The sequence below is a fragment of the Tachyglossus aculeatus genome (assembly GCF_015852505.1).
Source record: "Tachyglossus aculeatus isolate mTacAcu1 chromosome 12 unlocalized genomic scaffold, mTacAcu1.pri SUPER_6_unloc_2, whole genome shotgun sequence".
NCBI lineage: Eukaryota > Metazoa > Chordata > Mammalia > Monotremata > Tachyglossidae > Tachyglossus > Tachyglossus aculeatus.
Window position 1 is genome coordinate 3910657 of NW_024044829.1, and position 144179 is coordinate 4054835.

A 144179-nucleotide genomic window follows, 5' to 3' on the forward strand; every position below is an offset into this window, starting at 1 on the left:
AGTTCTCAACATATAGAGATGGTCCTTACCCAACAGCGGGCCACCAAATTTTCCCACCACAATAACGCTTTCATTATGTCACTATAACAGTATAGAAAGCACTATAACAAGTGGTATTAAAATGTATTTTAAATAGTAACCTAAACTAGGTCATAAAATTGATCTCATGATTTGTGAGTTACCAGTAGTTGCGGTAGTTTCATAGTGGTAGTACTTGTAGTAGCAATAGTATTTCTCAAGTGCTTACAATGTTCAGAGCACTAAGAACTGAAAAAGAGTATATAAAAGGGAATAAAACATGGACCTGATAGGTCTAGGCTGTATTATAGATTCTTAACTGCTAGATAGGGAACTCCTTGATGGCAGAGATCATTATTAATTTAATTGTATGCTCCCAAGCACCTGGTACAGAGTTGTACACAGAGTAAGCACTCATTAATTAATTTATTAATCCATTCAATTATATTTATTGAGTACTTATTGTGTGCAAGACTCTATACTAAGTGATTGGGAGAGTACGTTACAACAATGTAATCGATTAATTGATTGATATGTTGTTAAAAAACCTCACTTTTCTTCAGGAATTTTGTCAACCCACTGTGACATTGTGCTGACTCTATGAAACAATTCATTATCGTTCATGAAAAAAGCGTTTTCAATTCTTTTATAAATCTTCATGGTTATGCCTCAAGAGCATAATCATCTGTATATAACAACCCCTAGGTGACTGTTTCAAAGACTTTTAATGATGCACATAGTGTGATGGTTTGGAATACTTGAACTCATAGATAACCTAAATATAGTAAAACACCATAAACTGTTCTGTTCATATGATGGAGGTAAAATTAGTTGCAAAGTAGTAAGAAAAAGGAAATACCTTAGTTTTGTGCATGACTCATTTTATTTTATTAAAGGCTCTCATCCTGTTTATTCCACACATACCATTCAGTAATTAACCTTAGAAATAATCTATTTTTAAATTCAATTAGGTTCTAATTATGTAGCATTTCAAATTGTAATTTAAATCTAATTCACCCACAGTACAACCTGGCAGGATGAATTATCATGATCTCCTGGGGAGAAGGCTGAGATCACATTTTCTTTCTAGGAATTGATTAGTAAAATGATATCACCATGAGTGTTGCTTCTCTGGATTCCTACAGTAGTCAGTATTGTCGCCTTTGAATAATCCACCATCCTTATGACTCATGCTGGAAATTCATCCAAAACTTGGTGGTATAGCAGAAAATCAAAGCAGCAACTTAATTATTCCATTAGTAGACTATGTACTTTTTCTTAAATGGTGTAAAATGAACCCCAGGTGCAATATACATATATATATATATATATTCAGGTATATATATAGATATATATAGATATATATAGATAGAAATATTCAGGTATATATATATATATATTCAGGTACATATTCCTGAATGGTATATATATATATACCATATGATCATATGCTGGAGGTGAAATTAATTGCAAAGTCGTAAGAAAAAGGAAATACCTTAGCTTTTGTGCATGACTCATTTTATTTTATTAAAGACTCTCATCCAGTTTTTGCCACACATACCATTCAGGAATATGTATATTCCTGAATGGTATATATATGTGTGTGTGTGTATATATATGTATGTATATATATATATATGTATATATATGTATGTATATATATATATGTATATATATATATACCATTCAGGAATATACATATTCCTGAATGGTATGTGTGGCAAAAACTGGATGAGAGTCTTTAATAAAATAAAATGAGTCATGCACAAAAGCTAAGGTATTTCCTTTTTCTTACGACTTTGCAATTAATTTCACCTCCAGCATATGATCAGAGCAGTTTATGGTGTTTTACTGAATTTAGGTTATCTATGATATTAAATATTCCAACCCATCACACTGTGTGCATCATTAAAAGTCTTTGAAACAGTCACCTAGGGGTTGTTATACACAGATGATTATGCAAAGGAGTCCAAGCTGTTGAGCAGGAAATAATATTATTCCCTTTCAGGACAATGTGTTACGTAGTTAATAATGAGATCTCATCTGGGCAAGGAGGAATTCTGGGTAGAGGTGGGCAAAGCTTTTGTGGATGTCAATCTTTCTAGCTCATTTTTCCAACCACCTTGCCATACTTACCTGGAAATGAGGTGTCACATTTTTGTGTTGGCCAAAATTTGGAGGCCACATTTGGGACCACATGTACTCTTTTATAACACCCATCTCCAAAGGACTCACTCCATCCCAATTCTTGCCATGGCAAACCTATTGAGAGAATGAAATATTTTCACAATATCTGGGCACATCCATATAGAATTATTCATAAATTCCTTTAAACATTCGGAGAATTATCATGGCCTAGTGTATAGAGCACAGGCTAGGGAGTCAGAAGGACCTGGATTCGATTCCCAGCTTTGCCATTTGTCTTCCCTGTGACAAATCACTTCACTTTCTCTGTTCCTCAGTTACCGCATCTGTAAAAGGGGGATTAAGACTGTGAGCCCTTTGTGGGACATGAACTGTGTCCAACCAGACCTTAGTACCATACCTGGCATATAGTGAGCACTTAACAAATGCCATAAAAACAATCAAAACAAAACAAAGCAAAATTCAATTTATTTACATTCAATTTATTTCTTTGAATCTCCACCTCCTCCATTAGCGTGTCAGCTCCTCGTGGACAGGGACTATGACTTCTGCTTCTGGTATGCTTTTCCAAGGACTTAGTATAGTGCATTGTCTTCAGTAGGCTCTCAATAAATACCATTTATTACTCCTTCTAAGAATAATAACAACAGTTATAATAATACTAATTATGACATTCATTAAGCACTTACTATGTATCAGGCACAGTACTAAGTGTTGGGGTAAATACAAGATAATCAGGTCAGACACAGTCCCTGTCCCACACAGGGCTCACAGTCTAAGTAGGAGGGAGTACATCACAGAATCCCCATTTTACAGGTAAAGAGACTGAGGCACAGAGACATTAATTGGCTTGACCAGGCTCATAGAGCAGACAAGTGGCACAGCCATGATTAGAACCCATGTCCTCTGATTCCCAGGCCCATGTTCTTCCCACTAGGCCAAGCTGTTTTTCAAAGTGAGACTGAGGACAGTCAATTTTCATACTAATCGAAATATCTATAGTAAATGTAGATAGTAAAACTATATACTAAAACTAGTATAGTATACTATAGTGTACTAGTATTATATACTAGTATTACAGTATAGCATACTATTATAGTATAGTAAAACTATAGTAACTGACCAACTCTATGTAGGTGTGATATGATCCTACTAGAAGAGGCGCACTCACAGCTTCTTGAGCAGTTTTGAGAGCATTAAGTGAGCCATAATCGAATGGCAAAAGGGGGTCCTGAACACTGAGATCCTGAAACACGACCAACAACAACACTGAGACAGTTTTCACCATCAGGAAAATGGTTTACTCAGTGTATATTCTGCAGGGAGCACTGAATTAGACACATGGGGAATACAAAAAAAGTGACTAGGCACTGGCACAACCTTAAGCAGTTCACAGTCTAGCAGAGAAAGCCATACGAAAAATAATAGTGCCACATTATAAATTCAACTCTACTCAATGGGAGACACACATTTCACCTAGTGAAGCCCTTCAGTGCAACACAGTGAGTTTATCCCCCTTTCCCGACCAGCATTTCTTTTATTGCAGTCCAGTGAAAGGTAGAGAGTCCCAACATAAAAATGTTTATGAGCTTTCTGCCCCTGCAGGGAGTTAGGGTTTTAGTAAGACAACTAACATTCAGGAAGGCATTAGGTTGAGGCAGGTATTTGCTCCAGTCCTATTGTGAAACATGTTACTTTACCAATGGGTAAGCCTTCTGAAATGGGGCTTGTTGAGGAAGATAATTTTCTGAGCGGTAAAGCAATTCTGAAGGTGAAGACAATCAACTTAGATAAAAATTCCTCCTACTGAGCAGGAAAATCATTCATTCAGTCATTATTACTGACTGTTTCCTGTGTGCAGAGCACCGTACTAAGTTCTTGGGAGAGTACAACATAACAGTAAAGTCCAATCATGCAACTTTATCACCAAAGTAGAATTTCCCCAAGTGAATGAGAATCACACAAAATATAATACACACCAGATAATAGATCAGGAGATTCATTACATTTCCTAAGCCAATCAATAGATGGTATTTATTGAGCACTTATTGTGTGTACTGCACTGTATTAAGCCCTTGAGAGAGTACAACAAAGTTGACAGACACGTTCACTGCCCTCAAAGAACCTAGTCTCGAGGGGGTCCATTTACACTTTCCATTAAGCATCCATAAAAAGCAAATCAGTCATATATGGAATACGGGGAGCCTGGGAACCTTGTTTCCACCGAGTTTTGTCTATTAAGCATGCTGGACCATGAAGGCGTGGTTCATCTGTTTAATTAGCTTCAGTTAGAATTCGCTTTCCCTTCCTCAGAGTGGACTCCCAGAGAAGGAATGTCGCTAATTAGGATTCCATTCTGAAGACAGCTTTCTACACCAGATCTTTCTCATGGTATTTTTCATCTCTGTATTTCTCAATGTGTAAGGTAAGGGGTTGAACATGGGCGGGATGATGGTGTAAAAGAGACAAAACACCTTATCAGAGTAGCTGGAGGGGGTCGCAGGTAGGTGAAGATGGAGGGCATGAATAATAAGAAGACCACCGCCATGTGAGACCCACAGGTGGAGAAGGCTCTGTGGTGCCCTTTCACGGAATGGGTTCTTAGGGAAAGCATTATGACAACATAATAAACCAACAAGATGATGAAAGTGACCAAGGCCACTATCCAGGAATTTGCCATCATCAGGATGCTTACAAGGTACGTATCGACACAGGCGACTTTCAGCAAGGGAAAATTATCATAGAAGTAGTGGTCAACATCACTGGGACCACAGAAGGGCAACTAGAAAACCATGAACAATTTGGGAAAGCGTGGACAGCCCCACCCACCCAGGAATCCAAGATCAGGAGTTTGCATTTCTTCCTACTCATGATGACCATGTAGTGTAGAGGCCTGCCACTGCCATAAGAATGAAGATTTCGATGCATGTAAATAAGTGCATGCTGAAGAGTTGCAACATGCACTTGTTGAAAGTAATGACTTTTGTTTTAGAGAGAAAGTCCCGGATCATTTTGGGGGTAACAGTAGACATATAGCACGTGACTATGGAAGACAAGTATGGCAGGAAATAATGCATAGGTTGGTTGACAAGATGGCTGCATCCAACGCTGATTTGAATGAGAAGACTTCCCATTAAGAGGATAATGTAAAAGGACAAAAACAGCACAAAGCAAAATATCTGAACGTTCTGGTCTTGCGAAAGTCCCATGAGAGTGAATTCTATGACATTTTTCTTATTTCCCATTGACTTTTTGCAGGTGGTGAAAAAACGCCAAGAGTTCTGTCCCTGAAATGATAGAAAAAAACCAAACAAGCATGGTTTACTGGGATTTAACTATATTGATCGAAGAGCCTAGCCTCTGTAAACATTAATTTGGTTGATCAGTAAAAAGAGTTGAAGGGCTCTGAAATACAAATTCCAGATTCTGTTTCCCTCAACAGTTGCCTCTACCCTTCCCAAAATCCATATTCATTAGGGTTGGTGGGAGAAACCTGAACAATAGTGATAAGACTGGAGAACTGTGGGTCCAGAGATGCCTTGAGAAAAGGTTTAATTCATTTTGAACATCTATAGGTAAATGTTCCCAATTGTGCCTCCCCTTTCCCAGGGGAAAGATTTTCTATCTGGAAAGATTATCTCTCTGATAGAGGTGATCAGTGTAGTCGATCAGAATTGTAAAAGCCCCGTTTTCAACCAAAGTCTTATTAAACCTTGATTATTAGGCTATTTTATATTGTGGCCATCTTGAAATTGAGAAATATAGATACATAGAATTAATATGTAGAGAGAGGCGGAAAGACAGAGAGGGGAACACCTCCTTCGACTTGTAAAAGTTTTTGCAACTGACAGAAGGTGTAGATGTTTCCTGATTTTGACTTTGCTGAGTACGCTTGACTTCTTCTATTGCTATTTCAATTCAGGTTTCTTCCAACTTCTCCAAGAAAAGCATCGTGGTAACTATCGCCTACCCTCCCTCCACAGAGGGTCCCTTCTCCCAGTCTGATCTGTGCACCGGGGATAAGAGTGGCTCCCACATTCTCCCAGACCGCTCCATCACCACTGAGAAAGGCACATGGTAACTGCCACTTTCCCTCCCTCCACCGAGGGTCCTTGCTCTCAGCATTATCTTGTATGCACCAGGATGTAGATAAAAGCTTCTCCTGCTCAAACTTCATTCCTCCACTGTCACAGAGAAAAGCTTCCAGGATAACTGCTTCTTTCCCTCCCACCATCCAGGGTCCCGACTTCCAGCATATTCTATACACACCAGACCAGAGATAAAAGCTGCTCCCTCCATCACCTCCAAGACTTTGATATTATTTTGTTCATCCTTTTATGTTGTGTATTAATGTATCTACACTCCTGGTGTTTCTATCTCCAATTCCTTATCCCCACTTAAACTGTTAATAATAATAATAATAATGTTGGCATTTGTTAAGCACATACTATGTGCCAAACACTGTTCTAAGCGCTGGGTTAGATACAAGATAATCTGGTTGTCCCACGTGGGGCTCACAGTCTTCGTGGGGCTCACAGTCTTCATCCTCATTTTATAGATGAGGTAACTGAGGCACAGAGAAATTAAGTGACTTGCCCAATGTCACATAACTGACAAGTGACAGAGGCGGGATTAGAACCCACTACCTCTGAATCTGAAGCCTTGGCTCTTGGAACACCATGAGGAGCAGGCACCATGTCTAATTTCCACTGGTGTATTATTTCCCTGCACTCAGTCCAGTGTTCTGCACACAATAAGCACTTAATAAATATTTTAATCTACTAGAATTATTTAGAGTGCTTCTCAGGGGTTGGATGTCATGGTTTCCACATTGGGTGATGTTACTGGGAAGAAACAAACTCAGGGGGCATACAGGAAAATTATAAAATATGGCTCAGTGGAAAGAGCCCGGGCTTGGGAATCAGAGATTGTGGGTTCTTATCCCAGCTCCGCCTCTTGTCAGCTGTGTGACTTTGGGCAAGTCACTTAACTTCTCTGTTCCTCAGTTACCTCCTCTGTAAAATGGGGATTAAGATTGTGAGCCCCACATGGGACAACCTGATCAATTTGTATTTCCCCAGAACTTAGAACAGTGCTTTGCACATAGTAAATGCTTAATAAATATTATTATTATTATTATTATTATTATCACCCACCTATAAAAACTAGATATAGGAAAAGATAGCCAGCCTGTGCTAAGATTACCCCTTAGTTACAAATACCTATGTACCCAGAAATGATTAGAAGGGAGCATAGTGCAACTTACTCCAAACTGCAACCTCCCCAGATCACCCCAACGAGCAGGGGGGAAGTGACAACTGTAAAAAACCAAGAACACAACGCACCACAACTGAGAAAAAAATGCCTTCTAATGAGAAGCAGCGTGATCTAGTGGATAAAGCACATGCCTGGAACTCAGATGACCTCAGTTCAAATTCTGGTTCTATCACCTGTCTGCTCTATGGCCTTGGGCAAGTCACTTAACTGCTCTGTCAGTTTCCTCATCTTTAAAATGGGAATTCAATGAGAATGGATGAATGAATGAATTTAGTACAGTGCTTTGCATATAGTAAGCGCTCAATAAATACGGTTTAATGACTGAATGAATAGCAAGTAATTCCAGTGCTTAGAACAGTGTTTAGAACATAGTAAGCACTGAAGAAATACCATTATTATTATTAACAAATACCATAATAACAATCAAGAGGGAGGAGGGAAATAGCTATTTAGGACTACTAGTCCTAAAGCTGTTTAGGACTACTAGTGAATCCAAACAATGTGAGGTGAAGTATCAGAAATGAGAAAGGAGGGAAAGAGGTAAAGGGCAATAATAAATGTTAAGAGTAAGGGAATTGATGAAAGTGGAGATTTTGAGAAATGAATAAATATCAAGAAAAGGGGAGTAACGGACAGTATCCAAAGTGCTGGGAAGCAGTGTGGCCTATTGGAAAGAGCTCGGGTCTGGGAGCCAAATGACCTGGGTTCTAATCCTCACTGCTACATTACCTTGGTAAATCACTTAATTTCTGTTAATTCAACTGTAAAATGAAGATTAAATCCTACTCCCTCTGATTTAGAGTGTGAGTCCCATCTGGGAAAGGGACTGCATCCAACTTGATTATTTACCCCAGCACTTAGTACACTGCTTGGGGTATAATAAGTGCTTGACAAGTACCATTAAAAAATGGATGCTTGTTTTTTTTCAATTCATCTTCCCACACTGCTGCTGGTGTTGGAAATGAATCAGAGAGTAAGATCCCACGAGACCAGGTGTGGGGAAAGAGAGCAACTAGAAAATGGATTAATAGAAAATCTAGGATTATACGAGCAAAAACTAGAGAGATAGAAGAAAGCGGGAAATATACGGAGGAGAAAGATGGGTATGTGAAAAAGCAGGAATCAATCAATCAATCGTATTTATTGAGTGCTTACTGTGTGCAGAGCACTGTACTAAGCGCTTGGGAAGTACAAGTTGGCAACATATAGAGACGGTCCCTACCCAACAGTGGGCTCACAGTCTAGAAGGGGGAGACAGAGAACAAAACAAAACATATTAACAAAATAAAATAAATAGAAGAGATATGTACAAGTAAAATAAATAAATAGAGTAATAAATACGTACAAACATATATGCATATATACAGGTGCTGTGGGGAAGGGAAGGAGGCAAGGCGGGAGGGATGGAGAGGGGAAGGAGGGGAGAGAAAACAGGGGGCTCAGCCTGGGAAGGTCTCCTGGAGGAGGTGAGCTCTCAGTAGGGCCTTGAAGGGAAGAAGAGAGCTAGCTTGGCGGATGTGGGGAGGGAGGGCATTCCAGGCTAGGGGGATGACGTGGGCCGGAGTTCGACGGCGGGACAGGCGAGAACGAGGCACGGTGAGGTGATAAGCGGCAAAGAAGCGGAGGGTACGGGCTGGGCTCTAGAAGGAGAGAAATGAGGTGAGGTAGGAGGGGGCCAGGTGATGGAGAGCCTTGAAGCCGAGGGTGAGGAGTTTCTGCCTGATGTGCAGATTGATTGGTAGCCACTGGAGATTTTTGAGAAGGGGAGTAACATGCCCAGAGCGTTTCTGGACAAAGACAATCCGGGCAGCGGCGTGAAGTATGGATTAAAGTGGGGAGAGACAGGCGGATGGAAATCGGAGAGGAGACTGATACAGTAGTCCAGACGGGATAGGATGAGAGCTTGAACGAGCAGGGTAGTGGTTTGGATGGAGAGGAAAGGGTGGATCTTGGCAATGTTGCAGAGTTGAGACCGGCAGGTTTTGGTGACGGCTTGGATGTGAGGGGTGAACGAGAGAGCAGAGTCGAGGATGACACCAAGGTTGCGGGCTTGCATGAAAGAAAACTGAAAGTACAAAATACTCCCAAAATATGGGAGAAATAAGTGGAGAAGAAAGTAAAATGACTTGAAAAAAGAGAGAAGCAGTGGAAAAGGTCTAGTCAGATGTACCTGAACACAAAGTAAAAATACTTGCAAACAGTCTCCTCGACTTTGTGGAAGAAGCCGGTTGTGGGCTGGGATTTTCTCTATTGTTGTACTGTGCTTTCCAAGAGCTTAATACAGTGCTCTGCACACAGTAATCACTCAGTAAATATGATTGAATAAATTTCCCAAGTATTTGGGAAGACTTAAAATACTCTGGAATCAAAATAGACACACATTAAAGGAAGGAGTTGAATAACAACGACCAAAAAAGAAACTCCTCCCCAAAAATCAGAACGTGCTTTTAAAGGCAGGAAAATGCAAAATGTAAAAGAAAAAAAAGGGGAGAGGCCATTAGAAGAAAATCAGGAAGAAGGGAAGGGACAAGGAACAGGCCAGGAGAAGACTATCATTTGTGTACCCCAACCATATATTGACAGGATACACGTGTGTGTGTGTGTGTGTGTGTATGCGCACTCACATTTAGGCTCATATTCTATTTTAAAATGCCATCATTATCCCCATCCCCAAATGTTTAGAAGAGTACACTCAAGTGTTGGCTGTGTAGAGACAAATAATAGTGAAACTGAGGTAGTGGAGAAGCAATAACATACTCAGCACCACACTGTAGATTAGCAGTGGGGACAAATGAAAATGGGACAGTTGTTCCTGCCCAGATGTATGCATATTTGCCAGCCTGATTTCCCCTTTTAGACTGATGACCACCTTTAGAGTGTCCTGAAGTTTAACGATACTTACTTCCAATACCTTTTCTCTGCAGCCCAGTTAGAACAGGTACTAACATGAAAAGATTCAGTTTCTTGATGCTGAAAGGCTGAAAAGTGTATGGATGGTGACTGATGGATCCAGTAGAATTTCATGGATCCAGTAGATTTCTAGCATCCCTTGGGGAAAAGAACTCCAATGAGCCCAACAAGTAAAGTTCCTCAGTCCTGCCTGGTTCCAATCATCTTAATTTGCAAAGTTTGGATCTCAAACACCCCTAACCTCAAGTTAAGGTTCTCTTCTTTGTGATGAAGCTGACATGATTACCAGATTTACCGAGAATTTGTTTGTTCTGCTGGACTCGCAAGAGCTAAGCCATCTTTTCATCCACAGCAGAGGAGACCACAAGAAATAAATCTGTCACTGCTAGCATGACAAAGAAACACATTCAGTTAATCTCTCTGTAAGTATGAAAGAAACGCCGGAAATGCTGCTTTGAAAAGGATTGAGCAGAGAGCAGGAATATTTAGGGGCCTTAAAGTGAGCTGGGGAATAATTCTCCAGGGGCATTTTAACCAGATTCCCTCCAAAGTGTCACAAGCCAAAAACCAGATTTCATTTCCATTTCTCCCTGGACCGGAATGGAGTTCGAATGCTGCCTCACGTGAACTGATTTCTTTTCTTCTCAGCTTCTCTCTAGGACTAGGCTCAGGGAGTTTTTCCACTGAATGTACAGTACATTTGCTGTAGTGCCGGAGAATTATGCCAAATTTCTCAGTCATTGATCAGGAAAAATGGACGAGCACTCCAGACCTGAACAATTATGTCAAGTAATGTCTGTAGTGCTCTTGACTTGCACAGAATCATCCGCATTCTCTCGGTCCTCCCTTACCGTGATCCCTCTGGGGCAAGGAATGCAACAAGCAAGGAGATGGGCAGGAGTACAGAACATTGTGAAGTACCATCTTTGCCCACGTTATCCAGCCTCCTGCAGAACAAAGGGCTAGAAAACATAGATCTGACTCCCAGAGCATGGCAGGGAATGTGTCTGTTTGTTGTTGTATTGTACTCTCTTAAGCACTTAGTACAGTGCTTTCCTCACCGTAAGGTCTCGATAAATACTACTGAATGAATGAATGCATGGCATTTCTGAGAAAACAAGGAAATTCTACCAAATGTCTCCCAAGGAGCAGCCTTTAACAGCCTTGGAGAGAGGGGAGGGAAAAGGTGTAGTAAGCATTGTAATTAGTCAACAGAGCAGGGTAGGGAATGAAAGATGGGTGCCAGGCTGGGATCAGATTGCATCAAATGACTTGCAGATATCAACCTTAGGCAACAAGATTTATTGGTATTCATAATTCAACCCCTTCTACTAAGGGTGGGTAGATCAGTTAGGGGGCCTAGTTGTATCTGTAAACCAGTCAAACCGTTATTTTGTAAACTGCACACTTCCTCCTCCCTCCCCTAGGATAACCCCTCTCTGTGGCAATGTGGGTTCCCAGGAATCACACCTGGGCGACAAGAGCACTCGCTCAAGCCCCCAAAGAGGTGCCCAGGGCTGCCCCTAAGACCACTGTTCTGGGCATGGGTAGGGTCACTCAAATCAGTGATCTTCTGGGCCACAAATCAAGTGATATCATTTATTGAGCATTTGCTCAGTGCATAGCACCATACTAAACATTTGGGAGAGTGCAATCGAGTTAGAAGACATAATCCCAGTCCACAAGACATTCATAGTCTAGGAAGGATCTTCCAATGTGAATTGGTACTGTAGTGCTCAAGGTAGAGTCCTGCACAAGCCAAATTCCAGGTTCTCACCGGGCCATAATAAATGTGCACTGAATCTAACCCCACACCTGATGTTCCACTGGCCAAATCCATTTGCACATCACCTGACTTTCAGAAATTAGGGTGAGTTCCTCACAAGCACACTAATGATACACAAGTTCAATAGCCCCAGCAGTACTGTAAGCTTGTTGTGGTTGGGAAACATGTCTGCTAATTCTGTTGTACTCTCCCAAGAACTTAGAACAGTGCTCTGCACATAGGAAATGCTCAATAAATACGGTTGATTGACTGATTGGATGACACAGACTTCTCACATACATGAGGTACCATCTGTGTGTCCTTTTCGGTGGCCATGTTTTCTAGAGGACAATGACAAAGGATAAATAATATCATACTTATTGAATATCCTGGGTGTTTACTGCATTAAACACTTGAAAGTGTACATTGTAACAAAGTAGGTTGACACATACTTCCAGGAACTTTGAACAGTCTACACAACAGGGGGTGGGGCCACTAGTATGTGTAGAGGTGTGGGTGGGGGAAGGAGGGGAAGCCCAAAAGCAGAAAATATGGAAACATTGTGACCAGAGGGAAAAAGAGAGACAGAGAGGTCAGCTTTAATCTCCATTTTACAGACTGAGAAATTGAGGCAGAAAGTTGTTGGGTAATTTGCCTAAAGTCGTTACATTGGTCAAACAGTTTCCTGAATTCCAAATCCAATACTCCATTAATTATTTGGAAATCCTTTCAGGATAGATAAAGTTGTGCATACAGGGTGATGGTGAAAGAAGCCAGAACGTACCCCCTAAAACATTGCGACGGGTCTCATCTGTTCATTTATCTTGTGCTTTTAAGAAAAGTCTTTAATTTTCCATGACTTCAGCCCTAAAAAGGGAGTATGAAGCAGTATGTTCTACAGGAAACAGCAGAGAAGTGGGAGCCAGAGGACCTGGGTTCTAATCCCATCTCTACTAGCAGTGGTTCAGTGAATAAAGCACGGTCCTGGGAGTCAGAGCAATATGGGTTCTAAACCAAGCACCACCAAATTTCGTCTGTATGATCATGGTCAAGTCACTTCACTTCTCTGGGCCTCAGTTCCCTCATATGCAAAATGGGGATTCCCAGTTCTGCCTCCTCTTTAGACCTGAGCCCCACGTGCGATCTGATTAGCTTGTCTCTAGTACAGGGCTCGGCACATAGGAAGTGCATAACGAAACACTTTTATTATTATTATTATTATTGTTATTATTATTATTATTATTATTATTATTACGAGCCTGACTTGAAAATGGAGTGGGAATGATGTCTGGGAATGAAAGGGGACAAAGGCCTGGCTGTGTTGAGTAGGGTTATGGACATCAGTCACACCTCCTTTCCAAGTGCTCATTTTCACTTACAGCATTGGCCTTGCTGGCCTGCTCCCAGACTGAGCCCACTTTTTCCTCTTCTCCTCCCTATCCCCCTGCCCTACCTCCTTCCCCTCCCCACAGCACCCGTATATATGTTTGTGCATATTTATTACTCTATTTATTTTACTTGTACATATTTACTATTCTATTTGTTTTGTTAATGATGTGCATCTAACTTTATTTCTATTTATTCTGATGACTTGACACCTGTCTACATGTTTTGTTTTGTTGTCTGTTTCCCCCTTCTAGACTGTGAGCCTGTTGTTGGGTAGGGACCATCTCTATATGTTGCCGACTTGTATATTCCAAGTGCTTAGTACAGTGCTCTGCATACAATAAGTGCTCAATAGATACAATTGAATAAATGAATGAATAGCAGGAGAATATGTATGCTAGCCTTGCCTCAGACCTATCCCTAACATTACCCCGTACCTGCAATCTAATCCTAAAAATAACCTAAACCCTAGTCCAACTAATAATACTAGCTAAATCAGATCCTGATTATACTCACTTTATGCTCTTAAGGCTAAGTTCATATGCAACAAGCTGCTCTTCCTTTTATTTGAGTGCTATATTCTCCCAAACCCACCTCAAATGAAGAGGTTGCCACCAAATTCTTCCTCCCCCTTTCTTAAAATGCTTGTGAAATATTTTGCATGAACCAGATCCAGCCCCCACCACCCACCACCTAGCCTAGCTAACTCCATTAGCCTATGGAGTTAATCTAACAACATAAATTGACACCAGAATATTTGATGATGCAAAACCCTAAATAATCTCCTAAAGTTCTGAAAGAGTCAATGAAGCTCCTTCTGTGCCTCACCAACCACCAGGGAGTGACTTATGCATATCCCACAGAGGAACTCACTGAAAACTAACATTTGCTGACACGGCACAACCCATACCAAAACATAATTTCTGTTCCCTACCCTAGAAGTTTACAAATAATTTTAGCATCATAATTAATTTTTCATCTCATTAAGCAGAAACGGCTTTTTAGTGACAATGCCATTTCAAATTAAAAAAGGAAATACACAACTGGGTAAGATACAGTCACTGATTTGGAGGAAGAAGCATCATGGCCTAATGGAAAGATCATTTGCCAGGGAGTCAGAGGCCTGGGCTCTAATCCCAATTTTGCCAATTGCCTGCTGTTTGTTTGATTTTGGGCAAATCATTTCACTTATCTGTGCCTCAGTTTGCCTGTTCTTCCTCCTACTTAGACTATGAGTGCCATGCAGGACAAGGATTGTTGCCAACCTCACTAACTTGCACCTATCCCAGTGCTTAGAACAGTGTTTGAACCATAGTAAGCACTTAACATATACTATAAAAAGAAGGGATTATAATCTAAAACACAGGTAGACGTCATGTTCCTTCCAAGCCTATGGACAAAGAAACCTGTATTTGCAGTGCTATTGTTTGCAGTGCATTTGGAATGTACCCAAATGAGTAGGCAAATGACACCAAAGATAGCGAAGAATGGAGGGAGACATAGGAATGCATTTCATCTGCATGATTTTCTCTCTAAATGCAGTGTACAGCACCACACCTTCCTCATGGCCATTTTCATTGCTCTGTTCCTCAGCATGTAGATAAGGGGGTTGAACATGTGGGCAATGATGGTGTAAAACAGAGCGAACACCTTATCCTCGGGGAAGGTCTGGGCCGGCTGGAGGTAAATGAAGATGCAGGGCAAGAAAAGCAGTGCCACCACGGTGATTTGGGAAGTGCAGGTGGAGAGGGCTTTGTGACATCCTCCCGAAGAGGGGGTCCTCAGACTGTCTAAAATCATGATGTAAGAGAAGATCAAGACTATAAATGAGATCAATGCAATTGTTCCTGAATTGGCAAGGACTAAAAATCTTATCACGACAGTATCTATACAGGCCAGTTCCAGAAGAGGGTAAACATCGCAGAAATAGTGATCGATCTTATTGGGGCCACAGAAGGGCAAAAAAATGACAAGGTGCCACTGAACGATGGAATGGAGAAATGCTCCTCCCCAGCACACTGCAACCACTGTGGCACACCGCTGCTTGTTTATGATGACCATATAGTGCAAGGGTTTGCAGATGGCAAAATAGTGATCATAGGCCATCCCCACAAGGATGAAGACCTCAACTCCACCAAATAAGTGCGTGGCAAAGAGCTGCATCATGCAGTCACTGAAGGAGATGGTTTTCTGAGCCCACTGTTGGGTAGGGACTGTATATGTTGCCACCTTGTACTTCCCAAGCGCTTAGTACAGTGCTCTGCACACAGTAAGTGCTCAATAAATACGATTGATTGATTGATTCTAGGACAGCAAATCGCGGACCAGTTTGGGAATAACCATGGAAGTGTAGCAGACATCCATGAGGGATAAACGGCAGAGAAGGAAATACAGAACTACCTCTGATGGTGATGAGGATGAGGAAATTCCCAAACAGGATTGCAACATAACAGGAGAGGAACAGCCCAAAGCAGAATATCTGCAAATTTCTGTCACTGGACAGTCCTAAGAGAACAAATTCTGTGATATTGTTCCTATTTTCCATCCTGGGAATGAGGAATATTCATCTGAAATGATTACAAAATGAAACACTGTAAACATTTAGAAAATTGCAGCTCATTGCACATACAATTGAATACGACCTGCAGTATTGTTTCAATGTGTATGAGAACACTGCAAGAGAAATTTAATATCTTTTCTGAATGTACATCCCTTTCATTTCTAGAGAGATGATAATTTTTATTTATTTATTAAGCACTCACCACGTGCCAGGCATTGTGTTAAGAACTGAAATACGGACTAATCAGATAGGAAACAGTCCTCCCACATTGGGCTCACAATCTAAGAAGTAGAGAGAGGAAAAACTTAATCCCCATTTTACAGCTGAGAAAACTGAAGCACACAAGAAGAAGCCCAGCCTAATAGAAAGATCATGGACCTGGGAGTCATGAGATTTGGGTTCAAATTCCAGCTTTGCCACCTGCCTGCTGTGTCACCTCAACCAAATCATTTAACATATCTTTGCCTCAGTTTCCTCATTAAAGCCTACCACCCTCCTACCTAAACTGAGAGACTCAAATGGTATAGGGACTGTGCCTGGACTGATTAGCTTGTATCTACCCCAGTGCTTAGTGAAATGCTTGACAATAATATGGCTTTAACAAAAACGATGATAAAAATCATAAAAAATAATTATTATCCTTCATCAATTCCTGTGCATAACACAGAGTAAGTGCCTAATACCCTATTATAAATCAAGCAATCAATCGTATTCATTCATTCAATAGTATTTATTGAGGACTTACTGGATGCAGAGCACTGTACTAAGCACTTGGGAGAGTACAATATCACTGAATTGATAGACACAATCACTGCCTATTCTCAGTATTGTTAATAAGAGATTGAGTGGCTTGCTCAAGGTCACCCAGCATTCCTCTAGTCCAGGGGCAGAGCTGAGACTAGATCCAGGTCTCCCTCTCGCAGTCCTATGATCTTCTCATTGGCCCATGGTGGCCAAGAATAAATATATGTCTCTATAGATGATATCTGTGACATGAGGAGTTTCAGAAATTCAGGAATCTGATTTCCTGTCTCTAACAAAGCCCATCATTCATGGAATTCCTTTAAGAACTACCTGGTTAGGGCCAGGAAATCACATAAAAGTGTTTATTCAGATATTTTTAAAACAGATTTTGAGATATGCCAAAAGAGATATGGAGGGTTAAAAATGAATCTGGTCTGCCTCACGTTATTTTAGAATTATGCTGTGATTTAAGTGAAGACCAAAATTTATGGTCAGCTTTCCAAGGAGAGTCAGCCAATTTGAACCTAGGTCTTTGCAAAATGGATTTATTTTTATACTAAAATGACCAGGTACCTGCATAGGAAAAGTCCATGGACTAAAGCCTGAGAACTGACAGATCAAGAGAGAATGGTCATGTTATAAAAAAAACCCTCACCCCTTTGTTAGTCTTCCCACATTGATGTATTTCTGTGTGCTTGAATCTTTATTTCCAGTTATGTGAACCAAAAGTCTTTTCACAGCTGCATCAGGACAGAACTCAAGTCTCAGTGGAAGTGCAACCTTCACAATGGATGGGGGCAGTTTCCGAGAAACTGGAGTTTCTGAATCTCGAGTCATCTCTGGTTTCCCAGGAGTCAAATTTATTTCCTTGGGTCTGTCTGAGGCATGTGCCCACCTATGTCTTAGCTCAGAGGAAAATAAAAAGAGACAACTACAAGGTTTTCCCCCTCAACCCAGAAAATATTTGGGGCAGAGCTATTTTTGGGAAAAGTTTCTCCCAGAAGATGCAGTTAGCTGTTAAAGGTCCAGGGACCCTACCAGATCCCAAAGTCCCTGAAGTTCTTCCTTTGAGACTATGAGCTCCACGTGGGACAGGGACTATGTCCTACTCAATTTTCTTATATCCACTCCAGTGCTTAGTACAGTGCCTGGAACATAGTAAGTGCTTAACTACTACTACTACTACTATTATTATTATTATTATTATCATTATTATTATTATTGTTATTATTATTATTATCAGAGGTGGTTGCGGAACAAACCAGGAACTTTTCTTCAACATGTTGGAAAAAAGCTCATGGGCACTGCTATTGATTCTTTAACTTTGCTCATATTTTCAACTTTAATTGAACTCTTTGCTGATAATTTTCTTCTCCCCATATTTTACCCTCTTAACTACTCACTCAGTTCCTTTGTGGCCATCCTTACCAATTAGGCACAAAAAGGTTGATTTATGCTATTACTTAACTACTTAATTATTCATTTATCCATCTTTCCATGTTTTTTTCATCCAATTGGAAATTATTCTTTACCAGTCACCCCTAATAGATTGTAAGATCATTGAGCACAGTGATCACATCTTTTACCTCTATTGGATTCCCTCATTGGTTTAGAATTCTGTTCTGCATACACTCAATAAATACTATAGATTGCTTCATGAGCCAGTTACAGAAAGCAAATGTTTAACCCTAACTGTCAGCCTAAGGAATAAAGGTTCATTCATTCTTAACTTTGAACTATTTCATTCCACCATTTGGCTACTGAATTAGGCAGTTATGAAAACACTGAAGGAACTCATAAAACAAAAACAAGAAAGCACCATAGAGAAGAACTAGTAAAGTAAAAAGTAACATAAATCTTGTGGTGCTGGGCCATTATAGTCCTTAATGGGTATAGACCCAAGTGCAAGGATGACATGAAAATCTGTGAAGCATTCCATATTTTTCTGACGATTTTGACACCTGTCTACATGTTTTATTTTGTTGTCTGTCTCCCCCTTCTAGACTGTGAGCCCGATGCTGGGTAGGGGCCATCTCTATATGTTGCCAACCTGTACTTCCAAAGCACTTAGTACAGTACTCTGCACATAGTAAGCACTCAATAAATATGATTGAATGAATGAAAGAATGAATTGGTGTAAGTGGAGCAAGATTTGAAGGTCAAGGTCAAGTAGGAGATCAGGATTTATGTTAGTGCCCTTAGACTTTGCCTGTTCCTCTAAATAATGTTTTTTTGTTTTTGTTTTGTTTTTTGTTTGCTTTTTATCTTCTTTCTATCAGTCTTGAGTGTATGCTCTGTGGACAGGTATTGTGTCTACCTACTTGGTTGTACTGTACACCTCCAAGTGCTTAATACAGTGCCTTGCACAAGGTAAGCACTCAAAAAGTAATAATAATAATAATCGTCTTTGTTAAGCACTTACTATTTGCCAGGCACTGTACTAGAGAAGCAGCGTTGCTCAGTGGAAAGTTCCCGGGCTTGGGAGTCACAGGTCGTAGGTTCTAGTCCCAACTCTGTCATTTGTCAGCTGTGTGACTTTGGAAAAATCACTTCACGTCGCTGTGCTTCAGTTCCCTCATCTGTAAAATGGGAATTACAATTGTGAGCCCCACGTGGGACAACCTCATATTACCTTGTATTCTCCTGCCCCAGAGCTTAAAATAGTGCTTGGCAGATCATAAGCACTTACCAAATACCATCATCATCATCACTATTATTATTATTGCTAAGCTCTGGAGTGGATACAAGCTAAAGGGTTTGGACACAGTCCCTGTCCCACACGGGGCTCACAATCTTAATCTCCATTTTCCAGATGAGGTAACTGAGGTCCAGAGAAGTAGTGTGACTTGCCCAAGGTCATCCAGTAAGGCCACCCAAGGTGGATCTGGGATTAGAACCCAGGACCTTCTGACTCCCAGGCCCATGCTCTAGCCACTACACCATGCTGCTGCCTCCCAAGAAAAATTGATAGGTTGAATGATAGTAAGCAGAGACACCTCCAAGCTAAGTCCTGCTCAGAGCCTGCATGGCAGCGTCGAGCTCTCCTCAGCTGAGACCAGTCCAGCCTGGCTCCCCTTGGCTCCTCCAGGTCCAGGTCTACTCAGCTCTCTCGGGACAAGTCCACCCTGCTCTGCCGTGCTCATCTCCATCTCTTCAGGGTGCCACTCCATACATCTTAGGGGAAGCCAGTTTGCTTCTACATCCCAATTCCCTCCTGGGATCTAAACCCAACTTGAAATCTAGCCTAAAGTCAATCGTTCAGTTCATTCAGTCATATTTCTTAAGCACTTAGTGTGTGCAGAATGCTGATTTAAGTGCTTCGGAGAGTACACTATCACAATAAACAGACACATTCAAGTCATAGTCTTAAGTTTTGCAGAGTGACCTAGTGGATAGAACACGGGCTTGGGAGGACCTGGGTTCTATTCCTGCCTCCACCACTTGCCAGCAATGTGATGTTGGGCAATTCGCTCAGCTTCTCTATGCCTTAGGTACCTCATCTGTAAAATGGGAATTAAGCCTGTGTGTCCCACGTGGGACATGGACTGTATACAATCTGTTTGGATTGTATCTACCCCAGCACTAAAGTACACTGTCTGGCAAATAGTAGAAAAATGCCATTAAAAAAAATCACTGACGTTAACACCCCTCATCATGCTTCTGACAATAAACTATTTCACCTGCCAATGATGGGCAAATAAGCTTCACATTATAAAATAAAATGGTAACAAAGATATCTGAACATTCTCATGGGGGTGGTGCCTTATTGCCCCTCTGGCTTCTACATCCTATTCTTTAAACTCCATGGATATGCACATTATTGTCTCTAGACTTTTTATAATTACATTTCCCAGCATTTATTATCCATTCTAATAGTTTTTACATTTTTTTCCCATTATTCATTCATTCATTCAATCGTATTTATTGAGCGCTTACTGTGTGCAATGCACTGTACTAAGCATTTGGAAAGTACAAGTCGGCAACGTATAGAGACAGCCCCTACCCTTATCAGCAGCCATCTCCACATTCTGAGCTTCTTGCTCTTTCAAGTCCTAAATCCTTACATCACAGTTGCAAGTGCAGAAGAAGGTACACCTAGAACACAGTCCCCTTTCCTTAAATGAAAAAATATGATCCCAAATAAATCCTTTCCACTGAGCAATTCCAGGCCTACCCAACACCTTTAAACTACCTCAGCCTGGTGAATTATTCTCTTAGCAGTTATTCACCAATAGACAGAGCAAAGTGAAGATGACTTTTTTTAATGTTAAGTTTCTACTCTGTGCTAGACACAGTACTAAGTGCTGGAGTAGATACAAGATAATCAGGTTGGGCACAGTCTATATCTCCATGGGCCTCACTGTCTCAATTCTAATGTTACGGGTGACCTAACTGAGGTACAGAGAAGATAAGTGACTTACCCAAGGTCACCCAGCAGCCAAGCATCAGAATCAGGATTAGAACCCAAATCCTCTGACTACTAGGCTCATGATTTTTACACTAGGCAACATCATTAAAGAATATTGATTGCATTTGTTTAGTGCTTACTTATGTGCAAAGCTCTGTTCAAAGCACTGGGGTAGATACAAGGTAATCAGGATGTCTCACTTAGGACTCACAGACTTCATCCCCATTTTACAGATGAGAGAAGTGAGACCCAGAGAAGTGAAGTGATTTGCCCAAAGTCACACAGCAGACAAGTGGCAGAAGTGGGATTAGAGCCCACAACCTCTGACTCCCAAGCCCAGGCTCTTTGCACTAAGCCATGCTCCATGCCACCTCCCCTATGACTGAAAAGAGTTTTCAAACCCCACTCTGTGCCTCACCTACCAGCAAGAATAGACTGAGGCAATTTTATGAGTAGAACCCCCTGAAAACCCTGCTTTGCACATAAACATATAATAGAGACTGTAACTGCTAAAAGCCACATCTGCCATCACTGCACAGCACATATCAAAGACATAACTCCCACTCTCTGAAGCTTACAATTAATTTCAACATCAACTAAAGGCCATAACTGTTTTTCCATCGCAGTGAGCAGGAGTTATTCCTCTCTCTGAAAGTATTTTATTCGAAATGGCATAAAATTCTGGATGGCTGTATTAAATATAGACATTGTGGTGGAGGAAGGGATGTTACAGTCTGATAAACAGTTGAAATTCACATATACCCTGAGCCTAGGAGAAAACTCATGTCAATTGAACAGAATAGAGCTGCGTAGATAGAATAAGCCAAACACAGGAGGGGAAGGAGATGTAGACATCTGTTTCACCTGGCTGATTTTCCTTCCAAATGAGGTTTCCAACACCACACTTTTTTCATGGCCATTTTTGTCTCTCTGTTTCTCAGCATGTAGATGTTTGGGTTGAACATGGGGGCGATGATGGTGCAAACAGAGCAAGCACCTTATCCTCGGGGAAGGACTGGGCCGACCGGTGGTAAATGAAGATGGAGGGCAAGAAAAACAATACCACCATGGTGATGAGGGAAGACAATTGGAGAGGGCTTTGCGATGTCCTTCTGAAAAGCGGGTCCTCATACTGGCTAAAATGGTGATGTAAGAGAGACCAAGACTACAAATGAGATCAGTACAATTTTCCCTGAATCGGCGAGGACTAAAAATCTAGTCAAGTCCTTGTCTGAGCAGGCCAGTTCCAAGAGCGGGTAAACATCATAGAAATATTGATCGACCTTATAGGGGCCACCACAGAAGGGCAAAAAAATGACACGGAGCCACTGAACGATGGAATGGAGATATCTTCCTCCCCAGCACACAGCAGCCACTGTTTCACACCACTGCTTGTTCATGACAACCACATAGAGCAAGGGTTTGCAGATGGCAACATAGCAATCGTAAGCCATCGCCACAAGGATGAAGACCTCAACTCCACCAAATAAGTGCATGGTAAAGAGCTGAATCATGCAATCACGGAAGGAAATGGTATTCTTCTCAGCAAATCTCTGACCAGTTTGGGAGTCACTGTAGCAGAAGTCCATGAGGGAGAAGTGGCAAGGGAAGAAGTACCAGGGCTGTTTGATGAGAGAACTACTTCTGACAGGGATGAGGATGACGAGATTCCCTAAGAGGTTTGGAAAATACCAGGAGAGGAAGAGCCCAAAGCAGAATATCTGCAGGTTTCTATCACTTGACAGACCTAAAAGAACAAATTCTGTGAAGTTGTTCCTATTTTCTACCCTGGGAATGAGGAATATTTACTTGAAATGATTGCAAAATCAAACATCGTAAATAACATTTAGAAAATTACAGTGACCAGTTCATTCTACTTATAATTGAATACCACTTACAATACTGTGTCGATGGATATGAGAACACTGCAAAAGAAACTCTATATCTTTTCTAGATATGCATGCCTTTCATTTCTAGTGAGGTGATAATTTTTTTTTAATTCATTAATTGCTCACCATGTGCCATGCATTGTGTTAAGTACCAGAATACAGGCTCATTGGATAGGAAACAGTCCTTTTTCCATATAGGGCTCACAATGTAAGAAGTAGGGAGGGGGAAAGTTTTATCTCCACTTTGCAATGGAGAAAACTGAGGCACAAGAGAAGTAGCCTGGCCTAATGGAAAGAGCACAGACCTGGAAGTCACAGGATTTGAGTTCTAATTCCAGCTTTCCCACCTGCCTGCTCTGTGACCTTGACCAATTCATTTAATGTCTTTGTGCCTCAGTTTCCCAAATGTAAAATGGGAATTAAATTCTACCCCCTTCTACTTGGACTCAGTTCCCCCATTTTGAAAAACTATCTGTTAAGTGCTAACTATGTGCCAGGCACTGTTCCAAGCACTGGGATAGGTATAACCTAATAAGGTTAGATAGGGTCTGTGTCCGACATGTTGACATGTTGAAGCAGCCTAGCTTAGTGGAAAGAAGGCTGGGTTGGGAGCCACAGGTGGTGAGTTCTAATCCCAGCTCTGCCACTTGTCAGCTGTGTGACATAGGGTGAGTCACTTAACTTCTCTGTGCTGCAGTTACCTCATCTGTAAAATGGGGATTAAGATGGTGAGCCACAAATGATACAACCTGATTACTTGTATCTACCCTAGTGTTTATAACAGTGCTTGGCACATAATAAGCACCTAACAGTATTATTAGAATTATGTTAAAGTGATTTGCCCAAGGGCAAGCAGCAGACAAGTAGCAGAGCCAGGATTAGAACCCCCATTGTTCTTACTCCCAGGGCCACGCTTATTTGACGAAGTCACACCGCTTGTCTGCAGTGATTATCTTTTATCTATCCTAATATTTAGTACAGTGCTTAGCGCATAGGACTTAACAAATACCTTAATAAACTAATAACAAAAATAATTAATCCTGAATTTATTCCTGTGTATAACACAGAGTAAATCTTTAACAAATACCATAACTATTCTGAAACAAGCAATCAATCCTACTTATTGAGCACTTACTATATGCAGAGCACTGTATGAAGCACACTGGAGAGTACAGTATAACAGAGTTGATGCACACATTTTCTGCCCAATTATCATTAATATCATTATTAAAAGATTTAGTGGCTTGTCCATGATCACCCAGCAGTCCAGAAGCAGAGCAGGAATTAATAATAATAAAAATAAGAAGAATAATGGTTATGGTACTCTTTAAGCACTTACCATGTGCCAAACACTGTTCTAAGCTCTGGGGTAAATACAAGTTAATGAGGTTGGACATAGACTCTGTCCCACATGGGGTTCTCATTCTTAATCCCCATTTTACAAATCTGAGGTACAGAGGTACAAATCTGAGGTACAAATCTGAGTTACAGAGAAGTGAAGTGACTTGCTCAAGGTCACACAGCAGCTATGTGGTGGAGCCGGGATTAGAACCCAGGTCATTCTGCCTCCCAAACCTGTGCTCTATCGCCTAGGCCATGCTGCTTCCCATATCCAGGTCTCTCATTAATTAATTCATTCATTCATTCAGTCGTATTTATTGAGCACTTACTGTGTGCAGAGCACTGTACTAAGCACTTGGGAAGTACAAGTTGGCAACATATAGAGACGGTCCCTACCCAACAACGGGCTTACAGTTTAGAAGAGGGAGATAGACAACAAAACAAAAATACGGACAGGTGTCAAGTCATCAGAATAAATAGAAATAAAGCTAGATGCATGTCATCAACAAAGTAAATAGAATAGTAAATATGTACAAGTAAAATAAATAGAGTGATAAATCTGTACAAACATATATACAGGTGATGTGGGGAGGGGAAGGAGGTAGGGCGGGGGTGATGGGGAGGAGGAGAGGAAAAAGGTGGCTCAGTCTGGGAAGGCCTCCTAGAGGAGATGAGCTCTCAGTAGGGCTTTGAAGGGGGGAAGAGGGGTAATTTGGCGGATGTACCGAAGGAGGGCATTCCAGGCTAGGGGGAGGACGTGGGCCGGCGTCGATGGTGGGGCAAACGAGAATGAGGAACGGTGAGGAGGTTAACGGCAGAGAAGTGGAGGGTGCAGTCTGGGCGGTAGAAGGGATGATGTGAGGTGAGGTAGGAGGGGCTGAGGTGATGGAGAGCCTTGAAGCCGAGAGTGAGGAGTCTCTCTCCCAACCCTATCATCTTTCCACTGGGCGATAGTGTCCAGCATGAGGATGTTTCACAATTCAAACTAATTTCCTTTTTCTAATAAATCCCACTCTCCTTTGAATCTACACCTTCTCTTGGTGGTATAGTTTGTGTGTGCTGATGAAGCTCAGAGTTTAGAGCAAGAGAGCTATTCTCTCATTGGGGTTACCCATAATGGAAAGGTCTAAGCCAAAGCATCAGACAAAGTTGATTCACCTGTGTTGGGCAGCAGCAACATGAGAAAGAAGGCAATAGAAAAGGAATTCCATATTTTTGACCAAGAAAATGCTATGGACTATGAACCAGAACAAGTACAGAAGAAAATGGGTTGTTCCGGAGAAGACATGTCCAAGGAGTCACCATGGGTCAGAAACAACTCATAGGCAAACGACAACAACAATAAAGCCCATCAGTCACGGGTTTCCTTTAAGGACCACTTGATTGGAACCAAGAAATCACATGACACTGTCTATTCCGATATTTTTTAAACAGTCCCAGAGATCTGCCAAAAGAGAAACGATGGGCTAAAAACATGAATTTTTTCTGTCTCACAATATTTCAGAATTACGATTTTCCAAGGAGAGTCAGCCAATTCGAACCTAGGTCCTTGCAATCTGGCTTACTTTTTATATTAAAATGACTAGGGACCTGCAAAGAAAAGTCCATGAAGCAAAGAATGAGAACTGAGAAATTAAGAGAAACCTCTGTCGTTATAAAACAGGGGAAAAAAACCTTTTCCTCTGTGTTAGTCTTCCCACAATGATGCATTTCTGTGTGCTTGGATATTTATGTCCAGTCATGGGAAACAAAAGGCTTTTCACAACTGAATCAGGACAGAACTCAAGTCTCAGTGGAAGTCCAACCTTCACATTGGATGGAGGCAGTTTCCAAAACTCTGGAGTTTCTGAATCTCGAGGCATCTCTTGTTTCCCAAGAGTCAAATTTATTTCCTTGGGGCTGTCTGAGACTCAACCTCAGACACCTATGTGTGAGCTCAGAGGGAAAAAAAAAGACAACTTCAAAATTTTGCCATCGGCCTAGAAGATTTTTGGTGCAGAGCTATCTTTGGAAAAACATTGTCCTAGAAGACCGAGATGTTAAAGCGATGCGTTTTAAATGTCCAGGGACTCTGCCAGTTCCCAAAGTCCCTGAAGATCTTCCTTATCAGAGGAGCAGGTGGAACAAATCCAGGAACATTTCTTCATCATGTTGAAAACAAGTTTGAGAAAAGCTTCGTATGCACTGCTATCAATTCTATAATTTTAGCTATATTTTTGATTATAATTTAACCATTTGCTGATTATTTTCTTCTCCCCAGATTATACCGTCCCAACTACCCAGTCCGTTCATTTGCACACACAGCCAGCCATACAACATAGACATTATTAAAGAATTTAATGATTCACTTAACCATCTTTCAATATTCTTTTTTATCCAATTGGAAGTTATTCTGCACCTCTCACTGCCAATAGATTGTAAGTTCCTTGAGGCCAGGGATCATGTCATTATCTTTATTATATTCTTTCAAGGGCTTAGGTTTGTGCTCTGCATCGAGTCAATACTCAATAAATACTATAGACTGTTTCATGAGCCAGATACAGAAACCATACAATAATTCTAATGGTCAACATAAAGGATAAATTCATTCACCTTTAAATTTAAAACTATTTCATTCTACTAGTTAGCTACAGAATTATGCAGTTATGAAAACGTTGAAGAAAGTAACAAATCGCATAGCTAAGGTGCCTTCTTTAAAGACAAGCTGGTAAAAAAATACCCTTTGGAAATACTAAATTATACATCATCCACGTGCATTGAAACTCAGGTTTACCTAGTTCTAAATCATGGAAGAACTCTTTCCAAGTGGTCTTTAAATTTTTTTAGAATCAAAGAATCAACTGGAAATTTACTCATGGAGTTTGTGTCTCCCTCCAGAGCACAAACCACCCCAGCACATGGAGTGACGTGCAGGTCAAAAACACGAAGACCAGCCATTTGTGGAGAAGGTCTCCAAGAGGCCTTCCCTGTATAAGCTCTCTCTTCATTTACCTTCCCCACCCTCCTCTCTGCAATTACTCTGCACTTGACTGTGTACCTCTTAAGAACTTTGGTTTTCGCTCCAGTCCCCACCATTTATATTACATCTCCTTATGCTCTGATGTTTCCCCTGCTGTAATTTATTTTAATGTCTATCTCCCCCTGTAAACTGTCAGCTCACTGTGGGCAGGGGCAGTGTCTACAATTCTGTTGTATTGCACTTTCCCAAATGCTAAGTAAAAGTGCTCCAACGGCTTAATATAGTGGTTTGCACACAGTAAGCACTCAATAAATACAATTGAAAGAAGCCCTTGTCGGCAGGGATTGTCTCTCTCTATTGTTGTAGTGTACCAGTGTGCTTGGAATGCTCCGCACATGATAAGTGCTCAATAAATACAACTGATTGATTGATTAACAGCATCCCCTCCTGAGTTCAAGTGTTCTGGTACTATCACCCAGCACTGTTTTCCCAAAGGAAAACTAATGATCATTATGGTACTTGTTAAACACTATGTTCCAAACACTGGTCTAAGAGCTGGGGTATAAAGAATTTAATCTGGTTGGACACAGTCTCTGTCCTATATAAGACTCACACTCTTATCCCCATTTGGTAGATGAGGTCACTCAGGCACAGAGAAGTGAAATGATTTGTCCAGGGTCACACAGCAGACAAGTAGCACTGCTGGAATTAGAACCCATGTCCTTCTGACTCCCAGGCCCATGTTCTATCCACTAAGCCCTGCTCCAGCCCTTCTGGTCTCAGAGGGAATCAATCAATCTCAGAGGGAATCAATTCTCTCATACCCTCCTATATTCCTGTCGCTTTTGTAAAGGTTCTTTATAGTGACTGGAGGTCTAAGAGAAGTAATAGTTAGAAATGTGATATTTGTTAAGTGCTCACTATGTGCCAAAAATTGTATTGAGCACCTGGGTAGATAGAAAATAATCAGCTCAAACAGTCCCTTTCCCTCATAGGACTCACAGTCTAAGAAGGAAGCAGAACAGGTGTACAATCTCCATTTTACAGACGAGGAAACTGAAACACAGAGAAGTTAAGGGAGGTGCCCAAGGTCACACGGCAAGCAAGTGATCTTTATTATTATTATGACATTTGTTATGTGCTTACTATATGGATATAAGCCACCTCATGCTCCTTAAGGGAAGCCAGGGTTGACATTGTATTCCAATTCTCTCTTGGGATATAAATCCAACATGAAATCTAGGACAAATTCCAACCAGAGCCCTAGTTTGATTCATAGCCCTAACTCTTGCAGCATTGCCTAGTTCCTTCTGGGAATCAGAAGGAACTGGATTCTTATCCTGGCTCTGCCACTGGATGAGTGTGACCCTGAGAAGGTCACTCAACTTCTCTGTGCCTTAATTACATCGCCTGTAAAATGGGGATTTAGCCTGTTAGTCCCATGTGGAACACGGACTGTGTCCAACTTGATTAGCTTGCATCTATTCCAGTGCTTAAGTACAGTGCCTGACACACAGTAAGCACTTAAAGAATACCATTAGAAAAAGGAAAAAAATAAGAAAAACTCTGACTCTAGTACCACGCATCGTGCTTGCAAAAATCAGCTAGTATCAGCAGAAAATCACTTCTGATTGTCTACGTGCCAAGTGAGGGGCAAATCAGCTTCACATTATAACATAAAACTGCAACAAAGGTATCTGAACATTTTCATGGGGATATCTCCTTAATGCTGCTCTTGCTTCTACATCATGCTTTCAAACTTCATGGATATGCACATTATTGTCTCCAGGATTCTGAAAGCTACTTTTCACAGCATTTATCTACCACTCTAGTAGGTTTTCCATTTTATCTTATTTAACGGCAGTCATCGCCCTATTCTGAGTTTCTTTTTCTTTCAAGCCCTAAATCCTCACATCATAGTTTCAATAGCAGAAGAACATACCACTGAGAACACTGTCCCGTTTCCTTAAGTGAAAAATATGATCTCAAATAAATCCCTTCCATTGAGATATTCCAGGACTCCCCAACTTGTTTAAAAGACCTCAGCCTAATGAATTAGTTTCTTTTCAGTGTTATGCACCAATATTGTGCATTAATTGATGAAAAAGATGATTTTAACCATCTTTGTTAAGTGCTTACTGTGTGCCAGGCGCTGAACTAAGTGCTGGGGTAGATTTTAGATAATCATTTTGGACACAGTCTTGATTCCACATGGGGCTCTGAGTCTCAATCTCCATTTTACATATGGGGTAACTGAGGCACTCAGACAGATGTTAAGTGACTTGCCCAAGGTCAGACACAGGCAAGTGGCAGAAACGGGATTACAACGCAAATCTTTTGACATTTCGACTTGTGCTCTTTCCACTAAACACAGTACTTTCCACTTAAAAGTATAAATGCTTCCCCTTCCATTTCAGAAAAGAGTTTTCAACCCCTGTTCTGTGCCTCATCTACCAGCAAGGAGGGACTGAGGCAATTGTATGAGTAGTACCCACTGAGAACACTCTTTTGCACATAAGCATTTAATAGAAACTGTATCTGCTAAAACCCACATCTGTCATCGCTGCACAGCACACATCAAAAATGTAACTCTCTCTCCCTAGAAGTTTACATTCAATTATAACATCAACTGAAGACCGTAAATACTTTTCCATCCCTTAAGCTGTAGTTATTCCTTTTCTTGAACATATTTTATTTGAAATGTCATTGGATAATGCATGGCTGTATTAAATATGGGCACTGAGGTGGAGGAAGAGATGTTTACAGTCCGGTAAACAGTAAGAATTCTCGTTTCTCCTGAGCCAGGAGAAAACCTGGGTTGATTGTACAGAGAAGAGTTGGGTGGATAGAATAAGCCAAATGCAGGAGGGGAAGACAGGAGATGTGGACATCTATTTCACCTGCCTGGTTTTCACTACAAATGTAGCTTGCAGCACCAAGCTTTTCTCATGGCTGTTTCTATCTCTCTGTTCCTCAGAGTGTAGATGAGGGGGTTGAACATGGGGGCGATGATGGTGTAAAACAGAGCAAACACCTTATCCTTGGGGAAGGTCTGGGATGGCTGGAGGTAAATGAAGATGGAGGGCAAGAAAAGCAATGCCACCACGGTGATATGGGAAGCACAGGTGGAGAGGGTTTTGTGACGTCCTTTCAAAGGCTAAAATGGTGATGTAAGAGAAGACCAAGACTGCAAAAGAAACCAACACAATTGTCCCTGAATTGGCAAGGACTAAAAATCCAGTCAAGTCAGTATCTGAACCAGAAAGTTCCTAGAGAGGATGAGCATCGCAGAAATAGTGATTAGGGCCTCGGAAGGGCAAAAAAATGACAAGGAGCCACTGGACCATGGAATGATGAAATCCTTCTCCCCAGCACACTGCAACCACTGTGGCACACCGCTGCTTGTTCATGATGAGCATATAAGGTAAAGGTTTGCAGATGGCAACATAGCGATTGTAGGTCATCCCTACAAGAATAAAGATATCAGCCCCACCAAATAGGTGCATGGTGAAGAGTTGCATCATGCCATGGCTGGAAGAGATGGTTTTCTTCTCAGACAACAAATCTATCCAGTGTGGGAGTCACCGTGGAAGTGTAGCAGAGGTCCATGAGGGACAAGTGGCAGAGGAAGAAGTATCTGGGCTGCTTGATGAGGGAACTGCATCTGATGGTGATGAGGATGAGGAAATTCCCCAAGAGGATTGAAAAGTAACAGGAGAGGAATAGCCCAAAGCAGAATATCTGCACATTTCTGTCACTGGACAGTCCTAAAAGAACAAATTCAGTGGCATTGTTCCTCTTTTCAATCCTGGGAATGAGGAATATTTATCTGAAATATTTGCAAAAGGAAACACTGTATATAACATTTAGAAAATTTCAGTAGCCATTTCATTATACATATAACTGAATATGACTATTGCATATGAATATTTTGTATGTATTGTATATGAATATTGTAATAATGTGTTAATGTACATGAGAACACTGCAAGGTGAATTTTATATCTTTGCTAAATATGCATCTGTTTCACTTCTAGTGAGATGATAACAATAATTTTTATTTATAAAGGACTTACCATGTGCCAGACAATGTGCTAAATACCAGAATTCTGGTTAATCAGTTAGGAAACAGTTCTTCTACCAAATACAGCTCACAATCTAAGTAGGGAGAGTGGGAATCCTATCCCCATTTTACAGCTAAGAAAACTGTAGTGCAACAGAAGTAGCCTTGAAAGAACAAGGTCCTGGGAGTCACGAGATTTGGATTCTAATTCCAGTTCCGCCACCTCTCTGTTGTGTGACCTTGTCCAAATTATTTAACATCTCTATGCTTCAGTTTCCTCATCTGTAAAATGGGGATTAAATCCTTCCTCCCTCCTACTTAAACTGAGACACATTCACTGTCTGACTATTATTAATATCGTTACTAAGAGATTGAGTGGCTCAAGATCACCAAGCAGTCCAGCGGTTCAGGGATGCATCTGGAACTAAACTCCATCATCATCATTATCATCATCAATCATATTTATTGGGCGCTTACTGTGTGCAGAGCACTGTACTAAGCGCTTGGGAAGTACAAGTTAGTAACATATAGAGACAGTCCCTACCCAGCAGTGGGCTCACAGTCTAAAAGGGGGAGACAGAGAACAAAACCAAACATACTCACAAAATAAAATAAATAGAATAGATATGTACAAGTAAAATAAATAAATAAATAAATAAATAGAGTAACAAATATGTACAAACATATATACATATATACAGGTGCTGTGGAGAAGGGAAGGAGGTAAAATGGGGGGATGGAGAGGGGGAAGAGGGAGAGAGGAAGGAAGGGGCTCAGTCTGGGAAGGCCTCCTGGAGGAGGTGAGCTCTCAGTAGGACCTTGAAGGGAGGAAGAGAGCTAGCTTGGCGGATGGGCAGAGGGAGGGCATTCCAGGCCCGGGGGATGACGTGGGCCGGGGGTCGATGGTGGGACAGGGGAGAATGAGGTACGGTGAGGAGATTAGCAGCAGAGGAGCGGAGGGTGCAGGGTGGGCTGTAGAAGGAAAGAAGGGAGGTGAGGTAGGAGGGGGCGAGGTGATGGAGAGCCTTGAAGCCCAGGGTGAGAAGTTTCTGCGCAGATTGATTGGTAGGCACTGGAGATTTTTGAGGAGGGGAGAAATATGCCCTGAGAGTTTCTGGACAAAGATAATCCAGGCAGCAGCATGAAGTATGGATTGAAGTGGAGAGAGACACGAGGATGGAAGATCAGAGAGAAGGCTGATGCAGTAGTCCAGACGGGATAGGATGAGAGCTTGAATGAGCAGGGTAGCGGTATGGATGGAGAGTAAAGGGCGGATCTTGCCAATGTTGAGGAGCTGAGACCGGCAGGTTTTGGTGATGGCTTGGATGTGAGGGGTGAATGAGAGAGCGGAGTCGAGGATGACACCAAGATTGCGGGCTTGTCGTCGTCGTCGTCAGTCGTATTTATTGAGCGCTTACTGTGTGCAGAGCACTGTACTAAGCGCTTGGGAAGTACAAGTCGGCAACATATAGAGACAGTCCCTACCCAACAGTGGGCTCACAGTCTAAAAGGGGGAGACAGAGAACAAAACCAAACATACTAACAAAATAAAATAAATAGAATAGATATGTACAAGTAAAATAAATAGAGTAATAAATATGTACAAACATATATACATATATACAGGTGCTGTGGGGAAGGAAAGGAGGTAAGATGGGGGGATGGAGAGGGGGACGAGGGGGAGAGGAAGGAAGGGACTCAGTTTGGGAAGGCCTCCTGGAGGAGATGAGCTCTCAGTAGGGCCTTGAAGGGAGGAAGAGAGCTAGCTTGGCGGATGGGCGGAGGGAGGGCATTCCAGGCCCGGGGGAGGACGTGGGCCGGGGATCGATGGCGGGACATGAAGGCTGAGTAGGTGCGAATGAGGTTGTCGTTAATGTAACTTGGTGATAGCAAGGGCCTTTTTCCCGGGGTGGAGGGGGGGAGTCAGTCAGGACCGGACCGGGAAGGGGGGTTGGGGGGCACTATCAGGAAGGTCGCTTAAGTGGGTGGGGGTGGAAGCAGGGGGCGTCTATGGCGGCGCTCGGATGAGAGGAGCCTTCCGGGAGCAGCGGGGGCCACGCAGTGTGATGGCGGGCGGGCCTCTCGGGAACAGAGTTCCGGGCGCCTATGGGGGCGCTCTGAGTAGAGGATCATTCCTGGAGCAGCGGGGGCCACGCGGTGTGATGGCGGACGGGCGGGCCTCTCAGGAACGGAGACCCGGTCGTCTATCGCGGCGCGCTCTGAGGAGAGGATCTTTCCAGGAGCAGCAAGGCCGCACGGTATGATGGCGGGCTGGCCTCTTGGAAACGGAGTCCCGGGCGTCTATGGGGACGCTCTGAGGAGAGGATCCTTCCAGGACCAGCAAGGCCGCGCGGTATGATGGCGGGCGGGCCTCTCGGGAACGGAGTCCCGGGCGTCTATGGCGGCGCTCTGAGGAGAGGATCCTTCCGGGAGCAGCGGGGGCTACGCGGTGTGATGGCGGGAGGGCCTCTTGGGAACGGAGTCCCGGGCGTCTATGGCGGGCCTCTCTGGCGCTCTGAGGAGAGGATCCTTCCAGGAGCAGCGGGGGCCACGCGGTATGATGGCGGGCGGGCCTCTCGGGAACGGAGTCCCGGGAGTCTATGGGGGCACTCTGAGGAGAGGATCCTTCCGGAGCAGCGGGGACCACGCGGTGTGATGGCGGACGGGCGGGCCTCTCGCGAACGGAGTCCCGGTCGTCTATGGCGGCGCGCTCTGAGGAGAGGATCCTTCCGGCAGCAGCAAGGCCGCGCGGTGTGACGGCGGGCGGTCCTCTCGGGAACGGTGTCCCGGGCGTCTATGGCGGCGCGCTCTGAGGAGAGGATCCTTCCGGGAGCAGCGGGGGCTACGCGGTGTGATGGCGGACGGGCGGCCTCTCGGGAACGGAGTCCCGGGCGTCTATGGGGACGCTCTGAGGAGAGGATCCTTCCAGGAGCATCGGGGGCCACGCGGTGTGATGGTGGACGGGCCTCTCGGGAACCGAGTCCCGGGCGTCTATGGGGACGCTCTGAGGAGAGGATCCTTCCGGGAGCACCGGGGGCCACGCGGTGTGATGGCGGGTGGGCGGACCTCTCGGGAACAGATTCCCGGGCGTCTATGGCAGCGCGCCCTGAGGAGAGGATCCTTCCGGGAGCAGCGGGGGCTACGCGGTGTGATGGCGGACGGGCGGCCTCTCGGGAACGGAGTCCCGGGCGTCTGTGGGGACGCTCTGAGGAGAGGATCCTTCCAGGCTTGTGAGACGGGAAGGATGGTAGTGCCGTCAACAGAGATGGGAAAGTCAGGGAGAGGGCCAGGTTTGGGAGGGAAGACAAGAAGTTCAGTCTTCGACATGTTAAGCTTTAGGTGGCGGGCAGACATCCAGACGGAGATGTCCTGAAGGCAGGAGGAGATGCGAGCCTGGAGAGAGGGGGAGAGAGCAGGGACAGAGATGTAGATCTGGGTGTCATCAGCGTGGAGATGATAGTTGAAGCCGTGGGAGCGAATGAGGTCACCAAGGGAGTGCGCGTAGACCGGGAACAGAAGGGGACCAAGCACTGAACCTTGGGGAACCCCCGCAGTAAGGGGATGGGAGGGGGAGGAGAAGCCTGCAAAAGAGACTGAGAAAGAACGACTGGAGAGATAAGAGGAGAACCAGGAGAGGACAGAGTCTGTGAACTCCAGGTCTCCCACTAGCAGTCCCATGATCTTCCCACTGGGCCACGGTAACCAACAATAAATATATTCCTCTAGAGATCCTATCTGTCACATGAAAAGCTTTCAGAATTACAACAATCTGATTTCCTGTCTCTAGTGAAGCCCATCAGTCATGGGATTCCTTTAAGGACCACCTGATTAGAACCACGAAATCACATGGAAGTGCTTATTTTTTGAAGTTATCTTTGAGCTCTTCCTAAAGAGAAACAGCTGGTTAAAAAATGTCTTATCTGTCTCATAATAGTTCGGGATTAACCTTGTGATTTAAATGGATACCAAAATTTCCAATCCGTGCTTACCTTTCCAAAGACAGTCAGCCAATTTGAACCTAGGTCATGGCAATCTGGATTCCACTTTTTACTAAAATTACAAGGGAACTACCTGCATAGGAAAGTCCGTGCAGGATGAGTACTGAGAGATCGAGAGAATGCTAATGGGATAAAAATAGAAAAAAAATTACCCATTTGCTAATCTTCACACAATGATGCATTTCTGTGTGCTTGGATCTTTGTTGACAGTCTTGTGACCCAAAAGGCTTTTCAGCGTTGCATCAGGACAGAACTCAGATCTCAGTGGAAGTCCAACCTTCACAATGGATGGAGGCAGTTTCCAAGAAACTGGAGTTTCTGAATCTGGAGTCATCTCCGGTTTCCTGAGAGTCAAATTTATTACCTTGGGGCTGTCTGAGCCATGCAACCTAACCGACCTATGTCTGAGCTCAGAGGGGGGAAAAAAGGAAAGAAACACAACTGCAAAGTTTTCCCCCTTGACCCAGTAACTTCTTGGTGTAGAACTATCTTTGGGAAAAGTTTTGCCTAGAAAACCCAGCTGCTATAGCAAAACAGGTCCAGGGACTCTGCTAGCTCCCAAAGTCCCTGAAGATCTTCCTTATCAAAGGTGGAGGTGGAACAAACGCATGAACCTTTCTTCAAGTTGTAAACAAGCTTTAGTACAGCTTCATAGGCACTGCTATCAGTTCTATAACTTTGCCCATATTTTTGTCTAAAATTGAACTCTTTGCTGTTTATTTTCTTCTCCTCAGATTATACCCTCTCAATTACCTACTCGGTTCATTTGCACTGACGGCCATCTATACCCTTTAGGCACACAGAGATTAATGTGCACTATTACTCAAGAATTTAATGATTCATTTGTCCATCTTTCCATTTTCTTTTTCATCCAACTGGAAATTATTCTCAGCCAGTCACCTCCAATAGATTGTAAGATACTCAAGGGCTTAGTATAGTCCTCTGCATACAGTCAGCACTCAATAATTACTATAGATTGATTTATGAGCCAGTTACAGAAAGCAAATGTATAATCTTAATAGTCAGCATAAGGGGTAAGTGTTCATACATTCTTTAACTTCCATTTATTTCATCCTACCAGTTGGCTACAGCATGATGTAGTTGTGAAAATATGAAAGAATGCACAAATCATGTAGCTAAGGAGTCTTGCTTAAAGAGAAGCTAGTAAAAAATCACTTTTGCTATTTTCAGCAGTTTATATTACATGTGCTACTCTAGGTAGCACACGTTCTTCACACAGTGTACATAATATATGTAATATTAGTCTTTTGCTCAATTCACATATATGGGTTTAAAAAATTTGCAGGGAAATGAGTCAGAATTTCAGTTAAAATGATATTTAAACTATCAGCAGGAACGCCTAGGTAATGGAGAGGCTTACATAAGTTACGTTCATAAGCACTTCAGGTACTTCATGTAATTTATGCACCTCCATGATTCACATACCTTCCACTATTCCTGTACCGAAGTGCTTACCGGATCTTAAGTAATTTCCATAACTTGAGAGTCTCCCATCCTCTGCCCTACTCCTCCGGGCCCCTCTGCTGCCAGAGCCAGAACAAACTGTGATGGGGAGGAGGCTGTGGGCACTCCTCAGGCCCAAGTCCACTGCCCCTATTTCCCCGTTCTCAATGGCCCCTATCACCTCATAGACTGATAACTATGGATCAGTCCCTTCAGTCCATAATAATAAAAATTGTGGTATTTGTTAAAAGCACTTACTGTGTGTCAGGCACTGCACTAAGCACTGGGGTAGATACAAGGTATTTGGGATGGACACAGTCCAGGTCCCACATGGTTCTCAGAGTTTTAATCATCTTTTTACAGATGAGGTAACTGAGGCACAGGTAAGTGAAGTGACTTGCCCAAGTTACACAGAAGCCACGTGGCAGAACTGAGATTAGAATTCAGGAACCTCTGACTCCCAGGTCCCTGCTCTAACCATTAGGCCACACTACTTCTCTCTTTCTCCCTACTCCTCCAAAACTGCCAATTATTGCTCATCCATCTCCCCATCAAACAGAAAGTCCTACCCATCTGCTTTAATACATACTGTCAGCTGCCTATTCCTACCTCGCCTCACTGATCTACTACATCCCAGCCCTCAAACTTTGATCCACTTGCATCAATGCACTTGGGTCTATACTGGTTAAACACTAAAATAGTCCTCCCCACAGGATTCATGTTAATGTCCTTACACTTTACCTGTCCCTCTATATCATGTTTTCTTGTTTTCTGTTTGTTTTTAACTTCTTTCTATCCTTCTAGATTGTATGTGCTGCGAACCGGCATGATGTCTATCAATTCCGTTGCACTGTACACTTCCAACCACTTAATACAGTGCCTTGCACACGGTAAGTGCTCAATTTATTCATTCAGTCAGTCATATTTATTGAGAGCTTACTGTATGCTTAGAAGTGTACTAAGCGTTTGGGATAGTACAGTATTGTTATACTGCTTATTGTTATAAGCACATTCCCTGCCATTCCATTGACTGCATGAATGAGGGTGTGCAAAGATGCCTCCAAGCAGAGTCCCACTCAGAGCCTGCACCGCTCTGTTGGGCTCTCCTCAGCTCTGACCTGTCCAGCCAGATCCAGTTCCCCTCGGCCACGCCCCATTCAGCCCATCCCAGCCCATCCCATGTCCTGAAAACTTTCCCAACATGTTTCCCAACTCCTCAAAGAACTCCAGGGGTTGCTCATTCACCCCCGCATCAAAGGAAAACTTTTCACCATTTGCTTTAAAGTACTCCATCACCTTGCTACCTCTTACCTCACCTCACTACTTTCCTCTTACAACCCAGCCTTCACACTTCACTCCTCTAATGCTAACCTTCTCACTGTACCTCGATTTCATCTATCTCACAGCCTACCCCTCGCCCAAGTCCTGCCTCTGGCCTGTAACACCCTCCCACCTCAAATCCAACGGATAATCACTCTCCCCCTCTTCAAAGCCTTACTGAAGGCACGTCTCTTTCAAGAGGTCTTCCCTGACTAAGCCCCCCTTTCCTCTTCTCACACGCCCTTCTGCATCACCCTGACTTGCTCACTTTGTTTATCTCTGTTCCCAACCCCACAGCACTTAGGTACATATCTTTTATTTATTTATATTAATGTCTGTGTCCATCCCCTTGACTATAAATTCAATGTGGACAGGGAATGTGTCTGTTTATTGTTATATTGTACTTTCCCAAGGACTTAATAAAGTGCTCTGCCCACATCAAGTACTCAATAAGTACAGTTGAATGAATGAATGATGATGATGGTATCTGCTAAGCGCTTACTATGTGCCAAGCACTGTTCTAAGCGCTGGAGTAGATGCGAAATAATCAGGTTGTCCCACGTGGGGCTCACAGTCTTAGTCCACATTTTGCAGGTGAAGTCATTGAGGCCCAGAGAAGGAAGTGACTTGCCCAAGGTCACCCAGCGGACATGTAGCAGAGCCGGGATTAGAACCCATGACTTCTGACTACCAAGCCCGGGCTCTTTCCACGAAACCACGCAGCTTCGAATGAACTGAGAGTCAGAAGGACCTGGGTTCTAATCCTGTCACCACTACATGCGGCTTGGTGACATTTTTGAAGACACTCAACTTCTCTGTGTCTCAATTACCTCATTCCTAAAAAGGGCCTCAAGCCTGTTAGCCCCACGTGGGACACAGACTGTGTCCAACCAGATTAGCTTGTACCTACCCCAGTCCTTAAGTACAGTGCCTAGCACATAGTAAACACTTAACAAATACTGACACTAACACCCCTCATCATGCTTCCAAAAATCAACTTGTAGGTAGTACACTTCTGATTGCTTACCTGCCAAGTGAGGGGAAAATTAGCTTCACATTATAACATAAAACTGTAACAAAGATATCTGGACAGTCTCATGGAGATAGTTCCTTAATGTTCCTCTGACTTCTGCATCACATTGTTCAAATTCCATGGACATTGTCTCTAGTGTTCTGAAAGTTACTTTTCTCAGTATTTCTCTTCCATTTTAGAGGGTTCACCATTTTTTCCTACTGATCAGCAGCCACCTCCCTATTCTTAACTTCTTTCTCTTTCAAGGCCGAAATCCTCACATCACAGTTCTGACCTCTTTCCTTAAATGAAAACATGACCTCAAATAAATCCCTTCCATCAAGCTATTCCAGACTTCCCCAACTCCTTTAAATGATCTCAACCTAGTGAATTATTCCCTTAGCAAAAGATCTGCACCAATAGATCAAGTGATGTGAAGGTGATTATTTTTAATACTATTTAAGTGCCTACTGTGTGCCAAGCACTGTACTAAGTGTTGGTGTAGACAAACGATAATCAGGCTGAACACAATCTAAGTCCCACATGGGACTCAGAGTCTCAATTTCCATTTTACTGATGAGGTAACTAAGGCACACAGAAAGAAGATAAGTGACTTGCCCAATGTCACACAGCAGGCAAATGTCAGAGCAGGATCAGAACTCAAGTCCTATGACTCCTAGACTCCTTCCCTTTCCACTAAGCATGACTAGTTCCCATTTCAAATCCAAAATGCCATTCCCCCATGTTTGAAAAGAGTTTTCAAACCCCTCTCTGTGCCTCAACTACCGGGAAGGAGAAAGTGAGGCAGTTGTATGAGCAGAACCCACGGAGAACCCTGCTTTGTACATAAGCATTTTATAGAAACTATTTCTGCTAAAACCCACATCTGCCATCGCTGCACAGCACATATCAAAAACATAACTCCCACTCCGTAAAAGCTTACAATTAATTTTAACATCAACCGAAGGCCATAATAGCTTTCCATATCATTGATTGGGAGTTATTCCTGTTCCTGAAAATATTTTATTCTAAATAACATAGGGTAATGGATGGCTGTATAGACATTAAGATAGAAGAAGGGAAGTTTGCAGTCTGATAAACAGTTAGAATTCAGGTTTCCACTAAGCTTATGAAAGAAGAAACAGGGTTATTGTACAGAGAAGAGCTTGGTAGATAGAGCAAGGCAATAAGATGTGAAGGAGATGTGGATATTTATTTCATCTGCCTGATTTTCCCTGCAAACCCGGCTTCCAACACCACACCTTTCTCATGGTCATTTTCATCTCTCTGTTTCTCAGTGCGTAGTTGAGGGGGTTGAACATGGGAGCAAGAATGGTGTAAAAGAGAGCAAACACCGTATCCTTGGGGAGGTCTTGGCCGGCCAGAGGTAAATGAGGATTCAAGGCAAAAAAAAAAAATGATGTCACCACTGTGATGTGGGAAGTGCAGGTGGAGAGGGCTTTGTGACATTCCCCCGAAAAGTGGGTCCTCAGAATGGTTAAAATGGTGACATAAGAGAAGACCAAGAGCATGAATGAGATCAATAGAACAATCCTAGAATTGGCCAGAATTAAAAACCCAATTAAGTGAGTATCTTTGCAGGCCAGGTCCAGGAAATGGTAAACATCGCAGAAATAGTGATCGATCTTTAGGTTACCTTTTACCTTGCCTTGATGATGAAAATGATGCTCTCAACTCCACCTTCTCTGCTCAAATCAATAGCTTCCCTAGCCCTCCGTCGATCGATCTTGTGCCACTAACTCACAGTCCTGGATAACTTCCATAATCTTCCTCATTCATTCTTGTGCACAGGTTACACAGTGCAACTGGTGGAAATCTAGATATTCGACTGACCTCATCCACTTCGTTTGTCCTTACATGCTTTAACTCTGCCCTCTCCTCTACTTGGCAAAATTACTTCTTCATCCTTATTGACACCCATGTCCATTGTCCTCACCAGTTATTCCAAATGTTAAACTCCCTCCTCAAACCCTCGGTCCCCGCCTCTCACATCCCTCGCCCCAAAGACCTGGCCACTTAAATGAGATGACTGAAACCATTAAGAATGATCTGCCTTAAATCTTCCCTGCCCCTCCCCAGTCCTTCCCGACTCCTGACCCTTCTTTAACTCTCTCATCTTTCCCGACAGCATCTCAAAAGGTCTCCTGCCTTCTTTAAAAATCAACCCCTTCCACCTGGGCATATAACCCCATCCCTTTACACCTTTTCAAAACACTTGCCCCTTCTCTTGTTCCCTCCCTTACTGCCAACTTCAACTGTTCATTCTCTAGTGGCTTCGTTGCCACTCCCTTCAAAAGTATTCATGTCTCTCCTATCCTAAAAAAAAAGTATCTTGACCCCACAGCTTCCTCCAATTATTGCCCCAACTCCTTCCTTCTATTCCTCTCCAAAACCCTTGAGCGAGTGGTTTATATCCGCTATCTCAAATTCCTCTTCTCCAGTTCTGTCTTGACCCCCTTCCAATCTAGGTTCCATACCCTTCACTCCACAGATATTGCCCTCTCAAAGGTCACCAGTGATGTCATTTTTTTCCAAACCCAATGACCTTTACTCCATCCTAACTCTCCTCGATCTCTCGGCTACTTTCAACAGTGGCGACCTTGCCCTTCGGTAAACATTAACCAACCTCAGCTTCACTAACACTGTCCTCTCCTGGTTCTCCTCCTAGCTCTCTGGCTGCTCATTCTCAATCTCTTTCATGGGCTCCTCCTCTGTCTCCCACCCCCCAATTTTTTGGGGGGTCCCTCTAGGTGCAGTTATGGGTCCTCTTCTATTTTCCATCTACACCCACTCCCTTGGAGAACTCATTAGCTCCCATGGCTTCAAATATCACCTCTATGCGGATGATTCCCAAATCTACATCTCCAGTTCTGATCTCTCTCCCTCTCTGCAGTCTACTTTGTTATTCCACTGTCACCTCTAGCAGACATCATCTTTTCACTCAAACATTGTCCTTCCCCTGACTTCCCTCTCATTTTGTAGATGCAACAGAATCTCTCATTCAACCCACATATTCAATCCATCACTAGGTCTAGGGTTAAGGTGAAGGTTAGATTTTATGTTAGGGATTGAGTTTTGGTTGGGGTAGCCCCCGCACTAGCTGGGGTAGCACTAAGGCTAGGGATAGGGTTAAGTTTAGGGGTAAGTCTAAGGCTAGGCTCAGGGCTAGGTTTAAGGTTAAGGTGATAGTTAGGGTTGGGGTTAGGGTTAAAGTTAGGGTCAGTGTTAGGGCAAGGGTTAGCACTAGTGCTAGGGTTATGTATAAGGTTAGGCTTATTGTTAGAGTTAGGATTAGGTTTAGGGCTGGTATTAGGCCTAGGGTTAGGGTTAGGACTCAGGCTAAGGTTAAGGTTAGGTTTGGATTAGAGATAGAGTTACTGCTAGGGCCAGGGTTAGGGATCATTCATTCATTCATTCAATCGTATTTATTAAGTGCTTATTGTGTTTTAATGGAGAAAAGCCACATTTAGCAGCCTGCATTCCACTGGTGGGATGAAAGGTTTGCCCCTAAGGGAGATGATGTGCGTGGGGGTGGGGAGGTTTAAGCCCAGACCCTAGTAACCAATGTGTTGCTGAATTGTACTTTCCAAATGTTTAGTACAGTGCTCTACACTGTACTGTACTGCACTGTAGTCTTCTAGACTGTGAGGCCTCTGTTGGGTAGGGACTGTCTCTATATGTTGCCAACTTGTACTTCCCAAGCGCTTAGTACAGTGCTCTGCACACAGTAAGTGCTCAATAAATACGATTGAATGAATGAATGAATGCACACAGTAAGCGCTCAGTGAATGGAGTTGATGAAGGCTCCTCATTTGTAGCTCGATTTCTGAATTGTACTTTCCAAGCGCTTAGTACAGTCCTCTGAACACAGTCAGCGCTCAATGAATGGAGTTTATGGGGGCTGCTCAACTGTAGCTCATTTGCTGAATTGTACTTTCGAAGCGCTTAGTATAGTGCTCTGCACACAGTCAGCACTCAATAAATACGATTGAATGAATGAAGTATGGCAGTTGTTCAGGCTGCTTTCCGATGGAGAATGATAGCAATTAGGGTATTTGTTAAATACCAGCTACCCCTGCCCGTGAGGTGTAGCCTAGAGAACATAGAGACCCCAAACTCTCTCCAAATCGGGCACTTTTAATCCCATTGCCTCCCAGGAGAGTTTACCACACAACAACGGTAAGAACACTGAGCGGCCCCACGTATGGAGGGCGGGCCTCTTACAAGGGTGGGGTTTAACAGCATTTCTTCAGCGGCCTGATCCCGCTCTGAGCTGGTCAGGGCAGCTGCCCTTGGCCCTCCAATGATTCTCACACAGGACCGAACCCTCATTAGTCCCCGCCCTCTCCATCGGGTTCCCATGTAGCCCAGCCCAGGCACCCACCCAGCCATTCAGACCCTGTCATAGGGGTTTCCATGAAGGCTCGAGGCCCAAAAACATCTGGGAGTTGTAGTCTTTCCCTCTCTCTCTCTCCCCCCCCATCCCCCCCATCCCCCCTCTCCATCCCCCCATCTTACCTCCTTCCCTTCCCCACAGCACCTATATATATATATATGTATATATGTTTGTACATATTTATTACTCTATTTATTTATTTATCTTACTTGTACATATCTATTCTATTTATTTTATTACGTTAGTATGTTTGGTTTTGTTCTCTGTCAACCCCTTCTAAACTGTGAGCCCGCTGTTGGGTAGGGACTGTCTCTATGTGCTGCCGACTTGTACTTCCCAAGAGCTTAGTACAGTGCTCTGCACACAGTAAACACTCAATAAATACGATTGATTGACTGATTGACAGCTTTCGCCTCCGCCTACCGAAATACCAGTCCCGTCGTGCCCCTCGACTGGGCTCGCGTTCATTGCAGCAGAGCCGCGCAGAAGGCGCCTGAGGCCGATATTCAGTCTGGCAAGTGGCCGCGTTGCGCAGAGCTGTGGCGGCGCTGAAGGCCGCTGAGCTCCTCGTCACATACCCCAGCCTCCCAGCACTTCGGTCTCTGCCAGTAATCCAATTGTTCCTGTAGGTGTCTCCCTCTCCCTGGAGACTGAATGCTCCCTGTGGCCAGGGAATATGTCTGTTTATATTGTTTTGTTTCACTGCCCAAGGGCTTAGGACAGAAGTCTACCCACAGAATGCACTCAATCAACACGATTGAACGATCGACTGAATAATTGAGTCAAACACCCCTCCAAAGGATCCGGCTTGTGGGACACAAAGAAACATGGTATGATCTACAGTGATGGGAAAGGAAAGCAGCTTGATCTAGTGGATAGGGCTCTAAGGATGGCTTTGCATAAAGTTACCCCATATATATGTCACCTCTCTGTAATTTACTGATTTATTCATTTTTTTCTTTCTTTCTGCATCTGTTTCTGTATAGTAACCTCTCTCTCTCTCCCTCTAGACTGTGAGCTCACTGTAGTCAGGGTCAGTGTCTGTTTATTGTTATAGTTTACTCTCCCAAGAGATGAGGACAGTGCTTTGCATGCAATAAACGCTCAATCAATACAATTGAAAGAATGAATGAATGAATAAAGAAATAAATGAATTCTGGGGGCCTCGGTTATCTCATGTGAGTCCCAGGTGGAACAGGACTGTGTACAACAAGATTAGAATAAATCTACCCCAGCGCTTAGTACAGTATCTGGCAACTAGCAAGTGTTTATGAAGAAACCCCGAGCGTTCCTGTTTCCAGTAGGATCTTTCCCCTCCAGACGAGAAGCCCGCCATCGGGCATGAATGACCCATGACCGGACTCATGGTCATTCCCCTCCAGACACCTGCATCTCTGCCCGAGGACACCAAGGCCCTCCCTCCTGCCCGCCCCTCCCGCCGCGTGCCCACGGCCGGCAGAAACTCGTGTATCCCCCAGATGACCCTCGAGAGTTGATCTCCCTGCTGACCATCCAACTCTCATGATCACTAGAATCACCCCTCGAAGCGATCTTTAGTCCGTCCAGGTAGTCAACCAGGGCCGTGAAACATTGTATTGCCCAGCTTCCCCCCTTCCCAAAACGCGACCATCTTTTTGGAGTCCCCACTCCCTCCTTCCCTGTGTTCAAACCGTATGTGACTGATTCCCCCCGTCCCTCTCCCTGGGTAACAATGCTCCTGTTCTCACTCTGTTACTTTCAGCAACTACCTGCATTCACACCTTCTCAGCCCATCCATTTTATTTGGTTATTTACTCCTCTCCCCAGGAGTTTCCTCGCCCATATCCCCTATAACAGTTTCACCCTTTTCCAGAACTGCCATCCACAGAACTCCATCCTCCACCGCCTCAGAGACAACTCAGCAAAGAGCCCCTGGACTGTCCTTTCCATTAGTCATTTTGATGTGAATTGCCTATGGACAATTCAAACCTTGTATTCTGGGCATCATCTGCTTGTGTTATTGTTGCTATTCCATGTTAATAGTTAACTGCTCTTAGTGCTGTCACTTACCTCGCTAACCTCACCATGACCTTTCGATTCCCCAGCTCCCATCTGCCCTTCCCAGTCCTCACCTTCCCCTTCCCCTTCCCCACCCAGCTCTTTCCCTCCCTTTGCTCGGCTACCACCCCTACTCAATCAATCAATCAATCATATTTATTGAGCACTTACTGTGTGCAGAGCACTGTACTAAGCGCTTGGGAAGCACAAGTTGGCAACATATAGAGACAGTCCCTTCCCAACAGTGGGCTCACAGTCCAGAAGGGGGAGACAGAGAACAAAACCAAACATGATAACAAAATAAAATAAATAGAATAGATATGTACAAGTAAAATAAATAAATAAATAAATAGAGTAACAAATATGTACAAACATATGTACATATATGCAGGTGCTGTGGAGAAGGGAAGGAGGTAAGACGGGGGGATGGAGAGGGGGAAGAGGGGGAGAGGAAGGAAGGGGCTCAGTCTGGGAAGGCATCCTGGAGGAGGTGAGCTCTCAGTAGGGCCTTGAAGGGAGGAAGAGAGCTATCTTGGCGGATGGGCAGAGGGAGGGCATTCCAGGCCCGGGGGATGATGTGGGCCGGGGGTCGATGGCGGGACAGGCGAGAACGAGGCACGGTGAGGACATTAGCGGCAGGGGAGTGGAGGATGTGGGCTGGGCTGTAGAAGGAGAGAACAGAGGTGAGGTAGGAGGGGGCGAGGTGATGGAGATCCTTGAAGCCGAGGGGGAAGAGTTTCTGCCTAATGCGCAGATTGATTGGTAGCCACTGGAGATTTTTGAGGAGGGGAGTAACATGCCCAGAGCGTTGCTGGACACAGACAATCCGGGCTGCAGCATGATGTATGGATTGAAGAGGGGAGAGACACGAGCATGGGAGATCATTCCCCGCCCCCTACCTAGAACCCTTGTGTACCAGTGTCAACCCTCATCCACCTCCCTTTGCGCAGTCCCCACCAAGCCCCACCCTTCCAACACCTTCCCTTCTCGCCCTACTCCCCGCCTCCATCCAATCCCTATTCTCCTTTCTCATCATCACCTCTCATCCCCCTCTCCCGACCCAGGACCCTGCCAACTCTTTTCAGTCCAAATCCTCCCCACCCCGACACCCTTCCCCCTCTCTCCCCTACCTCCAGAGCTGCTGCCACGTGTGGCCTATAGAACCCCCGCTCCATTAAAGGTATTAAAGGAAAGCTCCATTTCCTCCTTGACCTGTTCCTTTCCCGCTCTCTCCTGCTCCTCGCCATTACTGTGATCTGGCTCACCCCGTATGACATGGTCTCTTCTGCTGCTCTCTCCAGCGGAAACATCTTCTTCTCCCACTCTCCCAGGCTCACAGGGAGAGGACGAGGTGTCGGTTTCCTTCTCACACCCCAATGCCGTTTTCTCACCATCCCTCTTATCCCTTCCCCTTTCCTTCCACTCCTTTGAAGCCCATATTATCCGCCTCTACCACCTCCTCCAGATTCTTGTAGCCATCATCTGCCTACCCCCTGGTCCCACCTCCAACGTATTTAACCTTTTGACCCCTTTCTCACCTTTCTTCTCTCTTTTTCCATGCCCACTCTGATTCTCAGAGACTTCAACATCCACATGGATATACCCGGTGACTCCTCTGCGTCCAGCCTTCTATCACTCCTTGACTCCACCAACCTCCTGCTCCACCCCACCTTGCCCAATCACCAATATGGTCACACCTTCGATCTCATCATCTCTTAGGGCTGCACTATCTCCACCCTGTCCAAATCTGAAATCCTTTTCTGACAACAACCTTCTCATCTGCCTTCTCTCTCACACTCCTCATCCCTTTAAATCTGTATTAATAACAATAATAATAAGGCATTTATTAAGCGCTTACTATATGCAAACACTATTCTAAGCGCTGAGGAAGTTACAAGGTGATCAGGTTGTCCCACGGGAGTCTCACAGTCTTAATCCACATTTTACTGAGGCACAGAGAAGTTACGTGACTTGCCCAAAGTCACACAGCTGAAAATTGGCAGAGCCGGGGTTTGAACCCATGACTTCTGACTCCAAAACCTGTGCTCGTTCTACTGAGCCACGCTTCTTCTCTACTTCCCCACAGACACCTCCACTCTCTAAACAACAACCATCTCAGCGCATCACACATCATCATGCCTCCCTATCCACTCTACCTAATCTTAATGACCAGACTGATGCGCTCAAGTGCACCCTCTCTATTCAACTCAACTCACTCGCTCCCCTATCCCTTTGTTGTTCTCGCACCACTAAACCACAGCTCTAGATCATCGTCATTGCCTGATCATTGCCATTGTCTGCCTCCTTCGCTCTTATGCTCGAGCTGCTGAACGTTCCTGGAGAAAGTCTAAACACCAGGCCAATCTTGTTCACTTTAAATTTATCCTTTCCTGCCTTACCTCTGCCCTCTCCTCTGCCAAGCAAAGCTATTTTTCTTCCCTTATTGACACCCATTCCCGTTACCCCCGTCAGCTGCTCCGGACATTTAACTCCCTCCTCAGGCCGCCTGTTCCTCCCCCTCCTCCATCCCTCACCCACAACGATCTGGCCACCTTCTTCATTGGGAAAGTTAACACCATCAGGTCTGAGCTCCCCAAAGTCACCCCTCCCCCTTCTCCAACCCCCCCTGCTCTCGGACCCCTCTTGTATTTTCCCATCCTTCCCAGCATTATCTTCAGAGATCTCCTCCCTACTCCCAAGTGCCTCCCCCTCCACCTATGCTTCTGACCCCATTCCTTCTTGCTATATAATAGAAGCAGCGTGGGTCAGTGGAGAAGAGCCCGGGCTTTGGAATCAGACGTCATGGGTTCAAATCCCGGATCCACCACTTGTCAGCTGTGTGACTTTGGGTAAGTCACTTAACTTCTCTGGGCCTCAGTTCCCTCATCTGTAAAATGGGGATGAATACTGTGAGCCCCCTGTGGGACAACCTGATCACCTTGTAACCTCTCCAGCGCTTAGAACAGTGCTTTGCACATAGTAAGCGCTTAATAAATGCCATTATTATTATTATTATTATTATTATTATATAAAATCCTTCACCTCTTCCCTCCTCCCCTGAACTTCCATCTTCAACTGCTCACTCTCCAATGGCTTCTTCCCCTCTGCCTTCAAACATGCCAACGTCTTGCCCATTCTAAAAAAAACCGTCTCTTGACCCCACTGCCTCCTGCAGATATAGCCCTATCTCCCTCCTACCGTTCCTTTCCAAATTCCTAGAGCGATTCGTGTACACTCGTTGCCTCAAATTCCCCAATTTCCTACTCTCTCCTGGACCCCTCCGATCTGACTTCTGTCCCCTCCACTCCACCGAAACTGCCCTCTCAAAGGTTACCAATGACTTCCTTCTTTCCAAATCCAAATGGCTCCTACTCTATCCTAATCCTCCTCGACTTCTCAGCTGCCTTTGACACTGTCGACCATCGCCTTCTCGTCAACACTCTATCCAACGTAGACTTCACGGATTCTGTCCTCTTCTTGTTCTTCCCTTATCACTCTGGCTGTTCATTCTCAGTCTCCTTCACGGGATCCTCCTCCCCATCCCATTCCCTAACTATAGGGGTTCCTCAAGGGTCAGTTCTTGGTCCCCTCTGTTCTCCATCTATAATCATTCCCTTGGTGAACTCATTCCCTCCCATGGCTTCAACTATCATCTCTACCCAGATGACACCCAAACCTACATCTCCTCCCAAGTTTTCTCTCCCTCCTTCAGGCTCGTATCCCCTCCTGCCTTCATGACATCTTCACCTGGATGTCTGCCCGCCACCTAAAACTCAACATGTCTAAGACTGAGCTCCTTATCTTCCCTCCCAAACCCTGTCCTCTCCCTGACTTTCCCGTCACTGCGGATGGCACTATTCATTCATTCATTCAATCGCATTTATTGAGCGCTTACTGTGTGCAGAGCACTGTACTAAGCGCTTGGGAAGTACAAGTTAGCAACATACAGAGACCATCCCTACCCATCCTTCCCGTCTCAAAATCCCTCAACCTTGGTGTCATTCTTGACTCCACTCTCTCATTCACCCCACAGATCCAATCTGTCACCAAAACCTGCCAGTCTCACCTGCACAACATCGCCAAGATCCACCCTTTCCTCTCCATCCAAACCACTACCTTGTTGGTAAAATTTCTCATCATATTCCGACTGGATTACTACATCAGCATCTTTTCTGATTTCCCATCCTCCTGTCTCTCCTTGCTTCAGTCTATACTCCACTCTGCTGTCCGGATTATCTTTCTACAGATACTCTTTGCACATGTCAATCCCCCACCCCCACCCCACCACTCAAAAAATTCCAGGGTTGCCTATCAACCTTCGCATGAAGCAAAAACTCCTATTGGCTTCAAAGCTCTCCATCACCTTGCCCTGTCCTACCTCACCTCCCTTCTCTCCTTCTACAGCCCAGCCCACACACTCCACTCCTCTGCTGCTAACCTCCTCACTGTGCCTCGTCCTCACCTGTCCTTCCATTAACCCCTGGCCCATGTCCTACCTCTGGTCTGGAATGCCCTCTGTACTCACATCCACCAAACTAGGCCTCTTCCCCCCATTCAAAGCCCTACTGAGAACTCACCTCTTCCAGGATGCCTTTCCAGACTGATTCCCCTTTTTTCCTCCACTCCTCCTCCCCTCCCCATCGCACCCACTCCCTCCCTCTGGTCTACCCCCTTCCCCACCCAAAGCAATTGTGTTTGTATGTATTCATTCATTCATTCTATCGTATTTATTGAGTAAATGAATGAATGTACACACTTATTATGCTACTTATTTCATTAATGATGTATATATGTGTATATATATATATGTATATATTTCTATTTTTCTATTTTGATGCTGTTGATGCCTGTCTACTTGTTTTGTTTTGTTGTCTTTCTCCATCTTCTAGACTGTGAGCCCATTGTTGGGTAGGGATTGTCTCTATCTTTTGCCGAATTGTACTTTCCAAGCATTTAGTACAGTGATCAGAACACAGTAAGCACTCAAGAAATACGATTGAATGAATGAATGAATGAAAATAGCAGCAGAAGAAAAAACAAAGAAAGCAAGGAAGAAAACATTTACACGGGCGGGATTGTACATCATCCTTTCAGTGGCCTGATTCAGGCAGCTGCCCTTGGCCCTCCCCAAGATTCTCGCACAGGACCGAACTCTCATTAGTCCCTGCCCTCTCCATCGGGTTCTCATGTAGCCCAGCCCAGGCACCCACCCAGCCATTCAGACCCTGTCATAGGGGTTTCAGTGGAGGTTCGAAGCCCAAAGATTTCTGGGAGTTGTAGTCTTTCCCTCTCTCTGGACAACTTTCGCCTCCACCTACCGAAAAACCAGTCCCGTCGTGCCCATCGACTGGGCTCGTGTCCGTTGCATCGGAGGCAGGCAGAAGGAGCCTAAGGTCGATATTCAGCTCGGCAAATGGCCGAGTTGCGCGGAGCTATGGGTGCACTGAGGACTGTTAAGCCCCTTCTCACAAACCCCAGCCCCCCAGCACTTCGGTCTCTGCCAGTAATCCAATTATTCCTATAAGTGTGTGCCTCTTTCCCTGGAAACTGAATGCTCCTTTTGGCCAGGGAATGGGTCTGTTATATTGTCGTGTTGACCTGTCCCAAGGGCTTCAGACAGAGGTATATATGCAGAATGCACTCAATCAACACGATTGTGCGATCGACTGACTGAGTCAAACACTCCCCCAAAGAATCAGGCTTGTGGGACAGGAAGAAAAGTAGCATGCTCTACAGTGATGGGAAATAGAGCTCTAAGTGGGTAGAGTTCTAAGACCGGCTTTTGACAAGGTGTCCCTGTGGATATTTCACCTCCTTTAATTTACTGATTTATTCATTTGTTCTTTTCTTTATCTATTTCTATACAGTAACCTCTGTCTCTCCCTCTAGACTATAAGCTCACTATAGGCATGGAAAGCGTCTGTTTATTGTTATAGGTTACTCTCCCAAACGCTGAGGACAGTGCTATGCATACAGTAAGCCCTCGATCAATTCGTTTGAATGAATGAATGAATAAATGAATGAATTCTGGGTGCCTCTGTTACCTCTTCTATAAAAACGAAGGTGAGGACAGTGAGTCCCACGTGGGACAAGACTGTGTCCAAAGAGATTAGTTTGAATCCGCCTTAGTGCTTCGTACACTATCTGGCACATTGCAAGTGCTTAAGAAGAAATAACAAGCCCAAACACATAGCAAGCACTTAAGAAAGAATACCTGTAGAAGAAAAACCGAAGAAAGAAATGAAGAAAACAATTGCCAGGTCTGGGTGTGAATGGGAAGAAAACGAGTTGTGTTCTGGACTTGCATAGTTGGAGATGTGGGCGAGACATAGTTCTCATGGACCCCGCACTAAGAAATTGGACAGTGTAGATGGGAGGAGGGATGACAAATCCCTTCCCAGTAAGAGGCTATCATAGAGGATGACGAAGTACAAAAGGACAGCAGCATGGATTGAGCAGCATGGATTGAGCATGGGCTCTCTCCCCTCCCAAAAGCCATTTCAGTACTCCTGGTCCACTTTAGCACTTTATCTCAATTTCTCATTGTACTTATATATACATGCCTTATTATTTAAGCATTAACTCATGTACCTATACCTCTTTTCCTCTTTCTCATACCTGTAATTTACTTTCATGAATTTAACCTTCCTCCCCCAAGTGTTTAGTGCAGTGATCTGCACACAGTAGACATTCAATAAATGCTATTGACTGATCAGTCAATGCATGGATATTCTTTCTGTGGCAGGTAGTCATCTTTGCTATCTGGTGTTGCTTGGTATCAATCAATAGCATTCATTGAACACTTTCTGTGTGCAAACCATTGTGCTAAGCATCTGTGGGAGTACAACATGGAAGTGAGACTCCTTACCCACAAGGAACTTACAGTCTAGATGAGGAGGTGGACGTGAAATTAAATTACGGATATATACATGAGTGCTGTGGATCAGAGGGTGAGGTGAATATCAAGTGTTAAAAAGGTATAGATCCAAGTGCATGGGGGATATAGAAGGGAGAGAGAGTAGCAGAAAAGAGAGCTTGGTTAGGGAAGAGATGTGGAGGAGATCTGATTTTAGTTCAGCTTTTTGGGAAGAGTAGTGATGCTAAGGGATTTACTAGCAAACAGCATGATAATACTAATAATAATAGTATCTGTTAAGCACTCACTATGCACCAAGCACTGTTCTAAGTGCTGGGGTAGATACAAGGTAATCATATTGTCCCATATAGGGCTCACAGTCTTAACCCCCATTTTACAGATGAGGTAACTGAGACACAGAGAAGTCAAGTGACTTGCCCAAAGTCACACAGCTGATAATTAACAGAGCCAGGCTTAGAACTCATGACTTCTGACTCCCAAGCCCATGCTCTTTCCACTAAGCCTCACTGCTTCTCGCCGAAACAGACCCAAGAAGACCCCTGGTGCTCTGATTCTGGGAACCACTGCAGACCCAAATTTATTAGCACCAAAAGGCAAATTAGAATTGAGCAATATTTGCCATTTTCATAAAAATACCAACAGAAATTTTCCAACTTGAATAAGTACAATCATTGTCACCCAGGCCATCTATTTGCAACCTGAAGTCGCTTTAGGGCTCCATAACATCCTCGTGGCATTTTTCACCTCTGCTTTCCTCACGGTGTTTCCTCACGGTGTAAACTATGGGGCTTAATATACGGGTGATGCTTGTAAAAAATACAGCCACTGACCTATCTATTAAGAAGGTAGTCATGGACCTCAGGAAAGTTAAAATGCATGGGAAAAAGAAGAAAAATCAAAACAATGATGTGGGAGACCCAAATGGAAAAGCCTTTGCCTCTTCTTGCAGAACTCCGAGTTTTCAGGGAGCTGAAGATGACAACATAAGAAACGACAAAAAGGAAGAAACTCAATGTGCACACTGCCCTGCTGTTGGCCACGGCTAGCAGACGAAAGATGTGGGTATCGGTGCAGGTGAGTATCAGCAAAGGGAACAGGTCGCACATGAAGTGATCAATCTTATTGGGACCACAGTGTGGTAAAGGTGACATGAAGAGAATCTCCAGGATTGCGTGAAGAAAGGCCCCACCCCAAGCCACCCCCATCAACAGACTGCACACAACCTGCCTCATAATGGCTATGTAGTGCAGTGGGTTACAGGTGGCCTCATACCGGTCATAAGCCATGGCCAAGAGAAGGACGATCTCAAACCCGGCACACAAATGTTCGATAAAGCAGAAGCAGTGTGACTCAGTGGAAAGATCATGGGCTTTGGAGTCAGAGGTTATGGTTTCAAATCCCGGCTCCACCACTTGTCATCTGTGTGACTTTGGGCAAGTCACGTAACTTCTCTGGGCCTCAGTTACCTCATCTATAAAATGGGGATTAAGACTGTAAACCCCACGACGGACACCTCAACACCTTGTATCCGTCCAGCACTTAGAACAATGCTTTTTACATAGTAAGCGCTTAATAAATGCCATCAATATTATCATTATTATAAAGAGTTGAGCCATACATCGGTTGAAGGAGATGGCTTTCCTCACAGCGGATCAACGAGCATTTTGGGGGTGATGGAAGTGGAGTAGCAGGCATCGATTAAGGACAGGTAGGTGAGGAAGAAATACATAGAGGACCCCAGAGTCGAGCTGGAGGTTATTGTTGCCACAGTGAGCAGATTCCCCACCAGAGTTGCAATGTAGACACTGAGAAACACAACAAAGAATAACTTCAGCTTATCAGGGTTCTGTGTGAGACCCAATAAAATGAATTCAGTCACTTTGTTTCAATTTTCCATCTCTTCAGGGTAAGGGAAGTTTTGGGTGCAGCAATGAGACCTGGTTTACCTGCAAAGAGAATGAGAGTTATAAATACCATATCAATATGTACTATAATCTTCAACTATTTGCACTATTAGTAAACCTAAAAGGGCTGAGAAGTAAAGGAAGGATAAGCATTACTTCTCCCATTTTGGCAGGTGAGAACACTGAGATTCAAAGAATTTGATTGACGTGTCCCAAATCCTGCCAGTTTTATCAGCAGCACTTATAATTCATATTGACCAATCCAATTAAGTTGCCTTCCATCAAATACTGTGGACTTTACTAAAGATGTATATGTACACACACACACACACACACACACACACACACACACACACACACACACACACACAGTGTGACAATGGAAAGAGCAGGGGCTTGGAAGACAGAGAACATGGGTTCTAATCCCTGCTCTGCCACTTGTCTGCAATATAACCTTGGGCAAGCCACTTAACTTCTCTGTGCCTCAGCTGCCTCATATGTAAAATGGGGATGAAGACTTAGATAACTAAGAACCAAGTGCTTTATTTTAATTTCTTTCAGTGAAATAGGAATGGAAAAAAATTTCTTTGTTGAAGGTAAAAAAAGTACAGATTATCTCAGTTAGAGTGCTCATATTAGATGACAGGCTGATTACATGATCAACAGGAAGAAGAATAACAATAGTACTTGTAAAGTGCATTTTTGTACTAAGCACTGGGGTAGATACAAGATAATAGTCAGACAAGATCTTGTGCCAAATGGAGCTTAAAGTTTAAAAAGAAACGAGAACAGGTATTTAATCTCCATTTTAGAGTTGAGGAAACTAGGGCACAGAGAAGTTAAGTGATTTGCTCAAGGTCTTACAACAGGCAAGTGACAGAGCGATGAGTAGAACTCAAGTTTTTTGACTCCCAGCCCTATGGTCTTTCTCCTAGTCCACGCTGCTGGCCTGGCTAAATTGATGGGGTCCTTCAACAAGGCCTGGGAAAACCCAAGATATAATCGAGAAAGAAAAGAATTCCAGCTGCCCCCTCCTGATACCAGCCTAGGGGCACTTCCCAGTCCCTCCTTTCCAGTTTCTTGGTGGGAATCTAACTGAGATTTGGAAAACAAATTACGAGATCCTTATTTGTCTAGAAGCTGCCATTGGGAAAAAAATTAAATATCTTCAAAGCCAGATCTAGTGGATTTTATTCATTCATTCATTCAATCGTATTTATTGAGCACTTACTGTGTGCAGAGCACTGTACTAAGCGCTTGGGAAGTACAAGCTGGCAACATATAGAGACAGTCCCTACCCAACAGTGGGCTCACAGTCTAGAAGGGGGAGACAGAGAACAAAACCAAACATACTAACAAAATAAAATAAATAGAATAGATATGTACAAGTAAAATAAATAAATAAATAAATAGAGTAACAAATATGTACAAACATATATACATATATACAGGTGCTGTGGGGAAGGGAAGGAGGTAAAATGGGTGGATGGAGAGGGGGACGAGGGGGAGAGGAAGGAAGGGGCTCAGTCTGGGAAGGCGTCCTGGAGGAGATGAGCTCTCAGTAGGGCCCTGAAGGGAGGAAGAGAGATAGCTTGGCGGATGGGCAGAGGGAGGGCATTCCAGGCCCGGGGAAGGACGTGGGCTGGGGGTCGATGGCGGGACAGGAAGGCTGAGTAGGTGCGAATGAGGTTGTCGTTAATGTAACTTGGTGATAACAAGGACCTTTTTCCCGGGGTGGAGGGGGGGGGGAGTCAGTCAGGACCGGACTGGGAAGGGGGATTGCGGGGGCACTATAAGGAAGGTCTCTTAAGTGGGTGGGGGTGGAAGCAAGGGGCGTCTATGGCAGCGCTCGGAGGAGAGGAGCCTTCCGGGAGCAGCGGGGGCCACGCGGTGTGATGGCGTGCGGGCCTCTCGGGAACGGAGTCCCGGCTTCTATGGCGGCGCTCTGAGGAGAAGATCCTTCCAGGAGCAGCGGGGGTCACGCGGTGTGATGGCAGACGGGCCTCTCGGGAATGGAGTCCCGAGCGTCTGTGGGGGCGCTCTGAGGAGAGGATCCTTCCGGGAGCAGCGGGGGCCACGCGGACCTAATCCCTCCCTATATCCAATATCCAATCTCTCCCTACAGCAGTGGCTCAAGAGTTTGCTCTCAAAAATCCCAAGATCTCTTTGGAAATAGTTCTATTGAGTGCCCAACTGATGGTTCAGCAGCTTCATCATCAGCTGGAGACTCCTCTACATAACTCACCGGATTCACCCTTCTGAAGTGTCTGTCCTTCAGTTGAATAGTTGGCCATATTTTTTTCTCCTCCCATTACAAGAGCTATTTAAAGGGGATTCCATTTGAAGTTTGGGCACCTAATGATGAACCAAGCCCTCAGCCTCTCAAGATTAGACTCGTGTACCCCATGAGTAAAATTTGCAAAAAACAAAAAGCAGTCACACCGTCTTTTGCTGTGGTCAAATGACCGAAATAAAATCTATAACTCTAGTCATTTAGCTCTAATGTATTAGAATTGTATTCAAATTACTTTTTTGGAAACACATGATACTCCCTGCAGTGGTTCATTGGCCAATATAAGGTCTGGTCAAATGACCGAAATAAAATCTATAACTCTAGTCATTTAGCTCTAATATATTAGAATTGTATTCAAATTACTTTTTTTGGAAACACATGATACTCCCTGCACTGGTTCATTGGCCGATATAAGGGAGAGGCAAGAAATAAAACATTAAATGCCGAAGGTGTGACAAAAATTCATGGTTCTGCTTTTGGGCACTTTTGGTTTGTGATTTCTATATAAACAGTGCTTATTTCTGTATAAATGACACCTTTTACATATTGATGCTGTGTGAGTCATGGGTGGGAGATCCTGCCCCACTTTGGACGATTGATTAGCTTGTATATACCCCAGTGTTTAGAACAGTGCCTGGAACATAGTAAGCTCTTAACAAGTACAATAATAATGGTAATAATAATAAATCAATTGCATTTATTGAGTGCTTATTGTGTGCAGAGCACTTGGGAGCATAAAATATAACAGAGTTGATAGTCCCTGCCCCAGAGGTGGGTAAAAGATATTTGACCGACTGCTTTGTTCTCTGCTGGGGGGATTCAAAATGCCATGCAAAACTCATTGCGTGATGCACAGGGGGCCCTAGCTCTTTTCATGCTGTACGATTGAGTGCTCTGATCCTAACTGCGAAATAGTTTCCATTGTATTCATGATAATGTCCAAATTATATTGCAAGTTCTCTCATAATAGAGTCCTAGTCTTTGTGGTTAAAGCATTGAGACAACTGAGAAAATTCAGAAACTGTGTGATGTGGTTAAGTCAAGCATAAGGGATAGTTGTTATTGTTTTGTTTTGCTGAATTTTCCAGCCCGTCACCTCAACCTCACACTGAATTTCCCAAGAGTAAGTATTGTACCGATATTGCAAAATTTGTGGAAGAATTGCTGCCGATGTGTGAGTCTTTCCTGGCCCGACTGACCCAGGACAGGTCAGGAAAGAAGCCCCCAGAACCATCATCATCATCATCATCACTAGTATTTATTGAGTGCTTACAGTATGCAGCACACTGTCTTAAGTGCTTGGGATAGTACAATACTTCAGACACAATAGACAGCATAGACACAGCACCTGCCCATAACGAGTTTACAGTCTATGAAAGGGACTGAGACATTAATATTAATAGATCATTTGTAATCTATAATTTAACGTTTTGGGGCTGGGAGTGGAGTGAATATCAAATGTCCGAAGGTCTCAGATCCAAATGCTTAGACAATGCAAATGGGAGAGAGTCGGGGAAAGGAGGGCCTAACCAGGGAAGGCCTCTTGGAGGATATGTGATATGTAATAATGCTTTCAAGGTGAAGAGAGTGATGGTCTGGCAAATTTGGAAATGGGAGGGAGTTCCAAACTGGAGGGGGGAGGGAGGGGGAGTACAGTGGGGGGGGGGGGACGGGAGAAAAGGGATGGAGGTGAGACAGACAAGATCATGACACAGCGAGTAAGCTGGCTTTAGACTGTATCCAGTCTGATGATATTGTACCTGCTCCAGTGTTTTGTATAGTGCTTGGCACATAGCGCTTAAAAAAATACCAATGTTATTATTACTGAGCTCCTTAAGCTATAGGGCACAAAATGGTCTGGTTCAATCTTTCAGAGGTTTGAGCCTACATGTCTTGCCAGTAACACTCGATAGTATTAAAGGGGCCTTTAATGCAGTCCTATTATGAAAGGGAGTGAGTGGCCAACCCTCCTTATAAAGACTACGTACATTCCTATTCCAGCTTCCAATCTGGCCCAAGCTCGATGCCTGGGGGCATCTTGGGGGAGTAGGAGAGGGGAGGACATGAACAGGGCCCCAAGAAGAGACAGGTTTCATGGTAGTGTTTCTAACACCAAAAGGAGAAGGCTGACAACCCACTCTTCATTCAGAGATTTGGGTTTATTCATTCTTCCCCCTCTATCTGTGCCCAGAATGAGCCCAGCCTTTTATGTTCATGTCCCAGATGATCTGGACCCAACAAACAATTCCAGCCCATTCTCAATCTCCCAGGTCAACACTCTCATCACCCAACTGCTTGCATAAATGAAATAATTCATTTCACTTTCCTGCTCCATAGCTTCTTCATGGTATTTTTCACCTCTACGTTTCTCACAGTGTAGATGATGGGGTTCAACATGTAGGTGATGATAGTGTAGAATATAGCCACTGACCTGTCCACAGGGAGAGTGCACATGGGCCTCATGCACATTAAAATATGTGGAAAAAGAACAAAACAACTATCAGAATGTTGGAGACACAGGTAGAGAGGGCTTTCCATCTCACCGCAGAACTGTGAGACCTCAGGTAGTGCCAGATGACAATGTAAGAAAAGTCCAGTAGGAGAAAACGTAATGTACACTTTGCCATGCTGTTGGCCATGACGAACAGGCCGCAGACATGGACGTCAGTGCAAGCAAGGTTCAACAAAGGGAAGAAGTCACAGGCAAAGTGATCGATCATTTTGGGGTCACAGAATGGCAACTGGACCATGAAGAGAATCTGGATGGTTGTGTGAAGGAAGCCTCCTGTCCAGGCCACCGCCATCAGCAGGCCACACACACAATGACTCATGATAGCCATGTAGTGCAGGGGCTTACAGATGGCCACGTAGTGGTCGTAGGCCATCGCCATGAGATGGACAATCTTGGCACCGGTGAACAAATGATGTGAAAAGAGCTGTGACATGCAGCCATTGAAGGAGATAATTTTCCTCTCCTGTGGCAAATCTATAATCATCTTGGGAGTCACACAGGATGCATAGCAGGTATCTATGAAGGATAAAAAGCCTAGAAATAAGTACATGGACGTGCCCAGAGTTTGACTGGCCTTTGTGGCTATGATGATGAGCAGATTTCCCCATCACGGTGACAAGATAGGATAACAGAAAATTGACAAAGAATGCTCTCTGAATCTCCGAACTTTGGGTAAAACCCAGGAGGATGAATTTTATCACATTATTTTTTTTCTCCATGTTTTCCATGAAGGACGTGGGTAAGAGTTGGTTTATCTGGAAAGAGAATAAAAATCTGATCCATATTAGAATTATCATGACCAAATAAGAAGACATCTGAAGGTTCTCTATTGTTGCATTTTTTGACAGATTTCTAAAATAATTAGGCTAAAAGGGACCTCTATGTTTTAACTCTTCTAATTGCACAGTTACATAATAGCAATGATCGAGTTTCCCACAGTGTAGATGATGGGGTCAAACATGTAGGTGATGATAGTGTAGAATATAGACACTGACCTGAACACAGGGAGAGTGCACATGCGCCTCATGTACATAAAAATACAAGAAAAGAAGGACAAAACAACTATCAGAATGTTGGAGACAGTTAGAAAGGGCATCAGCTCTGTTCAGAAGACAAGGGAGGAGAAAACTCACTTCCTGTTGGTACCAAGGAGGTACCACAAATGTATAAAATTAAATGTGCATTACAATACCACTTTACATAAACTGGATCCTTTTTTATGGAACTTAAGTACTTACTATGTTCGAGCTCTGACTGTTTTGAGATAGATACAAACTAATCAGGTTAGAAATAGTCCATGTCCCAAAAGTGGCTCACAGTCTTAATCCTCATTTTACAGGTGTAGTAACTGAGATACAGAGAAGTGAAATGACTTACACTAAGTCACACAGCAGGCAAGTGGTGGATTCAGTATTAGAACCCAGGTCATTCTGACTCCTAGACTTGTGCTCTGCCTACTATCTACTCGTGCTGCGTCTCTGATCATTCAGAACTAAATACAATCCAGATAGTGAAAAATCCAGATAATCGATAATCTAGATGGGTTAGACCTAAAAGGTATTCCCATCACTACCTAATGGTAAGTAATCAATCAATAAATCAAAAGTATTTGTTGAGCATCTTCTTTGTGCAGATCACTCTGCTAAATGCTTGGGACAGCATAACAGATTTCTAAAATATAGTCTTCACTCTCAAGGAACTCATAGCCTAGTGGGGGGTCAGACACAATGAACTTTACAGAAAAATAAGAGAAAGAAAAAATGGACATCAATCAATCAGATCATATCAAAAAGTCCTCACCCTTGGCTTCAAGGTTTCCCATCACCTTGCCCCCTCCAATCAATCAATCAATCAATCTTATTTATTGAGCGCTTACTATGTGCAGAGCACTGTACTAAGCGCTTGGGAAGTACAAATTGGCAACATATAGAGACAGTCCCTACCCAACATTGGGCTCACTGTCTAAAAGGGGGAGACGGAGAAAAAAAACCAAACATACTAACAAAATAAAATAAATAGAATAGATCTGTACAAGTAAAATAAATAAATAAATAAATAGAGTAATAATCATGTACAAACATATATACATATATACAAGTGCTGTGGGGAAGGCAAGGAGGTAAGTTGGGGGGGATGGAGAGGGGGACGAGGGGGAGAGGAAGGAAGGGGCTTAGCCTGGGAAGGCCTCCTGGAGGAGGTGAGCTCTCAGTAGGGCCTTGAAGGGAGGAAGAGTGCTAGCTTGGCGGATGGGCAGAGGGAGGGCATTCCAGGCCCGGGGGATGACGTGGGCCGGGGGTCGATGGCGGGACAGGCAAGAGCGAGGTACGGTGAGGAGATTAGTGGTGGAGGAGCGGAGGGTGCGGGCTGGGCTGTAGAAGGAGAGAAGGGAGGTGAGGTAGGAGGGGGCGAGGTGATGGACAGCCTTGAAGCCCAGGGTGAGGAGTTTCTGCCTGATGTGCAGATTGATTGGTAGCCACTGGAGATTATTGAGGAGGGGAGTAATATGCCCAGAGCGTTTCTGGACAAAGTTAATCCGGGCAGCAGCATGAAGTATGGATTGAAGTGGAGAGAGACACGAGGATGGGAGATCAGAGAGAAGGCTGATGCAGTAGTCCAAACGGGATAGGATGAGAGCTTGAACGAGCAGGGTAGAGGTATGGATGGAGAGGAAAGGGCGGATCTTGGCAATGTTGCGGAGCTGAGACCGGCAGGTTTTGGAGATGGCTTGGATGTGAGGGGTGAATGAGAGATCGGAGTCGAGGATGACACCAAGGTTGCGGGCTTGTGAGACGGGAAGGATGGTAGTGCCATCAACAGAGATGGGAAAGTCAGGGAGAGGGCAAGGTTTGGGAGGGAAGACAAGGAGTTCAGTCTTCGACATGTTGAGCTTTAGGTGGCGGGCAGACATCCAGATGGAGATGTCCTGAAGGCAGGAGGCGATGCGAGCCTGGAGGGAGGGGGAGAGAGCAGGGGCAGAGATGTAGATCTGGATGTCATCAGCGTAGAGATGATAGTGGAAGCCGTGGGAGCGAATGAGGTCACCAAGGGAGTGCGTGTAGATTGAGAACAGAAGGGGACCAAGTACTGAACCTTGGGGAACCTCCGCTTCAATCCATACTTCATGCTGCTGCCCGGATTATCTTTGTCCATAAACGCTCTGGGCATATCACTCCCCTCCTCAAAAATCTTCAGTGGCTACCGATCAATCTGCGCATCAGGTAGAAACTCTTCACCCTGGGCTTCAAGGCTCCCCATCACCTCGCTCCCTCCTACCTCCCATCCCTTCTTTCCTTCTACAGCCCAGCCCGCAGCCTCAGCTCCTCCGCCATTAACCTCCTCACTGTGCCTCGTTCTCACCTGTCCCGCCGTCGACCCCCGGCCCCCGGCTCCACACATCCACCAAGCTAGCTCTCTTCCTCCTTTCAAAGCCCTACTGAGAGCTCATATCCTCCAGAAGGCTTTCCCAGACTGATCCCGCTCCTTCCTCTCCCCCTCCCCATCCCACCCGCCCTACCTCCTTCCCCTCCCCACAGCACCTGTATATATGTTTGTACATATTTATTACTCTATTTATTTTACTTGTACATATTTACTATTTATTTTATTTTGTTAATATGTTTTGTTTTGTTCTCTGCCTCCCCTTTCTAGACTGTGAGCCCGCTGTTGGGTAGGGACCATCTCTATATGTTGCCAACTTGTACTTCCCAAGCGCTTAGTACAGTGCTCAGCACAAAGTAAGCTCTCCATGAATACGATTGAATGAATGAATGAATAAGTGCTTACTACTGTGCAGAGCACAACACTAAGGACTTGAAAGATTATAACACAACAGAGTTGGTAGACATGTTCCTTCCCACAATAAGCTCACAATCTAGAGCTGTATGTTAGAGCCCATCCTGGATATGTCCACTCAGACAATTAGTAATAATATTCACACTTTAACAATAGATGACAAGAGCAAATTTGATGGCATTTGCTTTGCATTGATTTAAGACAAATAAAATATTGTGAGGTTTTTTTAAGAAATAAAAAACCTAACATGAGCCAATATTCAAATCATACATTTGTTGCATGCTGAAAGCAGATAATGTCCTTTGTCTGAGTTGGTTTTTCTTCCCAGCTCTGATTCTCTCAGGTACTACACAGCTTCAGATTGCAAAGTACCAATCCACCTTCAGGATAGACAGTCAAGATCAGCACTGACTTCAAAGGACGTTGTGTGCTAAGTGGAATTAAGTGTCAACTGTAACCAGTTATTTCCTGAACGTCTGATCAGAACTTGGTACATCTCACTGTCCTCAGAAAACAGGAGGAAGGTTGCCCTGCCATTTGGAGTCAAAAATCTGCTAACAGGCAAGGTCAATCTGTTTTTTGTCACCATTAGCTCTTTAACCATCTCCTCACAACAGATATTTTTATCATTCAAAGTTCAGAGACCTAGTTAAGTACCAATTTTCACTCTCTCAGAGTAATGACTAACCTCCCCTGTTAAGAACATTTGCCAAAATGTATCTACACTGGGCTTTGTCTGGGTCAAATGTTTGAGGAAATGTTTCTGTCCCTTCTGAATCTGTTCTTTTTATGACTTTCTAGCTAGACCTTAATTTGTCCCGGGAGGAGAACTGAAGCACTGAATGCCAAAACCTCTACCTTTGTGGAAGCAGCTACCTGAGAGGAGGCAGGGTCTGGGGTTCAGGTGGAGAGAAATGGGGGTGATGGACTCTTATAGGCTTAATTCATGCCCAGATGTACCTGCAGAAGGGCAGATCTTCTAGACTGGAAGTTCGTGTCTTCCAACTCTGTTGTATTGTACTCTCCCAAGAGCTTAGTAGAATGCTCTGCAAAGAATAAGCACTCAATAAATATCATTGATTGACCTAAAATAGCAAACGTGGTCATTAGGAAAATTATTTTAAAAAAGGCAGTTATTATGCAAGTGGATATTTGAAATTTTTTAATATCTTGCTTTAATTCACTCAGGACACTTATTCTTGGTATATTTTTGAGAGACAGAGATGGGTCACTACTATTTGCATTTTACAAGTAACTTGAGCAAAATTCTGACACTAGTCCCATGAAACAAAAGTTCAAGTTTCCTCTTTCTGATAAATGATCTTTCTGTTCTCCTTCACAATCGAAAAAATCTATGTGTATACATATATACAATAGATAAATAACGTGCCTAGTTATACATATATATATATACACAAACACACACACACTATATATATATATATATATGCATATATATATATATAGTAGTCATTCATACTCAAAGGCCATTATGATTACAGTGATTATTGTTAGTGAGTTCACACAGCTCCTGGAAGTGAGAGAGGAATTGCTCCAGCCATTTTTCAGGTGTGTAACTCCATTATATAGAGAAATAAACAGCAGAATCACAATTGGGATGGCAGAATCCCAGCAGCTTTACAGCTGATGACTTAGCCTCTTATGGGGTATGGCTGGGATCATACTCAATTGAAAGTAATAGCCACGTAAACACAAAAGAGAGAAATATCCAAGAATGTTCTCGTGTCCATGCATAAGGGTAGTGTAGGAGAAAGTCATTCGTTCATTCATTTATATGTACTGAGCACTTACTGTGTGCAGAGCACCATATTAAGCACTTGGAAGAGTACACTATAACAATGTCTACCCTATGTACTTCCAGGGTGTGCACGACAAAGGAGCAAAGTGATTGATCCACGAGCTTCCTTGGATGATTTGGCCAAGTAACAGGGTCATTGCTCCTTCAAGGAACCTACCAAACAGCAGTGACTTGGATATAATTCCTTAACTGTGTATTTGTCAATCACTTGCTAGCTAGAGCTTAATTTACCTAACTTACCAGCAGGTATAGCTAGGAAGTCACTGATTTACTGTATGCCAAGCACTGTAATAAGTGCTCAGGTAAATACAAGCTAATCAGGATATCTTGGTTGTTATACATTTTGCTCCATGAAGTGATGCCGATGGAAGAGCTCAAGGAAACAGACACAGCTTTGTGGTGGTTGCAACTCACCTCCTCCAGGAGGCCTTCCCAGACTGAGGCCCCGCCTTCCTCTCCCCCTAGTCCCCCTCTCCATCCCCCATCTTACCTCCTTCCCTTCCCCACAGCACCTGTATATATGTTTGTACATATTTATTACTCTATTTATTTATTTATTTATTTATTTTACTTGTACATATCTATTCTATTTTGTTAATATGTTTGGTTTTGTTCTCTGTCTCCCCCTTCTAGACTGTGAGCCCTTTGTTGGGTAGGGACTGTTTCTATAGTTGCCAACTTGTACTTCCCAAGCGCTTAGTACAGTGCTCTGCACACAGTGAGTGCTCAATAAAAGCAATTGATTGATTGATTGATTGATGGATTGATTGATCGATTTATCACTTTGGTCTGAAGTCTATTGTCATATTGTCTTCATATAAGCAAATTTCCCAAAGGATATGCTGGCCTTCTCAATTAATCATCATCATCATCATTGTTAACGATGCTATTTATTGAGCTCTTAATATGCACAGATACTGTGCTGAGCACTTCGAAGAGAAAAATACAACAGAGTTGGCAAAGATGTCCCCTACCCATAATGAGCTTACAGTCTATATGGGGAGACGGACATTAATTTAAATACATAATTTATAATATATAATTTAAAAGGTATGTTCATAAATGCTGTACTGCTATTTTCTTGATTCTTGATTCATTTTTCTGAGTATTAACCAAGTTCCTTCTCACCCAAAGAAGAAGTGGTCCAGTCAACGTCCCCCTGATACCAATAGAAAAAGGGATGAAGGAAGTCAAGCAGAATCCTGTTTTATCAGTTAAACCCCTCAAGTAAAATCTTTGGGTAATGCTAATGTCCATTGGAATGCTTCAAATGGGTTTCAACCACAATTAACATGATCATGGAGGATATTTGCAGACCTATCTTCCCCAAATTGGCCCTTGTGACTTCTGGGAAGACTAGTTTTAAAATAAGGCTGTGGTTGAAGTGCATCCAAATGAATGCAAAGTAGAATAAATACTGATAATATTTAAAGGCACCAAAAATATCCAGAGGCATATACAATATTCAACAGGTAGCCAAGAAAGAGAGATGTAAATGAGTTTTATTTAAACTTCATGGGGGTGAAAACGATTAGTTATCCTCTGAAGAAACAGAAACACTCTCAGGTGCCCTCACAATCAGCATCTTCCCAGATGCAGATTCTCTTAGAAGGAATGTAAAGTTCAGGCTAGGGGAGTAGCTGAGCAAGAGTCTTGATAAATAAGCAGTATGACGTGGTAGATAGAGCACGGGGCTAGGAGTCAGAAGGTCAGAAGGTCAAGCTCTTCCACTTGTCTGTTGTGTGACTTTGGGAAAACCTCTTAACTTCCCTGTGCTTCAGTTATGTCATCTGGGATTTAATCTGTGAGCCTCATGTGGGACAAGGGACTGTGTCCAAACTGATGTGCTGGAATCCATCCTAGCGCTTAGTACAGTGCTTGGCACATAGTAAGCACTTAATACATACCACAATTATCATTATTATAAGAAGGCCTGAGCTGGAATAAAGCCTTACGCAAGTGGTCAGAAGGTTTTTCTTGGTGTGGAGAGGAACACATACTCAGAGTTTATTGAGAGTGAAGAAACATGCAGAAAAATGACCTGGTAAACAGAATGAATTATGGACTAATAAGGGTAGGGCCTGGACCAACAGAGGGAGACTAGTGGGGAGGCTGATGTCTGGCCAGGATCTTCCATGTGTCGAGACCAGGGTAGTGGCCGTTTTTGATGAAAGGAAGGTGCAGATTTGAGAAATGTAGTCGCAGGAATAATTTCAGGAGTTATTGAAAGAGTGAATGTGAGAGATGAAAGGGAAAGGGGTCAGGACATTGTCAAGACTTCAGGCTTCAAGGACGGGGAGGATGGTGGTTTAGTCAACTGTTCCGAAAAAGTTGAATGGACGAGTGTATCGGGGAATGAAGATGAGTTCAGTTTTTGATATGTTGAGTTTAAGGTAGCAGCTGGTTTTCCATGTGAATATGTCTCTAGAGGTACTGGTTTCCTACTACAGTACTGTCCACTCACTTTGCTCTTCTAATACTAACATTCTCACTGTACCTCGATCTCCCCTATCTAGCCACTAACCTCTTGACCACATCCTCTCTCTGGCTTGGCCTGAAAATCTGACAGATCACCAGTCTCTCCACCTTCAAAGCCTTGTTAAAATTGTAACTCTTTCAAGAGATCTTCCCAACTAGGCCCTCATTTCCCCTGTACACTCTCCTTTATGTTTTGCTCTTGCACTAAGATTTGTACTCTTTAATTACATGATATTCACCCCACCCTAAGCCAACAATACCTCTGTAGATATTCATAATATATTTTAATAACTCTCTCCCTCCCCCAAGCTCTAAACTCCTTGTTGGCAGGGAATACTTCTACCGAATCTATGGTATTGCACACAATAAGCACTCAAAATGTATCACTGATTGATTCATTCATTCATTTGTATTTATTGAGTGCTTACTTTGTGCAGAGCACTGCACTATTGATTGATTGAGTAAAATACTCTTTTGGCCTCCGCATTTGAAAGGGAATGTGGAGAACTTGAAAGGTTGAGAAGAGTGACATAAAGACATAGGTTTAGGAACTAAAACACCCATGAGGACAAGCAGCGTGGCTCACTGGAAAGAGCCCGGGCTTTGGAGTCAGAGTTCGTGGGTTCAAATCCCGGCTCTGCCAATTGTCAGCTGTGTGACTTTGGGCAAGTCACTTCACTTCTCTGAGCCTCAGTTCCCTCATCTGTAAAATGGGGATTAAGACTGTGAGCCCCCCATGGGACAACCTGATCACCTTGTAAACTCCCCAGCGCTTAGAACAGTGCTTTGCACATTGTAAGCGCTTAATAAATGCCATCATTATGAGGAAAGACTAAGGAACTGGGATTATTCAGACTGGAGATGACGAAGATGAGCTAATTATTTTCTTCAAATACGTGAATAGCTCTTACATGCAGGTTGGTGATAATTTGTTCTTGATATTCACCGAGAAAAGAATAAGAGAACGGGCCTCAAGCACATCCTAAGAAATTTAAATAGTTTTTGAAAAAGAATTCCCTGACAGCGAGAGCCACTAGGCAGCATTATGCTGTGCTGAATAAGAATTCTTCCCTAATATTTTCCAGAGAGGCACATATCCCATGACTTAGTGAAAAAAGCATGGGCTTGAGAGTGAGAGGTTGCGGGTTCTAATCCAGATCCGCTATTTGTCAGCTGTATGACTTTGAGCAGGACACTTAACTTCTCTATGCCTCAGTTACCTCATCTGTAAAATGGGGATTAAGACTGTGAGCCCCACGTGGGACAACCTACTTACCTTGTATCTACCCCAGCGCACAGAACAGTGCTTTGCACTTAGTAAGAGCTTAACAAATACCGTCATTATCTGTGCATTTTGATAATGTTCATAGGAAGGGGGAAAGATTATATTTTTATGATATCCTTCTAGACTGTGAATCCTTTGGGTAGGGACCATCGCTGTATCTTGCCGATTTGTAGTTCCCAAGCGCTTAGTACAGTGCTCTGCACACAGTAAGCACTCAATAAATACAATTGAATGAATGAATTAATGATATTTGTTTAGTACTTACTATGTGCTTACCATTGTGCTCTCCCAAGTGCTTAGTACAGTGCTATGCTCTGGGCATGTTACTCCCCTCCTCAAAAATCTCCAGTGGCTACCAATCAATCTGCGCATCAGGCATAAACTCCTCACCCTCGGCTTCAAGGCTCTCCATCACCTTGCCCCCTCCTACCTCACCTCCCTTCTCTCCTTCTACAGCCCACCCCGCACCCTCCACTCCTCTGCACTAATCTCCTCACCGTGCTTCATTCTCGCCTGTCCCGCCATCGACCCCGGCCCACGTCATCCCCCGGGCCTGGAATGTACTCCCTCTGCCCATCCGCCAAGCTAGCTCTCTTCCCCCCTTCAAGGCCCTACTGAGAGCTCACCTCCTCCAGGAGGCCTTCTCAGACTGAGCCCCTTCCTTCCTCTCCCCCTCTTCCCCCTCTCCATCCCCCCATTTTACCTCCTTCCCTTCCCCACAGCGCCTGTATATATGTATATATGTTTGTACATATTTATTACTCTATTTATTTTACTTGTACATATCTATTCTATTTTATTGTGTTAATATGTTTGGTTTTGTTCTCTGTCTCCCCCTTTTGGACTGTGAGCCCACTGTTGGGTAGGGACTGTCTCTATATGTTGCCAACTTGTATTTCCCAAGCGCTTAGTACAGTGCTCTGCACACAGTAAGAGCTCAATAAATACGATTGATTGATTGATTGCATGAAGAAAGTACTCAGTAAATACAATTGAACGAATGAATGAATGTGTCAGACACTGTTCTAAGCGCTGGTGTAGATATCAGTTAATCAGTCGGACACAGTCCCTATCCCAAATGGGGCTGACAGTAAATACAGGAGGGAGAACAGATATTGATTCTCCAGTTGACGAAACTGAGACATTTAGAAGTGACTTGCCCAAGTTGAATTCTCTGAGGTCCTTTCCACTCCTCTGCATCTATGAAGAGCAAGAAATATTCTTAAATCCACAGAAAAAATATCTCTTCTTCAGATATATTCAGAAACAATTCACATTATTGGCCAGATTTCTGTAGGCCACTTTCTACTTTCTCCATTATAGTGCATGAGAGGGAACTCAAAGATTTCCAGATCACAGGAGCCACCAAGTACGGAGTATAACGTTGGATGGACCATCAACTCATCAATCAATCAATCGTATTTATTGAGCGCTTACTGTGTGCAGAGCACTGTACTAAGCGCTTGGGAAGTACAAGTTGGCAACATATAGAGGCAGTCCCTACCCAACAGTGGGCTCACAGTCTAAAAGGGGGAGACAGAGAACAAAACCAAACATGCTAACAAAATAAAATAAATAGAATAGAAATGTACAAGCAAAATAAATAAATAAATAAATAGAGTAATAAATATGTACAAACATATATACACATATACATGTATATATGTATATATGTATATATATAGTATATATATACATATATATACTATATATACATGTATATATATATACTATATATATACATATATATATATATATATATGTATATATATACACATATGAGATGAGCACTCTCATCTCATGAAATCTCTCGCTCCATCCCTTCTCCCCTCCTTAACTTCCATCTTCAACCGCTCACTCTCCACTGGTTCCTTCCCCTCCGCCTTCAACCATACCCATGTCTCTCCCATCCTAAAAAACCCATCTCTTGACCCCACCTCACCTTCTAGTTATCGCCCCATATCCCTCCTACCATTCCTTTCCAAACTCCTTGAACGAGTTGTCTACACTCGCTGCCTAGAATTCCTCAACAAAAACTCTCTCCTCGACCCCCTTCAGTCTGGCTTCCGTCCCCTACATTCCACGGAAACTGCCCTCTCAAAGGTCACCAATGACCTCCTGCTTGCCAAATCCAACGGCTCATACTCTGTCCTAATCCTCCTCGACCTCTCAGCTGCCTTTGACACTGTGGACCACCCCCTTCTTCACAACACGCTATCTGACCTTGACTTCACAGACTCCGTCCTTTCCTGGTTCTCCTCTTACCTCTCCGGTCGTTCTTTCTCAGTCTCTTTTGCAGGCTCCTCCTCCCCCTCCCATCCTCTTACTGTGGGGGTTCCCCAAGGTTCAGTGCTTGGTCCCCTTCTGTTCTCGATCTACACGCACTCCCTTGGTGACCTCATTCGCTCCCACGGCTTCAACTATCATCTCTACGCTGATGACACCCAGATCTACATCTCTGCCCCTGCTCTCTGCCCCTCTCTCCAGGCTCGCATCTCCTCCTGCCTTCAGGACATCTCCATCTGGATGTCTGCCCGCCACCTAAAGCTCAACATGTCGAAGACTGAACTCCTTGTCTTCCCTCCCAAACCTTGCCCTCTCCCTGACTTTCCCATCTCTGTTGATGGCACTACCATCCTTCCCGTCTCACAAGCCCGCAATCTTGGTGTCATCCTCGACTCCTCTCTCTCATTCACCCCTCACATCCAAGCCGTGACCAAAACCTGCCGGTCTCAGCTCCACAACATTGTCAAGATCCACCCTTTCCTCTCCATCCCAACCGCTACCCTGCTCATTCAAGCTCTCATCCTATACCGTCTGGACTACTGCATCAACCTTCTCTCTGATCTCCCATCCTCGTGTCTCTCTCCACTTCAATCCATACTTCATGATGCTGCCCGGATTATCTTTGTCCAGAAACGCTCTGGGCATATTACTACCCCCTCAAAAATCTCCAGTGGCTACCAATCAATCTGCGCATCAGGCAGAAACTCCTCACCCTGGGCTTCAAGGCTGTCCATCACCTCGCCCCCTCCTACCTCACCTCCCTTCTCTCCTTCTACAGCCCAGACCGCACCCTCCACTCCTCTGCCACTAATCTCCTCACCATACCTCGCTCTCGCCTGTCCCGCCATCGACCCCCGGCCCACGTCATCCCCCAGGCCTGGAATGCCCTCCCTCTGCCCATCCGCCAAGCTAGCTCTCTTCCTCCCTTCAAGGCCCAGCTGAGAACTCACCTCCTCCAGGAGGCCTTCCCAGACTGAGCCCCTTCCTTCCTCTCCCCCTCGTCCCCCTCTCCATCCCCCTCATCTTACCTCCTTCCCTTCCCCACAGCACCTGTATATATGTATATATGTTTGTACATATTTATTACTCTATTTATTTATTTATTATTTTATTTGTACATATCTATTCTATTTATTTTATTTTGTTAGTATGTTTGGTTTTGTTCTCCGTCTCCCCCTTTTAGACTGTGAGCCCACTGTTGGGTAGGAACTGTCTCTATATGTTGCCAATTTTTACTTTCCAAGCGCTTAGTACATTGCTCTGCACATAGTAAGCGCTCAATAAATACGATCGAAAGAATGAAGCAAGAGTGTTGTGATGCAAATGACCCAGAAATGAAAGAGCTATGTGCAGCTTGCTCTGAGACATAGAGGGCCCTAGCGGCATCTTGCAGCATCTGAGAACTCAGACAGGAATAAAGCTTTCAAAAACGTTTCTGTGACTTGCAGCCCAAATTCAGGAACAGGAATGACAGATGGCGAGATGCACGAACAGAAGAAATAGCTACAAAATCAAAAACATTTGTGCTTTGCTCGGGTGTCTTTTGAATACAGAATAAGCATTAGAAGATGCCTTCCCAGACTAAGCCCCCCTCTTCCTCTGCCTCCCCTCCACTCCCCATCACTCCAACTCACTCCCTTTGCTCCATCTCCCTCTCCACCCTACAACACTTGTGTATATGTGTACATGTTTATAATTATGATTATATTTATTTTTAATTAATGATTTGCAGATATTTATAGTTCTATCTATGTAGAATGATGCTACTGAGGCCTGTTTACTTGTTCTGGTGTCTGTCTCCCCCCTTCTAGACTGTGAGCCCGTTCTGGGCAGCGACTGTCTCAATTTGTTGCTGAATTGTATTTTCCAAGTACTTAAGTTCCCTGCTCTGCACACAGTAAGCACTCTATAAATACTATTGAATGAATGATTCTGTTGCTCTTTTTGTCCTCTGTATGAGTGAATTTATTTTCCCTCTGGATTCTTCGCAACCCGATTTGCTGGTATCCACTCCAGCGCCTAGTACATTGCCTTTCACATAGTAAGCACTTGACAAATACCATTATTATTATTACTATTATCGTTGTAGTTATTATTTTTACGTCTATTTAAAATGGCTTTCCTCCTTCAGAGCTTCTTCATAGCATTATTTACCTCTGCATTTATCAGAGTATAGATTAAGGGATTCAGCCCGGGGGTGATAATAGTAAAGAATACAGTCACTGGTTTGTCAATGGGGAAGGTGCACACAGGTCTCATGTACATGAAAATGCAGGGAACAAAGAATAAGACAACTACAGTGATGAGGGAGCTGCAGATCAAGAGAGCTTTGTGCCTCTTTTCCAAACTGAGGGATTCCAAACAGGATGACTGCATAGAAGTAGAAAGATGAAGATGATTGCACAGATGACTCCATCATTGACAGCCACTGATAGGCCAGTGAAGTAGGTAACGGTGCAGGTGAGTTCCAACAGAGGGTATGTGTCACACATAAAGTGGTCAATGACACTGAGGCCACAGGAAGGCAACCAAAACACAAAGAGAAGTTGTGCCATTGAGTACAGAAAGGCTTCCACCCAGGCCAACCCAACCATCAGTCCACAAAGCCCACCGATTCATGATGGTCATATAATACAGAGGTTTACAAATGATCACGAAGTGGTCCTAGACCATAACCAACAGGACAAAGACCTCAGCACCTCCAAATAATTGTTCCACAAGGAGCTGGGTAATACAGCCTTTGAAGAAGATGGTTTTCTTCTCATAGAGTAAAAGGCATCCATCAAGGACAAGAAGTACATGGGGGAGCATAGATTCTGGCTTGTGATTACTGTTACCACAATGAGCAGGTTCCCCACTGTAGTCACCATGTAGATGATGAAACAAAAACACAAATAAAACGTTCTGCACCTCAGGATTATGGGAAAGTCCCAGGAGAATGAATTCAGTCATGTTGTTTTTATATTCCATCTGTTCCTGTGGAGGGGGTCTGTTCCAAAGTGTTTACCTGTTTACCTGCAAATAAAATGAAAATTACAGAAGAGGAAGTCTTGGATGCAAGCGGAGGCACTCTTTGTAGGACTGCAAAGGTTCCATTTCTATTACCTCATTTCTTCGCTGCAAATTCTTTGTGAATTAGATGGAATTCTATTTAGCTTCTTCATTTTACAAAGGAGAAAATGAGGCTTAGTGAGGTACATTAGCAACTCATTGGCTTAATTGGAATTAGAGGGCAAATAAAAACCATATAAAAGCCAAGACCTAGTGCAGTGCCCGCGCTACATCAGTGAATTCACATTTAGGTAGCCAACTCAGTCAAAACAATACGCTTTCCTGTCTCTAAAAGCAAGAAAAAATTTCCAGAAGGTAAAGCATGAAATTTTTAACGTTCAAACATATTATGTACAATGTTATTTGACTGTCTGCACCTTGTGGACAGGCAGCATGTCTACCAAATCTGTTATATTGTAGTCTCTCAAATGCTTAGTACAGTGACAGGACACAGAAACTGCTCAATAAATATGATTGATTGATTGAATTATAAGCATGGTAAATGAAATACTTGTACCTGAAGTAAAAATATTCCTTGTTAAATTGCTCTAGTATTGTCATCAAACAATTCCTAAATGCTGATATTGTCAAAATGTTTTAGAATATACAATCATTGCCAAACTTCATTTTTAAAGGTTTAAAATATTTTTGTTCATTTCTTCATTTTACAAGTGAATATAATAGTGATAGTAAAGTCGTAATAATGTGGGTGTAATGCCCTATTTCGTGTTTTATGTTTTTTATGGATTTGTTAAACACTTACTATTTGTCAGGCTGTGTACTAAAGTACACTTGGGATAGATACAAGACAATTGGATTGGACACAGTCCCTGTCCCACACAGGGCTCACTGCCTTAATTCCCATTTTACATATGAGATAACTGATGTCCAGAGAAGTTAGGTGATGATGATGGCATTTATTAAGTGCTTACTATGTGCAAAGCACTGTTCTAAGCGCTGGGGTAGAGACACGGTAATCAAGTTGTCCCACGTGGGGCTCACAGACTTAATCCCCATTTTCCAGATGATGCAACTGAGGCCCAGAGAAGTTAAGTGACTTGCCCATAGCCACACAGCTGACAAGTGGCAGAGCTGAGATTTGAAACCATGACCTCAGACTCCAAAGCCCGGGCTCTTTCCACTGAGCCACGCTGCTTCAGAGCACTGTACTAAGTGCTTGGGAAGTTCAAGTTGGCAACATATCGAGACGGCCCCTGCCCAACAGTGGGCTCACAGTCTAGGGTGGCCTAATGCACAGGAGATGTGCCTGCATGAAGCAGGTTTCTCCGTTGCCAGTTCACATATTTTCTCCTCAGGCCTCCAAGACCTTGGGACAGAACATAGGAAGGCTCTTCCTAGGAAGCCAGTTCCTCCTTTCTTCACCCCATCTATTCTCTTTTCGGGCCTTGAAGACCTTAGGGAGAAAAATGATCAAGGGAATTTCCGGAGGAAGCAGACTGCTCCTTTTTCAATCTCATTTACTCTCTTTTCAGGCCTTAAAGACCTGACTGAGAAAGATGAAAGCAGGAGATTGGTCACCTGAAGTACACTTCGCCTTTTCCACCCTGTACATTCTCTCTGAATGATACACGAAAAACCTGGAAAGCCTAAGGTGGAGTAACAAACAGGAATGGTATCTACAGGAAGCAAAACTTCTCTTTTGTCAGCTCATACGTGTTCAGTGACTTGTTAGGTGACTTGGTCAAGTTAGGTGACTTGACCAAGGTCACACAGAAGGTAAGTGGTGAATTTGGGATTAGAATGAAGGCCTTCTGACTCCCAAGCCCATGCTCCTTCCTCTAGGATGCACAGCTTCCCTGTGCAAAAGCTTAGGAAGTGAATAACAAGCAGGTGACACAAACCCTGCCCACAGTGATATTACAGAAGTGTGAAGAATGTCTTTGTTAGATTCAAAAAACATATGAGTTGTCCACAATGTACCTGAAAAAATTTCTCATACAGCATAACTTGAAGTCTATTACTAAGAAACTCCATCAAAATACTTAAGCTCAATTTTTAATTTCTCTGGGACCTGCCATGACAATCATGAAGTTATGCAGTTGTAACTTCACAATGAGGCTGAGAAAACAAATATTCATATCAACATATTTTAAACAGCCATACACCACTAAACACATTCAAGAGTTTTTGTTCAATTAGTTTGAAAGAGAACAGAAACATGTAACACATTACTTGGAAGACTAAAACTCAAAAAGCAAGTCAAACTGGGAAAATGCATCTTAGCTACTTCCTAAGATGAGGATGCTATTTATCTAGCTTTGAATAACTTAGGTGGCAAACTATTTTTGATAGGTAAACACAAAATTTCTTGCAAACGGAAGGTCAGGCTACACTGTATTTATAGAGAACGATTTTAATAATCCTTTCTTAAGATATAAATCTCTCTTTGTGGCCTCAATTTCTGGTTTTGTCTTGGAGACCATGCTATCAGACCTAATACACGGAAAATCCTTTACATATTACCTAATACCTTTTTGTGTCATGCTGATGATTGGAGGAACACTTCCCATCCATGGCTCTGGGATACCATATACAGAAGACAAAGACATTTTCAATCTCTAGTGTTAGAAATACTTTCTTCCAATCCTGAGAAGCTTTCAGAAAATTATTTTCACCTCCAGGGCAAACTCCATAAACATCCAAGAATCTGATGAAGATTGTACCTCTAATGGCACTAAATCTTCTTTCTGGAGAAGGTTTGCACAAAACATGACTAAATTGCATTTTACTTGGAACAAACATGCATGTTCCGATTTGAAGGATTTGAACTGACTTTGGGAAGTTTCACTTCTGTTTCCTTGAAGAGCACTTTATACAAAATGTTCAGGAGGAGATGATTGCCACGATATGAATGACCTTAATCCATTCTGAACAACAACAACAACAACAACAACAACAACAATAACAACAACAGAGTTTCATCATTCTCACAGTGGTATTTCTCTACTGGCTGAATTCACTGAGGAGTTTCTCAGTGCCCAGGGAATTTGCTACCTTCTATGCCACCCTGCTATGGTGTGTAACATCTGCAGAGATTCTCGAAGGATGAATGTAACCATAGGCCAAGCAGATGTGGAATAACAAACAAGTTATTTTGCTAGTGGACACGTGCCTGATTTTGGCCTGTTAGCGTCTTACAGGAGTTCTGATAGGGCAAAATATTTCATATTTCCTAACTGGGCATTTTAAGGTGCACTATACTTGTCTCGATACAGCAACAGCAGCTGAACTTTCATTACTCCATTCAGTGGTGCTTATTCAGTACTTACTGTGTGCAAAGCACTGTACTAAGCACTTAGGAAAGTACATTGCAACAACAGACTCATTCCCTGCCCATAACAAGTTCACAGTCTACAGGGAACCGAAGGAATACCTTTAATATCTCCATAGCAGTGAAGCCCAGTGTTTCTTCAATCAATTCATTAATAGCATTGATTAAGATTCTGCTGTATACAGAGCAATCAATCAATCGTATTTATTGAACATTTACTTTGGACAGCATACTGTACTAAGCACCTAGGAGAGTACAATACAGTTAGTTGACATGATCTCTGACCTAAAGGAGCTTGCAGTAGAGTGGGGGAGACAAACATTAAAATAAATTACAGGTACGGGAAGCAACTGACTATAAGGATATATGCTTATACATATATATATGTATATATGGATGTGTGAGTAAAAAGCACTGTACTAAGCACTAGGGATAATAAAATAATTATAAGAATGATACTTGGGTGCCAAGCATTGTACTAAAAACTGGAGTAGATGCAATTAAGCAATCAACCAATCAGTAGTATTTATAGAGTGCTAACTGTGTACAGGGCACTGTACTAAGTGCTTGGGAGAGTACAACACAACAATATAAGAGACACATTCCCTGCGAACATTGAGCATACAGTCTAGAGGGGGAGACAAACATTAATATGAATAAATAATTTGTGGATGTATACATAAATACTGTGGGGCTGCGTGGGGGAATGAATGAAGCAAGCCAACAGGGAAATGAGAGCTTAGGGAAGGCCTCTTGGAGGAGATGTGCCTTCAATAAGGCTTTGACAGTGGGGATAGTAAATGTCTGTTGGATAGGAAGAGATAGGGCATTCCAGGACAGAGGTAGGATATGATGATGATAATTATGGTATTTGTTAAGTGCTTCCTATGTGCCAAGCACTGTTGTAAGTGCTGGGGTAGATAAAAGTTAATCAGGTTGTCCCATGTGGAGCTCACAGTCTTAATCCCCACTTACAGATGAGATAACTGAGGCACAAGACGTTAAATGGCTTGCCATGGCCAGGACATGGATGAGGGGTTAGCAGAAAGATAGACGACATCAAGGTACAAAAAGAAGGTTGAGATTAGAGGAATGAAGTGTGTGGGCTGGGTTGTAGTAGGAGAGTACCCAGGTGTGATAAGAAGGGGCAAGGTGATCATGTGCTTTAAAGCCAATGGTAAGGAGCTTCAGCTTTACATTACCACAATGTAAGGAGATCAGTCACAGTTGCGGTCCCATATGGGGCTCCCAGTCTAAGAGAGAAGTAGGACAGAGATCTTATTCCCATTTTTACAGATGGGGAAACTGAAGCACAGAGACATTGTGGGAAGCAACGTGGCCTAGAGGAAAGAGAACAGGCCTGGGAGTCAGATGAACTGAGTTCTAATCCTGGCTCTGCCACTTGTCTGCTGTGCAACCTTGGATAAGCCATTGAACTTCTCTCCACCTCAGTTACCCAATCTGTAAAATGGCATCAAATCCTACCCCCTCCAACTTAGACTATGAGCCCTATGTAGGATATTGACTGAGTCTAGTGCTCAATATAGTGCCCAGCGCTTAGTACGGTGCCCAGCACTTAGTACAGTACCTGGCACATAGTAAGCACTTAACAAATACCATAATTATTATAATCCTGTATCCACCCCAGTACTTAGTACAGTGCTTGGCATATAGTAAGTGCTTAATAAGTACCACAAAAATTGTGACTTGCCCAAAGTAACACAGTAAGTGGAAGAGGGGTTTAAACCTCTGGTCATTAGACTCCCAGACCAGTACTCTTTCCACTAGGTCATGCATGCTGCTTCTCATATAAAATAAAAATTCATGATCCATGCCCTCAAGGAGCTTACAATTTAAATTACAAAAGAGACCAAGTAATAGAGTATATAATATTTTAAATACTTCTTAAAATAATATCTCACATAGAAAAATAAGCTGTCACTGGTAGTAACACCTGGTATCCCTTGCTCTGATAGGGCTACAGAAGGTCATCATTAAGATTCTTGCAGGTATTTTAATTCTCCTGAAGATGGACATCAAACCATCTGGACAATTTAAGTAACTTTTTTGGTACCTTATGATATTACTAAACTAAATTTGGATTGGATCTGGAGAAGTAACATGGTCTAGTAGAAAGATCACAGGCCTGGGAGTCAGAAGACATGAGTTCTAATCCTGCCTCTGCCACTTGTTTGCTGTGTGACCTTGGGCAAGTTTCTTAACTTCATGGTGCCTCAGTTTCCTCAACTGTATAATAGGGGTTAAATATCTGCTCTCCCTCCTACATGGACTGTGAGCCCTCTCTGTGACAGAAACTGTCCAACCAGATTATCTTGTGTCTACTCCAGGGCTCAGTACAGCACTTGGCACATAGTAAACACTTAACAAATACCACAATTTTCATTATTTTCATTATTCTTCTAATTATTATTATTGTGTTTAATGATGGTCAGCTAAGCATTCTACATCATATATAGCAAAAATGACCTGAATACTTTTCAGGTTTCACTGTAAAAGAGTAATATTGTCCATCAGGAGCTCTGTTTGTGTTGGAGCATATTCATGATGAGTTTGGTTTCATCTGCAAGTGAGAGGCTATTTTGTTGATTACAAAGCTGATGCAGGGCCCACTTGAGCAGGCTTGGGCCATTCTTACTGGTTTTCCCAAATCCAGATGGTCCCTAAGGTTTTCCTCCCTCTTTCTTCATCACAGAATGCTGGCTCTGCTGCATCGTCTATCCAAATCCAAATAAAAATCTCCCTTCTCCTCCACGGATAAAGTCACTACTATGTCACCCTGGATATATTGATTTCACTTATTGAGTATATAATCCCAAGTGTTCTCCAATTTACCAAAATTATCTGTTTTCCCTTCTATTCTTCTCTTAAGAGGATTCCAATTACCATTAGAAAGTACTGAAAGTAGTCTTTTAATCAATGTGCATAATGAGAAGACTTAAACACAGAAAATGACATTCATTACTCTGCCAATTCAGAATACAATAAACCTTCAAGTGTGTTTCTTTTAGAAGAGATTACACCACAGTGATCTTCCTTAAAACATCTGAAGAACCTGCTGGTGCCTTCCGTCTCCCACTGAAAAAAAACAGCAACGTAATTCTCAGAAAGTGATTCACGTCTCTCTTGAATTCATGGGCACTACCAACCTTCCCATCCAACAAACCCGTAACCTTGGTGTCACCCTTGACTCCGCTCTCTCATTCGCCCCTCACATCCAAGCCATCACCAAAACCTGCCGGTCTCAGCTCCGCAACATTGCCAAGATCCACCCTTTCCTCTCCATCCAAACTGCTACCCTGCTCATTCAAGCTCTCATCCTATCCCGTCTGGACTACTGCATCAGCCTTCTCTCTGATCTCCCATCCTTGTGTCTCTTCCCACTTCAATCCATACTTCATGCTGCTGCCCGGATTGTCATTGTCCAGAAACATTCTGGGCATGTTAGTCCCCTCCTCAAAAATCTCCAGTGGCTACCAATCAATCTGCGCATCAGGCAGAAACTCCTCACCCTCGGCTTCAAGGATCTCCATCACCTCGCCCCCTCCTAACTCACCTCCCTTCTCTTCTTATACAGCCCAGCCCGCACCTCCTGGAGATTAGCGCTCCTCTGCCGCTAATCTCCTCACCGTGCCTCGTTCTCGCCTGTCCCGCCGTCGACCCCTGGCCCACGTCATCCCCCTGGCCTGGAATGCCCCCCGCCTGCACATCCGCCAAGCTAGCTGTCTTCCTCCCTTCAAGGCCCTACTGAGAGCTCACCTCCCACAGGAGGCCTTCCCAGACTGAGCCCCCTCCTTCCTCTCCCCCTTGTCTCCCCTCTCCATCCCCCATCTTACCTCCTTCCCTTCCCCACAGCACCTGTATATATGTATATATGTTTGTACATATTTATTACCCTATTTATTTATATATTTTACTTGTACATATCTATTCTATTTATTTTATTTTGTTAATCTGTTTGCTTTTGTTCTCTGTCTCCCTGTTCTAGACTGTGAGCCCACTGTTGGGCAAGGACTGTCTCTATATGTTGCCAAATTGTACTTCCCAAGCGCTTAGTACAGTGCTCTACACACAGTAAGTGCTCAATAAATACGATTGATTGATTGATTGATTGATTATTTGGCTCCATAACCTCCTCATGGTATTTTTCACCTCTGCATTTCTCACAGTGTAGATCAAGGAGTTTAATATGGGAGTAATGAAAACATAGAATACAGCTACTCCTTTATCCATTGGGAAGGTGAAGACTGGCCTCATATAGGTGAAGACCCAGGGAACAAAGAACAGCATGACGACTGTGTCATGAGAGCCACAGGTGGAGAGGGCGTTGTGCCTTCCCTTTGAACTATAACGTTTTACAGAGTTCAAGATGACCATGTTGGAGATGAGCAACATGAGGAAACAGATAGTGCAATCAGGCCGCCATTGGCAGCCACCGACAGACACATGACATAGGTGTCTGTGCAGTCGCGTTCTAACAAAGGGTATATGTCACAGAGAAAGTGATCAATGACACTGGAACCCCAGAATGACAGCCAGAATAAGATGAGAATCTGAATTATTGGATGAAAGAAGTCCACTAACCAGGTCGCACTCACCAGTAGGGCACACACGTGATGGTTTATGATAATCAAATAGTGCAGGGCTTTGCAGATGTCCATGTAACAGTCATAGGCCATCATAATGAGAAAGTTGACCTCTGTCCCTCCAAAGAAGTGTGATACAAAGAGCTGGACAATACAGCCATTATAGGATATGACTTTCCTGGCAGACAGGCAGTCTGCCATGATTTTGGGAGTAGTGGAAGAGGAGTAGAAGGTGTCTATGAAAGATTAGTATGAGAGGAAGTAGTACATAGAGGAGCTGAGATTCTGGCTGTCCTTGACGGTTATGACCACAAGCAGGTTTCCCAAAAGAGTTACCAGGTAGATGATTAGGAACAAAACAAATAAAAGCTTCTGCCACTCTGGATTCTGGGTAAATCCCAAGAGATTGAATTCGGTCACATTGTTCCTTTTTTCGATTGATTTGGTGTTGGTGATGAACATGCCTGTGAGCATGCACAACAGAGAACAGTTTTACCTAAAAAGATAAGATTAATTGAATTTATATAGCACCATTTTTTTCCATGAACCCAAGATAATGTATTTCTACTACCTAATATTTCTCTTTCTTAAACAACTTTGGTCCCAGTCAACAAAAAGAAAAATCAAGCCAAGTGCCTTGTAATTATGCCCCACCTTCAGCCAAGGGTAATCAATCAATCAGTAGTATTTACTGAGTGCGTATTCTGTGCAGAGTTATGTACTAAGTGCTCAGACATGCTGAATCCAGTATTCTTTCCACTTAGTTCATATCCTGTCAACCCCCGTGGCTAGTGCCATTAGTAACATTTCACTTGGAGAAGAAGCATGGCTCAGTGGAAAGAGCCCAGGCTTGGGCGTCAGAGTTCATGCGTTCTAATCCTGAGCTACTGCTTGTCAGCTTGTTACTGGGCGAATCACTTAACTTCTCTGTGCCTCAGTTACCTCATCTGTAAAATGGGGATAAAAATTGTGAGCCCCACATGGGACAACCTGATAACCACATATCCTCCTCAGCACTTAGAACAGTGCTTTGTACATAGTAAGCACTTAACAAATACCAAACGTATTATTATTATCATTATTATTTTCACCCTTTATTCACCCCTCACTCGGCCCCATAGAACCTATGTACCTACTTGTAATTTATTTATGTATGATTAATGTTTGCCACCTCCTCTTGATTGTAAGCTCACTGTGAACAGGGAACATGTCTACCAACTCTGTTGTATCTTCCAAATCACTTGATACAGTGCTTGAATAGCAGTGTTGCCTAGTGGAAAGAGCACAGATTTGAAGTTAGAGGTTGTGAGTTCTAATCCCGGCCCCGAAACTTGTCAGTTGTGTGACCCTGGGAAGTCACTTAAGTCCTTTGTACATCATTTCCCACATCTGTAAAATGGGGATGAAGACTGTGATCCCCATATAGGACAGCCTGATTTCCTTGTATCTACCCCTATGCTTAGAACAGTGCTTGGCACAAATTAAGTGCAAAACAAATATCATCATCATCATCATAATCATCAGCAGTGCTCTGCACACACTAAGTGCACAATAAATGTGACTGACTGACTGATGGATTTCACAGCAAACTGGAGCGCCCAACAGAGGCCATTTTGCCTTACTGAGGGATGATCAAAATAATAATAATAATAATGATGGCATTTGTTAAGCACTTACTGTGTGCCAAGCACTGTTCTAAGTGCTGCAGTAGATACAAGTTAATCAGCATGTCCCACGTGGGACTAACAGTCTTAATCCCCATTTTACAAATGAGGTAACTGAGGCATAGAGAAATTAAGCAACTTGCCCAAACTCACATGGCTGGCAAGTGGTGGAGCCGGAATTAGAACCCATGACTTCTGACTTCCAAGCCCGTGCTTTTTCCACTAAGCCACGAATAGGCTTGGTGAATTGTTTGCTTTAGATAACTGTTGTCTCTTTTTATTAGACAAGGGGTACTTACTGTTCGGTTAAGTTTAGTCCCTTCCCTCACTGTGAATGCCTCCAGTGGCACAAGTTAGGACAACTAAACGGTCCTCTTTCAAACAATCCTGCTTCTGTGATTCCACTCCACAGAAACTCATTCATTCATTCAATCATATTTATTGAGTGCTTACTGTGTGCAGAGCACTGTACTAAGCGCTTGGGAAGTACAAGTCGGCAACATAGATATGGTCCCTACCCAACACGGGCTCACAGTCTAGAAGGAGGAGACAGACAACCAAACAAAACATGTAGATAGGTGTCAAAACCATCAGAATGAATAGAAGTTCTGCTATATGCACATCATTAACAAAATAAATAGAGTCAGCAACATATAGAGGTGGTCCCTGTGCAAAGGTGGGCTCACAATATAGAAGGGGGAGACAGACAACAAAACAAAACATGTAGACAGGTCTCAAAACCGTCAGAATAAATAGAATTACAGCTGTATGCACGTCATTAACAAAATGAAGAGTAGTAAATATGTACAAGTAAAATTAATAGAGTAATACATCAGTGCAAATATAGATAAGTGCTGTGGGGAGGGGAAGGGAGCAGGGCAGGGTGGGGAGGAGGGGAGGAGAGGAAAAGGGGAGCTCAGTCTGGGAAGGCCTCCTGGAGGAGGTGATCTCTCAGTAGGGCTTTGAAGGGAGGAAGAGAACTAGTTTGGCGATTGTGTGGAGGGAAGATATTCCAGGCCAGGCATAGTACATGGGCCAGGGGTCAACGGTGGGACAGGTGAAAACGAGGCACAGTGAGGAGGTTAGCGGCAGAGGAGTGGAGGGTGCCATCTGGGCTGTAGAAGGAGAGAAGGTAGGTGAGGTAGGAAGGTGCGAGTTGATGGAGAGCCCTGAAGCCGAGAGTGAGGAGCTTTTTCTTTATTCATAGGTTGACAGACAACCACTGGAGATTTTTGAGGAGGGGAGTGACATGTCCAGAGAATTCCTGTACAAAGATAATCCCGGCAGCAGAGAGAATTATAGACTGAAATGTGGAGGTGAATGGGAGATCAGAGAGGAGGCTGATGCAGTAATCCAGTCGGGATAGGGTGAGAGATTGAATCAGCAAGGTAGCGGTTTGGATGGAGAGGAAAGGGAAGATCTTGGCGCTGCTGTGGAGGTGAGACCGGCAGGTTTTGGTGACAGATTGGATGTTCAGGGTGAATGAGACAGCGGAATCAAGGATGACAGCATGGTTGTGGGCTTGAGAGATGAGAAGGATGGTAGTGCCGTCTACAGTGACTGGAAAATCAGGGAGAGGACAGGGTTTGGGAGGAAAGATAAGGAGCTCAGTCTTGGACATACTGAGTTTTAGATGGCGGGCAGACATCCAGATGGAGATGTCCTGAAGGCAGGAGGAGATACGAGTTTGGAGGGCGTGAGAGAGAGCAGGGGTGGAGATGTAGATTTGGGTGTCATCAGTGCAGAGGTGATAGTTGAAGCCATGAGAGTGAATGAGTTCACCAAGGGAGTAAGTGTAGATAGAGAACAGAAGGGGACCAAGAACTGACCCTTGAGGAACCCCTACAGTAAAGGGATGGGAGGGGGAGGAAGAGCCCACATAGGAGATGGAGAATGAACAGCTGGAGAGATAAGAGATAAGACTTCCTTGCAGTTAATGGGCTCTATTGGTGAGAGGAAGCAAATGGCCACAAAGATTCCTGAAAATGTTCATAATCCATAAAACTACAATCTCTCTGCATTTTTATTCTCAAACTAAGGGGTTTCTGGAATTAAGGATATTGGATCCTCTTTTTTGTACTATTATCAATCAGTCATTCAATCAGTGGTATTTATTGAATGCCTGGAGTGCTGTATTAAATGCCTGAGAGAATACTATACAATAGAGATTGTAAGCTCGTTGTGAGCAGGGAATGTGTCTTTTATAACTGCTATATTGTACTCTCCCAAGCGCTTAGTATAGTACTCTGCACATAGTAAATGCTTAGTAAATATGATTAACTAACTGACCAGTGTATGTAGACCTAATCACTGCCCACAAGGAGCTCACAGACAGGAGGGAGTGGCAGACATTAAAACAAATGATAGATGGATATCCACGTAAGTTCTGTGGGGCTGGGATGAATGTGTTTAAACGGTAAAGACCCAAGTGCAGGTTTTGCAGAAGAGAGGGATAATTGGAGAAGTGAGGTCATAGTCAGGAAAAGCTTCATGGAGAAGACCTGATTTTAGAAGGGCTTTGAAGATGAGGAAAGTATTGTTTTCAGAAACAAGGACAGTCACAAGAAGAAACATACTGGGGAGTTTACTCCTTTCCTTCCAGGCGCCACCATTCTTCCTGCCTCACAAACTCATACCCTTGGTGTTTTCCTTGACTCAGCTCTCTCATTCAACTCACATATTCAATTTGTCACTAAATCCTTTCAGTCCAACCTTTACAATATAACTAAAATCTGCCTTTTCATCTTCATCCAAACTACAACCACATTAACCCAAGCACTATCCTATTCCACCTTGATCACTGTATTTGCCTCCTTGCTAACTTCCCTGCCTCCCAACTCTCCCCACTCTAATCCATACTTCATTCTGCTGCCCAGATTAGTTTCCTACAAACCACTAAATCCATGATTCCCTACTCTTCAAGAACCTCCACATCAAACAGAAACTCCTTACCATCAGCTTTAAAGAACTTAATCACCTTTCCCTCTCCTACCTTACCTTGCTACTCCCTGCTGTAACTCAGCCCAGACACTTTATTCCTCTAATGCCAACCTACTCACTGTACCTTGATCTCGTCTATCTCATTGCTGACCTCTGACCCATATTCTGCCTCTGTCCTGGATGCCCTCCCTCTTCATATCGAACAGACAATCATTCTCCCCACCTTCAAAGCCTCGTTGAAGGCACATCTCCAAGAGAATTTTCCTGAATAAGCCCTGATTTCCTCCTCTACCACTCCTTTCTGTGTTGCCTTTGCATTTGGATTTATATCACTCCCTTAGCCTCATAGCAATTATGTACATATTCATAAATTATTTATTTATACCATCCATCTCTCCCTCTAGCCTGTAAACTCATTGTGGGTCGGGAACATACCTATAAACTCTGTTATACTGTACTCTCCCAAGCGCTTAGTACAGTACTCTACACACAGTAAACACTTAATAAATGTGGTTGGTTGATTGTGTACTGTGTGCAGAGCATTGTACTGAGTGCTTTGGAGAGTATAAACATGGGCAATATTTATATTGCCAAATAAAAATGCAGTGAAAAAGACATTTTTGAGCACCTGTATACGTCTGAGATTTCCAATAGAAACACATAACTGTTCCCTAGAGTCTTTTCAAAACTGGTTTTGGATTTGGGACAAATTAGGTCAATCAATTCCTAATTTTATTCACCATTTTATGGGGCCTATTGGTGACCTAAATATGTGGTTTTCCAATTAGCTGCCTTGATACAAGCACATAAAGGAGAAATGGACATTCGTATGGACTTTGCAGTCTGTAGACATGATCATCATTAGAGAAAAATATTGGCCAATAAGAGTTAGAATAAAATTACTTTCAATTAGATGAAAAAAATTCATTGAAGTAATTATCAGCCAGCGCTTAGAACAGTGCTTTGCACATAGTAAGTGCCTAACAAATACCTTCATTATTATTATTATTATTATTATTATTATTATTAAGCGCTTAATAAATGCTATAATAATTATTATCCATATTTCACTCTGAGCTCAGCATCATTTTTTGGTTGCATTTGTTATGTGCTTCCTATGTGCCAGGCACTATACTAAGTGCTAAAGTAGATACATGCTAATCAGGTTCTACACAATTCATGTCCCACAGTGGGCTCACAATCTTAATCCCCTTTTTACAGATGAGGTAACAGAGGAACAGAGAACTGAAGTGACTTGCCCAAGGTCACACAGCAAGCTTAGGTACACTGTTTCTCCTCTCACAGTTAAACTGGATTCTACAGATACCCAGGAATCTCATAACATTCTGTTCAAACAACCTCATGGGAGTATGACCAGTTTCCCTTGTGGAAGGTTTGCCCAAGATAATGCCAAACTGAATTTTGCTTGAGAAAAATGAGTATAGATGAAGGGAAGGAAAAACACATTTTCACTGGATTTTAATCCCAAAAGAGAAATCATTTCTGCTCCATCGTCAAATTGCCAATCACCAGAACCTTGCAACCAAATGTACACTGGTGATTTGAAGAGAGCTGAGAAAATATTTCAGACAATTTTGGAGGGAAATTTTGCAGCTCATTTTTCCGTGTATTTCAAGAAAAACAGATTGCTTACTTGCTTGCCTGACTTTTGCTTCTCTGACCTCACACATTTGTTATGTGGAGACAGCATCAGTGGGAACTTAAGGTTGATAACGTTGTCAATAGACCAAATCAATCAATAGCATTTATTGAACACTATCTCTGAGCAGAGCATTGTACTAAGTGCTCAGTAGAGTAAAATATATCAGAGCTTGTAGACACATTCACTGCTCACAATGTAGAGGACAAAAGAGTTGAATATGACAGATAGAATGCTCCCTTAGGAAAATAGCCAGTGTTACATCTTGGCAACAGGAAGAAAAATTATCAGTTCAGAAAACAAAAACAAAGATGAAGAGAGCACAAGTCCAACTAAAACTAATCCATTCCAGGTTTATTTAACATTTGGTCTTATTATGTATGGTAAGTCCACTTGGTTTTACTGAATGCTCTATTTTTTTCTCATTTTAACAGATTTCTCTTTGAATTCAGGCGAAAGCTGGGCTTGCACTCCAACCTTGTCTTCCTGCTTGCCTGATTGGCAAGAGTCTTTCTGATGGACAATTCTGTCCAGATTCACGAGTCCTATTCCTGGATGTTCACTGTTCCATTCCCAAGCCTAACGAACCCTTGGCCCCCAGTGACGACATTTTGTGGGGAAGAAATATTTCACACCCACAGAGAACATTTCTTCAAGAATATTTCATGGACATAGCCAAAATTAATGCATTCATTCTGACAGAATGCATGGGTGAAAATATTATCCACAAATGCCAGCTCATCTACACTGAAGGTCTAGGTAGATAACATCCACTTAAGAATTGGAATCAGTCAGCAGTAGAGATGGTGTCCATTCTAGTGGCCTTTCAATACACTCCAGCTCACTTGGAATCTTCCTGAAGACTTCATTCTCCTAATACTAATGTCAACGTTCTCACTATACCTCCATCTCATCTGTCTCGCCTTCGACCTCTCGCCCACATCTCACCTCTGGCCTGGAATGCTCTTCCTCCTCACAGCCAAGAGGCAACTACTCTCCTTCTTTGAAGTCTCATTGAAATCACATCTCTTCCAAATTGCCTTCCCTGACTAAGCCCTCCTTTCCTGTTCCACTCCATTTTATGTCCCCTTGACTTGCTCCCTTTATTCATCCTCACACCCAGCTCTAAAGCACTTTTATACACATCAATAATTTTATTTATATTAATGTCTGTCTCCCACTTTAGATTTTACACTCACTGTGGGAAAGGAATGTGTCAGTGATAATGTGCTAAATATAGAACTCTGCACACAGTAAGCACTCGACAAACATGATTTACTAACTGATGGACACCACATCCCATAGTCATTCATCCATTCATTCATTCAATAGTATTTATTGAGCACTTACTGTGTGCAGAGCACTGTACTAAGCGCTTGGGAAGTACAAGTTGGCAACATATAGAGATGGTCCCTACCCAACAGTGGGCTCACAGTCTAGAAGGTGGAGACAGAGAACAAAACAAAACATATTAACAAAATAAAATAAATAGAATAAATATATACAAGTAAAATAAATAAATAAGTAGAGTAATAAATACGTACAAACATATATACATACATACAGGTGTTGTGGGGAAGGGAAGGAGGTAAGGCAGGGGGGATGGAGATGACTCAGTCTAGGAAGGCCTCCTGGAGCAGGTGAGCTCTCAGTAGGGCCTTGAATGGAGGAAGAGAGATAGTTTTTGCGGATGTGGGGAGGGAGGGCATTCCAGGCCAGGCGGATGACGTGGTCCGGGGGTCGACGGCGGGACAGGTGAGAACGAGGCACGGTGAGGAGGTTAGTAGTGGAGGAGCGGAGGGTGCGGGCTGGGATGTAGAAGGAGAGAAGGGAGATGAGGTAGGACGGGGTGAGGTGATGTAGAGCCCTGAAGCCGAGGGTGAGAAGTTTCTGCCTGATGCGTATGTTGATTGGTAGCCACTGGAGATTTTTGAGGAGGGGAGTAACATTACCAGAACGTTTCTGGACAAAGACAATCCGGGCAGCGGTGTGAAGTATGGATTGAAGTGGGGAGAGACAAGAGGATGGGAGATTGCAGAGGAGGCTGATACAGTAGTCCAGATGGGATAGGATGAGACTTTGAACGAGCAGGGTAGCGGTTTGGATGGAGAGGAAAGGGCGGATCTTGACAATGTTGTGGAGGTGACACCAGCAGGTTTTGATGACAGCTTGGATGTGAGGGGTGAACAAGAGAGTGCAGTCGAGGATGACACCACGGTTGCAGGCTTGTGAGACGGGAAGAATGGTTGTGCCGTCAACAGTGATGGAAAAGTCAAGGAGAGGACAGGGTTTGAGAGGGAAGACAAAGAGTTCAGTCTTGGACATGTTGAGTTTTAGGTGGCGGGCAGAAATCCAGATGGAGATGTCCTGAAGGCAGGAGGAGATGCGAACCTGGAGGGAGGGAGAGAGAGCAGGGGCAGAGATGTAGATCTGGGTGTCACCGGCGGAGAGATGATAGTTGAAGCTGTGGGAGCGAATGAGGTCACCAAGGGAGTGAGTGTAAATCGAGAACAGAAGGTGACCAAGAACTGAACCTTGAGGAACCCCTACAGTAAGGGGATAGGAGGGGGAGGAGGAGCCTGCAAAAGAGACTGAGAATGAATGACCGGAGAGATAAGAGGAGAGCCAGGAGGGGACAGAGTCTGTGAAGCCACGGTTGGATAGTGTGTTGACATGCTCCCCTATGTCTTGGTCAAAAGAGGAAAGAAGATGAAAAGTTTGTTTCTTTGCTTTGTTTTTTAATGTTTTATTTTTTAATGTTATTTGTTCAGTGCTTACTGTATGACAGGCATTCATTCATTCATTCATTGAGTGCTTATTATGTGTAAAGCACTATATGAAACTAAACCCATGGGAGCATATAACAATGAACAGACACATTCCTTGCCCACAGTGAACTCACAGTTCAGAGGGGGAGACAGACATTAATCTACATAAAGAAATAAATGGATAGATAAGTAAATCACAGTATATACAGGCACTGTAATAAGTGCTGGGGTAAGTACAAGCTAATCAGGTTGCATACGGTTCATGTGACACATGGGGCTCATAGACCTAATTCCCATTTTATAAATGAGGTAACTGAGACATAGAGAAGTGACTTGTCCAAGGTCCAAAGCAGACAACTGGCAGGGCCAAGTTTAGAAACGAAGCCCTCCCTGGTTGCTTAAGATTGCATTCTAGAACTGGGAAATCTTCCAAAGGAATCATCAACTCATTAGAAAGTTGTAAACCACACCCTTTAACAAAATGGAGGTCAATCAGATAGGGGAGCCCAGGAACATCAATAATTAAATCAAATACCTCTTAGGCAAATAGCACCACCCCTCATCCTCTTCTTCGTCCATCATGTACCTGCTGCTGGTCAAAGAGCTAACATCATTTCAAAGCAGTTCATCACTTGTCTGCTCTGGTAGTTTGGGCAAATCACTTCATTTCTCTGAGCCTCAGTTGCCTCATCTGTAAAATGGGGATTGAGATTGTGAGCCCCACATGGGACAGGTATAGCAGCCAACCCGATATGCCTATATCCGCCCAAGCACTTAGTACAGGGCCTGGCACATAGTAAGCACTTAACAAATATCAAAATTATCATTATTATTACTATTTCATATGTATCCTGCTAAGGATACCATGGAGACCACGACATTTTTGGGACTCGGCAGTGAGTGCAGAAACTGACAAGCATGACCTGGCACCAGGATCAGCAGGAAGGAAGAATTGGGCTCTTGAGATATTGATGGCAACATCAGGAGATAGCTACAAATAACTAGAGGGACAATGTCCAGCAGGATCTAAAATTTGGAAACCCATTTGTAAGCAAATTTTGAAATCAAAGTTTAAAAGTAAAGTTTGATTCTTCTCCTCTTGCTTGAAAGAACATCTCAACTCTTCCTTCTATCCCTCTCCATCTCTATAGGAGGTTTGCACTTGGTGACTTTGTAGAATTGATTGACCACTTCAAAACCAACAGTCCTGGCTGCTTGCTGGACAAAGTAAGGCCTCTTGAAACACTGAAAAATCAGGGAGGTGAAAGGCTAAGTATGGGGCATTTTGAGGGATCTAAGGACAGCTGCAGCAAATCATCACAGCTCTAACCCTCCCTATCTATTTCCCAGCCTAAATCTTTTCCCCAAGGGAGGTAGAGGGACTTAAAAGCATATCAGCATCTGTCAGTCCAGATTTAGGGGCAGGAGAGGTGTTCTTCCCTACTCCCTTGTGACAGCTACCAAACATGGTGAAGATTTGACTTCCTTGACTTTACTCTTGAATCACCCATTCACTCTACCAATCAATCAATAAATCAAACAATGGTATTTATTGAGTGCTTACTATGTACAGAGCACTGTTCTTAGAACTTGGGAGTGTGTAATACAAAAGAATTAGCAGGCGAATGCAATGCCCATAATGAGCTTACATTCTAGATGGGGAGACTGACATAAATATGAACATGAAACTTGGGAGAGAAGGGTTACAGTGTGCTTTTCTACATGCATGATCTAGTTATTTCAGTGTCCAGCATTGTCTTGATCAATAGAGGGGAGATTTCTCCTCAAAAAAAATGAACAGAAAATCTCTTTTAACAAATTTGTCCATATACCAACAAATTAATTTGGTACTGAGACATTTATCGATGATAACCGGTCACTTCCCTGCACCGTATCTCTTCTGTGAAACTGTTCACTTCTGAGATTCTTGGAATGTAGATTTAGGGGTTTAGCATGGGGCTTATAATAGAATAAAATAGTGCTGTCACCTCATCGATGGGCAGGGTGGATGTAGGTCACACACACAAAGATAAAATGTACAAAAAAAAGATACACTGGTATGGGTAGCACAAGTGGAGAGAGCTTTGCATCTCCCCTCAGAGCTTAGAGATTTCAGTGAAGCTAAAATGATAGCATAAGAGACAAGAAGTATTGCAAAAAAGATTAAGATTCACTGTAGTGACAACTAAAAGGCCAAACATTTGGGTGAACCCTAGGTGGGACAAGGGACTGTGTTAAATCCGATTTGCTTCTATCCACCCCAGGATTTACTACTGTGTCTGACACAGTATAAGAGCTTAACAAATAGCATAATAATCATTATTATCTATCCAGGTGGTCTGTCGGTTGCCTCTCTTTCCCGGTCTAGCCTGCAGATAGAGGCTCCCCATTGCTGGGAATTTCTAGAAAGAGAGAGAACACTTGGGGGACTTCCCAGAAACAGCTATGAATCACCTGATATGGCCCTGCCATTCAGAATGGAGGAGATAGGAAGGCCCTCTATTCTAGGAAAAACTCTAAAGGGAGGTGCACCAGGCAATGAAACTCTTTTGTGCACTTCAGTGTTGAATGAACTGCTGGCAGGTGTTTTGTCCACAGTAGGAATTCACATTCCTGGTGTTTTTAACCCCAGGAGTCTTTTCAGAGCCTGAACCCCAGTTAGGCTCACATGGAAGGTGATAAATTCATTGGGGGACTGCAGAAATCCTCTCTGAATTCACAGAATAGACTTGGTATCAGGGAAAGTCCATTCAAATGATGCAACCTTGTAGGTTGTGATGTTCAACACATATCCACAGGGTGCTGAGCCCTCTCACTGCTCCCCGCGATGGGAGCTGACGTCAGAGTCTGCATAATAATCGCTGCCACTTTCAAGGATGTAGTCAAGAACCTGTTAGAAGACAAGGCTTGTAATGAAAAGAACCAATTAGTCAAGGACACAGGTATTTTCCCAAAGAACTAGTCAAATTCATGTAAGGCTTAACCACTGCTTTTGGCATAAATACCTTATCAGAAAGGGACATAAGAAATTATACAGAGACTTAGAGTCTTAGGTATTACAATAGATCCCCAACACTCCTGTAGAGGCAACTTTAAATGTCATTCTGTAACCCAAAGAAATATCTGTGTAAGAGCAATTTGAGAGTGGGGGTGGAGGGAGAGCTATTAACTCCAATTTTTTCCTTTTTTATGGCTATAGATTTGAAAAAGGGAAGTTCAGAATGTCCTCCCTAGTCTATTCATTGTCCTGTCTCCTTAATGAGCAAAGAGGTTCGGTGAACAGGATGAGAATTTCTACCACTAAATGCATTTCCCTGAGAAGATTTATTAAAATGAATTACTGACTGCTGACTTTGTGGCTAGATAATCTGACTTTTCAGCTTTAAAGGCATATTTTGCCTTTAATCTGTAAAGAAATTTATCATGTGAAGAGGTAAGCAGAGAGATAGGATAAAGCCCCCAATTCTTCAGACCTTTTCAACATCAACACATCTTTCCAGCCCTGCTGATTTTTACTTTGCATTCACTTTCAAAAATGCAAATTTTCATCCTTACTCTTTAATATTTTTGGTGATGTATGCAAATAGATTATCTTCCTACAGCTCACAAAAACATCCAAGTATCTTTCTAGGTCTATACTTACATTCACTTGATATTGTCTTGAAATGATTCTTTTATAAACATATTGCAACTGGGAGATGTATTGCCTAGTGGAAAGAGTATGGGATTGAGAGTCAAAGGACCTGAGTTCTAAGGTAACTCTGCCACTTGTCTGCTGTGTGGCTTTGGGCAAATCACTTCGCTTCTCTGGGCCTCAGTTAGCTAATCTGTAAAATGAGTGTTTGACTGTGAGCCTCGTATTGGACATGGACTTTGTCCAACCTGATTTGCTTGTATCCACCCCAGCGCTTAGTGTGTTGTCTAGCACAGAATAAGTGCTTAACAAATACAACTATTATTATTGCTATTATTAATCTTGGTGGTGTATCTTTGCTGAGAATACAATGTTGATAGCTTCCTAAATCCATTCTTATCTACTCACTTTCCACATTGAGACCTGTCTGTGTTTCCTTCTTTCAACAGGGCTGCTGTGCATTTGCCACCAAAAACCTAGGAAGCAGCGTAGCCTCTTGGCTAGAGCAGGAGCTGAGAATCAGAAGGACCGGGGTTCTAATCGTAGCTGCAACACTTGTCTGCTGTGGAACCTTGGACAAGACATTTAACTTCTCTGTGACCGAATTACCTCACCTGTAAAATGCATATTAAGACAAAGAGCCCTATGTGGAACAGGGCCTGAGTCCAGCCTGATCAACTTGTATCTACCCCATCACTTAGTAAGTGCTGGCACATCATGAGTACTTAACAAATACCTTTAAAAAAGGACTATCAATTAATAAATATAATTTATTGAGCCCTTACTGTGTTAAAAACACTGTACTAACCACTTGGGAGAGTACAGTTTAACAATAAGCGGATACATTTCCTGGCCACAACCACTATTCAGGTCTTTTCTCAGAGCTTGATAGTTTTTGAAAGTTTGGATACCACCTTCCAATGCTTTGTTTGTACCAATACCCACGCATTAAATATTATAACAAAGACTTTAAGCTTGGTCCTGCCACCAGTAAAAGTTGGAGAGGCAATAAATAAATAATAATAATGGCATTTATTAAGCGCTTACTATGTGTAAAGCACTGTTCTAAGCGCTAAGGGAGGATACAAGGAGATCAGGTTGTCCCTCAGGGGGCTCACAGTCTTAATCCCCATTTTACAAATGAGGGAACTGAGGCACAGAGAAGTTAAGTGACTTGCCCAAAGTCACACAGGTGACAATTGGCAGAGCTGGGATTCGAACCTATGACCCCTGACTCCAAAGCCCGTGATCTTTCCACTGAGCCACTAGCAATTATCACTCATCAATGGAAAGAGAGACTGCTAGTTTACATTACATTCTGAGTTTATGGTGTGTTTTATGTTTCCATGTGAAATTCCTGGGTTACTTACAATCTGTTTCCTTTGCAGAACACCTTTTCTTCTTTCTTTGGAAAATAAATGAAAATTGGTCCCATAAGAAGGAGGAAGAAACCTAAAGCTGACATGAGGTGAAATAATCTCAGAAGAGCATCAGGGGTATACAAAAGGTTAGAGATTTCTTGTCTGCTAAATAGTTGGTTCATTATCCTCTGCCCAGTAGGATTTTAGAAGGTCCTGAACCATCAATCCAATGCACTTTTCTCCTAGGGGGAATGTGAACGCGATTATCAGTTGGCATTTATGAGACTGGAATAGTCAGAATTACTGAGTTTCTTGTCTATTGAAAAGGGCATGGAAATCAAACAGAGTGTACTCCAGGGATGACTTCATCGAAAAGGCGCTGAAGATATTGACTATGTTCCCAGTTCCACCACTGACCATGTAAGACATATCTGGCAAGTTCATTCATTCATTCAATCACATTTACTGAGTACTTACTGTGTAATGAGCACTGTACTAAGCACTTGGGACAGTACGATATAGCAATAGTGAACCTACAGTCTACAGATAGGGAGACAGATATTAATATAAATAAATAAATTGCAGAAATGTATGTAAGTGCAGTGGGGCTGCGAGGCAGGGGGATGAAAACAGGGAGCAAGTCAGGATGATGCTGAAGGGTGTGGGAGAAGAGAAAAGGGGGAATTAGTCAGGGAAGACCCCCTTAAAGGAAATGTACCTTCAATAAATCTTTGAACAGGTGGAGAGTAATTGCTCTTTGGATTTGAGAAGTTAAGTTAACCTGATTTGCTTCAATTTCCCACTGGGTGAATTGAGTGCAATAAATATTTTCCCATCCCGCCCTGGGGTTTGGAGAAAATTGACAAGATGATAGAGATTTGGTGCTTTGAGTTCTGTTACTTGATCATTTCAAAGCAAAACTAACGTGGATCATCATTCTCTATACAGAATCTGCAGCTCTCACCCCTGCCCTCATCTCCTACCCTGAGTTCATGGGTAATAAAGACAATGTGACAGAATTCATTCTATTGGGACTTAAACCGAATCCAAGGATTCAGAAAGTCAACTCTGTTGTCTTTTTAATCATCTACAACATCGCCATGGTGGGAAATCTAATCACTGTGGTAATCATAACTGCCAGTAAGACTCTGGACTTCCCCATGTATTTCTTTCTGGCCTATTTGTCATTTAGCGATGCCTGCTATTCTTCTGTCAACACACCTAAACTGATCAGTGACTCTCTCTGTGAGAAGAAAATCATCTATTTCAAAGGCTGTATGACTCAGGTCTTTGGAGAGCATTTTCATTCATTCATTCACTCAATCGTATTGATTGAGCGCTTACTGTGTGCAGAGCCCTGTACTAAGCGCTTGGGAAGTACAAGTTGGCAACATATAGAGATGGTCCCTACCCAACAACGGGCTCACAGTCTAGAAGGTGGAGACAGACAGCAAAACAAAACATGTGGGCAGGTGTCAAGTCATCAGAATAAATAGAAGTAAAGCTATATGCAAATCATTTACAAAATAAATAGAATGGTAAATATGTACAAGTAAAATAAATAGAGTAATAAAACTGTACAAACACATATACAGGTGCTGTGGGCAGGGGAAGGAGGTAGGGTGTGGGATGGGGAGGGGGAGAGGAAGGAGGGGACTCAGTCTGGGAAGGCCTCCTGGAGGAGGTGAGTTCTCAGTAGGGCTTTGAAGGGAGGAAGGGGGCTAGCTTGGCACATGTGCGGAGGGAGGGCTTTTTTATGGCAGGCCCGAAATAACTCTCCTTACAGTGATGATCTGTGACCGTTGCATGGTGATATGTAAGCCACTGCATTACATGACCATCATGAACTGGCATATGTGTGGTGTGCTGGTGGAGGCTGTCTGGACAGGAAGCCTGGTGCATGCGACCATCCAGATTTTCTTCATGGTCAATTTACCCTTCTGTGGCTCCAACATCATCAGTAATTTCCTGTGTGATTTGAACCCTTTGCTGAACCTTGCCTGCACGGATACCCACACCCTCGATTTCTTTGTAGCTAGCAACCATGGGTTGATCTGTCTATTAAACCTTGTCATGTTCCTACGTCATGATCCTGTGCTTCCTGAAAACATACAGTAAAGAAGGTAGTCCCAAAGCGCTCTCCTCAGAGCGCCACCACAGATGCCCGGGACTCCGTTCCCGAGAGGCCCGCCATCACACTGTGCGGCCTTGCTGTTCCTGGAAGGATCCTCTCCTCAGAGCGCGCCGCCATAGATGCCCGGGAATACGTTCCTGAGAGGCCCGCCCGCCCGCCATCACACCGCGTGGCCCCTGCTGCTCCAGGAATGATTCCCTCCTCAGAGGGCCCCCATAGACGCCCGGGACTCCGTTCCCGAGAGGCCCGCCCGCCATCACACCGCATGGACCCCACTGCTCCCGGAAGTATCCTCTCCTCAGAGCGCCAGAGAGGCCCGCCATAGACGCCCGGGACTCTGTTCCCGAGAGGCCCACCCGCCATCACACCGCGTGGCCCTCGCTGCTTCCGGAAGGCTCCTCTCCTCCGAGCGCCGCCATAGAGCGCCCCCTGCTTCCACCCCCCCACCACTTAAGCGACCTTCCTTATAGTGCCCCCCAACCCCCCTTCCCGGTCCGGTCCTGACTGACTCTCTCACCCGCCATCCCGGGAAAAAGGCCCTTGTTTTACATTTACCAAGTTTACATTAACGACAACCTCATTTGCACCTACTCAGCCTTCCTGTCCCACCATTGACCCCCGGCCCACGTCCTCCCCCGGGCCTGGAATGCCCTCCCTCTGCACATCCTCCAAGCTAGCTCTCTTCCTCCCTTCAAGGCCCTACTGAGAGCTCACCTCCTCCAGGAGGCCTTCCCAGACTGAGCCCCTTCCTTCCTCTCCCCCTCGTCCCCCTCTCCATCCCCCGCATCTTACCTCCTTCCCTTCCCCACAGAGCCTGTACATATGCATATATGTTTGTACATATTTATTACTCTATATATTTATTTTACTTGTACTTATCTATTCTATTTATTTTATTTTGTTAGTATGTTTGGTTTTGTTCTCTGTCTCCCCCTTCTAGACTGTGACCCCACTGTTGGGTAGGGACTGTCTCTATATGTTGCCAGCTTGTACTTCCCAAGCGCTTAGTACAGTGCTCTGCACACAGTAAGCGCTCAATAAATATGATTGATTGATTGATTGATTGATTGATTGACGCTGTGGCTCTATCTGGAGGTGATGACCAAGGCATTGAGGCTTCCCATCAGAAGCAGCGTGGCTCAGTGGAAAGAGCCCGGGCTTTGGAGTCAGAGGTCATGTGTTCTAATCCCGGCTCTGCTGCTTGTCAGCTGTGCAACCTTGGGCAAGTCACTTAACTTCTCTGTGCCTCAGTTACCTCATCTGTAAAATGAGGATTAAGACTGTGAGCCCCACGTGAGACAACCTGATCACCTTGTAACCTCCCCAGCACTTAGAACAGTGGTTTGCAAGTAATAAGTGCTTAATAAATGTCATTATTATTTTATTTATTTATTATACTTCACAGCCTTACTCAATGATGGAGAATGCCTCTCCTGGTGCAAAGTCTTATCCTATTGACAGAGTAGTCTACATAATTGAGAGTCGGGTGAGAACTAATTACCCCAACTGACACCGTGAAACTCTGTGGAGGTGGGATGAACTACTGGCCCAGGCTGGTATCATCAGCTAATCTATTTGCAGACTTGGAATGGCTCAGAAACAGCATGGCCTACCAGATTGAGCACAGTCTTGGGCGTCAGAGTATCTCGGTCCTAACCTCAGCTCTTCCATTTCTCTGCTGTGTGACCCTGGACAAGTCACTGCTCTGAGCCTCAGTTACCTCATTGGTTTAAATGGAGATTACGGCCGTGAGTTCCTTGTGGGACATAGACTGTGTCTAACCTGATTATCTTGTAACTTCCCCAGCACTTACTACAGTGCCTGGCACACAATCAGCGCTTAGCAAATCGATTACAAAAAGCCAGGAGGGTGCAAGAGGCAGAGTCTTTGCCTCTAATTCTAGGGGAAACCATTCCAATGGGAAGACAATTCTGGGTCACTTTCAGGATGGAGATGCAGTGGAACCCTGAGTCCTGCTAGGTGATCGTGGGTGTGTGGATGGGTTGCTGAGCTGCCATCAAAATGGACCTCCTCTTTGGAGGAATCATCTACTGGAGAAGAGACTTCCAAACTGTAAGCTCAGGCAAGAGGCCTTCTTTGCCTCTAATTCTAGGCGAAACCATTCCACTGGGAAGACAGTTCTGGGTCACTTTCAGGATGGAGATGCAGTGGAAACCTGAGTCCTGCTAGGTGATCCTGGGTGTGTGGATGGGTTGCTGAGCTGCCATCAAAATGGACCTCTTCTTTGGAGGAATCATCTATTAGAGAAGAGACTTCCAAACTGTAAGCTCATTGTGGGCAGGGAACGTTTCTGTTTACTGTGACGTTGTATTCTCTCAAGCGTTTAGTACAGTGCTCTCCACATAATATGCGCTCAGTAAATGCCATTGACTATGAAAACATTCTCCCTAGGCAGAAAGGCTCCGTCCTCTAAAGTGTCTCTGTTGAAATCCTTATAGGCACGGCAGCCCTGGGACCATGAGGCACTCTATCCAGGTTCTACCCAGGTTAATAACTGACCATCTCCAGGGTTTTCAAAGTAATGGGTAACGGTTAGAAAGACCCAGGCCCAGCCAACACAAATAATGCACTAATCGCTTCAACCGAGGCTGTGACAAGAACAGAAGCACAATACTCGAAATATATTTGCAAGACCCGTCTTGGGCCATTTCTGTATAATCTGGGTGGCAGAGGCACCTATGTGAAAGCGTTGGTCACCTCTATCTCTAACCCCTCCTTCAGAATAGATTCAAGTCTTCTTTCTCTTCTCTTTCCTGCACCTCTCATTCCCCCATAAAAAAAAGGCAGTCTCTTAAAACGAATGGTAAATGTTTGGTTTGAGTCAAAAGTGTCTCGTCTCCTACCTGCTTTCTCACACTTTCCACTTTTTCCACAGACCATCTCCGGAGAAAAGCACACACAAGGAGGTGCTGAAACAACGACAGAGGCAGGAAGGGGAAGAAAGGGCAAGAAACATTCTGTTTCATACTGTAAACTCATTGTGGGCAGGGAACATGGCTACCAACTCTGTTATATTCTACTCTCCCAAACGCTTAGTACGGTGTTCTCACGTAGTAAGAACTCAATAAATCCCTCTGATTGACTGGAGGAAAGGCAAAAGGAGAGGATAACTGGGGTCTTGGAGCTGGAGGGGAGGGAAGAAAGAGATAAAGGGGAGGGAAGAGAACTTAGGGATGAGCAACCCAAGGAGATAGAGATAGATGGGAGCAGGGGTGAAAGCGAAAAAAAATGGTTTCTTACCACAACCACCTGACATTTAACAATGTCTTCAGCCTGAGAGATATAAACAGAAAGTCGTCACACAAGACCTCCATATTTTTGGCCTCTGGGGTCAGGAAAACCCTGGTGCCCTTTCAAATCTGGAGGGGGTCAGTAAAGTTCACTAGGCATATATCCAGAGATGGACTCTCAGATTTTTAGTACAAGGAATTGGACAAGAAAGATTAAGCCAAAAGACCACTAAGAGTTTCATTTCAGACAACCCAGAGACAGGGTCAACTGGAGGCCTGAAAGTCTTCTCAGGGCTTCCTAACTCATCCCAGAACAATAGAGGGAGCCCTGTAGAGTTGGGGCTGGTCACAAGGTACCAAAAAAGGCTCTGGAATGAGTCATTCGTTCATACAGTCATATTTATTGAGCGCTTACTACGTGCAGAGCACTGTACTAAGCCTTGGAAAGTACAAGTCGGTAACATGTAGAGAGGGTCCCTACCCAACAATGGGCTCACAGGCTAGAAGGGGGAGACAGATAAAACAAAACATGTAGACAGGTGTCAAAACTGTCAGAGTAAATAGAATTATAGCTATATGCACGTCTTTAATAAAATTAATAGAGTAGTAAATATGTACAAGTAAAATAGAGTAATAAATAGTAATTATAATAGTAGCATTTATGAAGCACTTACTATGTGCAAAGCACTGTTCTATGTGCTTGGGAGGTAACAGTGTGATCAGGTTGTCCCACCTCACAGTCCTAATCCCCATTTTAGAGATGAGGTAACTGAGGCACAGAGAAGTTCAGGGACTTGCCCAAAGTCATGCAGCTGACATGTGGTAGAGCTAGGATTCGAACCCATGACCTCTGACTCCAAGGCCCGTGCTCTTTCCACTGAGCCACGCTGTTTCTATATTTATACAAATATATACAAGTGCTGTGGGGAGGGGAAGGAGGTAGGGCAGGGGGCGGAGGTGGGGAGGGGAGGAAGAGAGAAAAAAGGGTGTTCAGTCTGCGAAGGCCTCCTGGAGGAGGTGAGCTCTCAGTCGGGCTTTGAAGGGAGGAAGAGAGCTAGTTTGGCAGATGTATGGAGGGAGGGCATTCCAGGCCAGGGGAAGGACATGGGCCGGGGGTCGACGGCGGGACAGATGTGAACGCGGCACAGTGAGGAAGTGAGTGGCAGAAGAGAGGAGGGTGCGGGCTTGGCTGTAGAAGGAGAAATGGGAAGTGAGGTAGGAGGGGACAAAGTGATGGAGAGCCTTGAAGCCGAGATTGAGGAGTTTTTGGTTGATTCGTAGGTTGACAGGCAACCAACCACTGGATATTTTCGAGGTGGGGAGTGACATTCCCGGCGGGTTTCTGTAAAAAGACAATCCGGGCAGCAGAATGAAGTATAGACTGAATCAGGGAGAGACAGGAGGATGGGATATCAGAGAAAAGGCTGATGCAGCAATACTGTCGGGATAGGAACAGAGATTGAACAAACAAGGTAGTGGTTTGGTTGGAGAGGAAAGGGAATATCTTGGCGATGTTATGGATGTGAGACCGGCAGGTTTTCGTGATGTATTGGATGTGTGGGGTGAATGAAAGAGGGAGTCGAGGATGAAACCAAAATTTCGGGCTTGAGAGACGGGATGGATAAGAAAGTCACGGAGAGGAATGGGAAGTTTGGGAGGGAATATAAGGAGTTCATTCTTGGACATATTGAGTATTAGATGGTGGGCAGACATCCAGATGGAGATGTCCTGAAGGCAGGAGGAGATACGAGCCTCGAGAGAGGGAGAGAGAACAGGGGTGCAGATGCCGATTTGGGTGTCATCAGCGTAGAGATGATAGTTGAAGCCGTGGGAGTGAATGAATTCACCAAGTATCTATACTCTATCTATGAGTATAGATAGAGAAGAACAGAAGGGGACCAAGAACTGACCCTTGAGGAACCCCTACAGTAAGGGGATGGGACCGGGGTGGGGGGAAGGAGCCCACTAAGCAGACTGAGAATGAATGGCCAGAGGGATAAGAGGAGAACCAGGAGAGGAAGTAGTCTGTGAAACCAAGATTAGATAGCGTGTGGAGGAGAAGGGGCCGGTCCACAGTGTCGAAGGCAGCTGAGAGGTCGAGGAGGATTAGGATAGAGTAGGAGCCATTGGATCTGACAAGGAGGAGGTCACTGGTGATCTGTGAGAGAGCAGTTTTGGTGGAGCATAGGGGACGGAGGCCAGATTGGAGGGGGTTGAGGAGAGAGTGGGCGTTGAGAAATTCGAGGCAGCAGGTGTAGACGACTCATTCTAGGAGTTTGGAAAGGAAGGGTAGGAGGGAGATAGGGTGATAACTATAGGGGCAGTTGGGTCCAGAGAGGGTTTTATTAGGAAGGGGGCAACGTGGGCATGTCTGAAGGCAGAGGGGAAGGAACCAGTGGAGAGTGAGCGGTTGAAAATGGAAGTTAAGGAGGGGATGAGGGAAGGGGCGAGAGATTTCATAAGATGAGAGGGAATGGCGTCTGAAGCACAGGTGGATAGAGTAGCATTTGAGAGGAGGGAGATCTCATCTGCAGGTACTGCTGGGAAGGATGAGAGAGTAGTGGAGAGGGTTGAGAGCAGGGGGATGGGGATCTCAGACCTGATGGTGTTAATTTTCCTTAAGAAGTAGGAGTCACTGGAATGAGTCAGGGGAGGCGGCAACATCAGGACATCTTGTTCTGTTAAGTTGGTGATGATGGGGGGAATTCTAGTTCCACCTCTGTGACAAATGGCATTCAGTGTGGGGAAGGAAAGAGAGAAAAGAGACTCAAAAGAATCCTCTCCCCCGGGACACCGGAACTAGAGCTAGAAACTCCAATCTCCACCTCCTCATTTTTACAGTTTCCCAGACCCCCAGTTTCCCCTGTGATCTCTCTTGTGCATGGACTCTTGCTCCTACCACAGTTTCCCCTGTGATCTCTCTTGTGTGTGGACTCTTGCCTCACTGAAAGCTTCAAACTTACCTATTGCCCATAGAGTTGAACAGGGGAAGTAGGTAAGCTGTGTGCCCTCACGGAAAGAGCATAGGCCTTGGAGTCGGAGGTCTCGAGTTCTAATCCTGAATCTGCCCATTGCTTGCTGGGTGACGTTGGGCAGTCACTTGACTTCTCTGTACCTCAGTTTCCTCAACTGTAAAATGTGGATTCACTACCTGCTTTCCCTCTTACTTAGACTGTGAGCTCCATGAGAGACAAGGAATCTGTCTGACCTAAGTGGCCTGTATCTACCCCCGTGCTTAGAATAATGTTTGACATGACGTAAGCCCTTAAAAAATGCCATGAAAAAGGCAGAGAGGTTGTCTACCGTAATTGTCCCCTTTTGTTGGGCTGCCCCTACTTTAAACTCATCATCTTCCAAGGACATGTTCCACTAGTACTGGATATGGGGCCCTGGCCAGGCTTAGAACAGCTTCACAGTGGCTTGTCCAGTCCAAATCTTGTGGGATTTTTTAAAGATCTAAGGCTATAAGGTGCATCCATTCATCCTGACCAAGGCTTTTATGACCTCAGTGACCAACAGAGGGCAGGTGTGGTGGAGGTCCCAACTTTCAATTCTGAGGTAAGAGGCTTGTCCCTGGCTTCTAGTAGGAGCCATGTGGAACATTAGCTGAAGTTGTCAGGCAGACTGGGGGCGCTAGTTGAATGGAATATGTGTAGAATGAGTGGTGGGCAGGGAAAGATACTGACTTCCCTTCTAGGTCCTCCTCCCTCAGGTGTAGGGTGAGGTCACATTTCTGGGCATGGGCTCTAGCTTGGCTGTATAGTGCATCAGATAGAGACGGGCTCAACAAATACTATTACTACTACTATTACTACTGCCTACAACTATTACTATTAATTATGATATTTGTTAAGGGGTTACCATATGTAAAACGCTGTTTGACACAAAGTACCTATGTAAAGCAATGTTTGATACAAAGCACTGGAATAGATACAAGTTAATCAGATCAGAAGTAGTTCCTGTCCCATGTGGAGCTAACATGTGGGCTATAGTATAGACTGTAAACTGCTAGGTAGGGAACTCCTTGATGGCAGAGATCATTATTAATGTAATTGTATTCTCCCAAGTACCTAGTACATAGTTCTACACAGAGTAAGCACTCATTCATTCATTCATTCATTCATTCATTCAATTACATTTATTGAGCGCTTACTGTGTGCAAGGCACTGCACTAAAAGCTTGGGAGAGTAGATTACAACAATATAATCGATTTATTGATTGATTGATAGGCTGTTAAATAACCTCACTTTTCTTCAGAAATTTTGTCAATCCAATGTGACACTGTGCTGACTCTATGAAGCAATTCATAATCATTCATAAAAAAGAGTTTTCAATTCTTTGATAAATCTTGATGGGTATGCCTCCAGAGCATAATCATCTGTATATAACAACCCCTAGGTGACTGTTTAAAAGACTTTTAATGATGCACATAGTGTGATGGGTTGGAGTATTTTAAATCATAGATAACCTAAATTCGGTAAAGCATCATAAATTGTTCTGATCATACGATGAAGCTGAAATTAGTTGTAAAGTCATAAGAAAAAGGAAATACCTTAGTTTTTGTGGATGACTCATTTTCTTTTATTAAAGACTCTCATCCAGTTTTTGCCATACACACCGTTTAGTAATTATCCTCAGAAATCATCTATTTTTTAATTCAATTAGGTTCTAATTATGCAACATTTCAAATTGTAATTTAAATCTAATTCACCCACAGTACAACCTGGCAGGATGCATTATCATCATCGCCTGGGGAGAAGCCTGAGATCACCTTTCCTTTCCAGGAATTGATTGATAAAATGATATCACCATCAGTGTTGCTTCTCTGGATTCCTACAGTAATCAGTATTTTCACCCTTGAATGATCCACCATCCCTATGACTCACGCTGGAAATTCATCCAAAACATGTGGTATGGCCAAAAATCAAAGCAACAATTTAATTATTCCATTAGTAGACTGTATACTTTTTCTATGGTGGTATAACATGAACCCCAGGTGACCCCTGCATGGTGAGTCCTGCACGGTACTATGGGCCGGGCAGTGTACAAAGCATCTGGGAGAGCACAATGCATTAATATGACAGACACATTCCCTGCCCACAACAAGTTTCCAATCCAGAGGATAGAACTGATTCCTGCCATTCTGAGGTGCTAGCCCCACCCAGGTCCAGCCTGTGTCCCCCTGGGAGAAAGAGGGAGCAGTGTGGCCTGGCCGCTAGCCACTAGGTGCTAGCCGGTGGCCTCGGCCTTGGTGGGCTCGGTTAACTTTACCCAGAACGATGAGCAGCAGCCGCCACAGGCATTTGCCCTCAGCCTTTCAATTCTGCTGCTGGTCGAACATCACCTCCAGCTTCTTCCGGGTTTATTACAGCCCCATTGTCTTCTGCTTTTAGAAGACGTCTCGCCCCGACCCCTGCCGGGCGCCGGGGTGGTGTCAACAAACTTGGCGACGATAGGTTCGGCTCACCTGCGATCCCGGAAAGCGAAATGACTAAAGGGCATTTACAGTCGAATCCGGTGATGAGCGAGGAGCCAACTGCACACTGCAGAGAGGCAGGCCTCACTCTCCACGGCTGAGAAGCCAGAAGCTGGGTGGTGCAGTCACTTTCACCGGTTCTCTGCCCTTTTCCTTTTTGTTTTTAGTTTTCACTGATATTTGTTAAGCACTTGCTCTGAGCCAGGCAATGTACTAGGCACAAAGTTGATCATGGATTATGCCAGGCACTGTGGGATAGATCCAAGCCAATCAGGGTGGATACAGTCCCTGTCCCACAGGGGGCTCACAGTCTTCATCCCCATTTTCCAGATGAGGAAACTGAGGCTCAGAGAAGTGAAGTGACTCACCCAAGGTCAGCCGGCCACGGACAAGTGACATTGCCGGGATTAGAACCCACGTCCTTCTGACTCCCGTGCCCGGGCTCTATCCGGGCATTTCCAAACCGGCATCACCGTGGCAAGCCAGACTGTTCGATTCCCAAAACCTCAAAGGAGGAGGAGGGGTGGAGAGAGAAGCAGCGTGGCTCAGTGGAAAGGCCACGGGCTTTGGAGTCAGAGGTCATGGGTTCAAATCCCGGCTCCGCCAATTGTCAGCTGTGTGACTTTGGGCTAGTCACTGCACCTCTCTGGGCCTCAGTTCCCTTATCTGTAAAATGGGAATTAAGAATGTGAGCCCCCCGTGGGACAACTCTATCACCTTGTAACCTCCCCAGCACTTAGAATAGTGCCTCGCACATAGTAAGCGCTTAAAACATGCCATCATTATTACTAAAATAATTATTAAAATAATAATTTTAATAATCGTTCTCGCCTGTCCCGCCATCTCCCCCCGGCCCACGTCCTCCCCCGGCCTGGAATGCCCTCCTCTGCACATCTGCCAAGCTATCTCTCTTCCTCCCTTCCAAGCCCTACTGAGAGCTCACCTCCTCCAGGAGGCCTTCCAAGACTGAGACCCCTCTTTCCTCTCCCCCTCCTCCCCCTCCCCATCCCTTCAGGCTTTCCTCCTTCCCCTCCCCACAGCACCTATACATATGAATATATGTTTGTACGTATTTATTACTCTATTTAGTTTATTTGTACATATTTATTGGATTTATTTTGATTTGTTAATATGTTGAGTTTTGTTGTCTGTCTCCCCTTCTAGACTGTGAGCCCGCTGTTGGGTAGGGACTGTCTCTATATGTTGCCAACTTGTACTTCCCAAGTGCTTAGTACAGTGCTCTGCACACAGTAAGTGCTCAATAAATACGATTGAATGAATGAATGAATGAATGAAATATATATTACATATATATATATATATATATATAGTATTATATATATGCATCAGGCAAAGGAGTCCAAGCTGTGGAGCAGGAAGTAATATTGTTCCTTCTCAGGATAATGTGTTTCTTAATTAATAACGAGATCTCATGGATCTGGGCAAGGAGGAATTCTGGGTAGAGGTGGATAGAGCTTTTGCAGATCTCAATCTCCCTAGGGCATTTTTCCAACCATCTTGCCATACTTACCTGGAAATGGGGTGATACATTTTTGTATTGGCCAAAAGTTGGAGGCCTCATTTGAGGACCACATGGACTCTTCGAGAACACCCATCTCCAAAGGACTCACTTATTCCCAGTTCTCACTGTGGCAAACCTATAGAGAGAATGAAATATTTTCACAATATCTGGGCACATCCATATAGCGTTATTTATATCTTCCTTTGAACATTTGGAGAATTATCATGGCCCAGTGGATAGGGCAAAGGCCTAGGAGTCAGACGAAGCTGGATTTGAATCCCAGCTCTGCCATTTGTCTTCCATGAGACTTCGGGCAAATCATTTCACTTTCTCTGTTCCTCAGTTACCACATCTGTAAAGGGAGGATTAAGGCTGTGAGCCCTATGTGGGACATGGACTGCTCCCAATCAGAGCTTCGTACCATACCTGGCATACAGTAAGCATTTAACAAATGCCATAAAAGCAATCAAAACAAGATAAAACAAAATTCAATTTATTTACATTCAATTTATTTCTTCTGAATGTCCATCTCCTCCATTAGAGTGTTAGCTCCCCGTGGACAGGGACTATACCTTGTGCTTCTGGTATGCTTTCCCAAGGGCTTAGTACAATGCTTTGTCCTCAGTAGGCTCTCAATAAACACCATTATTGCTCCTTCTAAGAATAATAACAAAAACAACAATTTTAATAATGACTGTTACATTAGTTAAGCACTTACTACATATCAGGCACAGTACTAAGTGTTGGGGGTAAATACTAGATAATCAGGTTGGACACAGTCCCTGTCCCACATGGAGCTCACAGTCTAAGTAGGAAGGAGTACAGGCATGGAATCCTCATTTTACAGGTGAAGAAACTGAGGCACAGCGACAATAAGTGGCTTGACCTGGCTCATAGAGCAGACAAGTGGCACAGCCAGGATTAGAACCCATGTTCTCTGATTTCCAGGTCCATGTTCTTCCTACTAGTGCTTTTCAAAGTGAGACTGGGGGCAGTCGATTTTCATACTAATCAAAATATCTATAGTAACTGTAGATAGTAAAACTATATACTAAACCTAGTATAATATACTATAGTATACCAGTATTAGATACTATAGCATATTATATAGCATACTAGTATAGCATAGTAAACCTATAATAACTGACCAACTCTATGTAGTTATGACATGATCCATCTAGAGGAGGCACACATAGCTTCTCGAGCAGTTTGAGAGCATTACATAAGCCATAATCAAATGGTAAATGAGGGTCCTGAGCACTGAGATCCTGAAACACAATCAGCAACAGCACTGCGGCAGATCTCATCTTCAGGAAAATTATTTAATGAGTGTATATTCTGCAGAGAATGCTGAATTAAACACATGGGTATACAGCAAAAGTGACTAAGCATTGGCCCATCCTTAAGGAGTTGACAGTCTAGCAGAGAAAGTCAGAATAAAAATAATAGTGCCACATTGTAAATTCAACTCTAATCAATGGGAGACACACATTTCACTTAGTGAAGCCCTTCAGTGGAACACAGTGAGATTACCCCCTTTTCCCCACCAGCATTTCTATTATCATAGTCCAGTGAATGGTAAAGTCCCAGTATAAAAAAAGTTTTATGAGCTCTCTGCCCCTGCAGGGAGTAAGGGTTTGAATAAGAAAATTGAAGAAGGCATTAGTTTAAGGCAGGTATTTGCTCCAGTCCTATTGTGAAACATGTTACTTTATCAGTGGGTAAGCCTTTTGAAATGGGGCTTGCTTAGGAAGATAATTTTCTGACCGGTAAAGTATTTCTGACAGTGAACACAATCAACTTAGATAAAAATTATTCCTACTGAGCAGAAAATTCAGTCATTCAGTTGTGTTTATTGAGTGCTTCCTGTATGCACAGCACCGTACTAAGTGCTTGGGAGAGTACAACAGAGCAATAAAGTCCAATCATATCACTTTAACACCAAAGTAGAATTTCCCGAAGTGAATGAGACACGCAGAACATAATACACACCAAAAAATAGTCCAAGAGATTCATTTCATTTCCCAAGTCAATCAATACATGGTATTTATTGAGCGCTTACTGTGTGCAGTGCACTGTATTAAGCCCTTGAGAGGGTACAACAAAGTTGATAGACATGGTCACTACCCACAAAGAACATACAGTTTCAAAAGGGAGAAAAATCCACTTTCACTTCCCATTAAGCATCCATAAAAAGCAAATCAGTTGTACATGGAATACAGGGAGTCTGGGGACCTTGTTTCCACTGAGCTTTGTCGATTCAGCAAGCTGGACCATAAAGGAGTGGTTCATCTGGTTAATTAGGTTCAATCAGAATTTGCTTTCCCTTCCTCGGAGTGGACTCCCAGTGAAGGAATCTTGCTAAGTAAGTTTCCCTATGAAGACACCTTTCTATACCAGATCTTTCTCATGGCATTTTTCATCTCTGTGTTTCTCAACGTGTAAGTTAAGGGATTGAACATGGGTGAGATGATGGTGAAAAAGAGAGAAAAGACCTTATCATCAGATAAGTGGAGTGGGTCGCAGGTAGGTGAAGATGGAGGGCATGAAGAATAAGAAGGCCACCACGATGTGAAACCTGAAGGTGGAGAGGGCTTTGATGCGCCCTTCTGCTGAATGGGTTCTTGGGGAAAACAATATGATGATATAGGAAACCAACAAGATGATGAATGTGACCAAGGCCACCATCCTTTAATTTGCCATGAGCAGGGTGGCCACAAGGTAGATATCCACACAGGCAACTTTCTGCAAGGGAAAAGTATCACAGAAGTAGTGGTCAACCTCATTGGGACCACAGAAGGGCAACTGGAAAACCATGAACAATTGGGGAAAGCGTGGACAGCCCCAACCACCCAGGAATCCAAGATCAGGAGATTGCATTTCTTCCTACTCATGATGACGATGTAGTGTAGAGGTCTGAAGATGGCCACATACCGGTTAAAGGCCATTGCCATAAGAATGAAGACCTCGATGCACGTAAAGAAGTACATGCTGAAGAGTTGCAACATGCAATTGTCGAAAGTAATGATTTTTGTTTTAGCGAGTAAGTCCCGTATCATTTTGGGGTAAAGGTAGAAGCATAGCACACTTCCATGGAAGACAAGTGTGCCTGGAAATAATACATAGATTGTTTGTTAAGATGGCTTCATCCAACGGTGATGAGAATGAGATTTCCCATTAAGAGGATAATGTAACAGAACAAAAACAGCACAAAGCAAAATATCTAAACGTTCTGGTCTTGTGAAAGTCCCTGTAGGATGAATTCTGTGACATTTTTCTTATTTCCCATTGACATCTTGCAGGGGGTGAAAACATGCCAAGAGCTCTGGTCCCTGAAATGATGAAAAAAAAAACATGGTTTAATGGGATTTAACTATACTGATCCAAGAGCCCAGCCTCTGTAAACATTAATTTAGTTGATCAGTAAAAAGAGTTGAAGGGCTCTGAAATACAAACTCCAGATTCTGTTTCCATCACGAGTTGCCTCTACTCTTCCCAAAATCCATATTCATTAGGGTTGTTGGGAGAAACCTGAACAATAGAGATGATTGAAAAAATGTGGGTCCAGAGATCCCTTGAGAAAAAGTTTAATATATTTTGAACACCTCCATACAGGTAAATGTTCACAATTGTGCCTCCCCTTTCCCAGGTAGTGTTTCTGGAAAGATTATCTCTCTGACAGAGGTGATGAGTGTAGTCGATCAGGATTGTAAAAGCTCTGTTTTCAACCAAAGTCTAATTAGACCTAGATTATTACGGTATTTTCTATTGGGGCCATCTTGAAATTCAGAAATATAGATACATAGAACTAATATGTAGAGAGACGCAGAAAGACAGAGAGGGGCACACATCCTTCGACTTGTAAAAGTTTTTACAACCGACAGAAGATGTAGATGTTTCCTAATTTTGAGTTTGCTGAGTGCACTTGATTTCTTCTATTGCTATTTCAACTTAGGTTTTCTCCATCTTCTCCGAGAAAAGCACCGTGGTAACTACCACCTACCCTCCCTCCACCGAGGGTCCCTCCTCCCACTCTGATCTTTGCACCTGCCGTAAAAGCGGCTCCCACATTCTCTCGGACCCCTCCATCACCACTGAGAAAAGCACATGGTAACCGCCACCTTTCCTCACTCCACCGAGGGTCCTTGCTCTTAGCATAATCTGTACACACCAGAATGGGGATAAAAGCTTTTCCTGCTCACACCCCATTCCTCCATTGCCAGAGAGAGCAGCTTCCGGGGTAACCGCTTCTTTCCCTCCCACCATTCAGGGTCCCGACTCCCGGCATATTCCGTACACACCGGGCCAGGGATGAAAGCTGTTCCCTCCATCGCCTCCAAGATTTTGAGATTATTTTATTCATCCTTTTATGTTGTGTATTAATGTATCTTCAGTCCTGGTGTTTTTGTCTCCAATCTCTTCTCCCAACACAGACTGTTGATACCAATAATAAAAATGTTGGTATTTGTTAAGCAAGTACTATGTGCCAAACACTGTTCTAAGCGCTGGAGTAGATGCAAGGTAATCAGGTTGTCCCATGTGGGGCTCAGAGTCTTCATCCCCATGTTACATATGAGGTAACTGAGGCAAAGAGAAATTAATTGACTTTCCCAAGGTCACACAGCTGAGAATAGGCAGAGCTGGGATTAGAACCCACGACCTCTGACTCCCAAACCTGGGCTCTGGAAGCACTATGAGGGTCAGGCACCACGTCTAATTTCCACTGGTGTATTCTTTCCCTGCACTCCGTTCAGTGTTCTGCACACAATAAGCACTTAATAAATATTTTAATCTACTAGAATTCTTTAGAGTGTTTCTCAGGGGTTGGATGCCATGGTTACCACATTGGATGATATTACTGGGAGGAATCAAATTCAGGAGCTATACAAGGAAATTATAAAATATTTTTCACATGCAACACCTACCTATAAAAACTAGATATAGTGAAAGATAGCCAGCCTGTGCTATGCTTACCCCCCAGTTATAAATACCTATGTACCATAAATGCTGGGAGTGAAGCACAGTGCAATTTACTGTAAACTGCAACGTCCCCGGATCACCCCAAAGAGCAGCGGGCAGGTGACAACTGTGAAAAAACTATAATGCAATGCACGTCAAATGAGAAAAAAAGTATTCTAATGAGGAGCAGAGTTGTCTAATGGATAGAGCACAGGCCTGGAACTCAGATGACCTCGGTTCAAATTCTGACTCTATCATGCTTCTGCTCTATGGCCTTGGGCAAGTCACGCAACTGCTCTATGTCTCAGTTTCCTCATCTTTAAAATGGGAATTCAATGGGAATGAATGAATGAATGAATTTAGTACAGTGCTTTGTACACAGTAAATGCTCAATAAATATGATTCAATGAATGAATGAATAGCAAACACTTCCATGCTTAGAAGAGTGGTTGGAACATAGTAAATGCTTATGAAAAACCATCATTATTACTAACAAATACCATAATAACAATCAAAAGGGAGGAGGGAAATAGCTGATACTGGAGGACTACTAGTGAATCCAAACAAAGCGAGGTGAAGTATCAGAACTGAGGAATGAGGGAAAGAGGTAAAAGGCAAGAATAAATGCTAAGAGTAAGGGAATTGATGAAAGTGCAGAATTTGAAAAATGAATAAATGTCAGGAAAAGGGGAATAACGGACAGTATCCAAAGTGCTGGGAAGCAGTTTGGCCTATTTTAAAGAGCTCGGGCCTGGGAGCCAAAGGACCTGGGTTCTAGTCCTTCCTGCTATGTGACCTTGGGCAAGTCACTTAATTTCTGTTATCTCAACTGTAAAATGGGGATTAAATCCTACTCCCTCCTACTTAGAGTGTGAGTTCCATCTGGGAAAGGGACTGTGCCCAACTTGATTATTTGCCCCAGCACTTAGTACAATGCTTGGCACATAAGTGCTTAACAAGTACCATTCACAAAAAGGGTGCTTTTTTTTTTTCAATTTGCCTGCCCACGCTGCTGCTGGCGTGGTAAAGGAATCAGAGAGTAAGATCCCAGGAGACCACGTGTAGGGAAAGAGAGCAACTAGAAAAATGGGTAAATGGAAAATCTAGGATCATAAGAGCAAAAACTAGAGAGACAGAGGAAAGAGGGAAATATACGGAGGAGAAAGATGGTTATGTGAAAAAGCAGGAAAGACAACTGAAAGTACAAAATACTGCCAAAACATGGGAGAAATAAGTGGAGAATAAAGGAAAATGACTTAAAAAAAGAGAGAAGCATAGGAAAAGGTTTAGTCAGTTATACCTGAACACAAAGTATAAATACTTGCAAAAAGTCCCCTCGACTTGTGGAAGAACTTTGGAAGAAGCTTGTTGTGGGCTGGGATTGTCTCTATTACTGTATTGTATTTTCCAAGTGCCTAGTACAGTGCTCTGCACACAGTAAGCACTGAGTAAATATGATTGAATGAATGAATGAATTTCTCAAGTATTTGGGAAGAATTAAAAAATTCTGGAATCAAAATAAACACACATAAAAGGGGGAGTTGAATAACAACGACCAAAAAATAAACTCCTGCCCAGAAATCAGAATGTGTTTTTATAGGCAGGAAAATGTAAAATGTAAAAGAAAAAAAGAGAGGAGAGGCCACTAGAAGAAAATCAGGAAGAAGGAAAGGGAGAATGCACAGGGCGGGAGAAGACTATCATTTGTGTAGCCCAACCATAGAACGACAGGGTGTGCATGTGTGTGTGTGTGTGTGTGTGTGTGTGTGTGTGTGTGTATGCACACTCACATTTAGGCTCATACTCCATTTTAAATACTATCGATATTCTGATCCCCAAACGTTTGAAAGAGTACACTCCAGCGTTGGCTGTGTACAGACAAATACAGTGAAAACTCAGGTAGTGGAGAAGCAATAACATACTCAGTACTACACTGCAGATAAGCAGTGGAGACAAATGAAAGTGAGACAGTTGTTACTAACTGAATGTGTGCATATTTCCCAGCCTGATTTCCTCCTTTAGTCTAACTGATGACCACCTCTAGAGTGGTCTGAAGTTTAACAATCCTTAATTCCAATCCCCTTTCTTCAAAGCCCAAATTTAACAGGTACTAACCTGAAAATATTGGATCTCTAAATTTTTTAAGGCTGAAAAGTGTATTGATGGTGACTGATGGATCCAGTAGATTTCTAGCCTCTAGTGGGGTAAAACAACTCCAACCAGCCTGACAACTAAAGTTCTTCAGTCCTTCCTGGTTCCAACCTTCTTAATTTGCAAAGTTTGGATCTCACACATCCCTAACCTCAAGTTAAGCTTCTCTTCTCTCTAATGAATCTGACACGATTCCCAGATTTACTAACAATTTGTTCTGCTGGACTTGCAAGAGCTAAGCCATCTTGTCATCCACAGGTCAGGAGAACACAAGAAATAAATCTGTCACTGCTAGCACGGCAAAGAAACACATTCAGTTAATCACTCTGTAAATATGAAAGAAACACTGGAAATGCTGTTTTGAAAAGGACTGAGCAGAGAGCAGGAATATTTATGGGCCTTACAGTGAGCTGGGGAATGATTCTCCTGAGGTATTTTAAGCAGATTTCCTCCAAAGTGTTACAAGCCAAGAACCAGATTTCATTTCCATTTCTCCCTGGACAGGAACAGAACTCAAATGTTGCATCAGGTGAATTGTTTTACTTTTCTTCTCAGCTTTTCTCTAGGACTAGGCTCAGGGAGTTTTGCTACTAATATACAGTACATTTGCTGTAGTACCGAAGAATTATGCTATATTCCTCAGTCACTGAACACTTATGTCAATGTCTGTAGTGCTCATGGTTTGCACAGTATCATCCACAGTCTTTTCGTTCCTCCCTTAATGTGATCCATCTGGGGCACAGAATGCAACAGGCAAGGAGTTGGGCAGGGGTACAGAACATTGTGAAGTACCATCATGGCCCAGGTTATTCAGCCTCCAGCAGAACAGGAGCTAAAAAACCCAGATCTTCTGACTCCCAGAGCATGGCAGGGAATGTTTCTGTTTGTTGTTGCATAGTATCCTCCAAAGCACTTAGTACAGTGCTTTCCACACAGTAAACTCTCGATAAATACTACTGAATTCATTCATTCAATCGTATTGACCGCTTACTGTGTACACAACACTGTACTAAGCACTTGGAAAGTACAAGTTGGCAACATATAGAGACGGTCCCTACCCAACAGCGGGCTCACAGTCTTAAAGAATGAATGGCACTTCTGAGAACACTTGGAAATTCTACCAGATGTCTCCTACGGGGCAGCCCTACTGCAGTCTTGGAGAGAAGGAAGAGAAAAGGAGTAGTAAGCCTTGTAGTTAGTCTGCGGGTTTGGGCGGGGAATGAAAGATGAGTGCCAGCCTGGGATCATATTGCATCACATGACTAACAGATATCAATCCTGGGCAACAAGGTCTATTGGTTGTCATAATTCAACCCCTTCTACTAAGGATGGGTAGATCAGATAGGAGGCCCAGTTGATCTTTAAACCAGTCAAACCCTTCTTTTGCAAACTGCACCTTTCCTCCTCCCTCCCATTGGATACCCCCTCTCTGAGGCAATGTGGGTTCCCAGGAGTCACACCTGGGCAACAAGAGCACTCGCTCAGGCCCCCAAAGGGGTGCCCAGGGCTGCCCCTAAGGCCACTGCTCTAGGCATGGTTAGAGTCACTCAAATTAGTGATCTGCTGGGCTGGTACATTCTCCCCAATCCAGGCCGACGGGTACTTTAGGAGCAAACTTTGTAGTGGATCACCAATCAAGCGATATCATTAATAAATTTGCATTTGATCAGTTCAGAGCACCGAACTAAATACTTGGGAGAGTGAAATCGTGTTAGAAAACATAATCCCAGTCCACAAGACATTCAGAGTCTAGCAAGGATCTTCCAATGTGACTAAAGGTAAGAATTGGTTCTCTGGTGCTCATTAGAGTCCTGTGCAAGCCAAATTCCAGATTCTCATCTGGTCATAATAAATGTTCCCTGAATCTAGCCCCACACGTGATGTATTGGTCAAGCCCATTTGCACACCTGACTTCCAGAAATGAGGGTGAGATTCTCACAAGCATACTAATGGTACACAAGTTCAATAGCCCCAGTAGAACTGTAAGCTCTAAACTGTAAGCTGGTTATGGACAGAGAGCATGTTGGCTAGTTCTGTGTATTGTACTCTCCCAAGCACTTAGGATAGTGCTCTGCACTTAGTATATGCTCAATAAATATGATTGATTGATTGACTGGATAATACAGACTTCTCACATACAGTGCTCTGCACACAGTAAGCACTCAATAGATACGATTGAATGAATACATGAAGTACCATCTGTGTGTCATTTTCATTGACCATATTTTCTAGAGGACAATGACATAGGATCAATAAAATCATAGTTATTGAATATCCTGTGTGCTGACTGCATTAAATGCTTGAGAGTGTATGCTGTAACAGGGTAGGTTGACACATACCCTGCCTTCCAAAGGAACTGAAAACAGTCTACAGAACATGGGGTGGGGTCACTAGGGTGTGTGGAGGTGTGGGTGGGGGGAAGTAGGGAAGGCGCAAAAGCAGAGCAATTGAAAACAGTGTGACCAGAGGGGAAAAGAGAGACAGAGAGGTAAGTTTTTATCTCCATTTTACAAACGGAGAAATTGAGGCAGAAAGCTCTTGGGTAATTTACCTGAAGTCATTACATTGGTTAAACAGTTAAAGAAGCCTGCTTTCTGAACTCCAAATCCAGTACTCCATTAACTACTTGGAAATCCGTTCGGGATAAATAGAGTTGCATATAGGGGGTGATGGTGAAAAAAGGCAGAGCGTACCACCTAAATAATATCCTCATGTCTCCACTGTTCATTTGTCTCATGGTTTTAAGAAAAGCCTTTAATTTTCCATGACTTCAACCCTGAAGATGGAGTGTGAAGCAGTATGTCCTACAAGAAACAGCACAGACCTGGGAGTCAGACGACCTGGGTTCTAATTCATTCATTCGTTCATTCATTCGTATTTATTGAGCACTTACTGTGCGCAGAGCACTGTACTAAGAGCTTGGAAGGTACGATTTGGCAACAGAGACAATCCCTACCCAACAACGGGCTCAGAGTCTAGCAGGAAGAGACAATCAACAAAACAAAACAAGTGGACAGGGCATCAATAGCATCAGAGTAGATAAATACATATATTAAAATAATAAACATATACAAATATGCACCAGTACTGTGGGGAGGGAAGGGGGTAAAGCAGAGGGAGGGAATAGGGGTGATGGGTAGGGGAGGAGGAGCAGAGGAAAAAGGGGGCTCGTCTGGGAAGGCCTCCTGGAGGAGGTGAGCTCTCAGTAGGGCTTTGAAGGGGGGAAGGGAGTTAGTTTGGCAGCTGTATGGAGGAAGGGCATTCCAGGCCAGAGGTAGGGCGTGGGCCAGGGGTAGATGGCAGGACATGAAAGAACGAGGCACCGTGAGCAGGTTAGCAGCAGGGGAGTGGACTGTGCAGACTGGGCTGTAGTAGGAGAGAAGGGGGTGAGGTAGGAGCGGTCAAAGTGATGGAGAGATTTGAAGCCAATAGTGAGGAATTTTTGCTTGACATGGTGGTTGATAATTAACCACTGGGGATTTTTGAGGAGGGGGGTGACATTGCCAGAGCGTTTCTGTAGAAAGATAATTCGGGCAGTTGAGTGAAGTATAGACTGAACTGGGGGAAACAGGAGGTTGGGAGATCAGAAAGGATGCCACCAGCATGTTTCAGTGGATAGAGCACGGGCCTGGGAGTCTGAAGGATATGGGCTCCAAACCAGGGTCCACCACATGTCTGCTGTATGACTTTGGTCAAGTCAGTTCAGTTCTCTGGGCTTCAGCTACCTCATCTGTGAAATGGGGATTAGGGATGTGGGCCCCAATGCTTGGCACATAGTAAGAGTTTAACAGTTACCATAATTATTGATTATAAGTATCAGTATGTGACTCCAGATGTCCCCTGACCTACCACTGGCCTTACCTTCAAGTACAGCAATGAGGCCCATCTTGCATCCTAGCTCAGATCTCTTTTGAACTGGGCCCAGGAGTTCCAAGGGAGGAATTAATCTCTACTTGCCCTGTGAAAAGCCCTGAGGGTGCCTGTAAAGCCACCTTTAGGGTTTTATTTTAGTCTGGTGTCCCCCTCCTCCTCATGAAAGATGGAACACTATGACTCCCTGGATGTATCCTAAGTAAACACTCATGATTCATAACAACACAGTAATGAATCGATGTCCTAGAAAACCTCTAAGGAATATTATTCCCGTTCAGTGGTCTGCAAAATCAAATGTTTTCGGTGGAGGACTGTCACAGTGGAGTGCTGTGTTGGGGGGAGCCTTCCTTTCAAAACTCCAAGAATGAGTCATCTACACCCGCTACCTGGAATTCCTCAATGCCAACTCTCTTCTTGACCCCCTCCAATCTGGCTTCTGTCCCCTACACTCCACCAAAACCGCCCTCTCAAAGGTCACCAATGACCTCCTGATTGTCAAATCCAACGGTTCCTACTCTATCTTAATCCTACTCGACTTCTTCTCCTCAACACGCTATCCAACCTTGGCTTCAGAGACTCTGTCCTCTCCTGGTTCTCCTCATCTCTCCGGCCGTTCATTCTCAGTCTCCTTTGCGGGCTCCTCCTCCCCCTCCCATTCCATTACTGTAGGGGTCCCTCAAGGGTCAGTTCTTGGTCCCCTTCTGTTCTCGATTTACACTCACTCCCTTGGTGAACTCATTCACTCCCACGGCTTCAACTATCATCTTTACGCTGATGACACCCAAATCTACATCTCTGCCCCTGCTCTCTCTCCCTCCCTCCTGGCTCGGGTCTCCTCCTGCCTTCAGGACATCTCCATCTACATGTCTGCCCGCCAACTAAAACTCAAGACTGAACTCCTTATCTTCCCTCCCAAACCCTGCCCTCTCCCTGAGTTTCCCATCACTGTAGACGGCACTACCATCCTTCCCATCTCACAAGCCAGCAATCTTGGTGTCATCCTCGACTCTGCCCTTTCGTTCACCCCACACATTCCCAAGATTCACCCTTTTCCTCTCCATCCAAACCGCTACCTTGCTGGTTCAATCTCTTATCCTATCCCGACTAGATTACTGCATCAGCCTCCTCTCTGATCTCCCACCCTTCTGCCTCTCACCACTTCAGTCTATACTTCACTCTGCTGCCCGGATTAACTTTGTGCCGAAACGCTCTAGGCATGTTACTCCCCTCTTGAAAAATCTCCAGTGGCTGCCTTTAAGCTTACGAATTAGGCAAAAACTCTTCACTCTCGGCTTCAAGGCTCTCCATCACCTCGCCTCCTCCTACTTCACCCCCCTTCTCTCCTTCTATAGCCCAGCCCGCACCCTCCACTCCTCTGCCGCTAACCTCCTCACTGTACCTTGTTCTCGCCTGTCCTGCCGTCGACCTCCGGCCCACGTCCTTCCCCTGGCCTGGAAAGCCCTCCCTCTGCACATCCGCCAAGCTAGTCCTCGTCCTCCTTTCAAAGCCCTACTGAGAGGTCACCTCCTCCCGGAGGCTTCCCAGACTGAGCCCCCTTTTTTTCCTCTCCTCCTCCCCATCCCCCACACCCTACCTCCTTCCCCTTCTCACAGCACCTATATATATTTGTACACATTTATTGTTCCATTTATTACTTGTACATATTTACTATTCATTTTGTTAATGATGTGCATATAGCTTTAATTCTATTTGCTCTGACGATTTTGACACCTGTCTACATGTTTTGTTTTGTTGTCTGTCTCCCCCTTCTAGACTAGAGCCCGTTGTTAGGTAGCGACCTCCACTATATGTTACCGACCTGTACTTCCCAAGCACTTAGTGCAGTGCTCTGCACATAGTAAGCGCTGAATAAATACGATTGAATGAATTAATGAATGGCCTGGATTCTAATCGATACTTTGCTGATTGCTTGTTGGGTAATCTTGGACAAATCGCTTAATCTCTCTGTGCCTCAGTTTCCTCAACTGTAAAATAGGAATTAAATATCTGTTCTCCCTCCTACTTAGAATGTGAGACAGAGACTGTGTTCTACCTATTGTATCTACATAAGTGCTTAGGAGAGTGTTTGCCACATAGTAAGCATTAAGAAGAAAAAAAAGACCTCCTGGATTTTCTGGATTGAACCACTGGGCCACATGCCAACAGATGCCAGGCTGCGGGGCAGCACTGAAGGGTGATGGTTAGAACTCTTGCTTGAAGGCAATGAACTGTAGTCTGAGCATCCTTTTCACCTCGAAAGTTCTCAGTCCTCCGGAGGAAACAATCAAACAATCTATCAGTCGTATTCATTGAGCACTTACTTTGTGCAAAGCACTGTACTAAGGACCTGGGAGAGTACAATACAATGGAATTGGTGGTTGACTTGTGCCCTTCCCACAGTGAGCTTCCAGTCTACAGAGACCATGATATGTGAGTGTTCTTGGTGCAAAAGGCTGGCCCCTCTAGACTCTAAACTCGTAGTGGGCAGGGAATGTGACCATTTATTTTTATGCTGCACTCTCCCAAGAGTTTAGTACAGAGCTTGATACTCAATAAAGGCATTCAATCATATTTACTGAGCACTTACTGTGTGCAAATTACCATACTAAATGCTTGGGGGAGTACAATATAACAATAGACACATTCCTTATGATTGAATGAATGAATGAATAAAAGCAGAGACCCCAGCCTAATCTCTGCAAGGTTCAAAAGTACTTGGCTCGTGGTTCATTGTAATAAGAATTTACAGGGTTGCCTTTCTCCCACTGCTCAAAGTGCTTTGTCAGTCTTGAAAAGTGCTGGGTCCTGGGGCTCAGAGAAGAGGAGACAATTTGTGTATTGTTTGTTTGTAGGTTTTCTTTGTTTTTTATGGTATTTGTTAGGCATTTACTATGTGAGGTTACTGAGCCACAGGGAAGTTAAGTGACTGGCCCAAGCTCACAGAGCAGACAAGTGGCAGAGATGAGATTAGTTCTTCACAAAAATGAGATTATTATTATTAAGTGTCATCGAGTTGTTTCCTGATTCATAGAAACTACATGGATACACTTTCCCAGAACGTCCTGTCCTCTGCCTAAATCCACAAAATTCTTAATGGTTTTCCCATTATTGTTGCTATGGTATCTATCCATCTAGCTGCTGGTCTGCCTCTTTCACGTTTTCCCTGAACTTTTCCTAACATTAGTGTCTTCTCCAGAGAATTAGTCCTCCTGATATTAGAATTATGATTGATATTAGGATTAAAGTTCAGATTATATTTAAAACCATTAGATTGTAAACTCTATAATACTAGTGGTATTAGTTAAGTTCTTACTATGTGCCAAGCACTGTTCTAAGTGCTGGACAGTCAGGGAATGTGTGTTTCACTCAACTGTTCTCTTCCAAACACTTCGTATGGTGTTTTGTATTAAGCCTTGGGAAGAGTGTAATTGATTAAAGAAAATAATCTCTAGTTTTAAGGAATTCACAGTCTAGCAAGGGCAGTTGACAGACTCAAGCCACTCATATGCTACTGCTGTTTATAGGAAAAATTCATAAAGGTAGAAGATGAATAAGTTCAAATGAATCAGTGTTGATAATATGAGGAAGCAGCATGACCTAGTAGATACAGCATGGGCTGAGAGTCAGAAGGACCTGGACTCTAATCCTGACTCTGCCACTTGTCTTTTGCATTACCTTGGGTAAGTCACTTCACTTGTCTGTCTTCAGTTAACTCGTCTAAAAAATGGGAGTTAAGACTCTGAGGCCCATGTGAGACATAGATTGTGTCCAGCCCCATAATCTTATATCTACCCCAGTACTTAATATAGTGCCTACCACATAGTAAGTGTTTAAAAAACACTGTTAAAAAAGTTCAGGATGCATAAACATAAAGGGTGCCTGCTGAATGGACACAACACAAGGAGGGGAGGCTGACCCAGGGACTGATAATTCCAATTATTAAAACTGTCGATCAAAGAAGCCTTGCGGGGCATCAATCCATCAATCAGTCGGTGATATATATTGAGTGCTTACTTTGTGTAAGGCACTGAACTAAAATTTGGGAGAGTACCAAATAATGGAGTTGGTAGACCATTTCCCTACCCATAAGAAGCTTACAGTCCAGAAGGGGAGATGGACATTAAAATAAATTATGGATCTGTACATAAAGCCTTGGGAACAGAGGGTTGGGTGACTATCAAGTGCTTACAAAGTAGATCCAAGTGCATAGATGATGCAGAAGGAAGAGGGAGTTGGGGAAAACAGGTTTTAGTTTGGGAAAGTCTCTGAGAGGAGATATGATTTTCGGAGAGCTTTGAAGGTTGGGAGAGTGGTAGTTTGACATGTATGAAAGGGACCAGACCAGACCAGAGAGAACATGTGGGCAAGGTATAGGCAGCAGTATAGACGTGATCAAGGTGCAGGGAATAGGCATGGTTCAAATCTCCTCTGGTGTAGACAGGGATTGTCTCTATTGCTGAATTCTACTTTTCAAGTGCTTAGTATAGTGCTGTGCACACAGTAAGTGTTCAATAAATATGATTGATTGATTGAATGAATAAATGAATGAATTAATGAATGAATCTTCAACATTTTGGGGATCTACAAGGGAGGAGGCCAGGGTAACTTGTTGCTCCAGCATAAAAAGGGGCAAACTCGACCCTGCTCAAGAGTGGCAATCAGTCACAAAGCTCTAGCCTGCCCAAAACCTAAAATGTGGAAAAGAAGCAACACATTTTTAGCTTCAGTGATTGTTAGAGAGTTCTCAATAAATATTGTTGATTGATTGATTGATTGGTTCTAGGCAGGATTGCACTGCCAGACAATCTACTGTTCATGTCTTGGAATTGTTGAATTTTTAACTTCTTCCCGTAGACGGCAACTTCCTTGTGGGTGGGCAGGGATAGCATCTACCAATCAATCAATCAATCAATCAATCAATCAATCGTATTTATTGCATGCTTACTGTGTGCAGAGCACGGTACTAAGCGCTTGGGAAGTACAAGTTGGCAACATATAGAGACAGTCCCTACCCAACAGTGGGCTCACAGTCTAGAAAGGGGAGACAGAGAACAAAACCAAACATATTAACAAAATAAAATAAATAGAATAGATATGTACAAGTAAACTAAATAAATAAATAGAGTAATAAATATGTACAAACATATATACATATATACAGGTGCTGTGGGGAAGGGAAGGAGGTACGACAGGGGGATGGAGGGGGGAGGGGGAGAGGAAGGAGAGGGCTCAGTATAGGAAGGCCTCCTGGAGGAGGAGAGCTCTCAGTAGGGCCTTGAAGGGAGGAAGAGCGCTAGCTTGGCGGATATTGTGAGGAAGGGCATTCCAGGCCAGGGGGATGACGTGGGCCAAGGGTCGACGGTGGGACAGGCGAGAACGAGGTACGGTGAGGAGATTAGCAGCAGAGGAGTGGAGGGTGCAGGCTGGGCTGTAGAAGGAGAGAAGGGAGGTGAGGCAGGAGGGGGCGAGGTGATGGAGAGCTTTGAAGCCCAGGGTGAGGAGTTTCTGCCTGATGCACAGATTGATTGGTAGCCACTGGAGATTTTTGAGGAGGGGAGTAACATGCCCAGAGTGTTTCTGGACAAAGACAATCTAGGCAGCGGTATGAAGTATGGATTGAAGTGGGGAGAGACACGAGGATGGGCGATCAGAGAGAAGGCTGATGCAGTAGTCCAGACGGGATAGGATGAGAACTTGAACGAGCAGGGTAGCGGTTTGGATGGAGAGGAAAGGGCGGATCTTGGCAATGTTGCGGAGCTGAGACCGGCAGGTTTTGGTGACGGCTTGGATGTGAGGGGTGAATGAGAGTGCGGAGTCGAGGATGACACCACGGTTGCGGGCTTGTGCGACGGGAAGGATGTTAGTGCCGTCAACAGTGATGGGAAAGTCAGGGAGAGGGTAGGGTTTGTGAGGGAAGACAAGGAGTTCAGTCTTGGACATGTTGAGTTTTAGGTGGTGGGCAGACATCCAGATGGAGATGTCCTGAAGGCAGGAGGAGATGCGAGCCTGAAGGGAGGGCGAGAGAGCAGGGGCAGAGATGTATGTTTGGGTGTCATCAGCGTAGAGATGATAGTTGAAGCCGTGGGAGCGAATGAGGTCACCAAGAGATTGAGTGTAGATCGTGAACAGAAGGGGACCAAGAACTGAACCTTGGGGAACCCCCACAGCAAGGGGAAGGGAGGGGGTGGAGGAGCCCGCAAAAGAGACTGAGAATGAACTACCGGAGAGATAAGAAGAGAAGCAGGGGAAGACAGAGTCTGTGAAGCCAAGTTTGGATAGCGGGTTGAGGAGAAGTGGGTGGTCCACAGTGTCGAAGGCAGCTGAGAGGTCGAGGAGGATTAGGTTAGGGTTAGGTTAGCCGTTGGATTTGGCAAGCAGGAGGTCATTGGTGACCTTTGAGAGGGCAGTTTCCATGGAATGTAGTGGACGGAAGCCAGACTGGAGGGGGTCGAGGTGAGAGTTAGTGTTGAGAAATTCGAGGCAGCGCGTGTAGACGACTCGTTCAAGGAGTTTGGAAAGGAATGGTGCCAAGACTATTGTCTTGTACTCTCCCAAACACTTAGTACAGTTCTCTGCACACAGTAAGGGCTCAGAAATTACCAGATTGATTGTCGCCTTGACATTTTGAATTTGAATGTGTTGATGTTCTGTTGAGTGTGTCAAATTGTGGTTGTGAGCTACTTGCAAAGAAGGGACTAGATCTAAATGGACATTTTATATGTTCTCCCTAGTGCTTGGTATGGAGCATTACACAGGTTAGTGATTGAGATGATAGTGTCGAGTTAGATACTTGTGCAGAAAAATCAGATTTGTGATTTGAATTGATGCTTATCATATGATGATTACCAGAAAATGTTTTACACTCCAGTGAACAAGTATTGCACCATTAATAAACTAAACTAAGTACAAGCAGAAAAAACAGCGTAGCGCAGTGGAAAGAACACGGGCTTTGGAGTCAGAGTTCATGGGTTCAAATCCAGGCTCTGCCAATTGTCAGCTGTGTGACTTTGGGCAAGTCAATGAACTTCTCTGTGCCTCAGGTACCTCATCTGTAAAATGGGGATTAAGACTGTGAGCCCCGCATGGGACAACCTAATCACCTTGTAATCTTCCCAGCACTTAGAACAGTGCTTTTGACATAGTAAGCGCTTAATAAATGCCATCATTATTATTATTAAATTAAGTCATACTTCAGAGAGCAAACCTTTTTTCTCTTCCCCTTTATTCCACCCTCTGCTAATAGATTAGCTACAACCCTACAGGTGTCAGAGAAATATTGTTCCTCCCTAAACTACTATCGTTCTACCAGAACGACACACAAGCATGAGGAAAATAAAGTTCAGAGACCCACCCAAGTCGTTATATTGATGACATTTTTGAGACCATACACAAAGTTCTTAACATTATTTTTAAATCAATTTTTGACATGATTTTGTTAATCTCTACTTTTCAAATATATGAAATTCCCTTCATTGTGACACAGCATTTCATGTACAACCAGAATAAATAATAACAGTAAAAATTTAAATTCCTCACCAGCCTTCTTTGCTTTCTCTACCCTCCCTTTATCTCCCTCCACCCATGTAATGATCATTTTCTTCTCTCTTTTCCTTCTGGCCTTAGTCTCCTAATTTTTCTCCTCTGACAGGTCTTTTACTGTGTCACCTGCTATCATTTAGGTACTCACAATTGCCCAGAAGGCTTTACTTCTCATTCTGCTATCTAATTCTGATAACTTCTCTTGACTGCAAGCCCCCAACTCTTACGGTCTCCTGAAGATTATCCCAGCAAACTCCAACTCTTGGCAGTCAACTTCAGGTTGCTTCTGGGTCTCTTGTACATTCCTACACAGTTTGGGTCTGGGTTTTGCCCTGTTTTCCCTGAAACCTTATTTTCCCTGAAATGCTGTTCAGATCAAATCAAAACATTTTACACCCTGAGGGTTAAAAATCAGGTCCCTAAGTTGAAATTTCAAAAATTAGAATTACCAAAACTAAAAGCAGAAAGTCAGGCCAAAATCTGGTATAACCATTATGGTACTTATTAAGTGCTTACTATGTGCCAAGTTCTGTATGAAGAGCTGGGGCAGAAATAATATAATCAGATTTATGTTAGTGCCTTTATGTTTTCTTGGGGTGGGGGGAAGGGTTTGTTTGTTTTCAATCTCCTTTCTTACCATCTAGATTGTATGCTTTCTGGGCAGGTATCGTGTCTACCTACTTGGTTGTACTAGACACATCCAAGTGCCTTGCACAGCGTATGCACTCAGTAAGTAATAATAATGATAATAATAGTCTTTTGTTAAGTGCTTACTATGTGCCAGGCGCTGTTCTAAGCACTGGAGTGGATACAAGCAAAGGGGTGTGGACACAGTTCCTGTCCCTCACGGGGCTCCCAGTTTTGATTCTCATTTTCCAGATGAAGTAACTGAGGCCTAGTGAAGTGATATGCCAAAGGTCACAGCAGACAAGTGGCAGAGCTGGGATTAGAACCCAGGAGCTTCTGGCTCCCAGGCTCATGCTCTAGACAATACACCATGTTGTTGCTTCTCAGGAAAAATTGATAGGTTGAATGATACTAAGCAGAAACACCTCCAAGCTAAGTCCGTCTCAGAGCCTGCATGACAACAGCAGGCTCTACTTAGCTTAGACTGGCCCGTCCCGGCTCCCCTTGGCTTCTCCAGGTCCAGCACAGCCCTTTCCGGGTCTCCTCAGCTCTCTCGGGGCCAGATCTGCCCTGCTCCACTATACTCATCTCCGTCTCTTCAGGGTGCCACCCCACACAACTTAGGGGAAGTTAGTTTTACACTGCATGCAATTTTCTCCTGAGATCTAAACCCAACTTGAAATCTAGCCTAAATTCCATCATTCAATTCATTCAATCGTATTTATTAAGCACTTAGTGTGTGCAGAATTCTGGTATAAGTGCTTCGAGAGTACAATATAACAATGAACAGACACATTCAAGTCATTGTCCTAACTTTTGCAGAGAGACCTGGTGCATAGAACACGGGTCTGGGAGTCAGAAGGACCTGCGTTCTATTCCTGCATTCACCACTTGCTGGCAATGTGATGTTGGGCAAGTCATTCAGCTACTCTGTGCTTTAGTTACCTCATCTGTAAAATGGGAATTAAGCATGTGAGCCCCATGTTGGACATGGACTGTGTACAACCTGATTAGATCGTATCTACCCCAGCACTAAAGTACAGTGCCTGGCACATAGTAAGCTCTTGACAAATGCCATTAGAAGCACTGACGTTAAAATCCCTCAACATTCTTCTGAAAATTAATTGATATTTTACCTGCCAATTAGGGGCTAATAAGGTTCACATTATAACATAAAATGGTAGCAAAGATATCTGAACCATCTCATGGGGGTAGTTTCTTGTTGCCTCTCTGACATCTACATCTAAATCTTTAAACTCCATGGATATGCACATTATTGTCTCTAGACTTCTGACAGTTACGTTTCCCAATATTTATTATCCATCCTAGTAGGTTTTCCAGTTTTCTTTCCCATTATCAGCAGCCATCTTCCCATTCTGAGTTTCTTTCTCTTTTAGGTCCTAAATCCATACATCACAGTTGCAAGTGCAGAAGGACGTACACATAAAACACTGTCCCCTTTCCTTAAATGAAAAAATATGATCTCAAATAAATCCCTTCCACTGAGCAATTCCAGGCCTCCCCAACACCTTTAAAATACCTCATCCTGGTGAGTTATTCCCTTAACAGAAGTTATACACCAATAGACTGAACAAAGCGAGGATGACTTTTTTAAATGTTATTTAAGTTTCTACCCTGTGCCAGGCACAGTATTAAGTGCTGGAGTAGGTACAAGATAATCAGGTTGGGCACAGTCTATAACCTACATGGGGCTCACGGTCTCAATTCTCGTGCTACAGGTGAAATAGCCTAGGTACAGAGAAGATAAGTGACTTACCCAAGGTGACACAGCAGCCAAGAGGCAGAAACAGGATTAAAACCCAAACCCTCTGACTACTAAGCTCGTGCTCCTTATAATAGGCAACACTACTTCCCATTTAAAATCCTAAATGCTTCCTCCCCCATGTCTGAAAAGAGTTTTCAAACCCTCCTCCATACCTCATCTACCAGCAATGAGGGACAGAGGCAATTTTGTTAGGAGAACTGAAAACCCTGCTTTGCACATAAACATATCACAGACACTGTAAATGCTAAAACTCACGTCTGTAATCACTGCAAAGCACATATCAAAGACTTAGTTCCTGCTCCCTGAAGCTTAAAATTAATTGCAACATCAACTGAAGACCATAATTAGTTTTCCATCTGATGGGTAAATTTAGAAACTTTTGCACATTAAGTATAGGCTTCGATTTGGCAACGGCTAGACCAACCTGTCTGCTGGGCGACCTCGACTGGGCTTGACAGATAACCAATTGCAAAACAAAGGAGAAGAAAAATAACTTATCTCTGTACTCTGGAAACGGGCCATTTCCCACAGTACAGAAACATCTTTAATAAACACATCTTCCCAAGGTGACCTGGCCAGTGGCCCGGGAACTTGTGCAATTGGTACAATACCTTCTTGGTTTGCAAAGGGTATATTAAGGCTCGTACGTTGGAGCTAACTCGGAATCTCACCCACGGAGAGGATGCTCTGCCTGGGACCCTCCCATTCGGGACCCTGAAAGCCGAATCCGGGATTCCCCAGCATGAAACTTCAGGAGTTGGTGTTCCCCCGAATTGGTGATGTAACCCCTTTTGTGTGTGTGTGTGTGTGTGTGTGTGTGTGTGTGTGTGTGTTTTAACCCTTTATTTTGTATTTGTTTTCTTCTTTCGTATTCCCTTCCTTCCATTAAAATTGTCCATCTATTAAAATTGTAACGATACATCTATTTTGCTATGTGTCTGCGCTTCTTTCTCTGAAAAAAGGGGACTTGTAGTCGCGGGTCTGAACCTTATTCGTTGGTTAACTGAAGAAATATTTCGTTAACCAAACATTTTGGCGTAGTCGGCCAGGAGCCGCGATACATCATGCCTTTTTTCAAGGAAGTAATGCAAACGCCACCGGAGGAGGATATCCCAGGATGGGAGAGTATGCCGTACTGTTCCCTCGCTAAGGCCTGGGCTAAAGGAATAGGCTTGTGTGAAGATTGGAAGGGACGAGTAAGAAATGCTGAACCTTTGCAATTAACTGAGTGTTTGCAACGTATTCCTGTAGAAAAAGGAAAAGAGATGACAGGAGTCTGTAGAAGAGGGTGGGCTTTGTTAACTGCTTATCGAAAAATGCATGAATTAAAAACTAAGGCTATTGAAGATAAGTTGGCCTTGGAAAAAGAGCTGACAGAGTTACAGAGTAGAATGTCAATGTTGCCGTGTCAAAATTTTATATTAGGTGATCAAGTGCAAAACTATCATACGGTGGCGGAAAAAGCTGCAGTCAGAGTGGCACAGTTTAAATATAGGAAAAGGAAGGGAAAGGTCAAAAAGCGAATGGTGCATTAGGTCATCGCCTCCGCTATGGTGGATGGGGACCCGGATAGATGGGACGGGGATATTTGGGATGATACTGAAGAAGGTTCCTTGGGTGAAGATATTTGGGAAGATCATAAGAAAGCTTATTCCGGTAATGGGGCATCTGCTAGGCCAATCCGGAGACGAAAAGAGGAAAGTCAAGGGGGGAACCAAGTTTTTAAAGAAGTAACAGAGGATTTTACGCAACAAGAAGTTTCTGATATTTTAAGCCGCTTCTCTCAAAGGCCACAGGAACTGTTGATTTCATGGATGGTGCGCATGAGTGATAGCAGGGCAGGAGGAATTTGGGTGGATGCAGAAGACTGTATGAAGTTCGCTCCTCTCAGTTTTAATTCAAATGTTCAGCAGGCTCTCAGAGAACATGCCACGGCTGCTCATGCTAACGAGAGTGGTAATACTACCCTGCTAGCGTTGGTAGCGGAAGGGTGTCAGAAACAATACCCCGCTGACTCAATGTGGCCTCGGGGGGACCGGCCCTGGTATTCCCTGAGGGACGGAATCCAACGATTAAAGGAGGAGGTGATGAAGACTGCTATAATGTTAGGAGAGGCTGACTCTTACCACCTCTGCCCGGTATCAGCGCCACAGAGGAATATTTTAGTCAAAACGGCGCCACCCGCATACAAAAATGTAATTATAACTTTACTGTTCAGTGAGTCTGGGAAGCCTCTATCAGAAGTATTAGATAGAATGTCTCAGTTAGGAGATATGGGAAAATGGGATCCCCAGAAGACCATGGGCGGAATGACACTCGAGGAAAAAACCGTATCTCTAGAAAGGACTTGTTCACTACCCTGTTAAAGGCAGGGGTAAAGAAGGAAACCATTGACCGTATTCCTACGTCCTAGGTGTATCAGATGTATAAAAAACAGGATCTGTCTGAGAGAAAGGAATCCAGAAAGATAGACGCAGAAAAGGAGCAAGAACCTTGGGATTCCCCGCTGGTGTCCCTGCCGGCTCCGAATGCCACACTATACCCCTCCTTTGAACCTTTCAAAGGGGAATAGGGGAATGGCCAAGCCCCGGTACGGGTTCAGGAGGTACGTAGGCGGGACTACAGGCCCTCTTGCTCCCAGCCGAGGTGGCCGTCGTGCATGTGCATGCCCACACCCGAGGAAGTGATTCCCCGAGTTTGGGCAATCGCCGAGCCGACGAGGCCTCTCGTTGGGCATCTCGGCATGCCCCCCTTGCATGTGTAGCTCCTGTTATGGCCCTGGCTCCCACGTCTATGCCTGGCACTCTGTTGCCCTCTCTGATTACTGATAAGGAAAAAGCTGAGTGGCCTCGGCAATATGAGGTGCTGGAATGGGACAGACTTTTTTGGGTCCCTGATGGATGCCCTATGTTGCCCGCTGCTGCACTGCGACCAGTTTGTCTGGGTCTTCACCAGGAGACTCACTTTGGTGCAGATGCCTTGGCAGCCACGGTTCTCTGAGTTTGGTTTGCCCCAGGTATCCATCCTGTTGCCCAGCGGGTTACAGCCAGTTGTGCTACTTCCCAGAACTTCTATCCTCACCCTGGTCTTCGGGTTCCCTTGCGGGGACGCCCTTGGGTCTATTCCCCTTTCGAGGGTTTGCAGTTTGATTTTGTGACACTTCCAAGGGCTGGTCATTTCTCACATTTATTGGTTATTGTTGATTACCTGACTGGTTGGATTGAGGCTTTCCCTTCCTCCCGAGCAACCGCTCTTACGGTGGTGAAATGTCTCTTGCGGTAAGTCATTCCCCAGTTTGAGCCACCTGCTGTTATTGATTCTGATCAGGGATCACATTTTACTGAGTCTGTTCTATCTGAAATTTATCGATCACTTGGAAATGAATGTTCTTTACATGCACCATCCCCAGAGTTCAGGGAAAGTGGAACATGCCAATTGTGAGTTGAAGCATCCTTTGGGAAAACTTGGTATGGAAACTCATGTCAAGTGGCCGGAGGTCCTGCCTCCTGCCCTTTAACGCCTATATTGTCGCCCCCGGGCTCCTTTAAATGTATCACCTTATGAGATGCTGTTTGGTCATCCTCCGTATTGGGGAAATCTCTCAGATCCCTGACCTCCTCCAACCCTACAAGTGGGCGATAATGCCCTGCGAACCTATGTTTTGTCTCTACAGGTAACTCTAGATGAGCTGCAGGCTGCTGGAATCCCCCGTCAGCGCACCCCTCTCACCGATCATCTGCATCCGTTCGTCACTGGAGATTGAGTTTGGGTTAAGTGCATGGTCGGCAATGCTTTAGTTAAGCCATCCTGGGAGGGGCCCTACCAGATTCTCTTGTCTTCCTTTACTGCAGCTTGTGATGCTGAGCGCCCCTCATGGATCCACCACTCCCAGGTGAAGCCAGCTGTTTTTGATGCTTTGCCTCCTGATTGTACTCCCCCATTGGTTTCTGCTGACTCTCAGGATTCTGGGCCACCCGCTGTCCCAGCTTTATGGCTGTGTCGAATTTCTACCGGATGGGCCTCGGTCCTGTGAGATTTTTTCTGGTGGCTTATTTGTGTGTCTTGCTGCTGGCTAGTTTTGGTGTGTGCCTTTGGGAAGGACAGACTGCTTGATGTTGTTGCTTCCAGTGTCCCTCCTGAGGCTTTGGCTTTAGCTGCAGCATTTGGCCTTTGGGTTCTGTTCCTGCTTTGGTGTGCTGTGTTTTTCAGCTCCTGATGGTCTGCCTTCGACGTGCTTCATCTACCCGGTTGCTTCTGCAAACCCTGACCATACCCCTGTCCAAGGCCGAGGTCATGGACATGGAGTGCCACCTGGACGCTGCATTTCGGTGAGGAGTGGGACTGTTGTGTGTGTAAAGCTATGTCTGGATTTCTCTATCCTGTCCTATGCTTTAGGCGCCGGCTTTGCGGAAGACCTATGTTATCCCGAGGAGGGTTGTATGTGATCCTCCCGGAGGCCGTGGGCCTCGGAAGGATCAAAGGGGGGATTGTTGTCCACAGCGGACTTGACATGACTGTGCAAACTGAGAACAACATAAATATTACAGGCTGTATGTATAACGACTCTATAATGCTACCTTCTCCTTCTCCCCGAGACGATATCTTTGCCTTAATATGCGAATGTAGCAAGAATAACAGTAACAGCACTGTTACCCAATACCAGCGCTCTAACTTTACTATTAGTGTGAACCACGCCACCACATTGTTTTGTTTTAACACCACCACCATAACTAATAGGACTTGGTGGGTAGAGTACATTAGGTTATTGACCAATATTACCCTCATTTCACAAGAACTAATTACCGTTTGAGTAACTGGAAGTTGTCAGAATGTGACGTTTAACACCCAGAAAAACTTGTTACATTTTAGCATAACTCCTCCCTCCTGGAAACCTTGTAACAGGCGGAGGAGGTCATGGTTTGATACTCTCCTTGGAGGAGCAGGAACAGGTTTGGGTATAGTAAATTCAGTAGACCTTGAGAGCCTGGCCAACAGACTGTGCAGTGCTGGCCATGATGTCCCTCAGGCTCTCACAATAAATGCTCAATGGTTACCCACAACGATCCTGCCCCACCAACGTACCTTAAACTTCCAAGGACAATTTCTACAGTTGTTTAATGCTGCAACGGTAGCATCTCTCAACATAGACATTGATTTTTCTAAGCTATTTAATTGGACACGGTGTTCATTGGAGAATATCTATAGCTTGGAACAAAAAGAATGGGTTCAAAGAACGTTATCGGCTGGAACCCCGGACATTTGGAAACAAATGCTTTCTCATTACATCCCACAAGATAACTGGATATCCAATAGAATTGTAACGCAATGTACTGAGGATATAGGTACAGGGACAATTACTCACTTTAAGGTTAGCTCTATTATGATCATGTGTAATTATCATGTCATTCCTTTTGTCTTGTCTTCGTATTTCGTTTTGCCCCAATTGAATGGTGAATATTTAGACCAACATAACAAGACTCGAAGGGATGGTATGTGGAATAGCCACACGACAGATGGAACCCTGTTTGTTAAACCATTCCTCTAACTTATGTACATTAACTCACTATCCGCAAACTAACTTCTCTATGTTATATGAGATATCCCCTCAACATATATGCATTACCTCTAGTAATAGTACTGATTTGGAATCTGTCAGGAAGGCTTCCCCTTTCTCCGGTGTCCTACGAAATATTAGTTTTCTTCACTAGCAGGGTGATGATTTTTACTTTGCCCCGTACAGGTGAATGATGAATTAGTTTTCTTCACTGGCAGGGTGATGATTTTTACTTTGCCCCTGTACAGGTGAATGATGTAAACCTCACTTGGATCCCGAAACCCCTCCCGTTACCCAATACCTCTGTATCTATCGAACCCCTAGTAGCCATCCTGAATATGTCACAGTTACTACGTCGATTGCTTATTAAAAATCAAAGATCTCTTAATGAACATCGCATACAAACTTATAGTTGCTCGAAAACTGATAGGCGTATCTCATGTAATAATAACAGACACAAATCATCATTGGTATGATTTCTTCTTCAAATCAGTGACTGCGCAGAAGTATTTTAATGCTCTGGCTAACCCTTTGCTAATATTTGCCTGCATTTTAATTATTTTATGTTTATGCAATTGCTATATGCTTTGTAGGATAAAAATGTTGTATACTAACTTTACTCCCAACTTATTAACGGCCTATACTGTTAATGTGCATGATTTTGAGGCCGAATGATGGGTAAATTTAGAAACTCTTGCACATTAAGTATAGGCTTCGATTTGACAACGGCTAGACCAACCTGTCTGCTGGGCGACCTCGACTGGGCTTGACAGATAACCAATTGCAAAACAAAGGAGAAGAAAAATAACTTATCTCTGTACTCTGGAAACGGGCCATTTCCCACAGTACAGAAACGTCTTTAATAAACACATCTTCCCAAGGTCACCTGGCCAGTCGTCCAGGAACTTGTGCAATTGGCAAAATACCTTCTTGGTTTGCAAAGGGTTTATTAAGGCTCGTACATTGGAGCTAACTCAGAATCTCACCCACGGAGAGGATGCTCTGCCTGGGACCCTCCCATTAGGGACCCTGAAAGCCGATCCGGGATTCCCCAGCATGAAACTTCAGGAGTTGGTGTTCCCCCGAATTGGTGATGTAACCCCTTTTGTGTGTGTGTGTGTGTGTGTTTGTTTTAATCCTTTATTTTGTATTTGTTTTCTTCTTTCGTATTCCCTTCCTTCTATTAAAATTGTCCTTCTATTAAAATTGTAACGATACATCTATATTGCTATGTGTCTGCGCTTCTTTCTCTGAAAAAAGGGGACTTGTAATCTCGGGTCTGAACCTTATTCGTTGGTTAACTGAAGAAATATTTCGTTAACCAAACACCATCCTACTGAGTAGGAGTTATTCCTTTTTCTGAAAATATTGTATTCGAAGTGGCTTAAGGTAATGGATGGCTGAATTAAATATAGGCATTGAGGTGGAGGAAGGGATGTTTACAGTCTGATAAACAGTTACAATTCATATTTCCCCGAGCCAGGAGAAACCTCGTGTCAATTGTTCAGAAAAGAGCTGGATGGATAGAGTAAGTCAAACACAGGAGGGGAATGAAATGTAGACATCTGTTTCAGCTAGCTGATTTTCCCTCAAAACACAGCTTCCGTCACCACAACTGTCTCATAGCTGTTTTCATCTCTCTGTTCCTCAGCATGTACATGAGAGGGTTCAACACTGGGACAATGATGGTGTAAAAGAGAGCAAACACCTTATCCTCAGGGAAGATCTGGGACGACCGGAGGTAAATGAAGATGAAGGACAAAAAAAATAATGGCACCACGGTGAGGTGGGAAGTGCAGGTGGAGAGGGCTTTATGACGTCCTTCAGAAGAGCAGATTCACAGACTGGCTAAAACGGTCACCTAAGAGAAGACCAAGACTGTAAATGAGATCAATGCAGCTGTCCCTGAATCGGAGAGGACCAAAAGTCCTATCACTTCAGTATCTGTGCAGGCCAGTTCCAGTAGAGGGTAAACATCACAGAAATAGTGATTGATCTTATTGGGGCCACAGAAGGGAAAAAGAATGAGCCACTGGACGATGGAATGGAGAAATCCTCCTGCCCAGCACACTGAAACCACTGTGGCACACCGCTGCTTGTTCATGACATCCACATAGTCCAAGAGTTTGCAGATGGCAACAAAGCAATCTTAGGCTATACCCACAAGAATGAAGATCTCAACTCTACCAAATGAGTGCTGGGTAAAGAGCTGAATCATGCAGTCAGGGAAGGAGATGGTTTTCTTCTCAGACAGCACATCTTTGACAAGTTTGGGAGTCACTGTGGATGTGTAGCCGAGGTACATGAAGTCCAAATGGCAGAAGAAGAAGTACGTGGGCTGTTTGCTGAGGATGACGAGATTCCCTGAGAGGATTACAATGCAACTGGAGAGGAACAGCCCAAAGCAGAATACCTGCAAATTTCTATAACTGGGCAGACCTAAAAAAACAAATTTTGTGATGTTGTTTCTATTTTCTATCTTGGGAATGAGGAATATTTACCTGAAATGATTAAATGAAACATTGTACATAACAATTAGACAATTTCAGTTACCAGTTCATTCTAGTTATAATTGAATGTGACATACAGTACTGTGTTGAGAACACTGCAAGTGAAACTTTTTATCTTTTTTGACTATCCATCCCTTTCATTTCTAGTGAGGTAATAAAAGTATTTTTTTTATTCATTAAGTGATCCCCCTGTGCCAGGCACTCTGTTAAGTACCAGAATATAGGCTAACTGGTTAGGAAACAGTCTTTCTTCCACATAGAGCTCACAATCTAAGAAGGAGGGATAGGGAAAATTTTATCCCCATTTTACAATGGAGCAAGCTGAGACACAAAAGTAGCAGCCTAGCCTAATGGAAAGGGCACAGGCCTGGGTGTCACAAGATTTGGGTTCTAATTCTAGCTCTCCCACCTGCCTGCTGTGTGACCTTGACCAACTCATTTAATATCTCTGTGTCTCAGTTTTCCCATCTGTAAAATGGGGATTAAATTCTACATCCCTCTTACTTAGAATCAGTGTCCCCCTTTTTTTATGTTATTTGTTAAGTGCATACTATGTGCCAGGCACTGTTCTAAGCACTGGGATAGGTACAAGCTGATCAGGTTGGACAGAATCTGTGTCCCACATGTTGACATGTCAAAGCAGTCTGGCTTAGTGGAAAGAGGCCAGGGATAGGAGTCAGAGGTCGTGGGTTCTAATACCAGCTCAGCCACATGTCAGCTGTGTGACTTCGAACAAGTCACTTAACTTCTCTGTGTCTCAGTTACCTCATCTGTATAATGGGGATTAGGACTGTAAGCCACACATGGTACAACCTGATTACTTTGTATCTACCTCGGTGTTTAGAACAGTGCTTGGCACATAATAAGCACTTAACAAGTATCATTATTATTATTATTATTGTTATCATTATCACCATGTTAAGTGATTTGCCCAAGGTAAAGCAGCAGACAAGTGGTGGAGCCAGAATGGGAACCCTGGTCATTCTGACTCCCAGACCCATGCTTTATCCAAAAGGTCACACTGCTTGCCTGTACTGATTATTTTTTATCTATCCTAATACTTATTATAGTGCTTAGCACATAGAAATTAACAAATACTATAATAAAAATAACAACAATAATCATCCTGAATTTATTCCTGTGTATAACACAGAGTAAGTGATTAACAAATACCATAACTATTATAAAACAAGCAATCAATCCTATTTATTGAGCCCTTACTATTTGCAGAGAATTGTACTAAGCGTGTTGAAGAGTACAATATAACAGCGTTTATACGCACATTTCCCGCTCAATTATTATTAATATCAACATTGAGAGGTTGAATGGCTTGTCCAGGATCACCCAGCAGTCCAGGAGCAGAGCAGGAAATAATAATAAGAATAATAATAACAATAATATTTGTGGTACTTGTTAAGCACTTACTATGTGCCAAGCACTGTTCTAAGATCTGCAGTAAATATAAGTTAATGAGGTTGGCTATTGTCTCTGTTCCAAATGGGGTTCACACTCTTAATCCCCATTTTACAGTTGAGGTGTCTGAGGTACAAAGAAGTGAAGTGATTTGCCCAAGGTCAGACAGCAACTATGTGGTGGAGCCGGGATTAGAGCCCAGGTCCTTCTGACTCCCAGGCCTGTTCTTTATCGACTAGGCCATACTGCTTCCCATATCAAGGTCTCTCACTACCAGTCCTATCATCTTTCCACTGGGTGATAGTGCCCAGCAATAAATACATAACTCTATAGATCATATCTGTTATTCATTCATTCATTCAATCGTATTTATTGAGTGATTACTGTGTGCAAAGCACTATGCTAAGCGCTTGGGAAGTACAAGTTGGCAACATATAGAGATGGTCCCTACCCAACAGCGGGCTCATAGTCTAGAAGTGTCACATGAGGATGTTTCAGAATTCAAAAATCTGATTACCTTTTCCTAATAAATCCCACTCTCCTTTGAATCCAGCTTTATCGTGTCAGTAGAGTTTGTGTATGCTGATGAAGCTTAGAGCTTAGAGCTAAGGAGCTACTCTCTCATGAGGGTTCCCCAAAATGGAAAGGTCTAAGCCAAAGGTTCAGACAAAGGTGATTCACCTGTGCTGGCTAGCAGCAACACGGGAAAGAAAGCAATAGAAAAGGACTCCCATATTTCTGACCAAGAAAACGCTATGGACTCGACAAATAATTCAGGTGAATTTCTCCTGGCTGCAGGAGGAGGGTTCTGCAGTGGGAAAGTTGTGACAATCCCTGGCTTGGATGAAGCGCACTGGAACTCAGAAAAGTGCCATCAAACCCAGGCTGACAAATCACAGCCCCATGAGTTGAAGACAGCTGCGCCAGACATCAAAATGCTAGCTGGGAGGAAGGACCTGGGAAACTATACGTTTGGGAGCGCTCTTCTGAATCCATCCCAGAGAAATCTGCTCAAATCTAAGAAGATCCGGATGCTTGAATGGGAGATTGTTCACATCTTCTGCTAGGGGTTGGAGCCGACTTAATAGTTGATGACCAAAGGTAAAGGGGTCACGATTCTACTTTCCCCTGCTCCGCTGCCAATCTTCCTGGACTTCCATGAAGCGCCCCCGAGGTGAGGGGGCGGGATTGGGGGGCTTCTACACTGTCCCCTCCACCCCCAGACTGGGAGCTCGTTGTGGGCAGGGATTGTTGAGAAGCAGCATAGCCTGAATATTGGCTTGGGAGTCACAGGACGTGGCTTCGAATCCCAGATCCGCCATTTGTCTGCTGTGTGACCTTGGGCAAGTCACTTCACTTCTCTGTGCCTCAGTTACTCCATCTGTAAAATGGAGATTAAGACTGTGAGCCCTACGTGGGACAACCTGACTACCTCGTATCTATCCCGGTGCTTAGAACAGTGCTTGGCATGTAGTAATTTGGGCAAGTCACTTCACTTCTCTGTGCCTCAGTTACCTCATCTGTAAAATGGGGATTAAGATTGTGAGCCCCACGTGGGACAACCTGATCACCTTGTATCCCCCCAGCGCTTAGAACAGTGCTTTGCACATAGTAAGCGCTTAACAAATGCCATCATCATCATTATTATTATTATTATTATTATTATGGACTACAAACCAGAACAAGTACAGAAGAAAATTGGATGTTCTGGAGAAGAAGCGTTCCAGGAGTCACCATGGATCAGAAATGACTCAAAGGCATTCAGTAGCAACAATAAAGCCTATCAGTCACGGGATTCCTTTAAGGACCACCTGATTAGAACCAAAAATCATATGAAGGTGTCTATTCAGATATTTTTAAACAGTCCTAAAGATCTGCCAAAAGAGAAGCGGTGGGCTAAATACATGAAATTTTTATGTCTCATAATATTTCAGAATTAAGATTGTGGTTTTGGTGAATACCAAAATTCACATCCATGCTCAATTTTCCAAGAAGAGTCAGCCAATTCAAACTTAGGTCCTTGGAATTTGGCTTCCTTTTTATATTAAAATTACTAGGGCCTGCACTGAAAAAGTCCATGAATCAAAAAATGAGAACTGAGATATTAAGAGAAAACTCTGTTGTAAAAAAAAAGAAGAAAAAAACTTTACCCCATTTGTTAGTCTTCCCACAATGATGTATTTCTGTGTGAATGGATCTTTATATCCAGTCATGAGAAACAAAAGGTTTTCAGAGCTGCATCAGGGCAGAACTCAAGTCTCAGTGGCAGTCCAACATTCACACTGGATAGAGGCAGTTTCAAAAACACTGGAGTTTCTGAATCTCAAGGCATCTCTGGTTTCCCGAGAGTCAGATTTATTTCTTTGGGGCTGTCTGATATGTGCAACCTCACCCACCTATGTCTGAGCTCAGAAGGGGAAAAAAAAGAAAGACAACTACTACGTTTTCCCCCTCGACCCAGCAAATGCTTGGTGTAGAGCTATTTTTGGGAAAAACTTTGCCTAGAAGACCCAGCTGTGAAAGGAAAACATTTTAAAAGTCCCGGGACTCTGCCAGCTCCCCGAATTCCTGAAGATCTTCCTTATATCTTCTTTATCAGAGGTGGTGGTGGAACAAATCCAGGAACTTTTCTTCATCATGTTGACAACACGTTTGAGTACAGTTTCATAGGCATTGCTATCAATTCTAAAACTTTGCCCATATTTTTTATTATAATTTAAATATTTGCTATTTTCTTCTCCCCAGATTATACCCACTCAACTACCCAGTTCGTTCATTTGCTCTCACAGGCAGCCATGGAACTTAGACACTATTAAAGAGCATAATGATTCATTTATTCATCTTTTCATTTTATTTTTCATCCAACTGAAATCATTCTGTGCCACTCACTGCTAACAGATTGTAAGTTCCTTGAGACCAGGGATCATGCCTTTCATCTTTATCATACTCACTCAAGGGCTTAGGTGTGTGCTCTGTATACAGTCAATACTCAGTAACTACTATAGAGTGATTGCTCTATGAGCCAGTTACAGAAAGCATGTACAGTCAGTACTCATTAAATACTATAGATTGATTTCTCTATGAGCCAGTTACAGAAAGCATACGATAATCCTAATGGTCAACATAAAGGACAAATGTTGATTGACCTTTAAATTTCAAACTATTTCATTCTACTATTTGACTACAGAATTATGCAGTTAAAACATTGAAAAAACTCACAAATCATATAGCTAGCATGTCTTGTTTAAAGAGAAGCTGGTAAAAAATGCCCTTTGGAAATCATAAATTATGCATCATACACGTGCATTGAAACTCGGGTTTAACTACTTCTAAAGCATGGAAGAACTCTTTCCCAGTGGTCTTCAACTTTTTTCAGAATGAAAGAATCAATTGGAAATTTACTCATGGAGTTTGTGTCTCCCTCCAGAGCACAGCCCACCCCAACATGTGGAGGGAAGAGCAGGTCATAAAGACACAGTGGAGGTCTCCTCCAAAATGCCTTTCTTGAATAAGCTCTCTCTTTACCTTCCCCACACTCCTCTCTGCAATGACTCTGCACTTACTTAGCCTCACTTCTCTTAAGAACTCTAGTGTTCACCCCAACCCCCATCATTTTTAGTACCTCTCCTTAAGCTCTAATGTTTCCCCAGGTGTAATTTATTTTAATGTCTATCTCCTCCTGTAAACTGTCAGGTCATGGTGGGCAGTGATAATGTCTACCAATTCTATTGTATTTCACTTTCCCAAATGCTTAGTAAAGTGCTCCAGCTGTTTAGTACAGTGGTTTTCACAAACTAAATGCTCAGTACCTTCTGTGGGCCTAATGTAATTAACCATTTCTTCTGTGATAGCCCTCCTGTCTTAGACCTAGTGTGCACGGACACTTTTGCGCTTGAGGTATACAGTGTAACTGGGACTGTTATCGTTCTGATGCTCCCCTATGGAATGATCACTGTATCTTACATCCGCATCCTCGTCACCATCCAGAAGGTGTCCTCTGCCGAGGGCCATCACAAAACCTTCTCCACCTGCTCATCCCACCTCATTGTGATCTCGCTGTTCTATAGGGCTGCGGGTTCAACCTATTTCTGAGTCAAAACCTCCTACTCACCTGAGACCAAGAAGCTGCGTTCTCTCTCCCATATAGTCTTCACCCCCATGCTAAATCCCCTGATCTATAGTCTGAGGAATCAAGAGGTGAAAGGTGCCCTGAAGAGAATTTTGGGTTAAACTCCCCAGGATCTGAGAGGCCCTGATTTGTGAAGGCGACTTTTTTATTGAGTTACGAAGTCAATGACATTGCTTAGGCACTGTCACCTGGCACATTCCCAACTTTATTACTTCCTGAGTGCTCACGGTGTGCATAGGATATTTTGGGCTCATGGAAATCCATGGAAGAGTGTCAGAGACCCCTTCCTTGTTTCCAGAGTTAAAATGGACAACACTAACACAAGTCCAGAGGGTAAAAGTCTAGCAAGAGATGAGATGCTAATACTTTGACACATAAAATTAGTTAATGTCTTAAACAATTAATGGTATTTATTGCAGGCATATTGTTTGTAGAGCATGAGGCCAAAGTTTTGTAGCACTATATACTTATTGATGTATATTAATGTCTATTATTTTATTTTAAAAGTTTGAAGAGAAGATCAGAAAAGAATGCTTTAGGAGATCCTGTGAGTTGAAGGTTGGGATGATTTATTATTTTTTTTTAATCTGACAAGTTCTTCTGCTCCTGATCCACTACTTTCGCCAAGACCCTGTTCTTTTAGGGAACACTCCCTCATTTTCATTTAAACAGATGCTGGCCATGTCTGAAAATCCAATTATCAGTCCTGATTTTTGAAACAAAATCATAAGTTAAGTGACATTCAATAATTTTCTGCACCCAACAGAGCACAAAAAGTTGTCTAATTCCAAAGGAAAAAAAAATCAAGCTCCTTGAATAGTAACATCTAAAGAACTACCATTTATTCAGTTCCTATTATCAGACCTCTTTTAATGGTATTTGTTAAGTGAATACTATGAGCTATGCACTGTACTAAGCGCTCCAGCAAATACAAGCTAATCGGTTTGGGCAGTCCATGTCCCACATAGGGTTAGCAATCTTAATGTCCATTTTACAGATAAGGTAACTGAGGCACAGAGAAGTAAAGTGACCTGCCCAAGTCACACAGCAGACAAGTGGCAGAACTGGGATTAGGACCCAGGTCCATCTAACTTCCAGGCCTGAGCAGCTTGTCCACTGTTTCTCAGTTTAGGTTATCAAACCTGGTGATGCATATCATGTTTTGGGTGGGGTTATAATTTAGTAAGTTGAAATAGAATTGAAGGTAAGCTTGACCCTTTAGAAAGTGTTTCATGAACAACTGAAAGAAATTCAAGAGGGATTAGGGAAAAGTAGCACATGTAAGGACAGAGCCTGGACTGATAATAAAGTCTCACATGGAGC

General features: G+C 43.6%; 2 pseudogenes; both read right to left on the reverse strand.

Moving 5' to 3' along the window:
- Positions 1-53276: 53276 nt before the first annotated feature.
- On the reverse strand, positions 53277-54486 carry LOC119921247 (annotated as a pseudogene).
- A 4613-nt stretch (positions 54487-59099) lies between these two features.
- LOC119921243 lies at positions 59100-103999 on the reverse strand (annotated as a pseudogene).
- Positions 104000-144179: the final 40180 nt, after the last annotated feature.